General features: G+C 33.8%; 8 protein-coding genes and 2 long non-coding RNA genes across 15 annotated transcripts; 7 read left to right on the top strand and 3 right to left on the bottom strand.

Annotated features, from left to right (window-relative positions):
- Window positions 1–2,368: 2,368 nt before the first annotated feature.
- LOC134270812 (complement C1q-like protein 2) lies at window positions 2,369–30,652 on the top strand. Of its 3 annotated transcripts, none has more exons than XM_062753058.1 (2): window positions 2,369–2,582; window positions 30,193–30,652. In XM_062753058.1, exons 1-2 carry the CDS (start codon window positions 2,396–2,398, stop codon window positions 30,630–30,632), a joined length of 627 nt encoding a protein of 208 aa, XP_062609042.1. In that variant the 5' UTR covers window positions 2,369–2,395; the 3' UTR covers window positions 30,633–30,652. The 3 variants fall into 3 exon arrangements, with proteins under 3 accessions (XP_062609042.1, XP_062609043.1, XP_062609041.1); XM_062753059.1 differs by lacking the exon at window positions 30,193–30,652 and adding an exon at window positions 3,055–3,811 and having other exon boundaries at window positions 2,373–2,582; XM_062753057.1 differs by lacking the exon at window positions 2,369–2,582 and adding an exon at window positions 28,011–28,232.
- LOC134270810 (interferon-induced protein 44-like) lies at window positions 16,887–23,511 on the top strand. Its single transcript, XM_062753052.1, has 6 exons — window positions 16,887–17,497; window positions 17,893–17,954; window positions 18,680–18,877; window positions 21,751–21,897; window positions 22,015–22,186; window positions 22,822–23,511. Exons 1-6 carry the CDS (start codon window positions 16,957–16,959, stop codon window positions 23,142–23,144), a joined length of 1,443 nt encoding a protein of 480 aa, XP_062609036.1. The 5' UTR covers window positions 16,887–16,956; the 3' UTR covers window positions 23,145–23,511.
- Window positions 30,653–35,208: 4,556 nt separating the features above from the next.
- Window positions 35,209–36,812, top strand: LOC134270794 (uncharacterized). The gene is made up of 2 exons (XR_009992894.1): window positions 35,209–35,443; window positions 36,148–36,812. It is a non-coding gene; the product is annotated as an uncharacterized LOC134270794 (long non-coding RNA).
- Window positions 36,813–48,997: 12,185 nt separating this feature from the next.
- On the top strand, window positions 48,998–66,687 carry LOC134270811 (cerebellin-1-like). 3 transcript variants are annotated; one of them, XM_062753056.1, is made up of 2 exons: window positions 48,998–49,258; window positions 64,876–66,687. In XM_062753056.1, exons 1-2 carry the CDS (start codon window positions 49,039–49,041, stop codon window positions 65,310–65,312), a joined length of 657 nt encoding a protein of 218 aa, XP_062609040.1. In that variant the 5' UTR covers window positions 48,998–49,038; the 3' UTR covers window positions 65,313–66,687. The 3 variants fall into 3 exon arrangements, with proteins under 3 accessions (XP_062609040.1, XP_062609038.1, XP_062609039.1); XM_062753054.1 differs by lacking the exon at window positions 64,876–66,687 and adding an exon at window positions 49,987–50,948 and having other exon boundaries at window positions 49,005–49,258; XM_062753055.1 differs by lacking the exon at window positions 48,998–49,258 and adding an exon at window positions 63,691–63,915.
- A 2,354-nt stretch (window positions 66,688–69,041) lies between these two features.
- Window positions 69,042–79,422, top strand: LOC134270809 (uncharacterized). Its single transcript, XR_009992898.1, has 3 exons — window positions 69,042–69,296; window positions 78,229–78,328; window positions 79,284–79,422. It is a non-coding gene; the product is annotated as an uncharacterized LOC134270809 (long non-coding RNA).
- LOC134270806 (centrosomal protein of 72 kDa-like) lies at window positions 74,287–83,762 on the bottom strand. Its single transcript, XM_062753050.1, has 15 exons — window positions 83,641–83,762; window positions 82,160–82,287; window positions 80,797–80,834; window positions 80,514–80,668; window positions 79,781–79,942; window positions 79,245–79,370; window positions 78,985–79,028; window positions 78,080–78,195; window positions 77,623–77,711; window positions 77,271–77,404; window positions 76,835–77,030; window positions 76,289–76,494; window positions 75,787–75,907; window positions 75,068–75,182; window positions 74,287–74,688 (listed from the first exon to the last, which is right to left on the bottom strand). Exons 1-15 carry the CDS (start codon window positions 83,702–83,704, stop codon window positions 74,448–74,450), a joined length of 1,935 nt encoding a protein of 644 aa, XP_062609034.1. The 5' UTR covers window positions 83,705–83,762; the 3' UTR covers window positions 74,287–74,447.
- A 160-nt stretch (window positions 83,763–83,922) lies between these two features.
- LOC134270808 (tetratricopeptide repeat protein 5-like) lies at window positions 83,923–90,697 on the top strand. Its single transcript, XM_062753051.1, has 10 exons — window positions 83,923–84,056; window positions 84,471–84,603; window positions 84,856–85,067; window positions 85,189–85,336; window positions 85,587–85,678; window positions 85,923–85,976; window positions 87,356–87,502; window positions 87,863–88,077; window positions 90,061–90,205; window positions 90,349–90,697. Exons 1-10 carry the CDS (start codon window positions 84,033–84,035, stop codon window positions 90,466–90,468), a joined length of 1,290 nt encoding a protein of 429 aa, XP_062609035.1. The 5' UTR covers window positions 83,923–84,032; the 3' UTR covers window positions 90,469–90,697.
- Window positions 90,698–91,616: 919 nt separating this feature from the next.
- Window positions 91,617–130,791, top strand: LOC134270800 (probable phospholipid-transporting ATPase IIB). The gene is made up of 34 exons (XM_062753040.1): window positions 91,617–92,056; window positions 92,920–93,093; window positions 93,763–93,878; window positions 94,018–94,057; window positions 106,536–106,586; window positions 106,833–107,027; window positions 109,387–109,528; window positions 110,212–110,325; window positions 115,895–116,062; window positions 116,451–116,482; window positions 116,586–116,590; window positions 116,766–116,770; window positions 117,276–117,375; window positions 117,740–117,771; window positions 118,028–118,108; window positions 118,469–118,615; window positions 118,892–118,981; window positions 119,298–119,368; window positions 119,475–119,640; window positions 119,823–119,879; window positions 120,054–120,332; window positions 121,078–121,239; window positions 121,442–121,534; window positions 121,754–121,837; window positions 121,979–122,149; window positions 122,360–122,548; window positions 122,767–122,911; window positions 125,083–125,147; window positions 125,344–125,432; window positions 125,657–125,788; window positions 126,449–126,557; window positions 128,604–128,661; window positions 128,951–129,154; window positions 129,398–130,791. Exons 1-34 carry the CDS (start codon window positions 91,764–91,766, stop codon window positions 129,529–129,531), a joined length of 3,993 nt encoding a protein of 1,330 aa, XP_062609024.1. The 5' UTR covers window positions 91,617–91,763; the 3' UTR covers window positions 129,532–130,791.
- LOC134270805 (dynactin subunit 1-like) lies at window positions 97,081–106,325 on the bottom strand. 2 transcript variants are annotated; one of them, XM_062753048.1, is made up of 7 exons: window positions 106,167–106,325; window positions 105,296–105,482; window positions 104,704–104,757; window positions 101,947–102,027; window positions 101,214–101,403; window positions 100,250–100,376; window positions 97,081–97,347 (listed from the first exon to the last, which is right to left on the bottom strand). In XM_062753048.1, exons 1-7 carry the CDS (start codon window positions 106,185–106,187, stop codon window positions 97,120–97,122), a joined length of 888 nt encoding a protein of 295 aa, XP_062609032.1. In that variant the 5' UTR covers window positions 106,188–106,325; the 3' UTR covers window positions 97,081–97,119. The 2 variants fall into 2 exon arrangements, with proteins under 2 accessions (XP_062609032.1, XP_062609033.1); XM_062753049.1 differs by lacking the exon at window positions 104,704–104,757.
- Window positions 130,792–133,316: 2,525 nt separating the features above from the next.
- LOC134270804 (mucin-1-like) lies at window positions 133,317–140,430 on the bottom strand. Its single transcript, XM_062753047.1, has 3 exons — window positions 140,294–140,430; window positions 134,081–134,327; window positions 133,317–133,912 (listed from the first exon to the last, which is right to left on the bottom strand). The coding sequence occupies exons 2-3, from the start codon at window positions 134,322–134,324 to the stop codon at window positions 133,479–133,481; spliced, it is 678 nt and encodes a 225-aa protein (XP_062609031.1). The 5' UTR covers window positions 134,325–134,327; window positions 140,294–140,430; the 3' UTR covers window positions 133,317–133,478.
- Between the last annotated feature and the right edge of the window lie 3,749 nt (window positions 140,431–144,179).

Below are 144,179 nucleotides of genomic sequence, written 5' to 3'. Positions count from 1 at the left end.
TTTTCTTCTATTTTCCAATGGATTAAAAGATTAGTTCATCAGTAGCTGTATACATGTACCTGTCATTAATTCTTAAATATAATTATACCTACTTGAACTATTTTGTCCCTCGTGATATTTCTAAACATCGCTTCAGGACCCCGTGATGTTGAACCCCATTTGTTTTTGTTTTAAACATACAGAGCTGTCGTTCGTTCTTCTCTCAAACGTAAAACGTATCAGGAGTACTAAAGTAACTATTAGTTTTATTATTAGGCTATTATTTTATTGAACTTTTTTTACATTAATCAAAATAAATTGTTAAAATAAATTCAGCCATAACACACACTTTTGATATGATAATAACGATAAAGATTGGGAAGGGTGTCGAATATGAGTAGCGGTTGTATGCCCTTAGTTTAAGATACATCCGTTTGGAGTACCATGTCAGAGGGCAAAATTGACCTTTGACATCTTGAGAGGTAAAAAGGTCATCAAAGCAAATGCAATAGGCGGCTTCCGCCTAAAAAGGAGGGTTACAGACTGATAAAAAGCTTAGGACAGTGTTCTGTAGTTAGATCAGAAGTTTCGGACTTTTCAAAATAAAATAAAAAAATTGCTGCATTACACATACTACTTGATTTGCGATAATTATGAGATTAAACGGCCATTGAATTTCGACGTTAAAAAAAATCGTCAATAAAGATAACTGTGTTTAGTTTAGATAAATTATTTGTACCGTACAGATGTGTTTTATCTTACTCGTTACAGGAACATGATCCTATTTATAAATCTTAACCTGATATTTAATTAAGGAATTACTAAGCCTTGTGTATAATTTAATATTTGATATATTTGATTTAAATTATTTGCATGTGTAACATATGTGCATGTAATATTGAAAACACAAAACGAACTTTTAGGCATAACCTAAACCTTACGTCACACAATAAAGAGTTGAAATACTCTAAGATATACTGACAAGAGGCTTACCATTTTAGACACAATTTTAAAACCACACTACTTCGACACCACTCTTTTTTTGGTTTACCCTCCAAAACAGGCACCATTTATTTTATTATACTGAATGTCTTCTTGATTTACTATGTCAGCAATACAAATTGTCAATCGCCTTTTCGTTCACGTTTAGAAAGCTTTCAAACTCCCCGCTACTTCGAAAAAGATTTACAGGCCTCTTTATTGTTTATTTGATACTCCACGAGTTCTTTATCATCTAGAGTTTCGTTATTTCGTCTGCACTGAACAAGATGGGAAGTTGAAAAGACCAAGCATTATTGACCCTAGAACCGTAACGATAGAACCGCATAATTCCGGAAAACGGTTTGCACTTTGTAGCTATTTATAATCTCAAAAAACAAAGCCATAAACGGCCTTCTCAATAACTGTATTTATCTTTTAGGGATAAATCTGATTAGATAAAACCAAAAAAAGAGTGGTGTCGAAGTAGTGTGGTTTTAAAAATGTTTACAGACAGGCTATACTTGAACTAACAGACACTACAGGTATTGGGTACATTCTCAACCGCTTTTCCAATAAAAAAATCCGGAACTGAAATGAAATTGTGAAAATGGCAGGCGGGTGACCGGCTGGCACAAGGATACATCTACCGTAATATATAGAGCAAGCACGCCACAACATCATTTGTGCCTATCTATCCCCCTACAATTTTCAACATAGAAAGTTTTATCAACCGGAGACAGTTTTTAAATTTTTATTACGAATGCTTATATTAGGGTGCTCATTTTTCAGTATTAATCCTCCCACAGTTTTATAGGAAGTAATTACATATATTTTGCGGATTAATTGAACATAATTAATTAGAAATGTGCATGATACATGGAATTTCCTTTTTGATCATCTAATTATAGGAAAGTATTAATTCCTGAATTTAGTCATTTTTAAACTTTATGTTTATTAATACTAGTATTGTCGAAATGTTACCTCCAACAATTTTCAGAATAAAACGTATTCAGACATACTTTTCATACACAAAAAAAAAACAAACAACAACAACAGTTTGTTGTTTCTTATTTATAACAAAAACAATACGACTGCTATAGCCTCTGTAGTTTTCAAAGTCAGAATATGTAATGTAACTTGGCTTCTTTGCAAAGCATATATATATGTTCTCCAGATTTATATTAAGGTAGTCCGATCCTCAAGTTTATTAAATTAGCAGTTAATAAGAAATACTACAAAAGTTGGAAGGAGATCTGGGTTAGATCCCACCGTACCTCCTCTTTAGAAACTTCCAAATAGAATATGGCATCGAACTCTGTTTCTAACCACCCCTACGGTTTTGAAATCTCCGACCCTTTTATTGCTAAGGAGGGCCTACATATACGGTCTGGTATAAAAAGCAGAGCATTTCTTCCTTCAGATTCATCTGTTCAATATGAAGCCCACCACAGCAGCTGTTGTTTTCTTGTATGTTATAATTTGTGTAAGCGGACTTTCTACAACTGATAAGACAAAACAGAATGATGACATAGCCGACATTAAAAACAGATTAGGACATCTTGAACAGATGATTGGACAACTGGTCACCGGAAATTCATCTTCGGATGTTCTAAAATTTAGTGGTAAGATATTAATGAAATATTTTCGTACTTCTTTTCCGAGACATACAATTTTACTTATATTTTGTATGCTAAGTTTGCACAAAGTTACACTAAGATCTGAAGATAAGAGTACACTTTTTCTCAGTGTCAACAACTTTCAGTACCAATTCTAATACTACATTTCAGGTACATCACTAAAAGTGGGGGGCCAACCAGGCTTTCTATTAACATTTCCTATATTATTAGTAAGGTTGGGAGAAAAAGTGGGGGGAGGGCAGGCCCCCCACCCCCACCCCCCCTGTTGCTACGCCCCTGTTGTTGCCCAAGTATATTTACTAAGGACTGGTATACTTGATTGTACGAACCATGCAGAAAAGTCTGTGTGACTTTCAGAATAAAAACAATTGTTTTAATTAATGAAAGATTTATAATTAGATTCCTGTAAACTTTGTAAACTCATGGCCCTTGAGTTTTCTAATTTATTATTATAGAGTGTCCACGAGCAGAAACGAGCACGTTTCCTTTTCTGCCTACAAGAACCATATCCAGTCTTTACTCAATAAGAGACACATCATCAAGTTTGAGCAGACGATACTGAACCTTGGAAATCACTACCACCCCGAGGACGGGATATTTATCGCCCCGGTGTCAGGTGTATACCTCTTCCACTGGACCATGATTAACCATGGGGATCATGCACATACAAATATTTTGGTTGGAGGAAAGGTTATGTCTACAACTACCACCTCGGTAGTATCAAATTATAATTCCGGATCAGCTTTGGTGATTGTTCACGTACAGAAGGGACAGCATGTTTGGATACAGACTTGTTGTGGTACTGGACATGAAGTGTTTGGAAACACACTAGGGTTGGATAGCTATTTCCAATCTACTTTTTCTGGGACATTACTCTTTCCTGTTTCTTAAAAGTAAAGATACGCATGTGACACAATTTCACCTGCTGGACAGAAACTGAAAACCTATTAAAATACAAGTATTACAACGGAGTGATAGAAGTAATCATTACACATTTTCATTTCTCTTTTCTCTTTGATAACTCTGAAAGTTTGTGGATTTGATTTCTTGATCATTCTTCCGGAATGTAAATTTCACCAATCGATACAGTAGGAGCTTAGGAGGTCTAACACGCTTGTAAATCTTTGTGTATTTGACGTCAGTTGGCGGTGACTAGGGAGGCCTCGTGTAATTTTAAATTTCATAAATCAGGCGAAATATAAATGTTGAACGTTGTTCGTAATCTCAGTTTTCATTTTTGAAAAACTCAATCATAGTTAGAAATATACGAAAGACGAATAGGGCCACATAAAAAAATATTTTTATCTCGTAATTACGAGAAAAGATCTCGTTATTACGAGTTAATTATCTCGTTATTACGAGAAAAGATCTCGTAATAACGAGAAAAGATCTCGTTATAACGAGTTAATTATCTCGTTATAACGAGAAAAGATCTCGTTATTACGAGTTAATTATCTCGTTATAACGAGAAAAGATCTCGTTATTACGAGTTAATTATCTCGTTATTACGAGAAAAGATCTCGTTATTACGAGTTAATTATCTCGTTATTACGAGTTAATTATCTCGTAATAACGAGAAAAGATCTCGTTATTACGAGTTAATTATATCGTTATAACGAGAAAAGATCTCGTTATTACGAGTTAATTATCTCGTAATTGCGAGAAAAGATCTCGTTATTACGAGAAAAGATCTATAAAAAATGGTGCGTTTCATTGTTCTACTCTCTCTTAATGTAAAATGGATGAACCTACGGAATTCATAAAATTAGTAAAAGAAATATCAGAAGAAGGAGCAAAAAACAGATGGAAAAAGAAAACGTTTCATTTTTTCTCTTTAATATTTAATATTCTCTTTGATATGCCTGTACAGCTTAATAAACATTGCAGGATCTCATTGTTACTTAATCCCAGATCGAAGCACAATTTAATAACTTCGTCCTCTTCACACACGAGAAAATTAACTCGTAATAACGAGATCTTTTCTCGTTATTACGAGATCTTTTCTCGTAATAACGAGATGATTAACTCGTAATAACGAGATCTTTTCTCGTAATTACGAGATAATTAACTCGTTATAACGAGATCTTTTCTCGTTATTACGAGATCTTTTCTCGTAATAACGAGATAATTAACTCGTTATAACGAGATCTTTTCTCGTTATTACGAGATAATCAACTCGTAATAACGAGATCTTTTCTCGTTATTACGAGATCTTTTCTCGTAATAACGAGATCATTCACTCGTAATAACGAGATCTTTTCTCGTAATAACGAGATAATTATCTCGTAATTACGAGAAAATATCTCGTAATTACGAGATAAAAATATTTTTTTATGTGGCCCTATTCGTCTTTCGTAGAAATACATATACCAGGGTTATGTTTAATGAGGCAAGTGTTGTCGAGAATAATTGATGAATTTCATGCAGATAGTAAATGCTGCCTAAACATATGAAATGGAAATGCTGTTCAAAACAGTATCAGAATTGGTACAACAAATGTTCATTATCACATTGTATGATTTCTGCTTCTGAAGACTAAATGGGATAATGGTTTACAATACAGCTGTTTTAACACTTTTATGAGTGTCTGGTATGGCGTTTTGTGCAAAATAATACAGAAACTGTGGGACTTGTGGAAAATATTTGTCAACTAAACAAAAAAGCAACATCTCATGCATAAATAAGATAGAGTCACTTCTCATGTCTAAAAATAGCCGGTGTCGCATAATATACGTTCCGGGTAACTTGGCGTTCCGGCCGGAACGCTAAATACCTATAATATTGGTTCCGGGCCATAATAAACGTTCCGGCCCGCGTAAGATTGATTCCGGCCGTAAAAAACGTTCCGGGCAACCAAGCACCCTATTAAACTCTCTATTTATATTTAATATTGGCTGTTAATTTTAATTTTCTTCTTTCTTTTATACTTTCGTATATGATACAGCAGGATTTAATCGTAAGACATACATATGTGTTTACATTTCAAGTCAGAATATGCGGTCTTTTTACCACAGACATTATATATTTATTGATGTCTCTGAATTAAATATTATATTAATCCATGAAATTCGAGTTGATTATTTTGATTCTTTGTAAACAAAAGGTGTGAAACTTGTTTACATTGATATACCCCCATCGTGCTGTTTTACGATAGACTTGGCTTCTATCGATACGAATAATTGCTCAGTCTTGCGAATCGCCGTAAGCACACATGACCACCCTGATCAGATGATAATGGTGAGAGATTAATTATATTTACCATAAAATACTTTAATTATTAGGTATAATATTTTGATTTCCTTACAATTTTTTAAACACCCATACATGTAGTTGCGTTTTTTTTAAACCAAATATAAAATAAATTAAAATACAAGAACATAAGGCCATATAAAATTGAAATCTTGGTTCTCAGGCCCGCGCTCATCCGTTTTGAGGTAGCCGCATTGCCGATTTTATTGTATTTTTGATAAAATAAAAAGTTGGTGTTGCGGAGACCAATCCGGGAAAAAAAATTCCGACCTCATTTGTTTCGTAGTTTAGTATTCAAATATCACTTCCGGTAGCCATTTACAATGAGATTTTGGCTACTTCGTTTGAAAATACATTCGAGGACATTACCTACGATGTTTACACGCTGTTAAGCAATGGATAAAGCAGAAATTTTGACCAGAAATGGAAAGTATATCTGTGATTAAAAAAATTATCCTTATGTTAAAGAAAATTCGGAAATTAAAATTTAATAAAAAATACCTCCCTCATCTACTTTATTGCCAATAAAATGAAAAATAAAATGCCGCCCTCCCGCACCTGTTTTGGAGAAAATTGGCCTGAGAACCAAGGAATTAAATTTAGATAGCCTAATGGGAAACGAGTGCATGCGGGATCTAAAAAGAGAATTTATAATTTAAGCATTTAATACGAAGGAAAAGTGTTTCCCGTTTTTTGATTATTTTTCTTCGTCAGGTGAAGTTTTTTTTTTTTTTTTTTTTTTTAAATTTTAATGTTATATGTCAACAAAACATGCACATGATCAACTTTTATTTATGCACGTAAGTACAAGTACATTTGTATTCATTAGTAAAAATAACACTGAAGAAGAAATGTATTACAGACACAGATCTGTATTTTACTATTTATATGAATAGCATTGTGAAGTCTGCTCACTCCCCCCCCCCCCCCACCCCCCCACACACACACACCTTCCCCTGCAGTGAACAGTAGACAAAAAACTTGATTTGCTTGGTATAAAATTTTCTATATTTTAATTAACAATTTGTTGAATGTGTTCAACAAACAAAGGAGTCTTAGTGGGGAAGGCAACCGCGAACGTTTGTTCTATCGCCTACCTGATTTTTCAAAAGACACCTTTGAATGACTTTTCCTATAGAAATAATAGATTTTTTTTTACGAACTTTCAAAAACTATAATTATTTGGAAAAAAAAGAAAAGGTTTCTCTTTAATTCTGATAAAACGTGTATTTCCGCTCTAGAACTCGATGGGAATGTAAAATCTTAATTTAAAATGAAAACCTGCAGGCATGCTTATGAAGAATCTTAGGACTAAGACATCTCTTAAGACGAAGCTAAAATATATGAAATATCTTTCAGTAATTGCAACCCGGAACGTTTATTATGAGCATAATTTTTGGTTCCGGGCTAACTTGGCTTCGTCAAAAACTGGAAAACAAACAACTAATTAGCAAATAGATATGAAATATCGTTCAGTAATTGCAACCCGGAACGTTTATTATGAGCATAATTTTTGGTTCCGGGCTAACTTGGCTTCGTCAAAAACTGGAAAAGAAACAACTAAGTAGCTAAAATATATGAAATATCTTTCAGTAATTGCAACCCGGAACGTTTATTATGAACATAATTTTTGGTTCCGGGCTAACTTGGCTTCGTCAAAAACTGGAAAGCAAACAACTTAGTAGCTAAAATATATGAAATATCTTTCAGTAATTGCAACCCGGAACGTTTATTATGAGCATAATTTTTGGTTCCGGGCTAACTTAGCTTCGTAACAAAATGGAAAACAAACAACTAAGTAACAAAAAATATGAAATATCTATGAGTAATTACATCCCGGAACGTTTATTATGACCATGATTCTTGGTTCCGGGCTAACTTGGCTTTGTCAAACACTGGGGAAAAACAACTGAGTTGCAAATAGATATGAAATATCTTTCAGTAATTGCAACCCGGAACGTTTATTATGACCATAATTTTTGGTTCCGGGCTAACTTAGCTTCGTCAAAAACTGGAAATGAAACAACTAAGTAGCAAATAGATATGAAATATCTTTCAGTAATTGGCTTCGTCAAAAACTGGAAAACAAACAACTAAGTAGCTAAAATATATGAAATATCTTTCAGTAATTGCAACCCGGAACGTTTATTATGAGCATAATTTTTGGTTCCGGGCTAACTTGGCTTCGTCAAAAACTGTAAAACAAACAACTAATTACAGTAATTAGCAAATAGATATGAAATATCGTTCAGTAATTGCAACCCGGAACGTTTATTATGAGCATAATTTTTGGTTCCGGGCTAACTTGGCTTCGTCAAAAACTGGAAAAGAAACAACTAAGTAGCTAAAATATATGAAATATCTTTCAGTAATTGCAACCCGGAACGTTTATTATGACCATAATTTTTGGTTCCGGGCTAACTTGGCTTCGTCAAAAACTGGAAAGCAAACAACTTAGTAGCTAAAATATATGAAATATCTTTCAGTAATTGCAACCCGGAACGTTTATTATGAGCATAATTTTTGGTTCCGGGCTAACTTAGCTTCGTAACAAAATGGAAAACAAACAGCTAAGTAACAAAAAATATGAAATATCTATGAGTAATTACATCCCGGAACGTTTATTATGACCATGATTCTTGGTTCCGGGCTAACTTGGCTTTGTCAAACACTGGGGAAAAACAACTGAGTTGCAAATAGATATGAAATATCTTTCAGTAATTGCAACCCGGAACGTTTATTATGACCATAATTTTTGGTTCCGGGCTAACTTAGCTTCGTCAAAAACTGGAAATGAAACAACTAAGTAGCAAATAGATATGAAATATCTTTCAGTAATTGGCTTCGTCAAAAACTGGAAAACAAACAACTAAGTAGCTAAAATATATGAAATATCTTTCAGTAATTGCAACCCGGAACGTTTATTATGAGCATAATTTTTGGTTCCGGGCTAACTTGGCTTCGTCAAAAACTGTAAAACAAACAACTAATTACAGTAATTAGCAAATAGATATGAAATATCGTTCAGTAATTGCAACCCGGAACGTTTATTATGAGCATAATTTTTGGTTCCGGGCTAACTTGGCTTCGTCAAAAACTGGAAAAGAAACAACTAAGTAGCTAAAATATATGAAATATCTTTCAGTAATTGCAACCCGGAACGTTTATTATGAACATAATTTTTGGTTCCGGGCTAACTTGGCTTCGTCAAAAACTGGAAAGCAAACAACTTAGTAGCTAAAATATATGAAATATCTTTCAGTAATTGCAACCCGGAACGTTTATTATGAGCATAATTTTTGGTTCCGGGCTAACTTAGCTTCGTAACAAAATGGAAAACAAACAGCTAAGTAACAAAAAATATGAAATATCTATGAGTAATTACATCCCGGAACGTTTATTATGACCATGATTCTTGGTTCCGGGCTAACTTGGCTTTGTCAAACACTGGGGAAAAACAACTGAGTTGCAAATAGATATGAAATATCTTTCAGTAATTGCAACCCGGAACGTTTATTATGACCATAATTTTTGGTTCCGGGCTAACTTAGCTTCGTCAAAAACTGGAAATGAAACAACTAAGTAGCAAATAGATATGAAATATCTTTCAGTAATTGCAACCCGGAACGTTTATTATGACCATAATTTTTGGTTCCGGGCTAACTTAGCTTCGTCAAAAGCTGGAAATGAAACAACTAAGTAGCAAATAGATATGAAACATCTTTCAGTAATTGCAACCCGGAACGTTTATTATGAGCATAATTTTTGGTTCCGGGCTAACTTGGCTTCGTCAAAAACTGGAAAAGAAACAACTAAGTAGCTAAAATATATGAAATTTCAATTGAAGTAAGAATTTGGAAGAATTAATCAAGAACCGAGCGCACCTTTTTGTGCGCAATAAATATACAGTTTTTTCAATGAGTGGCACTGTAGCTCTCCGGTCTATCAATATATTTTTTTTCGGAGAGCTACAGATCTGCAGCTACTACAATATGCCATGATCCTGCTACGTAATTTTACAACAGTGATGCTCCAAAAAAATAAATAGAACTCTATTCCATGTTTTGCAAATTAATAATTAAAAATTAAACAAAACTTTTACATTTTTGCAACTGTTATAATTGAAACTCCCCCATAACAAAATGTTGGAATATTGATAAACAACTTTTCATTTTGTGGGGCTGTTGAAATATAATCTCCATTTTCTTTTAAATTGGAGAAGGGGTGAGATTTTTAAAACACGTAGCGCAGCTACATGAACATTATTGCAGTTTACCTTTAACCTACATGCACCTGTGGAAATGTACATTTTTTTAACCTTCATGTAATTATTTAATATTTTTTCTCCGAAGCAGTTGAGATTATTTCAATATAATGACATTGGCGTCAGAAGCAAGTTGAAAGGGGGGGGGGGGGGCTTAAGTGAAAGAAAAAGATCAAACCTACAAAACCTACAAGCAAAAAAGGAAAATGTGTCAATTGTCTAAACACGAAAATTCTATTTCGTGGGGGTTGGGGTTGGGGTTGGGGGTTATGATAGAACTTCTTCCAGTGCCAGTATTTTTTCCAAACACTACCATTTACCCTTTTTTAAACTCAACTGCAACGTGTCGGTTGAAAAAGTGTGTGTGTGGGGGGGGGGGGGGGTAAACCTACGCCCCAATGTACGATGTCTATATTATGCCTATTTTTGCAAAAAAAAAAGTGGGGGCTAAGCCTCCCTACTCCCACCCCCTCCGGTTCCGACGCCTATGATGTCATGTATAAAACGATCATATTTTTACCAACTTCATCGTGTTTTATGTATTCAAACACCCATGCAGAAATAATTATTTTTACCACATATCTTAAGCGGTTGGTGGTTAGGACATTCCTCGAGGTAACACTAATGTGCATTTAAATTCCTTTAAAACAAACAAATAGCAAGAAAAAAAAAAGACGAAAGAAAAGAAAAGAAAAAAATATTTTTTTTTTTATCGTATTAAATAAAAAGCCGAGCCAGTCAACATATATTGTCTTTACTTTTCATATCTCAATTACTATTTTTTTTTTTCTTCCGACGATTAAAAAAATTATCATTTTCATTAACTACACGTGCTTGGCTTTTTGGTATTAAAGGGAATAAACCATACTCGTATTCTTATGTTTTCATGTGTATTTCATTACAGAATAAATCACATCATCATGAAATACATGTACTGTACCTACATGTAGTATGAAGATTAATTTAGAAGAAAATAAACCATATACGTAACATTCTTCAACAGTGATTCATATACATATTTCTAATGGAATATAAACCATATATCATGCCATTTCATCAATAATATCTAATTATGAAAAAAAATCTTTAATTATGAGGAATGGAAGCCGTGTTTGAGCCTCGACTTGTCAACACGTGTAATGTCATTTAAACAGAGAATTTAATTCCGTAAATTTATAATTATCAATATTTGTTCTTTACTTTTATCGAATTCTGAAATAAAAAAATTATCAATTAATTAATTCTTTGACATTGTGTTTCTTTAAATGTTAGTCTTTCGTAAACCCGGTCTTAAATTGTTTATCTCCTAACCTGTCTTTACGGGTTTGCGTGCATTGAAGCGAGAGATTCACACCTGGCATGCACTAAATAAACAAAAGGAATTGAGTTGTAGATAACCGATTTGTATACATAAGATAAACAAAGCCTTATAATGGGACCAAAGTCATATGTATCAGAAAGAGTATCATCAGGCTATTTATTCATCTATTTTTTAAAATTGCTAAGTACAAAACATTGCGCGATGCACGAAAATAAAATGTCGCTGCGTATTGCTAAAACCTCAAGAAAAACCCCCACTAATTCCATGACTCAATATGGAATGGAATCTGGACAGATACCGCGATTCGAAGATTGAACTCATGGCCGGAACCTATATTACAGTAAAATCCGGAACCAATATTATGATTTTAAGGTTCCGACCGGAACGTGAAATACCCGGAACGAATATTATGCGACACCGGCCACTATAGATGTCATTTTTGCACGCGAGAGATGAAAATAGAAATGCCCCGGTACAGTAGAGCCACCGGTATCATAGGAAAGGAGTATACTAAAGCTTTGATCTGGCTTATTACGCACTGATATTTTATACTTTGTGAATATAGAGTATGAGAGCATCTCAATACTATTAATAAACAAGAATAGATATGGGTTACCCCATATCCAAAGATATTCGACTTTTAGATTTAATATGTTTAACAGTGTGTAATGCATTTATAAGAATAAAACTGCACTGTCTAGTTATAGAACTTGTGTAAATTTCGTGAGTCCGTAGCATTACCGTCACCCAGTCTCCTAACCATGCAAACAAACAGTACAAATACCTATGTCCGCAAGACCAGCTAGCCTTGGTCTATACACACGTGCGATGGAGTTGTCAAACGGACTCCCGCGAACAGAGAAGTTACGATGGCAGACAGAACTTTTTTTCATAATTAGATCACATGAATACAAATTCTGATTAATAAAAATTAAACGATTGTCAGTTTAGAAATCCCCGGCCCAGTTCGGGTTTTGTTACACATTTTATAGGTACTCTCCTTATGTGTAGTTTGTCTACACACGTGAAGGGATCTGTTTAGGGACTGAAAATTCCGTCAATTGATATACTACACACACAGAATGATTATTTTTTTTCTCTAAGAGGAAACTTTATGATAATTAACGAACAATTAACATGATTTTTCTACAGTTGTTGATATAGTATAATCAATTCATCAGTGAAAAAATATCAACCGAAGAATGACCTAGATATTCTCTGTTATCAAACATGTTTAAAAAAAAAAAGCTGAGGAGGGAGCGAGAGTAGGAATATTAACATTTTTATTTGCATTTAGGGGAGAAAGTGATCTTTGGAGGAAAAATTAACATTAATTTTGGTTTCTTTTACGTATGACATACACAACATTATTCTTATCATGAACAATTATGTTGTATCTACTTATCAATGATTGAACTATTTTCGTCGGAACAATTTGTGTGACTCGCCGCTGACTACAGTAATATATCTTGAACTAATAGTAAGCACTGATCGAATATATTAAAAAGCAACACTTCTTGTTACAGCGTAAACGCTTCATAGTTCTCTTCAATTGTTTATCCTTTAATCTCAGCGAGAAATACATGTAACCAGAGAAAAAATGAAAGCATGAAGGTCTTAGTGAATTTGATAGAAAGAAAACTTAATAAACATTCAAAGTGCAAAACTCCAGATCTAAAGACAATCCAGTGTATATCATAGCCTAACAATTAGTATGAAAAACGTCAGTCACCATTTAACTCAATGATAAGTTGTATTTACTGACAAGGTCATTGTATCGACCATACAAAAAGGAGAACTTACGAAATGATGACTTTAAACGAGACTGCTGATGTTCTTGTTTCATCAACTTGTTTGTCAGTAGTTTACCCCATTTTAGAAATGATTATACGTAGAGCATGCTCTGGTACCTGTGACACACGACAGACGGACTTGGGACACTCTTTGATCAGAAAGCTCACTTGATTCCTTTGCTTAGGTAAACTAAAAAACAAAGTTGAAATAATTCTGGACCCTATTAAATACGTTCGGTCAGTCTGGTGTACTCTGGTAAAGACGTACATCAATCAGTCAAATAATTCAAGTGATTTTTTCAGTCAAATCAGTCAAACGAATTTTACCAGTTTTTAAAAGTAATGGATAGTTATAAAAAAAAATACAAGCAGAAAAAATTTAGATAATAGATGAGCATATATCCCCTCTATGAAAAGGAAATATAATTTGGGCAGGTCAGGTTTATTCCCACTTAGCCTATCCCATCAAACCAAAATTATTATTTTCCCACTGATTAGTGATTAACCTTCTGAAGAATGTAGACGATAATAACAAAATTCCGTTAGAATCTCTAGTCTTAGGGCATTAAGTAGAGAACTGTATCGTTGACCTGGGTTGACCCGGGCAATTTTTAAAACGTTGAATATTGAGACCAAAAGTCTAGAGTCAACTGACAATAAAATATACATTTCTTATAATATTCAATGAGTCTATTGTTATTAACCACTTCTGTGCCACAGGGCCGATTTTTTAAAAAAATACTTTGTCTCAGATCATGCGCTGAAACAGGATCTTTCTCGCCTTGATAAAGTTTGTTAAAATTATACATAACGCAGGTGCGATTAACGTCATTGATACAACGTAAACCCGCAATTTTTTGATAACGTCACAACTATTGTAACGTCATTTACATGTGACGTTACGTGTTTTTGGCAATTTAAAAATTTACGTTGGCAGCGAAAGGGTTAATGTATACATTTCTGTAACTATCTGCTCCTAATTACTTGTACTAGAATTTTAAGTTAATCTTTATTAAGTTTTTTTTTTCATAGAGTTTTTATGTAAGTTAATCAATACACAGACTTTTAAAACATGTACAGTCTGCTTTCTTATGAGAGAGAGAGAGAGAGAGAGAGAGAGAGAGAGAGAGAGAGGAAAAGAGCTCCATAGTTCTGAAATATCTAAGTACTTAAAAATAAGCAAGAAAAGATGGTGTTATAATTTTTTTCCTTTACAATTCATTTAAGCATTGAATTCATATTTTTGTCTGTCTTCGGTCCTTTAACACACCTGGCCGTGCCGACAAATTGAATACCGCGCGCTAGCGCGGTATGATAAATTTGTCGGCACAGACAAAAATATGAATTCAATGCTTATATTTACATTCTCTAATTTTCATTCTTCATAATTGCTTATTTCGTTAATCTTGAATGTGAATTTAGCGCCCTTCAAAACTGACGCGGTTAATAGACGTAAGAGCCGTTTGTGACGTCAGATGACGTTGCAAAGTTAAATAACGCAAACAAACATTGCGAGGAAAAAAAGTGACAAATTAATTTTAAACGCACATTTGTAGTATTTTTACGTTAATTTAACAGGATTATAGTTTTTAATTAAATTGAGTCAAAACATTGTACATTTTGGTGTTCCCAGATTATAGAAAAATGCATATACAATGTAGTTCCTACTGTGTATTCTAACGCGATGTGACAAGGTTTCGCGTGTGTTATTTAAGAAATAAAATATCATTTTTAGAGTGTCATTGGGATATGACATGAAGTCGGTCACGTGATCAAATTCTATAACGCCCGAAGGGCGTTATAGTAGATTTGATCACGTACCGACTTCATGTCATATCCCATTGACACTCTAAAAATGATATTTTATTTCTTATATTTATATTTTTATTTCTATTCACATTACAAAGATAAAATGTCGTATTTAGAGTTTGTTATTGAGTGCAACATAACGTTTAAATACGACGTCATATGACGTCACAGTCAAGAATTTCCAAATGTATCGTGCAGTTTGCTTTCCATACGCAAGAAAGTCAGATCATGTGACCGACTGCATGTCATCGAAAATTGAATTTCATTTTTTTTGTATTGTCATATAAGGAAAGACATTTGCAAATGTAAATATAGAAATTTGAATGTCGTGGATTTCTAATGAATTTCATAAGGAAAAACAAGATGTGTTTGTGAAACACTATGCGCCCGGCGTCAACAAAGTTCTAAAAAGCTATTTTTTATATATAGGTCACAGTCAAGGTCACAAGGTCATTGACCTTGGTGTTGTTTGTAAGAACTTAATTAGTGGGGTATGCATACTAAATATGAAGTCCCTATCTCCTATGGTTCAAAAGTTATGGCAAAAAGTGGAAAAAGCTATTTTTAGCATAAAGGTCACAGTCAAGGTCACATGGTCATTGACCTTGGTGTTGTTTGAAAGAACTTTATTAGTGGAGTATGCATGCTAAATATAAAGTCCCTATCTCCTATGGTTCAAAAGTTATGGCAAAAAGTGGAAAAAGCTATTTTTAGCATAAAGGTCACAGTCAAGGTCACAAGGTCATTGACCTTGATGTCATTTGAAGGAACCTTATTAGTGGTGTATGCATACCAAATATGAAGTCTCTATCTCTTATGGTTCAAAAGTTATGACAAACAGTTGAAAAACCTATTTTTAGCATATAGGTCACAGTCAAGGTCACAAGGTCATTGACCTTTGAAAGAACTTTATTAGAGGAGTATGCATACCAAATATGAAGTCTCTATCTCTCATGTTTCAAAAGTTATGACAAACAGTTGAAAAACCTATTTTTAGCATATAGGTCACAGTCAAGGTCACAAGGTCATTGACCTTGATGTCATTTGAAAGAACTTTATTAGAGAAGTATGCATACCAAATATGAAGTCTCTATCTCTTACGGTTCAAAAGTTTTGGCGAAGGTTAAAGTTGACAACAGACAAACAGACAAACAGATAAACAGACAAACAGACAGGACAAAAACAATATGCGCCCCGAAAAAATTCGGGCGCATAATACACGGAATTAAATATTATATATTGCTATGCAACCAGAATAATTATGTTCAACGTTCTGAAAACAGTTCCACCAGAACTGTTATATCCAAATATGATTTGTAAATTTAATTATCAAACTACAAGTGTTACAAAGTTTATCTCTTAAATTAGACCATAAAGTAATGGGAAAAGGACACAAGCACAATAGATAAACAAGATATGTTTGTGAAACACTGATGCTCCCGTATGGCAACATAATGAAGATAAAACTTTTCTTACAAGTAAATTTAATGTATTGGTACCAAAAGTAGGGTATCCTCACTGAAAATTCATTTGTGAAATATGAAAGTAGGCCAAGGTTAATTTTTTTCAGAAATCTTCAAGGTCAAGGTATAAAATGAAGGTCTTGACACAAAAATACATATGTAAAGTATGGAAGCCCTAGCCCTAACCGTTCAGAAGTTATGGTCAAGATTAAATTAAAAAAAATAGGTCAAACTCCAGGGTCAAGGTTTAAGGTCGTGCTATCAAGTGAAAGATGTTGTCACAAGGTTTAAATATGTAAAGTATGAAAGCACTAGTCCTAACGTACTTGTTCTCTCTGTCTGTTTGTCCTGTTCTTTGATCTTTTAAAGGTCGATCGATAATTTTCAATACAAAGCCTAGTTTCGATTTCTCTTTCGCAGAACTCATACATCATTTTAAAGACTGTAGAATATTGCAGAAATGGATAAGATTATGCTTACAAGTGAAGAAAAAGTACAACTCCAGGAATGGATATGTCAGAAAAGAAAAGGAAAATTTACGTTGTTATACAAATTGAGCAGAGATGGATGGAATGCCACAACCTTTCATACCAAATGTGACCACAAAGGCCCCACTGTCACTGTTCTCTACAACACCGATTACACCGTATTTGGGGGCTATACATCGCAAAGCTGGACAAGCCCGGGTAACGGCTTCTACGGAACTGACCCAAAAGCATTCCTGTTCCAGCTGCGATATAGAGGAACAGAATCACATAAATATTACCAACACACAGGAAACGGTAGTAAAGCAATATATTGTATATACAACCAAGGACCAACATTTGGAAGCGGACCCGACTTCCTAACCTTCAAAGACAATTCAAACCAGCTTAACACCAAAGTATACAAGTTAAACGGTCGCTGTGACCTTGGCAGCAGTTACCAATATACTGACAATGATGCAGATTTCAATGACGGTCATATGAATACCATTGATTTAGAAGTGTACCAGTTTGAAGGTAAGTATAATGCTATCCCTCTGTCTCTCTCTCCCAGGGACGACCTGTCCCTTCCTCAAAATAACGAAAAAGGTTAGGAAGTCATAAAAACAAAGGAATTATACAGAGAAGCATTACTAATAAACTACATGTACTCTATATTAACAATGCTACATGGTTAATTTGAAGTTTATAACTACATGTAATTGTAAAGAAAGAAATCAAAACTGCTATGAAATACGTCTGGTCTGTTGCCTAGAATGTAGTGGCGAAGGTCCATGCAAACTAAAAGCTTGGCCAAAAAAAGTTGAAAAAATAATATTGATTTCCTTGATTTTCATAATTACAAGATGCCTTCAGCATTGATATTCTGTTTAAAAAGATACTTTTTAGTGAGAGGTTTTATTTTCTTGTAGATGGATCAGACTCTAATATCATGGATACACCATGGAGAGAATTTTCCGAATGGGATACAAAGGTATATTCTGAATACTTTCAATGCTTAAAAACTAAAAAGACTTAGCACATTGGTTGGTATTTATACGAGTAGTGTTATCTTAAATAATTTCTTTTTACAAATATTCTGTAATTTAAATCTTTGGATTTATACATGTATCAGTAATTCAAAATATATAATGATATTTCGGTATCATTAGTTCTCCTGTATAATAATTACGAAAATCATGGATTTTTTTCTGGGTTTGTTGCAAATTTAAGGTAAGGTTCTAAACAATAACAAACTGTTGTTGAAGAACAGCTTCTAAACGAAAAAAATATAGTATGACTACACTTCATTCTTCATTAAAAATAGTTTTGGTTATAGGTTATATTTACATTGAAAAGATGAATATAAATATATATATATATATATAATTTTTTCTCATCTGTACTTCAAGATTGAATAACTATTTCGAAGTTTATACTTTTCGACTACATGTGATCTAACAGTGATATGAGTATGAAAAGGTACATCCGATAAAATTTTATTGAGAAGAATGGAAATCTGAGGAAGCGAAACATTATTTTGATAAATTTGAATCCTCCCTTATGTTCTTTATATGTAGTATAGGGATGATCAGTAAGTAGGAGGACAGGATATGTCCAGATTGTGCCAATTCCCTTGATATGAAAAATACAGTAAGACCTTACATTCAGAAAATAATTTAAAGATTTACGTATTATCATATGCATACTTCATTTCAGACCCTAGAGAAGCTGAAAGATGAAGTGGAGAATTACAGACCAGTGGAGGAGACAAATATTCCAATGGCAAACATTCTGTTGATTGGAAAAATCGGAGCCGGAAAGTCAAGCTTCATCAACACAATCAACTCGATTTTCAGAGGAAACATCACCAGTCCTGCTATTACGGGGATATCAGACCATAGCCTCACAACCTCGGTCTCTTTAATGTTTTGTATTTTATATATCCCTCTCTATCAATCTTTTCCCTTGTGCAGACATAGAGTCAAATCACCATGTGTTCAAGTTGTATCTATATCTTTTATACATTTTAGGCAAAATCAGATATAACTTAAATCAAAATTTAAAACTTAAAAGGCACATTTTTATGTTTGTAAACATTAGGTTATTTTTAGCTCTACTGGTCAGAAACCAGAAGAATTTATGCGATAGTAAGGTGTCCGTCCGTCTGTCTGTCTTTAAACAATTTTAAAACCGCTACTTCTCCCACAGTTTTGGTCTGATTTCAGTATAACTTGGCACACAAGTAGACAACACTAAGATACGTAAATTAGTGCATGATTTCAATAAACGGTGTTGCTATGGTTTCTAAAAAAAGAAATTTCTGTGAAATTCTTTTAAACACTACTTCTCCTACAGTTTTGGTCTGATTTCAGTATAACTTGGCACACAAATAGACTATACTAAGATACATAATTCTTTTTATCGGTTTTTGTACACTAAGATACGTAAATTAGTGCATGATTTCAATAAACGGTGTTGCCATGGTTTCCAAAAAAAGAAATTTCTTTGAAATTCTTTTAATTAAGATACATATTTCTTTTTATCGGTTTTTGATTTCGATGAACGGTGTTGCGGTGGTTACTAAAAATTCAAATTTCTTTGGAATACTTTTACATCTCTACTCCTCCTACAGTTTTGGTCTAATGTTAGTACCAGTATAACGTGGCACACAAGTACACACCCTAAGTTACATAATTAAGTGTATCAATCTTAATGCGCCCGGATCGATAGATCCGAGGCGTATATTGTTTTTGTCCTGTCTGTGTGTCTGTTTGTCTGTCTGTCTGTTGTCAACTTTAACCTTTGCCATAACTTTTGACCAATGAGAGACAGAGACTTCATATTAGGTATGCATACTCCACTAAAAAGGTTCTATCAAATGACATTAAGGTCAATGACCTTATGACCTTGACTGTGACTTTTTTGCTAAAATAGCTTTTTCGAACTTTTGCAATAACTATTGAACCATGAAAGATATAGACTTCATATTTGATATGCTTACTCCACTAATGAAGTTCTTCCAATTAACACCAAGGTCATTGACCTTGTGACCTTGGCTGTGGCCTATATGCTAAAAATAGCTTTTTTCGAAATTTGGCCATAACTTTTGAACCATGAGAGATAGAGACCTCATATTTGGTATGCATGCAATACTGATTAAGCTCTTTCAAATGACACCAATTGACCTTGTGACCTTGACTATGACCTATATGCTAAAATAGTTTTTTGGAACTTTGTTGCCAGCGGGCGCATAGTGTTTCACAAACACAACTTGTTTTTTATTTCAATGAACGGTTTTGCCAAGGTTACTAAAAATAGAAATTTCTTTGAAAAACTTTCTAAATGCTACTTCTACAATTTTTATCTGATTTCAATATAACTTGGCACACAAGTAGACTACACTTCTCCTCCAGTTTTTGGTTTGATTTCAATATAACTTGGCACACATTTAGTACAGTACACTAAGATGTAAGATGTAATTTAGTGCATCGGATTTCGATTTCGATGACCAGTGTCTCCGTGGTTACTAAGAATGATAATTTCTATTCCTTTAAAACGCTACTACACCTTCAGTTTTTGTTTGATTTTAATCTAATTTAATTTGACACACAATTATACTACACTACGATGCACAATGATATATTAGTATATAGATTTTTGTGTTTCAGTGAATGTTGTTGTCATGGTAACTAAAAATGGAAATTTCTTAGAAATACTTTCAAAATGCTACTCTTTCTACATCAATATAACTTGGCACACATGTAGACTACATTACGATACATTTATAATTCTATTTATTGCTAGTTTGTTACCTGTTAAAAAGTTTAAAATCCAAGTGTTACTTTTCATTTACAGACAAGTAGAGTCACTGTCTCATCAGAGACTGTTGACAACTTATATAGGCCTTTCAACTGCCGCTAGAGGTCGGTTTTATGAACGATAACTCACTGTTGAAACATGTTGAGAGCAGGCTGGGTGTATCTAACTGTTTACACACAAGGCAGTTTTAAGCATTTCCAAAGTGTTTCTTTGCTCACCGTAGAATCCAGTGGTTTTAAAATGTAGCACCAATGTTAAACTTATTTACTGTATAGTTGCGGACACCGTTTCACTGCATATAATTAAAAGTTTTAATTAAAGTAAAAAGTGAAATCTACCCTCCTCCTTAGTTCTAACCTAATTAAATTTTTATACTTGGTCGTTCCCTTTCGTGCTTAGTAACACAAGTAAGATGATCAATTGCTGCATTTACTTGTAAAAATATATATATTTACATAGGAAGCGAAAAAGCGCGAAAACAAAAAACATGGCATGAAATTTTCTTCTTCATAATAATCGCCAAAGAGAGTTAAAAATATTGAATATAGTCTGTTCCCCATCTATTTGACCCTGTTATTTCAGGTAGAATGAAGGCATTCTCTTTCTCATGGTCAACACTTTTGTGTACAAAACAATGTAAGGAACCCTTTTGTGTACATAACAATACCAATGCTGAAGCAGCCTATATGTCATTCCTATAAACGATAACTCATAAATCGGCACTTAGTTGGTCATTTTTCACACCTGAGTTACCTATCCTTAAAACACAACATCGAAAAAGTCAATTATAAATAATTAAACTTTTAATGATGTAATTAAATGTATGCATAAGTTATTATCTTTTTTGATAGTTTCATGTACCCATAAATCTATCTATGCAATGTTTTTTTACCATATGTGCAACTTGAAAAATTAGTTGAAAGGCCTAACTTATACATTTATCAATAATATGTACTTGTATTGAATAGCTCAGGATTTACCGAGTGAGAAGCCAGTTGTCCAGAAAACCACTTAATTTTAATTTGTATGACACCCGAGGACTAGAGGAAGATCAAGGCATCGACTCACAAGAACTCTGCTACATTTTGGATGGGAATTTGCCTGACAAATATACAGTATTTATTCTATACTTCAAACTCAAAACGAAACGCTTCCTTCATATATTAAAATATTCTAAAACTAATAATATTTTTGTGCAAAGTACAGATTATTGTTTTAATGTCTTTTTTAAGTTTAATCCGTCCTGCCAAGCCACTTCTGCAGTTCCAGGTTTTAACAAAAATCCAGGAGTGAGGGACATGATTCACGTTGTTGCATTTGTAGTGGACGCAAGTTCCTTTGAAGACATGAGCGATGATCTAATTGCTAAAATAAAAAATCTTCGCTCCAAAATGAATCAAAGAGGTAAAACAGAGCTTATTCATAATTGTGAAAACTGCCTCTTATAGTATCATATCATGTAGAATACATTTCTGGTATAGCCACGGAGGAGAAAAAAAAAACGTTTTGAAGATTCGGTTTCTCAGAACGATATGAAAGAGAAAAAAGCTTCTTACTAGTCTTACTAGTACTGGAGTTGTACATGATCAAAATGTTTTGAAAAAAAGTTTAATCCTTAGTACACTCATGACTGCTCACTCAAAATATTCGTATACAGTTAAAATTACAGTGATCTTGTCTTAGATTTAAAATTAAATTATTATCTTAAGTTTTTACTCAATTTGTAATCATTTGAAGCATTCTAAAAAGTTAATATGGCCTAGATGGAAATAATTGAACACTTTATTTGTGTGTACTTCAGTTTATTATAATTTCAACGACACTTCATTTCTTTAAATAGATTTTTCCGGGGGGGGGGTTAATGACAGTTCCCTATGATGAAAATTTAAAAGATAAACTCTAAATTCACATATCTATATGATATAATTTCCCCAGAGTAAAAAAAAATCATTGTTGCAAATCCTTGAAGTTTGAAACGAAACAAAACCAATATGAATGCACTTTGGAATATAATGAAAGACCTTTTTTTTCTTCTTTAGACATTCCACAAGTTGTTTTGCTCACCAATGTAGATAAAGTAAGCGAAATTGTGGAGAAAGACCTGTCCAAATTGTTCCACTGCAAAGCCATCCAGAAACATGTCGACGATGTAGCAAAGTTGATTGGTTTACCACGTGGTCACGTGATGCCTTTAAAGAATTACGAATGTGAGATGGATCTACACCAGAATGTGACGATTCTCAGTCTTCATGCTCTAAGCGTTATTCTTCGCTTTGCTGATGATTTTTTGATGAATAATATAGAGCCGTCCATTGAAGCAAATCAAGAGGGAGAAAAGAATAAAAAGAACTCCTTCGACTGACTTCACTACAAAGAAGGAAGATTTGACGAAAATGTAGCAGTTCGTTTCATAACTATTCCACAGAATGCAAAACATTTTATTTCACGTACTGAGCAATCCATTGATATTGCAAAAATTTACACAATGCTTTTCATGGAAAAAATATTGTTACATAGTAGTGATAGCTCAGGAAGTTTTTTTTAATTTTAATGGTACATGTGTATTTATACATTTTGCGCTTCTGACTTTAATATGATATTTTGTATGTGAGGAGTGTTATTTTAATACAAGTAATTCAAATTTACTGCATTGGTGTCCATATACAAGACATTTAGAATTTGTATTCAAGCTGAATAAATTTGACAACGTCATTTTTCTCTGGACAAAACTATCATGCTCTCTTTAAAAGAACAATCTCCATTTGTTGTTTATGCTTTACAAACGTCATACAATGACCTTTTTTGCAAATCAGTATGTCTTTCGGTCGAATGTTGACTGACGTTTTTTATACAAATTGTAAGGCCGTTGTTTTCACGCACATTTCTGACTACAGATTTCCCCGTTTACCTGATCATGGTAATAGGCAAACGGGTGTGACCAGTCGACAGGGATGCTTACTTCTCCATGACACCTGATCTCACCTCTGATGTTTTTAGAGGTTTGTCTGCCCACAATTTGCATTGATCCTTTTGACTTTTGAGCATGATGCGATCCTCATCTTCACAAGTTCATTTTTTATGCTCATACCAACAATCAGTGGTGCATGAGGTACAGCTATAAAAAGTCGTCATAGTTCAAATTTGAAAGGAAAATAAATGTAAAATAATAAAATAAGTGAGAGACATATACCTGTTGAAAAACTACAGCAACAAACACACAGAACTGTTGTAGCGTTGAATGGTTTTATATATCAGTCGTTGATATTTATTATACAAAATCATAACGCTACAGTTCTGCAGCTAACAAAGAAAGCAGAGAGAACACAAAGAACACATTTAAATTATGGAGAAAGCTACATCAAATATTTTTAAGATGAATATATGAAATAGCATTTATTTTTAATTATTTGTTTTATTTAAGAAAGAACGATGTTCTTAGAAATCCTCTTACGAAGTATCCGACTTATCTGTCTGAAGACGTTCAATAAGGTTTAGGAGTAGTTGTCATTTTCATCCAGGGGCCAATTGCGTGATGGTTGAAAATCGAGATTTTCTGTAGATACCATGTTCCCTTAAAATGGTTTGGACAAAATAAGGTGTCCACTACCAATTGATATTTTCTTTCTAATATACCTCTTTCATTTATTTCTAAAGATCTTTTGTTTCAATGCTGTGATCAGAATGAGGGCTTTTTATTGGTATGCGATAAATATCATATTTATATACATAGCAGGTATAGTCTCTGATAAAAAAGCTTAACAGAAAAGGTCATAGATCACTTTACATTTATTTTTAATGACGAATTTCAAAATAAATTTACTTTTAATACGGAGAAACCATTCAGGTTTCATTTTTTTAACCAAAAGGAGATATAATAAAAAAAAAGAAATTATAATCAAAAATTTGAGGATATATCTTTATTATGTATTTTAAGATTAATGAATATTAGAATAAATGCATCATTTCTAGCCAATAAAGCAATATGAAGTACTCAGAAAAAAATACCACAGTACTACCAGAAAACAAGACGTGTTTGTGTGAAATATTGATATATCACAACTTTTAGCAAGATTGAAGTTTCTCAAATGCAACTCCAAGGTCAAGAAATGGAAAAATGCTGTTACCCAAACGACTCAGTGAATATACCCGTGGAATATGGAAGGCCAAACACAACCATTGAAAATTAAAGTTTTTTAAATGTGGGCCATTTAAACTCCAAGATGAAGATCAAAGGGTCAATCAAAGATACTAGTACCCAGGGAAGGCCATGACATAAGAAATACACATATGAAATATAAAGGCCCTGTTCAAAAAATATGGCCAAGGTTAATTTTTATAAAGAAATTCAATCCCCAATGTCAATATCATAAGGTCAAAATTTTGGTATCTAAAAGGAATGCCTTGTCACATGTGATATGCTTGTGAAATTCGAAGGCCCTATTTAACTGTTCAAAAGTAATGGTCAAGAATAAAGTTTTTAAAGTGGGTCTAACTCAAAATCCATGGTCAAAAATGATTATATCTATGGAAAAATCTTGTCACAATACATATCAGAAGTATGAAAGCCCGAACACCGACTGCTCAAAATTATGGCCTATGTTAAGTTGGGTAAATTCTTGCAAACTTCAAATTCGAGGTCATGTTAGTGCCAAAAGAAAAGCCTTGTCAAATGGAATAAACAGGTAAAACATGAGAGCCATAGCTCCAACCAATCAAAGGTTATGGGCAACGTTAAAGTTTTTGCGGACTAACAGACGGACAGACGGGTGGATAGGGTTAATACTATACACCCCCGAATATTTGATTGCGGGGCATAAAAAGAAAAGAACACGTATATGTATTACTTAAAAACGTATATTTAAGATCTGATAAGGTCTCTAACATTTTTCAAACAATTCAAATACGATTTATAAAGAAGCATTAGATCTATTATAAGACACTAAGTAGGCCTTTCAACTGCCGCTAGGGGTCGGTGTTATGAACGATAACTCACTGCTGAAACTTGTTTAGAGCAGGCTCGGGGTATCTTACTGTTACATGCAAGGCAGTTTTTAGCATTTCCCAAGTGTTTCTTTGCTCTCAGTAGAATCCAGTGGTTTTAAAATTTAGCACCAATGTTAAACTTATTTACTGTATAGTTGCGGACACCGGTTTACTGCATATAATTAAAAGTTTTAATTAAAATAAAAAGTGAAATCTACCCTCCTTCTCAGTTCTAACATAATTAATTTTTTATACTCAGTCGTTCCCCTTCGTGCTTAGTAACACAAATAAGATGATCAATTGTTGCATTTACTTGTAAAAATATATATATTTACACAGGAAGCGAAAAAGCGCGAACACAAAAACATGACATTAAATTTTCTTCTTCAAAATAATCGTCAAAGAGAGTTAAACCTATTGAATATAGTCTGTTCCCCATTCATTTGACCCTGTTATTTCAGGTAGAGTGAAGGCATTCTCTTTCTCTTGGTCAAAACTTTTTGTGTACAAAACAATGTAAGGAACCCTTTTGTGTATATAACAATGCCAATGCTGAAGCAGCCTATATGTCATTCCTATAAACGATAACTCATAAATCGGCACTAAGTTGGTCATTTTTCACACCTGAGTTACCTGTCCTTAAACACAACATCGGAAAAGTCAATTATAAATGATTAAACCTTTTAATGATGTAATTAAAAGTATGCATAAGTTATTATTTTTCTTGATAATTTCATGTACCTATAAATCTATCTATACAATGTTTTTTACCATATGTGCAACTTGAAAAATTAGTTGAAAGGCCTACACTAAGAATAAGTCGTTTGTTAAATGTTATACGGCTCTGCATAAGACATGTATCATTTATTATCATAAAATTTTAGCGAGTTTACGAACTTTTGTGATTGAAAGATCGCAAAACCAAAAGGAAAAGAAATACGAACTTCATTATAGGTAACTTTACATGCTACAAGTGGATTTTCCAAGAAACATCATTTAAAAACACAAGACATTTCGGATAGAAGACTTTTGTATAATTCTGTCAGTGAAAACAGCTGTCATATAATAGTTAATAGCCAAAGAGGGGAGAAAGCAAGTAAGAACATTACTCCTACTTCATATATAACATTTATATTTAGCATCTAGGCTTAATAATACACCGTAATTGTTGTTTCAAGAAGAATAGATGCAAGTTTTTGTTAATATTTGCAACTGTTCTTGTCATTACGTTTATACCAGGCTTTTGAATTATATACAGTGCTACACTGTACAGTCAACTGATAAAAATATAAAAAGTGATAGAGTCGATTGTTTTAATCAACGCATTTCTGTAAATATTTATATTTCAAATTATTTTCTCTTCGATAACACTTTGAAAGTTAGTTCGGTTAATTTCTTGGTAATTTAACCTGAATGTTAATTTTGCCAGGTGAAAGGCCAGGGGCATGTCAATCTCGTGCGATTATTTATAGTTGTTCCGTATTCATACATAATATAACGAAAACAATAATAAAAATCATTACGTGTAATATAGCCTGGCTTTCTCTGCAAAACATTTGTACTCCAGATATATATTAATATATATATATTAATATATATATATTATATAAATTACAAAACTATCTTGAATTACCATTGAAGAAATCTGAAAGAACAATCCTAACAAAACTAAGAATTAGTGCCCATACACTACATATTGAAATGGGGAGATATTCAAGACCACCTATTCCTAGAGAAAAACGTGTATGTCATTTCTGTAAATTTTTTATTGAAAATGAAAACCATTTTGTACTTTATTGTCCTAGTTATGATCAATGTAGATTACAATATTACGATATATTCAATGCACAATGTTACATGAAGGAAAACCCTATTAATGACATTATCAATCCTACAAGTATTAGAACTGCTAGGAGAGTTTGTAACTTTTTGAAAAAGTGCTTTGATATTAGGAAAGAAAACCTTCAACAAACCTGATATGCTTTCATTGATATTTTATTTTATGTATGTTAATTGTTGTATTCATGACTATATGCCAATGTATATGGTGTTGTCAATAAAATGAATTGAATATAAATTAATAACCACGCCATAAATGAACTGTTGGAAGGAGGTCAAGGTTATACAGTACCTCCTCTCAAAAACTGCAACACTATGATAGGGTGCCTCTGATTCTAACCACCCCTACAAGCTTGGAATCTTCGACCTTTTATTTCTAACTACGACCTACGTATGATATAAAAAGCAAAGCACATCTTTCTTCGGATTCATCTGTTCAATATGAACCCCACTACAACAACTGTCGTTTTCTTGTGTGTTATAATCTGTGTATGCGGGCTTTCAACAACTGATAAGACAAAACAGAATGATGACATAGCCGACATTAAAAACAGACTAGGACATCTTGAACAGTTGATTGGACAGCTAGTCACCGGGAACTCATCTTCAGATGTTCTAAAATTTAGTGGTAAGAGTTCTGTCATTTTTGGAGGAGAGACTGGGGAGGGAGCCAGAGCATCTGTTGAATATGTCATATACATCTACTTATCCATGGTTTTACTTTAGTTATAATGTACACTGACAACTGGTGCTTAGGTTAGCTGCAGAACTGTAGGTCTTTGAAAAATTATTGTTTTGACAGACCGGAGAGTTAAGTTCCAACCATTGAAAAACTGTATATTAATTGTTTACAGAACGATTTATTTCTCCGTGATTTTTAAACTGCCATCTTAGAATATTACTTATTGTGTGTTCCTAAATTATTCTTTTACTATTTCCACAACAAAACATTCCTTATAACCATTTTGAATAGCCCTCAATATGGTATCTTATCATGGCACCTTTTAAAATTGACACAGTATAAAAATTTGCCTATTTCCATTGCCATTTTTGGCGGCAGGATAATTTGGTCTAACGCGCTTTGTGCAGATATCAAATATGAGAGTACTTAATAGAGATCAAAGAAATATTTTGAAATCGAGCATTTGTACAGTTGAGGTAAGAATTTGGAGAAATTAATCCAAAATCAAGTAGAACTTTTTGTGCACAATAAATATAGTTTTTATACCCCGCTTGAAAAGTGAGATTTACAGTGATCGGGATGTTTGTCCGTGTGTTATGCTTCTAGGTACCCATCTCTTATCCGCAACTCCTCTTATAAATACCACTGAATTAAATTTAATGAGTCTTTTACGGAATCTTTGTTATATAGTGCCATTGTGACCTCCTATTTTAAATTTTGATCCGACACATATTTTTGGTTTCCCATAGCAAAACATGGACACTGCCATTCTTTCTATAAAATTGAAGGGTACCCACCTCTTATCCGCAACTCCTCCTATTATACCACTAAATAAAATTTAATGATACTTTCACACATTCTTTATTACATAATGTCATTGCACATCTCCTATTTTACTTTTTGATCTGACACTTATTTTAGGTCAAACCAGAGCAAAACATGGACTTTGCCATTATTATCTTATGGGATGCTGGGTATCAATAAGTGAGCGCAGCGCTCACAGTACCTCTAGTATATCGTATACGTGTATTATACAATTAATTACCCCTTTTGAAGACAACATGGTGAAATAAGGACCTGAGACCTGGCCCACGAGGTGACCTGACCAGACCGAGGCCGCGTAGCGGCCAAGGTCAGGGCAGGTTATCGAGTGGGCTTGGTCGAGGGTCCTTATTTCACCATGTTGAACTCACAAGGGGGTAATCAATTGTTTTATGATACCGATATATATTGAAAAGTATTCATGAATCTCTAACCTTTATCAATTCTTTCTTTGATCGGGATCGGAATTCGCTACACTCCGTATAGTGAAGTTGTTTACATTAACGTCTGCAAGTCGTATAAGTTTTTGCATCAAAATTTACTGATTAAAACAATATTTGGTTGATCATGTTGATAGCGACATACATTGTTATAACTAACGATTACTTTTCCTCTACACAGTCAAAATCTAACACAGAATTCAACTCTTTAAAGAGCCGCTTCTACATTCCATGGACTCAATTGTAATGATATTTTGATAAAATTTTACTGTATTCTGTATGGTAATGCAAAACAGACCATGCACAATTTTAAAAACATCTTGTTTTTCTCGAATAATTATTATTTTATGCATTAACTTCACTCAAAAAGGAATTTTTAATTAAGAGGTCATTATTTAGCGGTCATTAATAATAATGACCGGGTCATTATATCCTACGTGCAATGATTCCTAGGTCATTATTGCTGTAAACAATACCATTTGGAGTCATTGTTGTGTTTTCAAGTTTTCTTACCAGCCAATCAAATTCGAGTAATGAGTATTATCAATAGAGGTATAATACAAAGTTTTAAAAACCAATCCCACTTACTTCTCCAACATTACAAATTTACAGCTTAAAGAATTTTAATTTTGCTTCTTGAACAGCGTCCACTGGGAGAAACGAACACGTTTCCTTTTCGGCATACAAAAACCAAAGTCAGGGTGGACTCAATAAGAGACACATCATCAAGTTTGAGCAGACGATACTGAACCTTGGAAATCACTACCACCCAGAGGACGGGATATTTATCGCCCCAGTGTCAGGTGTTTATTTCTTCCATTGGACTATCAATAACCACGGGGATTATGCATATACAAACATTTTAGTAGGAGGTAAAGTTATGTCTACAACTGCCACCTCTGTTTCTGGTGGTTATAATTCAGGATCAGCTTTGGTGATTGTTACCGTACAGAAAGGACAGCATGTCTGGATACAGACCTGTTGTGGCTCTGCAAATGAAGTGTTAGGAATTACTCTGGGGTTCGACAACGCTTTCCAGTCTACTTTTTCTGGAACCTTACTCTTTCAAGTTTCAGAAAATTAAAGATATCTGTGTGAAAAAATCCAACCTGATTGTTTCTCAGAATGTCATTCGTTATTAAATACCATTCTACAAACTGAGTGAAAGAAGTAATCATTATATCATGTGAATTATAACCATTGAATACTATTTGTACAGTCAATTTTCATTTTTTTAATTTTAAATCTATCATAGATTTAATTTGAGACAATATATTGTCAGCAGAAAAGATGGCCAACTAAAAGAATGATAGTGTACAACCTGTAATGTCACAAGAAATGACAAATTCATGCAGATGTTACGGTGTAAAATACGACATTTTTGGACTTATTTTAAACTACATTGTAAATTTCTAGTAACTTTTCGGACTTTGTGTAAAATGCTGTCAAAACTTTTTTTATATTTCGGCATATGTGATAAATTATATAAATTCCCCACAGCCTTATTCCCACTTGAGGCATAGTCAAAGATTGGACAGTTAATCCCTTAATTGACTTTTATTTATATTTATTGACACTTAATCTTTTATCTTTAATTTTATTATATACATGCTGCTAAAATGTCACCATTCGCTCAGTAATTGTTTGATACTTGATTTCTATATACTTTTGTTAATCCTTTTATTCTACTCTGTCTTTGTTCAGTATGTATGATTTGTTGTTAAAAAAAATATACAGTCAGTTGGAATCAGACCTTCGGTGCTGATACATCCCAAACTCATGTAAAAGTATATTCTTTGCTGATTCTATATATAAGTACAAAATTAAAGGTTTTAAAGAATCTGGGTTCAACAATAAGAGGAAAGCTCACAGTTGACCCAGAATCAGTAGTAGACGGGCAATTCATCCCGTAAGACAGATATCAAATGTCTAAACACTCGTATATACCGGTATATACAATGAATTATAGAAATATTTTGTTTTGCTAAAGTCTGCATAAGACTTGATGATAAAATTTTAACGAGTTTAAGGACTTCTGTGATTGAAAGATCGCAAAACAGTGCAAAATATGGGAGAAATACGAACTTCATTATAAGAAACTTTACATGCATGCTACAAATAAATTTACCATTATTTTATTCTAGATGCCAAAATAATTACGAAGTTACATCATTCAAAACCCAAGACATTTCAGATAGAAGTCATTTTGTTATTATGCATTAATTCTTTCATTAAAAATAGCTGTTTGATAATAGCATAGTGGCAGAAAGAAGGACACTCAACGCAAATAATAACCTACTTCATACATAATATTCACGTTTAGCCTTTACACATTATGCACTGTAATTATTGTTTCAAGAAGATGCAAGTTTTGTTATTGTATGCAAGTGCTCTCGAAAATACGTTATACATTATAGGTTTATGAATTATAAACAGTACTACAGTTAACTCACAAAAATATACTTGTAATACATTTCTAATGAGTTATGAGTTATATAATACGTTCGATTGTTATTAATCCATACATTTCTGTAAATATCTTCTCTTGTATAATTTTCAAGTTGATGTTCAGGAAGTTTCTACTTACACACAGATTTTATGTAAGACTATTAATACAGTAAATTATACGGACTTTTTTAGCGCAATTAATCAAGGTATCATGTATGTAATTTTTATTTATCTAAATTCGATTTATTAGGAAATCAGTTGATCACTCATTCCTGACAATAAAGTCATACTGTATACAGGGTTATTTTCGCCCTTTTGAAAGTGTTGCAAATTTTGCTCCGTTTTAAATTCGCCCAGTCACAGTACCATTGAAGAAATGATGCGGTGTACTTTGAAATCGTCCACTTAAGTCAGTTAAGGGCGAAAAGAAAACGGGGCGAAATTTTCCCTGTATACGGTATATCACATGGTCAGTGTTCAGCAAGAAGTCATAGGTTTTAGGAGGGAAAACTGACACAATCGAGGAATACTCCACTGCAATCTGCAAGAAATTTGGAATTAAAAACATGAAAGCCAGTAAAGATATGAATAATGTGCTGTATGACGTTTTGATTTCCTGTCCAAATGCAACACATTTTGCACCAATATTGTAAGCATGGCGATTGCTGATAATAGGGTGCATCAATTGTCCGCTTAAATTCATCCAGAGTGTTTTACGTTGCAGATTAATTAAGGAATAACTGTCTTATTTTTCGATTTCATGATGTGATCAATCGATTGGCTTGCGTGATAATTTGCATAAAGGCGTTTATGCATAAATCACGCAAGCCAATCGATTGATCGTCGTCATGAAATTGAAAAATCTGACAGTTATTCCTTATATTTACATGCTTTGATTCCGCCAATCCATGTGCTCCAAGCCCTGCTTCTGTCTAGCTGTTTGTCCGGCCCTGCACGTGTTTTTTTGGAACCGCGCCAATACATTGATGGGGAAATAAAGTACATTTACAATTTGTAATTTTATCTCGGACAGAGACATTGGAAATGTAAATATTCCTACATGTATCAGAAATTTGCATGGTACTTGAAATTTACACTTTTCTGGCTTTTTAGTTCTTTTCATACAAAATATATACCGGTACGTTCATTAATATGGTCGGGATGTCACTTCCTACAGTTTTCAGAAATACCAGTGCTGTTCCTAAAATAGAGGCACAAGGGCCAAAAAGATCACCTGAGTAACTTCGGTCCAGCTTCACTATATCCCTCCCTTGTCATACTTATTGTGACCCCACCATACCCCGGGTGTCATGATCTAAATAATTAAGAATCTTCAACTACCCCTGGATGCTTTGATAAAAAATTATGCAATTTTAATCCAGTGGTTCTTAAGAAGAAGTTTATAAGAAATTTTCTATATATTTCATTGTAAAAGATTTGTTATTGTTGCCTCTACAGAAGTTTTATCTGGAGGCCCGGGTTCGATTCTCGTTCGCGGCGCCGCGTCAAACCTAAGACGTAAACACAGGTAGTGACTGTTTCTTCGACAAGCGCTTGGCATTAGAGTGAAAGTCACTGGTCTTTCGGAACGTCGGTCCCCTGGCACGGTAGGGGTTGGCACGATAGAGAACCCTCACTACTCAATGGCCCTGAGTGTCGAGTGTAGGTTTAAATTTGAAGCCCTTCACCGGCTTACGGCGACTCTCTATAGGAGTGAAAAATTCTCATAAAGGATGCTAAATATAATCAATAAATAAATCAATCCACATAAGTTTTGCTTTCTCTGGCCCCGTGGTTCCTGGGAAAATTTTTCGTGTATATTTCAATGTAAAAATTCATTGTAAATATGTACAAATTGATAATCTACTTTTCAAACATTTTTTCCATGTTTACAGGCACTTTTATTTGTACCTTGACCAATGGAGAGAACGATCATAGGCATTTATGCCTGCTGTTCAATCCAATTCAATGAATAAAATATATTCTAAACTAATGTAAAACTTGGATTCCGTGTTGTGGCCCTACCCTACCCCCGGAGACAATGATTTGAACAATTTAAAATTTACACCACCTTATGATGATTCCACACATGTTTAAACTTTTCTGTCCAATTAAATGATTCTAAAGAAGACGATTTTTTTTTATAACCCTACTCTATTTTTTTCTTTCTGTATTATCTCCCTTTGCAAAGGCCAACAGATGGTCAGAAAAGCTCACTTAAGCTTTCAGCTCAGGTAAGCTGAACAGAATTTGTTGTGTTATTTATATTAATATATTATAGAAGTTTTCAAAATCTTGATGTCTTATAAACCTTGGCCATGGCATCTTTTCAAAACATCCTGTGTTTCATATGTATGTTTTCCCTAAAGTTATGATATTTAACTTGAATAGCAAGCCTCATTAAGTAAATGAATTTTGTTTTAATGGTTAAATAAAACATAAATTGTAACAAATTACTGCTATGTTTTTTATGGTTGAATGTAATGGAAGGTGGTTTAATTTTGCATCAGTTGTGCTTATTGAAAAGCTAGTTCAAGTTTATGTATTTAACTCACACCAACATCAGTGGTACATCAGGTCCAGTATATAAAAGTCGTCATATTATTCGTAGTTAGGATTTAATTTTGATCATTTATGGGGATAATACTAATGTTTTAAGTTCATAAATATGGTCTGGATGTTATCTACTACAGTTTTCAGAATAGAAAGTTTAAAGTAATACAAGTATTGTTCATACAAAAAAAGATTTTTTTGTTCGTTAAAACCAACACGACTGTTTCTATAGTTATAAATCATAATATTCTATATATAAGACCATCTTTTAAAAAAATTGTTTAGCTGCCCCCTCTCGATCGATTGGCTAAAAATGGCCCGACTCAAAACGTTTTCATTTCCAGTAAGTAATGTGGACAGCAGATTGAAAGAAAAAATAGCTATACATAAACATTTTCTGAAGAAAAAAATTTCTCACCTACCTACCGACCCTTTTCACCCTGAGTCGGGATAGGGCAAACATTATTTTAAAGTTGGACTAACCTGACTTCTTAACAAAACATTTGCGCTCCAAACAAAAGTTGGAAGGAGGTCAAATTTGATCATACAGTACCTTAACTTAAAGGCTGCAAAATAGAATAAATGGTGTCTCTGTTCCCAACCACCCCTACTACGGGTTTGGAATCTTCGACCTTTTAATTACTAAGGAGGACCTTCGTATGGTATAAAAAGAAAAGCATATCATTCTTCAGAATCATTTGTTCAATATGAACCCCAAAACAGCAATCGTAGTTTTCTTGTTTGTTATAATTTGTGTAAGCGGACTTTCGACAACTGATAAGAAAAAACAGAATGATGACATAGCCGACATTAAAAACAGACTAGGACATCTTGAACAGTTGATTGGACAACTGGTCACCGGGAATTCATCATCGGATGTTCTTAAAATTAGTGGTAAGATTTTAATGAAATATCTTTGTACTTCTTTTCTGAGACATACAATTTTACTTATATTTTGTTATACTGAATTTGCACAAAGTTACACTAAGATCTGAGTAATTTAATTAATTGACCGGCTTTAAGTTTGAATTGAGGGAAAGGCACACTACTAAGAAAAATACCTATAGGTAAAATTTTCTTGTATGTGTTCCGTTGAAATTTTAATTATTTCGGTGCCTATATTTCTTTTTTTTTTCAAATCTTCACATAATGATATAAATATAATTATTTCTGATAAGTCGTATTTTTTGTATTTTAAATATATTTTGGAATCAATACCACAAGTTTCATAAAACTTTTATGGGAAATGAAATATCTCAAAGTTTTAGGGAAAGAAAAAAGAAAAAAAAATGATAACAGCGAAGCTGTCTCTTTTCCATTTCCATTCTTTTGGTAATAAAAAATACTAGATGTAAAAAAACATAAGCAATTAAGAAAAAACTTTCGAAATCACCCTTTAAATGCTAGGTAAAGATCTTAAGCTTATTTTTGTTGCCCAAGTATATTTACTAAGGACTGGTATACTTTATTGTAGGAACCATGCAGATAAGTCTGTGTGACTTTCAGAATTAAAAAAAAATGTTTCAATTAACGAAAGATTTGTAATTCGATCCCCGTAAACTCATGGCCCTTGAGTTGTCCCCTTTATTATTATACAGTGTCCACTGGCAGAAACACGTTTCCTTTTCAGCCTACAAGAACCAAACTCAGGATGGACTGAACCGGAGACACATCATCAAGTTTGAGCAGACGATACTGAACCTTGGAAATCACTACCATCCAGAGGACGGAATATTTATCGCCCCGGTGTCAGGTGTATACCTCTTCCACTGGACTATGATTAATAAAGCAGATTTTGCACATACTAACATTTTGGTAGGAGGTAAATTTATGTCTACAACTACCACATCGATAGTATCAAATTATAATTCTGGATCTGCCTTGGTGATTGTTCACGTACAGAAGGGGCAGCATGTTTGGATTCAGACCTGCTGTGGTACTGGGCATGAAGTAGATGGAAACACACTAGTTAGGGTTGGAAAGCTATTTCCAGTCTACCTTTTCCGGGACTTTACTCTTTCCAGTTTCAGAAAATTAAAGTTACACATGTATGTGTGTGGAATAAATCCCACCCGACTGTAAAACAACTTGACGCTTGTTATTCCATTCTAGAAACAGAGTAATAGAATCATTATTTCATGTGAAGTACAGTAGGTGGCCATAATTTATTTCCCAAAATAGCCGCCGTAGTTAAATGTTGGACTATCCTGTTGCAATGCAAAACTTGAATAGCACGCAAACAATAAAACACATTTACCTTAAACTACTAGTATTTCATTATGCATCCTTTTGCTTTGATTACGGCTCTTAAACTCTTTGGAATACTTTGATATAGGCTTTTTATATAGTGTTTAGGAAGTGATGCCCAGATTTCAGACACTATTCTCTCAAGATCTTACTAGTTACCGCTGAATTCTATTCGTACTGCCAGTTTTTCATTTTTTTAAATATAAATCTATCATAGTTAGATTTATTTTTAGGCAATATATCGTCAGCAGAAAAGATGGCCTATGAGGCGTACAAATGGTTGTGAAGAACCTGTCATGTCACCAGAAATGACACATTTCATGCAGATATTCAATGTCTAAATATATATACTTTGAATAACAGAAATATTTTGTTTTGCTAAAGTCTGCGTAAGACTTCATGATAAAAATTTTAAGAGTTTAAGGACTTCCGTGATTGAAAGAACTCAAAACAGTAGGAGTAAAGTCAGAGAAATACGAACTTCATTATAAATAACTTACCATGCTATAAATAAATTTTCCGCCGTTTTATTCCAAAAAATGTTCATGCCAAAATAATGTTAAGAAGTTGCACCATTCAAAAACGCAAGACATCCCAGATAGAAGTCATTTTGTTATTATGTATTAATTCTCTCTCTCTCTCTCTCCAAAAAAAAAACCACAAATCAGAACAAAAAAAAAAAACACCCCCCCCCCAAAAAAAAACAGCTGTCAGATAATATAGGTAATAGGCAAAAAGGAGACAAAAGAAATTAAAACCAGAACTCATACTTCATAGATAACATTTATGTTTAGCATTCAGGCTTGATGTTACAATGTAATTATTGTTTCATGAAGATGTAAGTTTTGTTTTGGTATTGGTAAGTGCTCTTGGAAATACGTGTATATTATTTAGTCTTATGAATTATAAACAGTACTGGAGTTAACTGACAAAAATATAGTGGTAATACATTTTTTATGAAGTATATAATACGAGGGTACGTGTAGTTCGAAAAGTTCGAAGACAGATGCGATAAAATTAATACATGTCCTATTAAATTTTATGCTTACAAATTTTTTTAGGAACATTAAGGGGGATGTCCGGCCACCTTTAGTGCAGTGAGAACAAAATGTAAACATTTCTTCAAATGGCTAAAATACATTATATTTTGATCAAATTTTAAGTCCTTATGATAAAGATACAATAACTATGCATAACTGAATGCATGTTGTGTATATATAATCTATGCTTTTGCAGAAAAATGCTTTTGATATGCTCTTTAGAACTGCGCAGCTACAGAATTCAGCAGAGCCTTAAAAAATCCAAAAAAATATGCAAACTGTGCAATAATGTTCTCTCTACAACCATTTGTTGAGAAAATGTCTAAATTTTGCACTTTTAAATGATAATTTCAAGTTCAAAACAAGGTACCGTTGTCTTCAAAAAGAGTGTAAAGAACCATGAAAGTAGTTCATGGATAGCAGCACGTGGTCTATTTTTAGCACAGAATTTTGTTTTCCAGACCTCTTCTTAATATGGAGGGACATAACAATCTTTAAATGTAGAAGAAAATTACAGTTGCAAAATATTTCAAATAATATGAACACTTTTAAAAGAGGAAAGGTGTTATATTGCGGCTTGAAGTAATTTATTTAGTAATATTATCGAACAGTTGTTAAATAGTGTACGTATTGATAAAAAAAAATCTTAAACTCTTTGATTCCAGGTAAGGAATTAAAAATGAGCACCATCAAAGTTAAAAATGAAGAGTTTGTAAGTTTGCCACAGATAACATATATTATCTATCAAAATTTTAATTATCACCTATGAAACACAAAGAAATTAGACACATATAATCGATATGAATGACTTTGTTTTAATACCTACTAGTACGAGGGGTGATCAAGAAGTTCGCGAACTATCTCTATATCTACAAAACCACAATTCAGATTAGAATCATAGCCAAACACAAGTTCTATAAATAGCATATGCTGAAGTTTTGCTCCTTGTTTGTGATGACACAATCTGAAAATGACGTCATGCAGACCTGTACTTGTAACGAAAATTCTATTTGCCCATATTGTCAAAATTAAAATTTTACAAAGTAAAGAAAAAAATCAACATAATTAAATATTTTATACCATCTTTAAAATGGCGTTTGGTGGTCCTCCCAACTCAGGGAAAAATTATTAGGTCCGTATTTGTAGATGAGAAAGAAATTCCTTAAAATTTAAACATAATTGTTGACGGAAGAAAAAGTAAAAAATATCGTCTAATGGGATGTAAAAAAAAAAATGAGTCGGGCCATTTCCGGGCAGTAGCTCGGGAGAGAGGGCAACCAAATATTTTTATAACACGTGGTCTTATAAGGCTAGTACATATTCCATCACGTAATTAGTAATGCAAAATTTTTTAATCTTTTGCACTATTTTGAAAAACAAACATAGGATTTTCAGGGGGGGGGGGGGCTCTCACTTTTTTTGCGATGATAGACATAGCATATGCAATGGACCTTTCTTTGCAAACATTGTGCTCGCTTCTAAATCTCAAAGAAATAACTCAATATATCTTATCAAGCTTCGTATGTTCAATGAGAGAGAGCATAATGAGACATGATGCGTTTTTATGTCCAAACATTACTCCATACAATGCGTGGGTCATTGCTCACCCGCTCACATTTGTTCACCCGCGTATGCAGTCGCCATTTAGTTACATGACGTCATTGTTTCTCAATGTCTATATTCTACCACTTATCTTGATGAGATTCCTTGGAGTGAAGTAAAGATTAAAACTCGTCTTGTTTATATAAAAATGTCTTGAATAGCTGATTTCAATGCATATGATATTGTAAATAGATCTATACATGGTGAAAGATTCTAACTTAATAATAACAGCATATTTGTTTTCATACGTTGGAACTCTTTTGTGAACTTGTGTTTTTGGGTAAATATTTCCATTTCCAATTGTTTTCCCTGTGATAAACACTACAAAAGTGAATCTTGTTTATTTCTCCGTGATTCCTGTGGCATGTAAATTTCTCTATTGAAATACTACTGAAAGGTCAAGTGTCAAACTTGCATGTACGAGGGCTGTTCAATAAATAATGTCCTGAACTGTATGACATACAATTCAGATATCATATGACATTAAACTTGATTTTTTCTCATTATTGAATCTTTAATGAATTTATAACAGTTTATGTGACCACTTTTTATCACATAGTTTTATCGTGAGAAGCTGGGAAACAAGGGCTATTCGAGACACTGCATTATAAATGAATGGTAAAGAGTCAGTAAACTAGAGTGAAAATAAAATCTTCATGAAAACTGCTGTAAAACTTGTTAAAAATCCCAAAGAAATATTCACTGAAATATGTGACATTTACAGCAACCAATGCCTGTTTTATGGACAAATGAGCAGGTGGATTTCAATGATAAAAAATTATATAAGGGGCATCAAAAATGGGTACCGGCCTTGCCAAAAAAAATTATAACAACTTATGTACTGTTTGCCAAATTTCAACAAATAATATTTGATGATGTATGATTGACTTTAAGACACATAGAAAATTTGATAGGCATCATATCGGGAGCAGTTTACACTGTTTTTAAGAAACGTTTGACGGTAAAAAGGATTGGTACTCAAAGGTCACCCTATATTTTGAAAAATGAGTGAAAACGGCAGCATGTACGAATGTCTTAACAATTATTTCAAAATATCAGTAATTGTGGTTATCCACGTTTGTTTTATATTCGAACAGATAATGAAACATGAATCTATTGCTGAAAACCCTCAAAACAAAATTTAACATAACATGTACTTGATAAAAACAGCGAAAGTATGACAAAAGCAAAGATGTGCAAGAGCACAAACATAGATTTATATGCAATTTTCTTAAATATCAGTGGTGTTGTTGTTCAAATTCGTATTCGGGGAGACAGTTTAATTTCTGGAGGAGTCTAGAGAGCAATTTTTTGCAAAAAAATCGAGAGGTTTATTGGAGGAAGGACCCAGAATCAGGAATCCACTACATTAAATTTCTTCATAACAGCGTCCAAACCCACACGCCTGAAGAGTAAAGGGGTTTTCGGGATAAACAGAAAGTTAATGTTTTTTCACATTAACAATGTTCGCCAGATTTTTGACCTTTTGACTTGTTTCTATTTCCAAACTTGAAAGAAACACCTTTCAGAAGGAAGAAACAAGTCCAGGAAATCATTGGATCTGCCATTTTCCAGTATACTAAGGGTCATACCCAAAAATGAGTTCTAAAAACAATCAGAAATTGGATAAAAAATGTTACGGATATGTGTTTTAATTAGAGAGATTAATGAGTAAAATCATGGACTAAATCATTGAAAAGCGTCTTTTGCTTCCCACTTTCCGAGCATCGAGGACATTATTTATTGAACAGCCCTCGTACATGAGTGGCATATAAATACATTGAAGAAAAAAAGATGTTTTGTTTAATTGTTTACTAAGTAATTAGATATGATAAATCTTTTTACAAACAAAATAAACAATGAATTATCTTTGGATCAATAGCAAGTCACTATTGCAATGCTGTCCATTATCACCGAGGCCTCGCGATACCGAGAACTTCACTTCCGTAAACATGGTAAACAGCCCATCTGAACCACGTGGAGAAATCAACAGTGTCACATAGATCATCCGATACAGACATCGTCCCTCAGTCATTATCATCCAACTTCTTACGCAATTCAACGTCCTCTTTTTATTTTAACACACACAGTTCTGTTTCCTGACCATGCTGACCAACTTCCCTAGCTTTCATCAACTGCAACATTGCATTCAATATGGCGGCGGAGAAGTGCCTATACACGTGTTCGTGCTTCCGACAACCTAAATCTAGGTCACATATATAATTAAATTTAGCAAGATTGCTTTGATCCTAATATAAAATTCTTTTTTGTTTATTTTATAAATGTTGATATTTGACTGCAGTATAATTAAATAATCATAAAGTTTTGTTTCGTGTTTGTATGGGACTATTTTTTAATAGTAAAATTTGACGTCACAGGTCGGCCAATGCCTTGTGTATTTCAAATCTACTAAATTGGACGATTACATAAACAAATAAAAATGAAAATATAAGGAATCACTGTCTAGTTTTGAAAGTATGCCAGGGACATCAACAATAGTGGGAAACATGGGATAATTTTAGCATAACGGGCTTCGCCCTGGCATACTCTCAAAACTAGACAGTGATTCCTTAAATATATTACAGTTAAGCCCGCCATTTGTTAACGTGGTTGGGCGACACACTTTATTTCACCATAATTTAAGCCTATCACAATAACATAAATGAGAGGCATATATATGTACAAAGTTTAAAAATAAATATACATTTAGAATGAAAGATATGGAGATAACGTACAGCACTCAATATCAAAGTACGTAAAACAATACAAAATAGGAGCGAGCAAAGCAAACACGGACCTCCAAAACATCAGAGGTGGGATCAGGTGCTATGGAGGAGTGAGCATCCCCTGCCGACTGGTCACACCCGCCGTGTGCTCCTTGTCATGATCCAGAAATAACGGAAAAATCCGTCGTCAATTCAGTGTATAAATAATGGAATAACAATTAGTATGAAAAACGTCAACCAGCATTGGACTGATAAATGATAACTGGTAGATGATGAATGATAAACTGTATTTGCTGACAAGGTCATGGTATTGACCATAGGGCTTCCGAAATGATGACTTTAAACGAGACTGCTGATAGTCTTGTTTCATAAATTTGGTTGTCAATAATTTAAAAAAGAGGAAATCGGGATGAGCTATGAATATACAAAGGTTTTTAAAAGGTTGACATATTCTCAGAAAACAGCTTTACAAAATATGGGGTGTAAAAGATTTCTCCTATTTCCAGTCTACCTTTTCCGGGACTTTACTCTTTCAAGTTTCAGAAAATTATAAAAATACATGTATGTGTGGAAAAAAATCAACCTGATTATTTAACAAAATGACGAATGTAATTAAATTCCATTTTAAAAACTGAGTGATAGAAGTAATCATTATATTATGTGAAGTGTTATGGGTCAGAATAACCCTAAATGCCAGCAAAGATCAATCAAACAACTTAAACTTAACAATAATTTATTAACATTAATATATACAAATCATAAAGTACAAACTTAGCAAGAATCTAAAAATACATACATCAGAGTGTCCGTTGCTGCACACAATGTCCAGTGTAATTATATCACTATGTTCTTGAAACAAAGCTGCCCCGATTCCAACATCACTAGCATCAACAGTTAACTTAAATTGCTTAGAAAAATCTGGAGTCGACAGAACTGGATTGCTCATAAGGACAGATTTGATTTTATGAAAGGATTTTTCACAGTCCTTTGTCCATTCAAAGTTAACCCTCTTTTGTAAAAGATTTGTAAGTGGACTAACTACTGAGGAAAAATTTGGACAAAATTTTCTGTAAAATCCAGCCATGCCCAAAAACCTCATTAACTCTTTCTTGTTTGTAGGAATCGGGAACTTTGCAATAGCTTCCACTTTAGCCATAATGGGTGTAACATAACCTTGACCTACTTTATGACCTAAATACTCTACATAAGCATGACAAAATTCGCTCTTCTCAAGGTTCACAGTTAAGTTTGCTTTAGCTAAAATGTCAAATAAAGCACGCATGATTCAGAGATGTTCGTCCCATGTGTCGCTGTATATGACGACATCATCAATGTAGGCCTCGCATCCCTCGAGGTCTTGGAGAAGGGAGTGAATCATCCTTTGGAATGTAGCCGATGCGTTTTTCATGCCAAAAGGCATTACTTTATACTGGTAAAGTCCATCTGGTGTAGCAAAAGCAGATATTTCTTTTGCTCTTTCTGTTAACGGCACTTGCCAGTAGCCTTTCAACAGGTCAAATTTACTGACAAATTTCGCGTTTCCAATGTTGTCAATACAGTCATCGATTCTAGGTATTGGATATGAATCAGTTTTGGTAACAGAATTCACCTTTCTAAAGTCTGTACATAATCGGTAGGTACCGTCCTGTTTTGGTACAAGAATACATGGTGAGCTCCAGTTACTTTTACTAGGTTCGATAATGTCATTGTCCAACATGTACTGCACTTCCTTTCTTAGGTACTGCAGTTTTATTGGATTAAGACGGTACGGATGTTGTTTGATAGGCAGAGTGTCATCCACTATGACATCATGACAAGCTGCATTAGTTTTCTTTGGAACATTCGAAAAGATTTGATGATACTCACTCGTCAAGTTTTTAACTTGTTCTTTTTGGTGAATGTTCAAATATCCAAGTTTAGCATCCAAATTAGCCAAAACTTCTGAGTTTTTCAAACGGACACTCTGATTACAATCTTTCTCATTCATTTCTACACTCGTATCACTTTCAATACAATTTTGAACAATCTTAGCATCGGCTAAAGTGGAAACTGGTTTTACAGAATTTCGGTCACACCTTTCAAAATACTCTTTCAACATGTTAATGTGACAAACCCGTTTCTCTTTACGTCGACCTGGTGTCTTAACTACATAGTTTACATCACTAATCTTGCTTTCAATTTCATAAGGGCCATAAAATTTGGCCTGTAAAGGATGACCAGGAATAGGTTAAAATACAAGAACCTTATCACCTGGTTTAAATACCCTATTTCTGGCATCTTTGTCATACCACATTTTCATTTTCAACTGAGAACTCTTCAAATTTTCTTGTGCTAATTTACAAGCATTGTAAAGTTTTTCTTTGAAAGCAGACACATAATCTAAAAGATTAAGATCACTAGTCTCAGTCAGCCACTTTTCCTTCAACAATTTCAAAGGACCTCTCACCGTATGACCAAACACCAATTCAAAAGGACTGAACCCAAGAGACTCCTGGACTGCTTCTCGTGCAGCAAATAGCACAAGATGAACCCCTTCGTCCCAGTCTTTTTCATACTGGTAACAACAGGTCTTCAGCATCGTTTTTAAGGTCTGGTGAAAACGTTCTAGCGCCCCCTGGGACTCAGGATGATAAGCAGTTGATCTATATTGCCTTATACCCAACTCTTGCATGACTTGCTGGAACAACCCCGACAAAAAATTTGAGCCTTGATCCGACTGAATTGCCCTGGGTGCTCCTACAAAACTGAAAAACTTGGTTAAGGCCTTAACTATTCTCTTTGCCTTTATATTCCTAAGAGGTATGGCTTCAGGAAATCGAGTGGATGTGCACATACATGTAATAGTAAGTAAATACTGGTTCCCAGATCTAGTCCTAGGCAAAGGTCCTACACAATCCACCAACACTCGACTAAATGGTTCTTCAAAAGCTGGAATTGGTTGGAGAGGGGCGGATGGTATCTTCTCATTCGGTTTACCTACCATCTGACAAACATGACATGACTTGTAAAACTTCGAAACATCCTTTCTTAGCTTAGGCCAATAAAAATGACTCAAAATCCTATTATAAGTCTTATTGACACCTAAATGACCTGCCATAGGTGTATCATGAGCTAAACTCACTACATCTTGACGATAAGCAGCTGGTACCACTATTTGGTGAACAACACGCCACACTTCATCTGGGGAAGCGTCAGGTGGTCGCCATTTTCGCATAAGGATGCCATCCTTCATATAGAAACATTCTCCAACTTTAGTGTTCTCTTCTGGTGGAAGTGCCCTCTTACTAAGTTGAATGATATCTGGGATTTTATGTTGTGCTGAAAGTAACTGCTCTCGGATTATGATATCCTTGCCTTGGCTTTCTGGTAGATTTAACTCATCTTCATCACTACTAAATTTTGATAAAGGTTCATTCGTCACCGACTTCTTGATATTGTGTGGTTCCATGCTTGTTTGAGTGCCATCAAGGTCAGATAAGAAAGTGTCATTCAAATCAACATCAATAGAGGAATTCGTCTCGTCAAAGGCTTGAGTACGGTCTGCCTCCATTTCTCGTCTTCTGGCCATCGCTCTAGTAACAGCACAGGCTGGATAAATGTCATCATCTTCATCATCGCACATGACATTGGAAGTGATTTTCTCACAAACTATAGGATCAGGTACAACCTTTCCACCAGCTGAATCATTGCCTAGCAACAAAGAAATGCCTGGAACGGGAAGAGTAGGTCGAACACCTACTATAACAGGTCCAGTAACTAAATCTGACTTCAAGCTAATTCTATGCAGGGGAACATCAATGACGCCTAGCTCCACACCCTGTAATAAAACTGACCCACCAGTAGAAGTCTGCTCAGACAAAGGAAGCACGCCCTCTAACAATAACGTCTGTGCAGCACCAGTATCTCTCAAAATCTGGACAGGTTTAATTTCGCTAGAGTCACCGAGTGAAACAAATCCCTGAGACATAAAGGGCTTATAATCCTCCATAGAATCAATAGAACTGGACTGTGAACCCTGGACATCAGGAGTGTCAGAACAAATCGAAACTAAGACTTCTCTATCACCTCTAACTGCCGCACAAGCGTGTGGTTGAGTTTTATCAAAATCATTTTTTCTCTTAAGTTTAAAGCATTCACTGATCAGATGACCTTTTTTCTTACAATAACTACAAGTAGGAAGCGACCCTATTCCAGAAGATCCTTCAACACGTCCTGGACCGGACTTAGAACCACCTTGTGATGGAGACTGGAGACTTGTGGAAGATGAGACCCTGAACCACTCTTTTTATATGTGTCTGAATTGGTAGAATTACTGCTAGTCTGAGATCTTGATACAAAATCCTTTTTATGAGACAGAGCATAAGTATCAGATATGACTGCTGCCTCTTCAAGAGTTTTCACATTCTTATCTTCTAAATGTGTTTTCAAATCTTGAGGAACACATTCCTTAAACTCTTATACCAGGATGACTTGGCGCAAATTAGCAAAAGTTTTATCAAGTTTCTAAGATCTAAACCAGTGATCGAATAAATCTTCTTTCTCTCGTGAAAATTCAACAAATGTTTGATTATCAAACTTCCTATACTTTCTGAATTTTTGTCTATATGCTTCAGGTACTAATTCATATGCTTTTAATATTGCTGCTTTGACCTTCTCATAGTCTGAACTTTCAGCTACCCCTAGTGCAGAGTATACCTCAGCTGCTTTGCCAACCAGTACACTTTGTAACATTGTTGACCAAACATGTTGTGGCCATTTAAGATTCTCTGCGACTTTTTCGAATTGGGGAAAATATTTGTCTACAGATTTTTCTTGAAATTTCGGAACTAACCTAATATTTTTTGCTGCGTCAAATTCATTCTTGACAAATGACGGTTCTGGTTGGTGCTGTAATCTTAATTTCTCTAACTCAAAGTTCCTTAAGCTTTCACGCTCTTTTTCTCGCTCTTCTCTTTCTGCTGCTAATTTGTCTAATTCAAATTTCCGTTCACGCTCTCGTTCTTCTCTTTCTCTTTCTCGCTCTTCTCTTTCTCTTTCTCGATCTTCTCTTTCTCTTTCTCGATCTTCTCTTTCTAATTTTTCTCTTTCAAATCGCATTTTCTCTAACTCTACTTGAAACTGATATTCTGCCATTTTATAAGAGCCTAACTCTGATTTAACTGTATATTCAGGAAGATCGTATTTTTCAAAGATGTTTTCTTCTACTAGTTTGTTTGCAACCTTTATTCTAATGTCTTGCTTTTTCTGAGAGGATTTAACATCTAACCCAAGATGCAAACCTAATGCAATCAAGTCATCCTTTTTTAACGTATCAAAAACCTGAACACTTGGTGAATTTAGAAAGTCTGTGACCGAAAATACCATGTTGATTTCTGCTGGCTTATAATTTAATTTAAAGTTTCAATTAACAAAATTCTGACAATAAACTGCAAAAGTGAAAGAAATTCTTGATCCCGGACGAGCCCCCAATTCTGTTATGGGTCAGAATAACCCTAAATGCCAGCAAAGATCAATCACACAATTTAAACTTAACAAGAAACTTAATGTTACTAATAATATACATGATGAAACAATACAAATACAACACACCTCACAACAGAAGTATAACGTTGATAACTTTTCGTATTGTTAGTTTTCATTTTTTAAAATTTTAAATCTATCATAGATTGATATTGAGGCAATATCTTGTCAGCAGAAAAGATGCAAACTAAAAGAATCGAGTGTACAAATGATTAATGACAAATGACAAATTTTATGTCGATATCAAATGCCTAAATATATAAACACTGAATTATAGATTTTTTTTTGTTTTACTAGAGACTTTATGATAAAATTTTAACGAGTTACAGGACTTCGATTGAAAGATCTCAAAACAGTGCATAAAGTAGAAGAAATCCGAACTTCATTATTTCATTATAAGTAACTTTAATTTACATGCTAAACATAATTTTTCAGCTATTTTTTTTCAGAAAATTTTCATGCCAAAATAATTAAGACATTACATCATTCAAAATAACATGACCGACGTTTAATTGATGCATTCGTCCTTGACCCTTATCTCCGCCTTCGTTTGCGCTTTGGAATTTCTTTTTTAATCATTTGAGTCTGAAGCTATGGGGTTCTTTGCATACTCATCTACAGTTCTCAACCCGGCCGATGACGAGTCTACTAACTTAACAAATGTTTTTGTCTCTGCTTAATTAAATCATAACCTTCTGTTAGCTTTTGTCTATCTCCTTCTAGTCCTCTACCACACATCAAAATGAATTTCTATCGGTCACTCCCTGACCAATCCACATAACATGCGCATAGAAACATCTTGTCATTTTAACACAACATTTTCCCGCTATACTAATCAAACGGGGAAAATATCAGTATTTTGTAAATTAGTACTTATATTAGGGAGCTCACTTGTTCTTTTTAATTCTTTCAAACTTTTAAAAAAACTCGAATAAGACCATCTATAAAAAAAATGTTTGGTTGTCCTCTCAAACTAAGTTAATTTCCAGGAAGCAAATTCTTTTTTAAGTAATCTGGACAGCAGATTGGAAAAAAATAGCTTTACATTGACATTTTCTGAAGAAGAAAAAATTCTAACCTACCTACCAACCCAAATTTTCATCCTGGGTCGGGAAAGGGCAAACATTATTATTCTTAAGTTGGACTAACTTGACTTCTTTACAAAACATATGCGCTCCAGATAAAAGCGCCAAAAAAATTGGAAGGAGGTCAAATTTGATCATACAGTATCTTCTCTTAAAGACTGCTAAATAGAATACATCTCTGTGTCTCTGTTTCTAACCACCCCTACTATGGTTTTGGACTCGTCGACCCTTTTATTGCTAAGGAGGACCTTTGTCTGGTATAAAAAGCAATGCATTTCTTTCTTCAGATTCATCTGTTCAATATGAACCCCAAAACAACAACTGTAGTTTTCTTGTGTGTTATAATTTGTGTATGCGGACTTTCTACAACCGATAAGACAAAACAGAATGATGACATAGCCGACATTAAAAACAGACTAGGACATCTTGAACAGTTGCTTGGACAACTGGTCACCGGGAATTCATCTTCGGATGTTCTAAAATTTAGTGGTAAGATTTTAACGAAATATATTCGTACTTCTTTCCTGAGACATACTGTTTTACTTATATTGTTATACTGAATTTGCACAAAGTTACACTAAGATCCGAGTAATTTCATCTTTAAGTTTGAATTTAAGGAAAAGCCCACTTCTGAAAACAAAAATACCTATAGGTAAAATTTTCTGTGTTACATTTAAATTTTAATTATTTTGGTGCCTATATTTCTTTTTTGTTTTCATGACCTTCACATAATTATATAAATATAATTATGTCTGATTGGTCGTATTTTTTTTTTCAGATTCAGTTGTAACATTTTGTATTTTAAATATATTTTGGAATCAATACCACAAGTTTCATAAAACTTTTATGGGAAATGAAATAATTCAAAATTTTTGGGAAAGAAAGAAAAATGATAACAGCGAAGCTGTCTCTTTTCCATTGCCATTCTTTTTGTAATAAAAATACTAGATGTAAAAAAAAACATTAGCAATTAAGAAAAAAACCTTTCGAAATCACCTTTTAAATGCTAGGTAAATATTTTAAGCTTGTTTTTGTTGCCCAAGACATGAAGTATATTTACTAAGGATTGTTTTACTTTATTGTGGAACCATGCAGATTAGTCTGTGTGACTTTCAGAATAAAAAAAAATTGTTCCAATTAATGAAAGATTTGTAATTAGATTCCTGTAAATTTTGTAAACTCACGGCCCTTGAATTTTCTCCTTTATTATTATACAGTGTCCACGGGAAGAAATGAACACGTTTCCTTTTCTGCTTACAAGAACCATACCCAATCCGCACTCAATAAGAGACACATCATCAAGTTTGAGCAGACGATACTGAACATTGGAAATCACTACCACCCAGAGGACGGGATATTTATCGCCCCGGTCTCAGGTGTATACCTCTTCCACTGGACCATGATTAATTATGCAGATCATGCGCATACAAACATTTTGGTGGGAGGAAAGGTAATGTCTACAACTACCACCTCGTTAGTATCTGGAAATTATAATTCAGGATCAGCTTTGGTGATTGTTACCGTACAGAAGGGGCAGCATGTTTGGATACAGACTTGTTGTGGTACTGGGCATGAAGTTTATGGAAACACACTAGGGTTGGATAGCTATTTCCAGTCTACCTTTTCCGGGACTTTACTCTTTCCAGTTTCAGAAAATTAAAGATACACATGTATAAGTGTGGAATAAATCCCACCCGACTTTTTAACAAATTGACACTTGTTATGTAATACCATTCTGGAAACTGAGTATTAGAATTATTATATCATGTGAAGTATACTGTATACAGGGTTATTTTCGCCCCGTGTTATTTTCGCCTTTTTGAAGTTGTGAACAATTTTGCCCCGTTTTAAATTCGCCCAGTCATAGTTCTGTTCAAGAAATTATAAGGTGTAATTTGAAATCGCCCCGTTTTAAATTCGCCCAATGAAGGATAGGGCGAAAGGGGCAAAATTTCCCCGTATACAGTAACCGTTGTATACTATACGTACTGCCAGTTTTCATTTTTATAAATCCATCATAGTTAGATTTATATTTAGGCAATATATCGTCAGCAGAAAAGATGGCCAACTAAAAGAATCAGTTGTACAAATGGTTATGAAGAACCTGTTATGTCACCAGAAATGACGCATTTCATGCAGATATTCAATGTCTAAATATATATACTTTGAATCACAGAAATATTTTGTTTTGCTAAAGTCTGCGTAAGACTTTATGATAAAATTTTTAAATAGTTTAAGGACTTCCGTGATTGAAAGATCTCAAAACAGTAAGAGTAAAGTAGGAGAAATACGAACTTCATTATAAATAACTTAACATGCTACAAATAAATTTTCCGCCGTTTTGTTCCAGACAATTTTCATCCAAAATAATTAAGAAATTGCATCATTCAAAAACGCAAGACATTTCAGATAGAAGTCATGTTGTTATCCTGGATTAATTCTGTCATTAAAAACAGCTGTCAGATATTAGGAAATAGGCAAAAAGGAAACAAAGCAAGTAAATCAGAATTCCTACTCCATGCGTAACATTTATATTTAGCATGTAGGCTTAATGTTGCAATGTAATTATTGTTCCATGAAGATGTAAGTTTTGTTATGGTATGCAATTGCTCTTGGAAATACGTGTATATTATTTAGTCTTATGAATTATAAACAGAACAACAGTTAACCGACAAAAATATACTGGTAAAAACATTTCTTATGAATTATTTAATTTACGAGAGTTGCTCCGAAAGTTCGAAGACAGATGCGATAAAATTAATACTATGAACTTGATGCTTACAAAATTTTCAAGAAACATAAAACAAAAAAAAGTTAGAAAAATGTTGAAAGTTTTAGCTTGATACCTTAAATATTTTCCAAATTATCATAAAATAAAAAGACATTTGTTCACCCAGGCGCAGTCGCCATTTAGTTGCATGACGTCATTGTTTCTCAATGTCCGCATTCTCTACCTCATACACTTATCTTGATAGGATTCCTCGGAGTTAAGTAAAGATTCAAACTCGTCTTGTAATTTTAAAATGTCAGGAATAGCTGATTTCAATGCATATGATATTGTAAATAGATCTATACATGGTGAAAGATTCTAACTTAATTATAATAGCATATTTGCTTGCTGGCGTTCCACATCTATCACACATGATTAACATTACTTTTCTTCGTGACAGACTTTGTACACCCTTACTACAAATCGACATTAACTTTTACATTTCTCGTCTCTCTAATTTTTTTTCGGTATTTAAAAACAAGTACTTTGAATGCATTTTATTTTTCAATAATCCATTTAAATATTTCCTAGATGTTTGCCAGTTTTTTTTCCAGTGGGTGAAACTTTATAGCATGTTAGAAGAAGAAACCCATCCCCTTTCTGACGTCATTACAACTCATAAATTGTTTGAACATTTCATATACTTATCCAATGGGTGTGAGTGGGATAGCTCTTTTTATCAAACCCGCGACAGAGAACTATTCCCCGAGAGCTTGCCCGAGGGGAATAGTTCCTGTCAAGTGTTTGATAAAAGAGCTATCCCACTCACAACCATTGGATAAGCGTTTTATTACACTGATGTATAATGCCAAATGCACATAAAAAAGATATTCTCAGTTTCGCTTAGGAAGAAAAAAACGTAATCTTCGAGGTCGCGCCGCCTGGAAACACCATTGCTTCAAAAAAATCAACAATTTTTTAAAAAAGATAATCAATGATCTAAAGTTTATGCTTTAAATAAAAAAAATGATGCTAATTGTACGTTAGAAAATTCATTGATGTATATTAAGCGGTTTTAATTTTATGGCGCTAGTCCACGAACTTTTCGAACCCTCGTATTTTTATTAATCCATACATAAATGTACATATCTTCTATTTTGTTTAATTTTCAAGTTGATGTTCAGGAAGAATTTTTTCACACAGATTTTATGTAAAATTATTGATACAATAAATTATATGGACTTTTATCTTACGCAATTAAGTGTGCAATTTCTTTTTATTTATCTAAATTCGATTTATTAGGAATCAGTTGATCTCTCATTCCTGACAATAAAGTCATATACATGTATCACATGGTCAGTATTCAGCAAGATGTCAGAGGTTTTAGGAACGAAAACTGACTCATTCGAGGATTATTTCAATGCAATTTGCAAGAAATTTTGCATTAAAGCTAGAAAACATATACATGTGAATAATATGCTATATGACGTTTTAATTTCTGGTCCAAATGCACCATTTTGTACTGTGAAAATGGCGATTGCTTATATTAGGGTGCTGCATCATTTGTCTGTATAAATTCTCTCAGTGTTTTTATGTTGCAGATTAATTGTAGCCCGGAGGACCGGGCTGCTCTATACATATAAGTTTAGGTGTTGGAGTCTGTGGATTGGGATGGGAGTAGTAATTTAGAATTAAAGGTTTTCTAAATATTGAAAAGATTGTAAATCTGAATGTTCTTTCCGTTTATAAATTACGAGATACATAATATATTTACTTCAATAAAGTGAATTTGTAAAAATATATATGTTTTTCATATTTAATATATAATGTTGCTTATCATTTACTATCGAAAAAAAGACAGATTCCCTTTTTTTAGAACATCGAAATTTACTTCTCGCATAAAAACGTACTCTGCACAGTTCGTGTTTTATATTCCGAAATTGAAAATTAACATTTTGATAATTAAATAATTTAATGAACATTTTTGAAAATAGATGATGCATGTGTCTAACTTCAATTTCTATTTTATGCAGCCAACATTTACTTGAGGAATTGATCAAGTTTAAAAAGGTATCGTTTTTGTTTTATTTTTTATCCGACTATAAGTTTTCAAAATATTCGCGACTATTGTCTCCATCAATTAGACGCATGCCTTTTCACGCATATCGAAGCGGTTTGATGATCAAGACTAATTTTCATTGTTTACTTCATATATTTCCCGGGCAACAATTGATGGTTACAAAAAGTTTCTTGTTGTATATATATATATAAGAAATTTGCATGGTACTAATATTTACTCTTTCTGACTTTATAGTTCTTTGTATACAGTTTTAAATACAAAATATATACGTTCATTAACGTGCTCGGGATGTCACCTCCTACAGTTTTCAGAAATACCAGCAATGTTCATAACAAGAGGCACGTGGACCACAAAGTTCACCCGAGTAACTTCGACCTTGTTGTTTTCACCATATCCCTCCCTTGTCATACTTATGTGACCCCACCATACCCCATGTGTCATGATCTAGATGATTTAGAATCTTACACTACCCCTAGGATGCTTTCAAATGAAATTCAGCTTTTCTAATCCTGTGGTTCTTAAGAAGAAGTTTTTAAAGAAATTCTCTAAATTTTTCACTGTAAAAGATGCTATTGTTGCTTCCACATAAGTTTTGCTTTATCTGTCTCCGTGGTTCTTGAGAAGATTTTTAAAGATTTTTCGTGTATATTTCAATGAAAAACGTGGATTCCCTGTTGTGGCCCCAACCAACCCCGGAGGCCATGATTTGAACAATCTAAAATTTACACTACCTAAGGATGATTCTGCATGTAATCTAACAACCAAGCTATATGCTAAACGTGATGACTTTAACTTTTCTATTGTCAACTTCACTTTCTTATGCAGCAATATACCTTCATCACCTGCATACGGAGTGTACATGTATATATACAAGTGATACGATACGCAAGAGCATGCTCTACGTATGAACAATTTCTAAATTGAGGTGGATTATTGACAAGCAAGTTGATGAAACAAGAATATCAGCAGTCATCATTTCGTAAGTTCTATGGTCGACACAACGACTTTGTCAGCAAATACAATTTATCATTAAGTCAAATGCTGACTGACTTTTTTCATACTAATTGTTAGTCCATTATTTACACATTGAATTGACGACGGATTTTTTTCGTCATTTTCCAATCATGACAAGGGGCACACGGCGGTTGTGACCGGTCAGCAGGGTATGCTCACTCCTCCATGGTACCTGATCCCACCTATGATGTTTCGGAGGTCCATGTTTGCTCTGCTCCTAATTTGTATTGTTTTATGGACTTTGATATTGAATACTGTTCGTTATCTCCATCTCCTTCTTTCAGCTTTTCTGCCACAATGGTTCTATAGAAGAAGCTTTTTAATAACCCTTCTCTGTTTTTGTCTTTCTTGATTATCTCACCTTGCAAAGAGCTTGGCCCTTCATTTTAAGAATATAAACTCCCATTTACCCAAAGATTCTTTTTATTTAAATTGGTTTTTGAGAAAATAAATGGAATTGTTTTTAATTTTCGGACGGACGGACAACAGGTGGTTAAAAAAGCTCACTTTAGCTTTCAGCTCAGGTGAGCTAAACACAGTTTGTTGTTCTTTATTTATATTAAGGTATGCCTTTACCCAGTTGACTAAAAATTTCACTGAAAAGAACGAAAGGACACCTATTGCACATTGTACACCTATGATTCTTTTGTTAAATTTCAATTTCAAATAACTAGGTCAATGACCTACTTTTCAGGCAAGTGAATGAATTTTGTTCTCATGGTATAATGCAACCTCAAGCGAATGAATTTTGTTTAATGGTATAACAATATAAAATGTAATAAAATACTGCATTTTAGGCATTGTGGTTAAATGTAATAGGAGGTGGTTTAATTTAGCAAAAGTTGTGCTTATTGAAAAACCTAATTCAAGTTCATGTATTTACACACTGCTCAATGTGTTATCGGCTACTCGGTTGTTATTGGACACTCGGTTGATAACAATTTTTGACAGGTTAGTAAATTATTTTAAATAAACTCTGTTGAAATAAAAACAGAGAATATTCATTGTACTTTTTGTAAACAGAAATGAATACGGATACAATATAAAGCCTCGATACGTATTAGTATGGCATTTGTTAGCCTTTGGAGGGCTTTAAAAGTCAAATTTGTTATATTTTGCAAGTTTTTCTCCGATTGGCATCGCTGTAAACAGCTTTTTTTCATCAAAATCCTTATATTTACCTTGCGTTAATGATTGTCCACAAGAAGACTTCCATAGAATCTTGCGAATATGTAATTAAAGAGCAAAAATTGCCCAATTTTAACTTTCAGTATGTTATCGGAAATACGGTTGAATAATGCACTTTGTTATCAGATAACTCGGTTTTGGTTATCGGAAACAAGATTGTCATAGATTAGGGAAAAACGCAAAGAAACGACAGAAATCCGTATGAAATCTATATATTTAAAGTGGTTGGTACGAAATTCTAATTTTTTGCTATAATTTGCCTCTTTTAAGAATATGTAACTTTTAAAAAATGAGGGCATTTTTGGCATTTCTCACTGAAATCTGCATGATCTTCACTTATTCGAAAATCTGGCATAAGTTTTAAATTTCATTTCAAGGTACCGAGGTCGCCTGCGTGGCGCAGTGGTTCTAAAGAGTGTCTGCTCTAGAGTCGCAAAGTAAGGAATCGATTCTTACGTCGCGGGGTTCGTATCCCACAGTGGGACGTCGCAGTAGGTGCTAGCACAAAAAAAGATTCCTCACTGCTCAATGGCCCTGAGTGCTAAGTATATGACAAATTTTGAAGCTCTCCGCCGGCAAGTGATGGCGTCTCCATATGACTGGAAAATTCTCAAGAGGGCGTTAAACAACATACAATCAAGGTGCTGAGCGCATGGCGAAGGAACAGTTGCTACCCATTTTTATCGACTTAAATCAGTCGCCGCCTGATAATTAAACTCATAACCTTTCAAACACGAATACATTTATAAGTTTGGTATATACATGTAAAGCAATTAAAGAATTTAAACTCAAGGGTGGTTAGATGAATTTCCAAATAGGTAGTTAGACCAAAATATATGATATAGAATTCAAAATTTTTAGGAGAAAAGAGGTTGACATTTAAAAATTACAAAATCATAAACACGGATCTCTAAAACATCGGAGGTTGTTTAACGTACCAAGAAGGAATATTTAAGAACCCCCTGATGAACGGACATATCCCGCAGTGTGCTCAGATTCAATGTGTAGATATAGCTAATGCTCGGAAGGAAGGAGGGGGGGGGGGGCTGACATGGATTTTGCATTGCTATTGGATGTTTATACTGAAGCAAAAAAATCTCTGGCACCCCCCCCCCCCCTCCACATTGTAATTGAAAACGTAATTAACTGTTTGTAGAAAAAGTTAAACATACTAGGAACTGAAGTGAGTCCTAAATACTAATAGGTATTTTTAACGGTTGGAAAATGAGTTAAATACATGATTGATCAAGTATTAAAAAAGTCCTATAGACTTGATGATTCTTTTTTAAGGCCTAAAAATATGCTAATGTTCTTCTGCGGAGCAACCCAAGTCCTGACGTCAGAATAACAGGCACTTGTTTCATATGCGGGGCACCCCTACATAAGCCACACCTGATATATGTGTAACTGTGACGTGATAATAAATTGACATTACTGGACAAAAAAAAATAGTTCGCCGGGGATCAGGGGGAAATTGAACTTGGTTTTTTAAAAAATATAAATAACGTAATACATGTATACCGGAAGTCTAAAGCAAAATTGTTATGATTAATTAAACATTATATATTTACTAGGGATGTCAAATCGGTCAATTTTTAATACTCGGTTACTCGGACGTTTTTCCGATCGAGTACCCGGGTACTCGGTTAAAGTGTAAATAAATATGAACAAGTACATTGATAAATGTTAAACTTTGTAAACTTTTGTGGAAATGAAACCACATGGTCCCCGTTAATGTGTTTCTGTTTTAACAATTATGAGCACTTCGTGTCCGACTAGATTTAATCAATTTTTCTAGGTTCAATTTAATTATCATATAAACAGGAGAAATAAAATCATAAATGGTGAACAGTGTTTTTCCGAAAAAAAAAAAAAAGAAATCTGCTTCGTAATTGTAATAGTCGTCAGTACTACAGTATCAAATTTCTCAAGATCTTACAAAACGGATTTAGGACCTTCGTACGCTTTTAGAATCAATTTCTCTAGTGTGTGCGATCTAATTTATTTTAACATAATAGACTATAAACGATTTTCAGTAAAAACAAATCATTAAAGCAAAGTAAAAATAAGGGTAGAAGACAGCCGAAGGTGAGAAAAGCCAGGTAACAGGTGCTTGGTCGGAATAATTACTGTATAAACATTGCCACGGGAAATTACGGTCAGTTAGAGGCGTAGGAAACCCTAATTCCTGTATGAACAAGTGCAATGAACATTTTACATTTTAAAACCGACGTTTTAATGCATTAATAAATACGCTTAGAAATATTCAAAAATATACATCCGAGTAGCCGAGTACCGATTTTAGTATTCGATCGAGTACCCGGTTAACCGGGTACTCGTTGACATCCCTAATATTTACGTCTGAAGCGGTTTCCAAGAGGTTATCTTGAATGGAAAACAAGAAAAATGATTGAACAGATGAGTACTTCTATTATAAATTTATAATTATTAATTTTATTATATACATTTATATCAAAACAAACTTTTACGTTTGCTATTTTCAAGAATTGGCAGATTATAATGGAATTTTTCAATCTATTTATGAAGCTAGAGGAAACTTTTTAACCTGAGTTTCCCGTCAAAAACCGAAGTATCCGGCAACATCAACCTTGTTGACAATAACATGTTTTCAACTAACGAGACATTTAAAAGACTGTTTACTAACCCTGAAGTTGGATTTTTAATCTCAGTTTACTGATCTAAAGGTATCTGATTATCCATAGAATAAATAGACTAGTTTGTTTGATAGAATAAACTAATTTTGAATTCTACAGAAGTAAAAATGTGACGACATATTCCGAATTTTTTGTAAAATATCATTTGAAAGAGTTGTAGATTTTTTGAAAGAGAGTAATTTGGTTCGTGCTTTCTGCTGCTGAAAGTATAATCAATTATCTATCATAGATCACAAACTATGTTTGCTTAAATACATATTTATCGTTGAAATATGAAATTTAAAATTACCCACATTTTCTAAACATTGCTTTTCTTGCACCGAGTGTCTGATAACAACCGAGTAGCCGATAACGCGTTGAGCGTGTGATTTAACTCACACCAACATCAGTGGTACATCAGGTACAGTCATAGACATATAAGAGTGAGTGATTGAAATAATCATTATTATCATGTGAATTATAACCGTTGAATACTATTTGTACTGTCAGTTTTCATTTAAAAAAAAATCTTACACGTATCATAGATATAATTTTAGACAATATATTGTCAACAGAAAAGATGACCAGCTAAAATAATCATAGTATACAACCTGTAATGCCACAAGAAATGACAAATTTCATGCAGGTATCAAATGTCCAAATATATACCGGTATATACATTGAATATAAAGTCTGTGTAAGATTTGATGATAAAATTTTAACGAGTTTAAGGACTTCTGTGATTGAAAGATCACAAACTGTGCAAAAAGTAGGAGAAATACGAACTTCATTATTAGCAAATTGTGAGGGTGTGGGTTATACACCCTGATGAACTTACAAAAATCAAAAGAAGAACTTTAAAATTTTAACAAAATTTAATAACAAAATTAAAGAACAAAGTAAACAGAAATTTTAACAAAGAATTTAACCAAAAAAAAAATGTACAAAAATAAAATAAATTGAAAATGTCTTTGTTAATTGGTCCTGGTCCTCAGTCAGTCAGTGCGCATGTCCCTTGGTATGAATAGGTCCCGTTTGTCCTGGTCCTTCCGTAAGTGCGGAAATCCTTTAAGAATAGATTTTTACAGTTTCCTTTTTGTATGGCTGCACGGAACAATGTTAATTAATAACGGGCTGCGTGGCACACTGGGTTCCTCTCGGGTTCCAGAGACAATGGTCCGACGCCAGGCTCAACACTTTGAAATGTCTTTCAATGAAACTAAATATTCAGAATTATTTCCAAATTCACAATAGTTATAATTCTCAAACTTTCACAATGTTTCGTTCATATAATAACTTTAACTCAGATAATGAAATGTTCAATGAGGGTCACCGCCCGATGATATACTAGTAACTCACAGAACTGGTTTTAGAGATGTGTCGTACGGGCCGCCATAGTTCACTCACACGGTTCGGTCTCTGTCACACACCATAACATGGAAATGGCTACTCTCAAATAAAGAATTTCAGTACCCGACAGTTTACATACTCTGTAACATTCTGTAGAGAGACTTTAGGCATGAAAATAAGGCATAAGACCCATGTGGTTTTCTATGGACAGGCCCCCTGGTAGCACTAGACGAACACGTCTATCGGCTGATGTTTTTCCCGGGTACTACCCAGAGCACGCTTTAACATTACTATTTAAAGTAAAACGAGGGGCTCCCCACAGGGCTGCTATGTTACTATGGGAACTAAAGGAATTTAAGGGCTCCCCACAGGATTATTACACGAGTTACCGGAAGGGTGAACCCAGGGGATTTATTTACAATATAATGAAGAATTTCAGTTTGTTACACAAATATACATGCTACAAATAAATTTAACTTGTTTTATTCCAGAAAAATGTTATGCTCAAATAATTACAAAGTTACATCATTCAAAGCCCAAAACATTTCAGTTGGAAGTCATTTTGTTATTATGCATTAATTCTCTCATTAAAACAGTTGTCATATAGGTAATAGGCAAAAAGGAGAGCCGTCAACTCAAATAATAACATACTTTATGCATAATATTTATGTTTAGCCTTTACGCATTATACACTTTAATTGTTGTTTCATAGGGATGCAAGTTTTGTTATTGTATGCAAGTGCTCTCTAAAATACGTGTACATAAGGTTATAAATTATAAACAGTACTACAGTTAACTCACAAAAATATACATTGTACTTGTTATACATAAATAATGAGTTATATAATACGTTCGATTGTTATTAATCCATACATTTCTGTAAATATCTTCTCTTGTATAATTTTCAAGTTGATGTTCAGGAAGTTTCTACTTTCACACAGATTTTATGTAAGACTATTAATACAGTAAATTGTACGGACTTTTTTAACGCAAATAATTAAGGTATCACAGATGTATTTTTTATTTATCTAAATTCGATTTATTAGGAAATCAGTTGGTCACTCATTTCTGACAATAAAGTCATACTGTATACAGGGTTATTTTCGCCCTTTTGAAAGTGCTACAAATTTTGCCCCGTTTTAAATTCGCCCAATCGCAGTACCATTGAAGAAATGAGGCTGTGTACTTTGAATTCGCCCACTTAAGACAATTAAGGGTGAAAGGAAAAGAAAACGGGGGCGAAATTTTCTCTGTATACAGTATATCACATGGTCAGTGTTCAGCAAGAAGTCAGAGGTTTTAGGAAGGAAAACTGACACAATCGAGGATTATTCCACTGCAATCTGCAAGAAATTTGGAATTAAAAACATGAAAGCTAGAAAAGATATCAATAATGTGCTAATGTGCTCTATGACGTTTTAATTTCTGGTCCAAATGCAACACAGTTTGCACCAAAATTGTGAAAATGGCGATTGCTGATAATAGGGTGCATTGATTGACCGCTTAATAACTTGACCTTAAGCGGGAAACAACGCAACGTTGCCTTTGTGACGTAACTGACGTCATAATCAAATATGCACAAAATAGCCGCTCGAATCGTCGAAATTGTGTACCAAAATTGATGACAAAAGCAAACCCGCGACCTACCTTAAATTCACATTCAGTGTTTTACGTTGCAGATTAATCGTACACACACACACACACACACACACACACACACACACACCCTCACACACACACACACACATATATATATATATATATATCTCAGAAATTTGCATGGTTCTTGAAATTTACACTTTTCTGGCTTTGTAGTTCTTTTTATTCAAAATATATACCTGTACGTTCACTAATATGGTCAGGATGTCACTTCCTACAGTTTTCAGAAATACCAGTACTGTTCATAAAATAGAGGCACAAGGACCACAAAGATCACCTGAGTAACTTCGGTCCAGCTTCACCATATCCCTCCCTTGTCATACTTATTGTGACCCAACCATACCCCGGGTGTCATGATCTAAATAATTTAGAATCTTAAACTACCCCTGGATGCTTTGATAAAAAAAATTCAGCAATTCTAATCCAGTGGTTCTTCAGAGGAAGTTTAAAAGAAATGTTCTATATATTTCATTGTAAAAGATTTGTTATTGTTGCCTTTACATAAGTTTTATCGGGAGGCCCGGGTTCGATTCTCGTTCGCGGCGCCGCGTCAAACCTAAGACGTAAACATAGGTAGTGACTGTTTCTATGACAAGCGCTTGGCATTAGAGTGAAAGTCACGGGTCTTTCAGATGTGACCTTAAAAACGTCGGCCCCCTGTCACGGTAGAGGTTGGCACGATAAAGAACCCTCAATACTCAATGGCCCTGAGTGCCGAGTATAGGTTTAAATTTGAAGCCCTTCACCGGCTTACGCCGACTCTCTATATGAGTGAAAAATTCTCATAAGGGAATCAATCAATCAATCCACATAAGTTTTGCTTTCTCTGGCCCCAAGGTTCTAGGGAAGATTTTTCGTGTATATTTCAATGTAAAAATTCATTATAATTTAATAACTATGTATAAATTGATAATCTACTCTTCAAACATTTTTTCCCATGTTTACAGGTACTTGTAATTGTACCTTGACCTATGGAGAGAACGATCATAGGCATTTATGCCTGCTGTTCAATCCAATTCAATGAATAAAATATATTCTAAACTAATGTAAAACTTGGATTCCGTGTTGTGGCCCTACCCTACCCCCGGAGACCATGATTTGAACAATTCAGAATTTACACTACCTTATGATGATTCCACACATGTTTCAACTTTTCTGTCCAAATGATTCTAAAGAAGACGATTTTTTATAACCCTACTCTATTTTTTTTCTTTTCTTATTAGCTTCCTATGCAAAGAGCCGGTGTAATAGATGGTCAGAAAAGCTCACTTAAGCTTTCAGCTCGGGTGAGCTGAACACAATTTGTTGTGTTATTTATATTAATATATTATAGAAGTTCTTAAAATCTTAATGTCCTATAAAACTTGGCCATGGCATCTTTTTAAAACATCCTGTGTTTCATATGTATGTTTTTCCTAAAGTTATGATATTTAACTTGATTAGCAAGCCTCAAGTAAATGAATTTTGTTTTAATGGTTAAAATAAAATGTAAATTGTAACAAATTACTGCTATGTTTTTTATGGTTGAAAGTAATGAGAGGTGGTTTAATTTTGCAACAGTTGTGCTTATTGAAAAAGCTAGTTTAAGTTCATTTATTTAACTCGCACCAACAGCAGTGGTACATGAGGTACAGTATATAAAAGTCGTCATATTATTCGTACTTAGGATTTTACTTTTGATCATTTATGGGATATCACCACTGTTTTAAGTTCATAAATATGGTCTGGATGTTATCCACTAGATAAAGTAATACAAATATTGTTCATACCAAAAAAGATTTGTTGTTCCTTAAAACCAACACGACTGTTACTGTAATTATAAATCATAATATTTTCTAAATAAGGCCATCTTTTAAAAAAATTGTTTAGCTGCCCCCTCCCGATCGACTGGCTAAAATGGCAGGAAGCAAATTATTTTTTTGAGTAATGTGGACAGCAGATTGAAAGAAAAATATAGCTTTACATTGACATTTTCTGAAGAAGAAAAAATTCTCACCTACCTACCGATCCTTTTCACCCTGAGTCAGGAAAGGGCAAACTGTATTATTCTTAAGTTGAACTAACTTGACTTCTTTGAAAAACATATGCGCTCCAAATAAAAGCGCAATAAAAGTTGGATGGTGGTCAAATTTGATCATACAATACTCTTCTCTTAAAGATTGCAAAATAGAACACATCTCTGTGTCTCTGTTTCTAACCACCCCTACTGCGGTTTTGGAATCTTCGACTTTTTTTATTGCTAAGGTGGGCCTACGTCCGGTATAAGAAGCAATGCACTTCTTTCTTCAGATTCATCTATTCAATATGAACCCCAAAACAGTAACTGTAGTTTTCTTGTGTGTTATAGTTTGTGTATGCGGGCTTTCTACAACTGATAAGACAAAACAGAATGATGACATAGCCGACATTAAAAATAGACTAGGACATCTTGAACAGTTGATTGGACAACTAGTCACCGGGAATTCATCTTCGGATGTTCTAAAATTTAGTGGTAAGATTTTAATGAAATATTTTTGTTGTTCTTTTTTGGGTAACAGCATTTCCTAAATGTCATACAATTTTGCTTTAATTTAGTTTGCTAACATTTGAAAAGAGTACATATTTTAAGTGACAATAAATGTTTGGATAATTTCATAGCGATATACCTAGACTACTAAAATTTAGTAGTATGTTACATTTGCATTTTAAACATTTTAGTATCTATATTTCTTCTTTTCCATGATCTTCCATGATCTTATATTATAAACATAAAAATTCAATTGATCGCATTTTTCCAGAGCTTAAATTTATTTTAACAGTTGTAGTTCTCATCTTATATAAAATATAACTGTTAAAATAAATTTAAGCTCTAGAAAAAATGCGATCAATAATTTTTTTTGTAAATATGAAGATCATGAAAAAAAAAAGAAATATAGACACAAAAATAATTTAAATGTAATTGTAACATATTACTAATTTTTCTAGTAGTATGAATTTTTCCTTCAAGATAAAGGCCGGTATATCGCTATAAAATTATTCAAACAGTTAGTAATAAATACCACAAAATTCACAAAACTTTCATATAAATGAATAATGAAATTATTCTTTTGGGGGGGAGTGTGGAGGAGGAGCTTTTTACTTTCACTGATGCCTTTGCAAATGCCCCCAAATAGTGGCAAGTACCTCACTTTTAAAAATGTAGATACCTAAAAAAAAAAACTTCAGAATTTAAGAAAAAGTTTCGAAATTACTTCAAATGTAAGAGTAGAGAATGATTTTAGGTTTTTTTTTTTTTTTGTGAAGTTTTTGTCCATAAGATTGATATGCTTGAAAATGGGAAGCAAATGCAGGTCTGTAATTTTCAGAATAAAAACAAATGTTTTAATTTAAAAGAATGATGTTGCGTAGTGATTAAGTTAAAACAAATTAAATAGATAACCATAATAAGTATAATATTGTAATTCTTGTGCAGCGTCCATAGGAAGAGACGAACACGTATCCTTTTCTGCCTACAAAAACCAAACCCAGTCTAATCTGAACCAGAGACACATCATCAAGTTTGAGCAGACGATACTGAACCTTGGAAATCACTATCATCCAGAGGACGGGATATTTATCGCCCCGGTGTCAGGTGTATACCTCTTCCACTGGACCATTACCAATTATAAAAGTTATGCACATACCAACATTTTGGTGGGAGGAAAGGTAATGTCTACAACTACCACCTCAGTAGTATCTAGTAGTTATAATTCAGGATCAGCTTTGGTAATTGTTCACGTACAGAAGGGACAGCATGTTTGGATACAGACTTGCTGTGGTACTGGGCATGAAGTGTATGGAAACACCCTGGCACTTGACAACCGTTTCCAGTCTACATTTTCGGGGACTTTACTCTATTCAGTTTCTTAGAATTAAAGATATGTGTGTGGAAAAAAGACTGCTTGTCAGACACCTTTTTACATACCAGTCTAAAAACTGAGTGATAGAAATAATCATTATATCATGTGAAATATACTAAAGGAAAAAGAAACGCAGGGTAGCATAATATTGGAAAATTTTTTGACCGCATGACCGAAAATAACGAAAATTGACCAGATGAGAAATTTGGTTACTATGCACCAAAATCAGTGTTCAGAATTACTCAACCGTAAAATGTATGACGTCATGTAGGGAAAACGCTAAAAATCCCAAAACACTTGCAATTTGATGATGACGAATTTGTCAACAAATCTTGTTGCACCATTTGAAGCACCTGAGGTATACACATTAATTTTCAATATTTAGAGACGATATTAATTTCTGGTTTTCGAATTGCCTAATTTATGAAAAAGGCAGCAACGGGTAACTAGGCAGTTTCTTGTAAATACCCCCCATAAAATTTGTTACCCGTTGTCAGAGAGGGTCTGGAATGGTTTTCAATCAACCGTGTCCATGACGTTAACGCGAAACAGAGTCATGTTACGAGCGTATTATTCGTCCTGCCTTCTTTTAAATCGCAACCCTACTACCACAAAAACCGCCTTTTACACAGTACACTATTATAATCATTACATTCACACGAAAAATGAAAGAAAACAATTCCGCGATTTGGTTTTTTGCGCCAGTCAACTTACTGTTGTGTTCCTCTCACTGGCGCATGCGCGCGTCGTATGACTAATTTTTTGGCGTGGTTACCCATGCCCAATATAGCCGGGGTTTGAAAGATACTAACGCTGATGAATTCCATGCATAGGGGAAATAACGTTCATGACAGATGTGCAGGAGAGACATTGAAGACAAGAAGAGTTTTCGATTTTCTCTTTTGGGGGGTATCGTCATATGAGCTTCAATAACTCATGAATTATCAGACAAAATGAAATGGGATTTAGGTTATATCTTTTTGAAAGATGAATTTAAAAGTTAGATAGGAATACTGAAGAAAAATTGAAAGAAAAATAAATTTGATTCACCTCAAAAGTTTACCCTGCGTTTCTTTTTCCTTTCAGTATATAATTATTGAATGTTCGTACAGTCAGATTTCATTTTCAAACTCTAATTTACAGTGTAGTTAGAAATACACAATATTGTCTGCAGAAAAATAAATCATGTGTACTAGATATTAGTGATGGTGAAGAACATCTTATGTAACTAAAATAAAAAAAAATCATGCAGATATTAAAAAAGCCTAAACATATGAAATAGAAATGCTGTACAAGACCGTATACACTTTAAAAGAACGGAAATATAAGTAGTAAAAAGATTAATTCAAATAGTAAATATTATTATTAAAGAAAATGATGCACAGTTTCTTATTGCCATTAATTTTCTCATTGCCGTTGGATGGAAAAAGGAATTTGGAAACTGTGCATTTTCTTTTATATTTAAGTAAAAAGGCAACACTTCTTGTTACAGCGTAAACGCTTCCATGGGTCTCTTCAGCTGTTTATCCCTTTAATCTCAACGAGAAATAGTAAGCACCTGAGAAAACATGAAAGCATGAACGTCTTAAGTGAATTTGACAGAGAAAACCTTAATAATCCTTAAAAACAACTTATGATATGTAAAACAATGATCTTTGGCTATACATTTGAACAGATCAGTGCTAGGGCTTCTTCTCAGTTCACATTTCTCTTCTTGTAACAAGTCCAGAGTACCGACAACTGAAACTGTTTGACCGTAGTCCTTGGTGTTTGATTTACAATTGAAAAAGTTTGCTCATGTTACACTTTTTAACAGTTACTAGTATTTACTAGAGCATTTATATGACATGTATTCTTTCTGGCAAGAATTGTCCTATATTAGGGTGCTCATTTGTCCGTATTGATCATTCAAAAGTTTTAGAGATTGGAATAAGATTTCATTTTTGCAGATTAATTGTACACACATGTATATCAGAAATGTGTATAGTCAATCTAGTAAAAAATAGATGTTCCGAATCCAGAACATCTAAGTTTCATTAGATTGGTGAATGGTTAGGGAACATATCACTTTCTGAATTTAGTCGTTTTAATGCGAAATATATACACATGTATGTCCATTAAGCTGGTCGGTCGTTATGTTACACTGTACCTCATACAGTTTACCAGAATAGAACGCATTCACATGTAAACAAAACAAAAAAAAAGGTTTGTTCCATAAGAACAATACAAATGCTTTTAGTTTTCAAAATCATAATGTTTTACATAATGGCGTCTTTGCATAAAACTTGAGCTCATGATATATGTAAGTAACAGCGCCACAAAAGTTGGAAGGAAGTCTGGGTTTCTTCATATCGTATACCTTTTTTTTAATTGCAAAAAAGAAAACAGAGTCTCTGTTTCTTACAAACCCTGCGTTTTTTTTTTATTTCTAGCTCACCTGAGCCAAATGCTCAAATGAACTTTTCTGATCAAAATTTGTCCCTTGTCTGTCGTTGTTGTCGTAAACTTTTCACATGTTCATCTTTTTCTCAAGAACCACTGGGCCGATTTCAATCAAACTTGCCACAAAGTGTCCTTGGGTGAAGGAAATTCAAGTTTTTCAAATGAAGGGCCACGCCCTCTTCCAAGGAGAGAATTATGAATTAGCGAAAAATTAATGGCATCTTTTAAAAATCTTCTTCACAAGAACCACTGGGTCAGGAAAGATAAAACTCATGTGGAAGCATACTCAGGTAGTATAGATTGAAGTTTTTTCAAATCATAACCCCGGGGGTAGGGTTGGGCCACAATGGCATGTTCAAAGTTTTACATATGAATATATAGGAATTTTTTTTAAAAATCTTCTTCTCAAGAACAGCCAAGACATGATTGGTGATATATATACTGGTATATATTTTAATAATATTTGTATAAGCATCCCCAGGTGGTGTAGATTCAAGTTTGTTCAAAACGTGACCCCCGGGGCGTAGGGTGAGGCCACATTGGACGATGAAAGTTTAACATAGGAATATACAGGTAAAATCTTAAACATCTTCTCAAGAACAGTGGCGCCATTGTTGGTCATATTTATATGGATGCATCTGAAGGTGGTGTAGATTCAAGTTTGTACAAATCATGATATGGGATGGGATGGGACCACGACAGACGGTCAAAGTTTTGCTTAGGAATATATAAGAAAAATCTTGAAAAATTTTCTTCTCAAGAACATCAAAGCCACTATTGGTCATATTTATATGGAAGCATCCTCAGGTGGTGTAGATTCAAGTTTGTTCAAACATGTGACTCACGGGGATGGGATAGGGCCACAATGGACGATCAAAGTTTAACATATGAAATATAGGAAAAGTCTTCTAAAATCTTTTTCTCGAGAACATCAAAGTCATGGGTGGTCATATTTATGTGGAAGCATCCTCAGGTGGTGTATAGATTCAAGTTTGTTCAAGTTCATGACCCCCTGGGTGGGGTGGAGCCAGAATGGATGGTCAAAGTTTAGCATAGGAATATATAGGGAAAATCTTCTCAAGAACAGCAAAGCCATGGTTTGTCATTATTTGAAAGCATCCTCAGATAGTGTAGATTCAGTTTTGTTCAAATCGTACCCCCTCCTCTTTACCCCTTCTTTCTTTTAGGGTAGGTCGAGACCACTCATGCATTTAAGCTTTTTAATACTAAACTGATTTTTGCTTTTTTCCTAGCCACAGTACTCAGGTGAGCGATGTGGCCCCTGGGCCTCTTGTTATTGCTAAGGAGGGCCTACGTCTGGTATAAAAAGCAAAGCATTTCTTTCTTCGGATTCATCTGTTCAATATGAACCCCACCACAGCATCATTAGTTTTCTTGTGTGTAATAATGTGTTTAAGCGGCCTTTCTACAACTGATAAGACAAAACAGAATGATGATGTAGCCGACATTAAAAACAGACTAGGACATCTTGAACAGTTGATTGGACAACTAGTCACCGGGAATTCATCTTCGGATGTTCTAAAATTTGGTGGTAAGATTTTAACGAAATATTCTTGTTCTTTTTGGGGGTGGGGTGGGGTTCACAGCATTTCCAATAAGTCATTCAATCTTACTTAATACTAGTACTAGTATTAAAAGTCTAGTACTGAAAATAATTACATGTAGCTTAAATTTAGTATTGTGTTATCTTTCCAATTTTCTAATTGATCGAATTTTTCAGATTTAGTTGTAGCATTTGATCTTTTGTATATTTTTGGAAGTAATATTATTATTTTTACAAAACTTTTATATAAAATTTTAGAGAACGAAAAAAAAAAGATACTAACGAGACTGTTTCTTTTCTATTCCGCAAGCAATGGCAAACACCTTACTTTTTGTAATTTTTATAGGTACATGTATACATACTTGATGTTTAAAACTTTGGAAGTTAACAAAGAAATACGTTCGAAATCACAAAATATGCTAGAGTAGAATAATGGTTTTAAACTTATTTTGTTGCCCAAGTTTATATCCTAGGGATTGGTATACTTGAATGTAGGGATCAAATGCAGATAAGTCTGTGCGACTTTCAGATCAAAGAATATTTCAATTTATTAAAGATGTTTCATGGTGATTAAGTTAAAACGAATTTGCAAATAGGTAACTCAGTAACTGTAAATTTAGTAATATTTTTATTCTTGTGCGGCTTTCACAGGACGAAACGAACAAGTTTCCTTTTCTGCTTACAAGAACCAAACTTAGGGTGGACTAAATAAGAGACACATTATCAAGTCTGAGAAGACGATACTGAACCTGGGAAATCACTACCACCCAGAGGACGGGATATTCATCGCCCCGTTGTCAGGTGTATACCTCTTCCACTGGACCATTACCAATTATGGAGATTATGCATATACAAACATTTTGGTGGGAGGAAAGGTTATGTCTACAACTACCACCTCAGTAGTATCTGGACATTATAATTCCGGATCCGCTTTGGTAATTGTTCACGTACAGAAGGGACAGCATGTTTGGATTCAGACCTGCTGTGGTACTGCAAATGAAGTAATAGGAAATACCCTGGGGCTCGACAACAGTTTCCAGTCTACTTTTTCCGGGACATTACTCTTTCAAATTTCATAAAATTAAAGTCTGTTTAAAAAAAAAAGTGATATACGTAATTTAATACCATTTTAGAAACTGCCGATAGAAGTAATCAAATATGTAAAAATATAATTGTGGAGTACTGTTCGATCCATCATGTTTTCATTTTTTCTCTCCAAATCTATCATAGCAAGTTTAGCAGAAAAGATGGAGTCAACTTAAAAAAAGCATAGTGTACAACAAATCAAAAAGAACCTGTTATGTCACAAGAAATGACAAATTTCATGCAGATATTATGCCTAAGTATATGAAATGAAAATGCTTTTCAAAACAGTACCATCAGAATTGGCAAAATGAATTGATTGTTCATTGTCACTTTGTGTGATTTAGGCCTGGAATTCACCTTGTACCCTAAATTGGAAAAATCAAACTAGGCTTGAATAGGCGATGAAAAGAAAGTAGTCTCCAAATGATGTACGACGGTTGATCCAAAAGCAATGTCAAAGTGTCCATCTCTTTTATATTTGGCTTCATGTTATCAAATACAATACCGTGGTATACCAAAATATGTATAAATAACAAGGAAATTTTGGTTTAATAATTTTAAATTAAATTCATTTTATAGAAGTTTCAAACATAAAGCACAAGGGGTGTCACCGCGTCACAACTGAATGTCCCGTTTAAAAAGACCTAAATTAAGTACTCAAATCCTCAGCAAGGAAGGATAACTCTTAAATTTATAATCTTATTCAAAAAGTTTTAAAATGAAGCTTAAAAATTAAATCTTTTCACGCAACATTTTTCATTTTATACCTCTCAATCTGCTTGAAGGTTTTCTGAAGTTCTCAGAAAGGTCTTATAAAAAGTAGAAACTTTTACCCCATAAAAGTATTTTAAAATTACATTTTTAGAGAAATTGACGTTCATTTTAATCTGACCATAGATACCAATGTTTATTTACATGATATAAAAATAGAAATGATTAATGATGTTTTGCAAAGATATGAAAATCTGTATACATTATGCATTGTAAAATGCCCAACGTTGATAGAAGAAATTAAAGCACATTATATGTATAAAAATTGTGTAATTTCTTCAAAAGCCTGGATACCCATGATTTTTATCTCTAAAATGTGTTTTTTGATGAAATTTGAATTGTAAAATGCAAAGTAGGTGTTTTTATTCGTATTTCCAAAAAAATTACTATTATTTGAGATTTACTAATTTTCCCTATATAATATGATTTACTTTGAAGATGGAGTTTGAAGAATTATCGTGGGCATAAACACTTAACTTTGAGAATTTAGAGACATTTTGTGAGCATTTTCAGTTAGTCAATGCCTGAGTTTCAGAACCTGTGGATTGGAGTAAATATTGCCAATAATTTTTAAAGACAAAATTTACGTCATTTTTTTGTCTAATCAGTGGAAAACTTAATGACGTTCTTGCTATATTTTTTTAGTTATGAAATTCGTGTTTTACTCAGATGCATTGAACAAAGGAAGTATCAAAATAGGGAAAAAACGCCACAACACAACGAGCTGTATTGCATATTTACTTCAAAATGGGGAAATTACTGGTAGAGACAGTTACATTGATTAATAAGACTCACGGCGAATGTAAATAAGAATATTGTGATTTTGGGGAGGGTGATGGTTCATTGAATGAATAATATCGGGCAGGAAGACCGAAAGATTGGAGGTCGGACAGATACGTTTAACTGGAATGTCAAAAGACATGCGTGTATCTGTTATGCACAGGATACAAGAACATATCTTGTTACACTGTTCAAAGAATTTTGTGAACGTGTTCGTGAATCTTAAATATTTTAAGAAACGTTTGAAAGTACATGTATGCTGGTGCCGTTATTCAGATGCGGCGGATTCCAAAATCGTCCTTTGTACAGACTGTTGTATAAAATACGATATTTTTTAAAGTATAAATCATATTGGATTGAAATTTTTAGGTCCGAATTGATATAAATATAGCTTCAGTCATTTATAATTTTGTTGTTTTATGTCGACTAGTAGCAATTTTACAGAAGTTGTGACAATACTTTTGGATTAACCCTCGTATCAATTTCATTCTTTGCGAAAAAAAGGAGTACTAAACCTTATTATTGATTTAACGAATAACTGTCTTATTTTTCGATTTCATGAAGTGATCAATCGATTGGCTTGCGTGATCATTTGCATAAACATCGAAGGCGTTTATGCATAAAATTATCACGCAAGCCAATCGATTGACCATCTTCATGAAATTGAGAAATCTGACAGTTATTCCTTATATTTACATGCTTTGATTCCGCCAATCCACGTGCTCCAAGCCCTGCTTCTGTCTAGCAGTTTGTTCCGCCCTGCACGTGGTTTTTTTGGAACCGCGCCAATACATTGATGGGGAAATAAAGTACATTTACATTTGGTAATTTTATCTCGGACAAAGACATTGGAAATGTAAATATAAGGTTTTTGTAGACCTCTACATTAAGTAATATTTGTAATTTTTTTTTGCAGCATCCATGTGTCTTTATAAACTAAATAATTAACAATAAATTTGTGTAATAATGTATTTATTAATCTATTTATGATCAATTATGTTTTTATTCATATGAGTGACATATGCATGACTTATCGATAAAACACCTTTTATTTAAAAATATACAATCTTATAATGTACAACAACTGAAAAATTCATGGACGGAATTCGATGTCCTAGACATTTGCCTATAAAATGTTTCTGCACCAAAATAAAATGCAAGGCACATAACTGTGATCTTATCGTAGACTCAATCTACAACACATGGACAAAAATATCATAAAAGTGCATGACTGGACGGCAGCAAAAGTAATATCATGTTACACAGAGATTACTATTTCTATTGTACATTTATGTTGAGACGTCAAATTAAACACAATACTCATTGCACAAAATACATAAACCAAAACACTACAGGGATGGTACAATCTAAAACAATGTATCAAACTTAGTATAAATTGTTTGATTACTAGATTCACAACAATAAATAAGTGATCAAACTTATTTACAATACTCAGATCATCAGAAAGCAATACATTGTACATACTTAAACAATTAAAGGAAAATAATTTAAATCAAAGTTAAGCATTAATCAAAATACAATACAGAAAAATGTACTATATTTTGTGATTATAAATGTACTGTATTTTGTGATTAAATATGTATAAATATATTTAATAAAATTCAAGGAAAAATGCCATCTTCTGTTAATTTCTTGATGAAAAAATCCCTGATTTTTGTTCATAATATTCCTGTAAATTTATTTTGTTTGCAACCTCCTATAAAATGTTTAAGATTGATAAAAATAATGTTACGAAACCATATTTTGAAAGTTTATGATTTATTCTGCTTTTATCCAAAGGGACTTTTTACTTAGGGAATAACTATCTTTTAATTTGTTATAATTTGACCTGTAATGGCGATTTATTGGTCTCAAATAGAGTTTTAAGAGCAATGTACCAGCACTTAAAAGATATTTATTTCCATTTTCTTTCAGTATACAAGGTATACACTTTGTTTGATGTCTATGTCCTATTTCATTCAGTTTTGTTATATGAAATTCAGTAAAACTTATCTAAAGTTCCAAATAAATTGGCCAGATTAGAAAAAGTTCTGGTTTAGACAACACTTTAAAACAACTAAATTATGACAAGGGACAAACTTTTTTTTGGATTAGACAAGATTTCAGAGTATTCAACATCTAGATTAGACAAGTTTCACTGTATATACAATGTACATCCTGAAACATTGTGTTTTTGAATTGACAATCCAAAGCTTTCCTGCAATGCTCAATTAACAGCCTTAGATAAGTTTTACTGAATTTCATATAACAAAACTGAATGAAATAGGACGTAGACATCAAACAAAACAATAGCATTTAAATGCATTATTTTATAACTTTACACATAAAGTTTAAACATTAAGTAAGAGGTTTCCTAACCTCATTGAAGCCTAAAATAATGACTTTACAGTAAATAAATGTTTTAAAATTAATATTGTTGATAAAACCATATCTGACCAGTACATGTACCTGTATGTGTTATCATAAACAAAGAACCTGAGGCTATGATTCAGTATCCCTGTAAAACAGCGCTGATCCTGACAGTTTATCTGTACTGTGATAGTCCTGTCTCCCTGGTCCCCGGGAAAGTCCCTCCCGCACCAGGCTGGTGTTCTCCCGAGACAGGTTTATAGATTTCTTCAGCTGTTCATAACTCCAGTTCATCTGCTGAATTTCGTTGTGATGTCGACGTTTAGTGTCCTCCATTTCCTTCAGCAGATGGTCATTTGTATTCACTAATGATCTACAGAAAGTATAAACAGAATAAGTGGAAGGCCAACTAATTAGACCATCCATAAAAACTACCAAGCCAAGCTCTCTCAATGATAGTTACTGTTGAATAAAAAATGATAATTTTGGAATAAATATTTAAACATAAATATGGGAGATTTTTATCTTCTTTATCTAACTTGGCTTATCACCACAAAACAATATTGATTCTATACCAAAGGATGCCAATTCTTCAAGATGACTTGAAATATTATCTTTTCAAAATTTGCGCAAGTACTTTATGTTTTACCGAGTACTGTACTAAGTACTTAGTCGAATGCTACACATGTACTTACTGTATGTGCAATTCTCATTAGACAAGCAGATAAATATTTTTTTCCACCATGACTTACTTGTGACTCTGCTGTAACATAGAGGCTAGTTCCTGAACCTGACCAAACTGTTTCAGTCTGATCTGTAACATTTCCACCTCGGACTTCAGTATCTCATTCTGTCTTTGTAAGTCATCTGTAAAACACAGTTATTTTCAATTCAATTCATTCTAAGCTCTTTAACAGTATATTTTATTTTAGATACTGTGAGTCGTTTTAATTCCACGGTGTCAAAATTTCACGATATCTTAAAAAGTACCAATTGCGATGATTTAATTTCACGATGCAAGAAATTTTGTAAAGTGTATAATCATTTAAACGTTTTTAATAACTAAAACTGAAATTCCAAAATAATAATAAAATTGTACTAAAACAGTACCAAGATTACCTATATTAAAAAAGATAAAAGACTCAACTAAAAATAATACTTAGTAAAGGGTTTTTAAAAAATTATTTTAGAAAACTACTCATTTTATTTCATGGGTGATGGTGGGATTTAAAGTTCAAGGGTAACCTGAATTTTATTGATATATGGGGACAGCATTGGTAACTTGCATACAGAAGCAATATGTTGCCTAACTTATTCCTCTTTCAGAATATAAATTTGTAGGTAGGTGTGTCCCTAAGAATCCATAAGCATTGGTTCCCCATAAACAATGATGATACCAAAGTAAAAAGAAATAAGGAAAAAAAATGTATTTTAAACATATGTTTAAAATTTACAAAAATGTAGCCTGTACCAAGTTGTGCTGGATTGAGACTGGAGACTGTTGAGAGTTTTGAGTCCTCCACTTCTTTGAGTTGAAATGACAGCTTTCTATTTTCATTCATGTACTTCTGTAACTTGTCCTTAAGTTGCTCCTGTTAAAGAAAAATATTCTTCTATACACTTTTTGTTGATTTTCTTTTTGTATAAGAAACTAAAAGAAGATTTTTTAACACATACACTTTTCAGAAAATGAAGCTAAAAACTACTTATTTAAAACTAGCAATGATTTCAAATACATATGAAATGATCACAAGCTTCACCACGAAAAATTTAACATGCAGTTTCTCTAATAGAGAGACTGTATAGCTTTTAACTTTGACAGACGTACATGTACCACATCTTTGTAGGCAGTACATTTAACTTTGACAGACATACCACATCTTTGTAAGCCTTTGTGAGGGAGTTATAACTTTGACAGACATACCACATCTTTGTAAGCCTTTGTGAGGGAGTTATAACTTTGACAGACATACCACATCTTTGTAGGCTTTTGTGAGGGAGTTTTTCAGTTGGGATTCGTTGACAGAACTATCTGCTAAGTTGGCTTTGGTGGCTTCTTCATACTTCCTCAGATGGTAGTTCTCATCCTGGAGAGTTTTTAGATGACCCTCTAGTTGATGCCGCTTTTCTGTCTCGTTGTCTGATTTCATGAAGTTTTCAATCACACCATAGGCAAGAGCTGTAATGATTTTTTTAAAAAATCAAATGAAATAAAACAGTAGTTTTTGAAATCATGGATATCTATTTTTTTTTCAATTTAAATTCAAACATTCTTCATCTTTTCTATTGCTCTATATTTGCTCTCTGACAATTTTTCTACTTTTTCACGTAATGAATACTGTATACAGTTTTCGTTCAACCTCGGTTGAAAATTTTTATAATTTCTTAAACAAACAGTGACTGGGTGAATTTAAAATGGGGCAAAATCGTTTGCAAGTGTGAAAGGGCGAAAATAAAACGGGGCGAAAATAACCCTGTATACAGTATTCTTGTAAATATTTCGTAGAATGAAAATTTACCTTTGAACTTGGCATGCTTATGTAGGGACTTTGAACCATTCCAATATCGATCAACTAAATCCAGTATTTTGAGAAGGAAGGCCCTATTTTCTGGTGTTTCTGGGGCCATACCCCTCATACTACCACTAGTAATCTTAGAATCATCTGGAGAGTTGGGGTGGTCAGTACCATTCACTCTGTGGATCCCAAAGTCATCCTTATAACAGAATATTATAACTTTGTTACTCATTCTTCAAATAATTTTCTTAAGATCTTCTATGTGTAAAGGCAATATACCCTGGATCATCTCAATTGTCTTAAAGAAATTTTATCTTCCAAAGCATGCACACTATATGTATAAAACCCCCAAGATTTGGTAGATGAATTGTAAATGATTAGTGTTTTTATATAAGTGAGGTCAAAAACAATACAAACATATTACGTATAACCCTGTTACCTCTACTTTTTTGGAAGGAGCACTGTTTGATCGCTGATGCATGTCCTCATCTTCACCAAATGATCTTCTCCTCTGTGTCGGTACACGAGGTGGATCCTGGATTATTTCCCTTTGATTCAAGTTGCGATCCAATTCTAAATATCCAAGACAATATAACTGCAGCTAATTTCTCAAATCACTCGAAATTAAAAAGATATTACATAAAAAGATTTCCAATATATCATTACTTGTAAATTATTAGAAACATTTATATATATTGTGATAAATTACATCTCAATACTGTGAAACAGGTAATGTTACAAATACTAAGAACACATTTTGAAGTGACTATAGGTCTGTTCATGATCCTGACCTGCATTAGGGTGGGGTGTAAAGTAGCCATGGCTCTTAAACTTATTGTAGGCCTCCGCCTCATCCTCGTACTGTAGATTGACATCATGGCTAAAAAGATAGCGAGTCTCATCAAATGTCTTACTTTATTTCAAAGAATGAAAATTCTTCAATAAACTATAATCTTAAAGTTTCACTCTGAATTCAACCACTTTATTATGTCAGGAAACTAAAAAATAGTGAACGTAAGGCTCTAATTATAATGGTTTATCGATGATATACCAAGAATCATATTTTACCACATTTAAAAATTACCACATGTTACTAGATGTACACATGTAGGTGAAATTCACTGTTTTTAGAACTTTATAATAAAAAAATTAATACCAATGCATATAGTTTGGAGGAAATATTAAAATTCATGTACAGTTGTATAAATGAAGTATGTATCTAAGTCTGATAAAAAGATGAGAACTCACCGTGACTGGGGATCATCATAAGATGTAACGTTCACCACGGGAATGTTGGGATATTTCTCTGCATAACCTTTTAACCTTTCATCCATTACAACCGCAGGTGTTGGACTAGTGGGTCTCTATTAAAAGAAATTCTCCATTATAAATTTCAGTACAAATTCAACCAGCAAGCTGAATTACATTTATGTTTAATTTTGCGAGTTGATAAAAATTTTGTGGAAATGGAGATCAGGAATGAAGAAGCCATTTGAGGTGAGACATATTCTTACTAGGGGTGTAAAGGTATTCAGGGATATTGTGATACATTTTAATTGAAGTTTATAACAAAAACAACAATCTGGAACTTTGCATACTTTAGATATGTTAATCAGTGTTTGTAAGTTAGAATTCACATTGTTTGACTGCTTTAATTTTTATCTTGAGAAATAATAATTAATATATAAAAATATAATTTTGTATAATTTGTATTTGATACTGTAAACGTATTACATTTGGCTACGTATTCTTTTTAGCGATTTTGGCGCAGAGAAACTTCAGCTAATTTAAGTACATTACTAAATGTATTGCACATATATACATTAATAAGAACATCAAGAAATGTGCTAATTCAAATCTACGCTAACTTGTTCTAAATTCAATTTCAGCCAAATATCGTACACGCTAAATATAATACATTTACAGTACTTCATAAATTTTCTTTTTATAGATTGAAATTTTCACTTGCATATTCCTAAAAATATAACATTGTTTACTTTTATATTACATACTATTACATGCAGTAGTAACTTTTGTAGGACAAATAAAAAAGAAAAATAATTTTATCAATATGTATCATGATTCACAAGCCAAAAAACATTGATATATGATGATACATTTTCTGTGTATCATTACTGCTCCTTAGTTCTTACCTCCCTAGGGCTATCTGTTTGTTCAGTATCCATGCTTTTCAAAACTAGATTGCAAAATGCAGAAAAATTTGTTGATTAATATAAAATGAATATTTTATATGAACCAAAGCTGAGTACAAAGTCATGTAAAACATTATATTATAAACGGAATTTTCAACTGTTTTGTCTTTGGCTCAGGTGTCAGAGCTAACAAGTCAGTTTTCATCAAAAGCATGTCCTCTCATATATTTACTGTACACTAAACACAGTGCAATATTTACCATCCAATGAGTACTCCTGTGCTTGGTCTTCTTTTGCAGATGACCCAGTTATTGGACGAGGTCGACTAAGGTCACCACCTGACCTTGCTATTAGGTCAAGGACAGCTACATCATCATCATCTAGGGCTAAGAAAACAAAGTGTATTAACTTTGTATCAATTCAATTGAAAACAAAAACTCCAATATTTATTTTTTTAAGAAGCATTCTCTTACATCAAATATTTTCATTAAATGAAGAATTTACAAAGTTAAACTTTATTAATCTGAATTCAATAAGACCAAAAAACAGAGATATCCAAAGATTTAAAATATCTAAGGTAAAATACCCAGTTCTTGAGGGAAAAAATGGTTGAAATTTCCAAAATACTTTCACATAACCAAGGTATTTGAGATATTGATGTTCAAGATACTGAAGTTCAACTGTATTTTGATCTCTACTCCATGTCAAATCCATGACCATCTCCAAACCACACCTTATGTTTATATCTCTGACATCACTGATATAAGCATTGCATCACTTATCTAAATAAACTTACCACTGACCCCTTTGCCGACCCCCCTGACCATCTCTGCCCGTGGGTTGGGTGCTCTCTGTTCAGGCTCCTCTTGGCGGGGGTGATGGGTCATCTCTGTAGCCTGACTAGAACTGAAGTGGACCAGGGCGGCCTGTCTTTCTCTGTCCCTCACGCCTCTGTCATCTGAAGCACAACAACAGAAAATGAACTTACAAGAATTTATCCAAAAAAAAAATAAACAGGTGCTATATACATAACTGAATTCATTTAATTTACTTCATTGGCCCTGTATATTGTTTAGGATGAATATGAAATTAAAAGACTTAAAAAAAATTTTGGGTCAAAAATTTATTGTAGTTTTTTTTTTGATAAATAATGTTTTGAAAGATGATTCAAATGCATTTTCATATCATTTTTTTTTTTCAAAATATGATTCATTGACATATCTTTTAACTTTGCTAAGTTGAAACTTGAATGTCATTGAATAATAATAATTAATATAGGTCCACTAAACCACTACATTTAACTATATGTGTATTTTAATGTAAGTCAGAATTATCTGCTATCTTTTCAACAATAACAGAAAAGTGATCACAGATTTTAATCAAATAGATTTACTCTTTCTGAAAAAAATTCCAAATAACAATATTTTTGCTCTTGACATGGAATATGATATAAGTAAAATGCCTGATGTGTTGTAGACATTATCCAGTATTATTACCGGTAAGTAAATTATCACACTAAAACATCTTACCCAGTTTTTGTAAGTTTGGCAGCATGTGAATCATGTAGAGTCTGTAGTCCGGTTCTGTGCGGGTGATGGGGTTCAGTCGCAGATCTAGATCCTTCAGACTCGTGTTAAATCGCAATTTCTTCAACTCATCCATTGTCTCTATATTGTTGTAATATCTTAACTCATTAAGGATTGTGTGATGAGGAATGACATGTACATGTAGGTGCTTGTATACTAGTTTTCTTTGCAATTATGCAAATTACCTATTAAAGCTAAGTTTGAATAAAACTAAGAAAAAAGATACAGATTGAGCTTCTCCAGCAACTTTAAATGTTCCAGACCCTGCAAATATAACATTCTGAGACATCAAAAAGACATTTTCAAATTATATTGGTGAGTAACATTTCATTTCATATTTCAAAACATTTTTTCTTGAATCATAAATACCTTTATCATTTCTTCTAAAATTTCTTGAATGAATAAGATGCAAATAATTTTTATTTTAAACTAGATGTAGAACAAAGGCAATCAACTATAACATAGCCCAACTTGTTGAATATAACATAGCCCAACTCATTGGATATAACATAGCATGACTCTTTGAATATAACATAGCACGACTCATTGAATATAACATAGAATGACTCATTGAATATAACATAGCATGACTCTTTGAATATAACATAGCATGACTCATTGAATATAACATAGTATGACTCATTGAATATAATATAGCATGACTCATTGAATATAACATAGCATGACTCATTGAATATAACATAGCCCAACTCATTGATTGAATATAACATAGCATGACTCATTGAATGTTATCTTTAAGTAAGGAAAAGTCCCAACTAAACAGATCTAGTAGTGTGCATCTTTAGATGCAACATTTACTGGTATGCAAGTTTGGTCCACACAGGGCTTGCATTTTCTTGGAAATGGACCTGCTCAAAAATCTTAATTTGTCACTCATCTTGAAAAGGTAGGTCAGATCCAACATCTGAAACAAGAGCAATAGTGTGCATCCCTGGATGAATCAATCATGCAAGTCTCCTCTAGCAAGTAAGGAAGTGTGCATCCCTTGATGTATCATCCACACAAGTTTGGTCATTTATGTCTTGTATTTTGTTGGAAGTGGAACTGCTCCAAAACATTAATCTGGTCATTTATCTTGAAAATGTAGATCAAAACCAGTGTTCAAAACTGATCTAGTTGAGTGCATCAAAGTATGTCAGTATCATCTGTGTGAGTTTGGTCTGCAAAGGACTTATATCTAATTAGAATTAACATGCTCGGAATCTTTGACCTGATCACTCATGTGTAAAATGTAGGTCAGGTCCAGCTGATACTGACTGGTAGTGTGCATCCTTAGATGTATCATCAATGCAAGTTTGGTTAACAAAGAGCTTATAGTTACTTGAAAATGATAATCTGATCTGAAAACATTACCCTGCATGTTCTTTGATTGAAAATACAGCATTTGGCACCAATTTTCAGTACAAACACACTATTAACATCATCCATACATCTTTTATTAATATTTAAGTACTTAAAGAGGAGTCTGCCAAGTGCTCCACTTTAGAACCTATATATTAACCTGGGACACAGGTGCTGTGGGTACCACATAAGTCCCAGTTCACTGAGATGATCCAAAAGAATCTTACCTGTAGACTAGCTATGGAATTCCTTGAGAGATCTAGTGACTTTAATCTGGAAAACTTCCGAAGAGAATTTCCCAGACAAACGACCTTCTCATGATAGGTCCCTGGTAGTGATAAAGCTTTGACATCCTCTGAAATATTTCAGGTGAATCAAAATGTAGAATCATAATAAGAACTTTTTCTACATGTTTAGAGTGCATGCAGTATATATAAATGTATATTAGCGAGCGCAGCGAGGCGGCGCGAAGCGCCGCTCGCATAGCGAGCTCAATAGACTAACGTGTACGAACAGAGGAAATTCAGGTTGAAATCTGCACATTGTTCCAAGAAATTTTTATCTCACCGCGTGAAAAAATTCCAAACTCCCAATAATCCTTTGCGGTGCATAGCAACGTGGTGGCTAAAACATAGCAACAACTTACTTTAAAAATTACAAACAATGATTTAATGCAATCTCCATGCCACAAAACTATCGTTTGCGTCCTAAGACAACAGGACTTTTTAACGTCATACTTTCGTCACTTAAATGGTTCGGGTATTTCCAATTTTGTAAAACTCCTGAAAGTTCGGAAGTATGCTTGGGAAGTGATTTCTTTTTATTGTTTAGTTTTCTTCTTTTTCTTGAATGATAGGCAGTGCATGTACCATGTGTACATGTGTAGGTTTATGATAGTACATAACTGCACTCGCCCGAACGGTCACACCGTAAAACATATTATTTTAACAAATAAAATGTCTTCAATTTCTCTTGTTAGGAGCCAATTTTAAATTTTATTTCACCTTTTTAATATGTAAATGTATGATTTTTTTTAAGGTAATGTAAATGCATTTCATATATCATGTATATTTAACATATCAGGCCAAGAAAGAAATGGGTTCGATTATTACAAATGCCAAATAATTAGGGTCAATCAAGTATTAGTCTTGAATATTTTTTTCTCAGGCCTCAGATGTATGTACATTTGAACAAGGCAATAATTTAAACCCTTTTACAGGATTAAAGTACAGCATTAAATGTCAGAAGTACTTTTTATAAGTTTATTGGTAGTTTGATGATATTTTAAATGCCATCCATTCTCATGCATCTCTAATTTAACATTTTGAAGTGGAAAACAATCACCTGTTATTTACAAGATCTGATAAGAACCAATGCTATGTTCCAATAATAAGAATGTTGACCACCGCCGAACATGTTTCGACACGCCCACTTCCAAATTTGAATCAATGAATGGCAATCAGAATTTAATTCAGTAACGATATGCATATATCACAAAAGTTATTGTTAGACAAAAACATTACATACTTTTATTTAAAAAGTGTTCAAAAACGAAATCTTTTATAAAACATGGGTGTTGACAGAGACCCGGCATAGTTCTGTTACACATGCTTTTAAAACAATGCATACACAGCTGCAAGTTTAGTAAAAATATGTAAAGCTAGCAATTTAAGGTGTGTTTACATTTTAAAAACTGCATTATCCTCACCTAAATTGTCGTGTTGTAGATTCACACGATTTCGAATGACTTCTTCTGACAATGTGAGCGCCATGTTTTCAAAACATTAAAAATTGTATACGAGTCGAACATGGGCTTCAAATCCGTAAAAACGATAACCAAAATTTCTTTCTATTTTAGATAAATTTGATTTAAACAATTTTATTCATAAAATTGTTTCATCATGGGTTAAATAGATCACTTATTTATTCGGAATGAATAATAAATTATCAATATAGTAATTTTCTATCTTCATCGGGTTCGATATTCAATTAATTCAGTTCATCAAAACTTGCTCATGCCTGGTTACTCTTTCAGAATGGTAAACAAGTTATGACAGAAACACGGTACCTGGGTTTAGAAAATCAGGAATACCCAGCAAAATGACGAGCTTAGACATTATCATGGTAATGGCACTCAAATCATAATGACAACATCTACAAAATCCTACATCTGAAACTTTTTTTCCTTCAACATCTGATATTTTGTCAAACTGTTATTTTTCTTTAGTTTAACAAGTTTGCAATCAAAACATGCTACAGAACGATTTAAATTGTGTAAAGTACATGCATTTAGATATATATGAAATATATTTGTGACTCAATTTATTGATAACTTTGAGAAATCTGGAGAATTAATTTTTTTAATTACGTGAAACCATTCCTACATGGCACACTTTATAAGAACTTGCATATTATTGATTAAAATGCATCTGTGACAATTTGAGGAACTCATTAAGAGAGGAAAATATATAATAAGTCATCATAAAGTTTTAGAAGAAACACATTTAGTAATTATAACTTTATGATTGACTTTCACAGAAAGCAGTGGATGACCTGTACAGTTTTCGAGATCATTTTGTGGAGAATCATGGGATTGAGAAGGCAGCTCAAAAGACAGAGGAAGTCAGCAAGCTCATGAAAGAAACTCTGAAAACTTTAGAAACTCATAAAGGTTGTCAGTTCATTGTCATATTCTCATAATGATGTTTTGTCCCTGGTTCCCTTTTATGATACTTTCAAAGAGTTTGCAATGAAACATGCAAATATCTCACTTCTGAGGGAACAAAATTACAAATGTCAACCCAATCTTAGGAAAGATCTCAAGGTATTAAGATCTTAAACTTTAAAAAGCTTTAAAAAGTAATTTGCTTAGAAAAACATTGTCGTTAACACCATAAATTATTTACTTTCCCATTTATTTCAGACAACATCAAGGACAAGGCAGTGTTTTACATGTTACAGGGTAAGACACTTAATGTCCTACCAACTCATAGTCCCGAGGCTGAGGAAAATCTGTCCAAAGCTGTCAAGCTTGATCCCAAGCTTGTGGAGGCATGGAACCAGCTCGGAGAAAACTACTGGAAGAAAGGCGATGTTCCTTTAGCCAAAAACTGCTTTACAGGGGCCTTAAATCATGTAAGAACATTGCAAAAAAAAAAAAAAGGAAAAGAAATATGCAGAATAATTTCTATGGAAGCATATAATTTTTTTAATATTACTTTGTTATGAATATTGACTTTACTATTTTTTTTTCCAGGCAAAGAACAAAATATCTTTACGTAATTTGTCTATGGTGTTGCGGCAAATTGGTGGTAACCCATCAGAGCGAGCTAAACTTGTAGAGGAGAGTGTGGAGAAAGCTAAAGAAGCTGTACAGCTGGACATACAGGATGGCAGCTCATGGTGTACGTATTTAAGATAGATAATGCTGAAACCACTTTATTCCATCAAATATATTGATAGAATGAAGCATAAAATATACTGTATCATATTTAAAAAAAAATATTGGTATAAATAATGCACAGTGACACAACAAAAACGTTCATTTGGTGTGAGAATTTTTATTCTAAATAATGTTTGTAGAGCTAAGCTTTGTATGTGTACTTATGTCAGTGTAATTATATTGACCAAGGAGTTTTGTTTCTTTTTTCACAGTGATTTTGGGTAATGCCTATATGTCCCTGTTCTTTGCTGTTGGTCAGGCATCACAAGCTCTGGATCAGAGTATGAAGGCTTACGCACAAGCAGTGAGTATAATACAGACAATGCAGGAATTACATTTAGTATATTTTCATAGGAAAAGAAAATAATTTATTCTCAACAAAAGCTGTTAAAAGTTGAAGAAATATATACAACATCTCAGAAAGATTTTGAGATTTCCTTAATTTGAGTAGATGTTTTTAACATAAGTTCATAGAATTGTAAGTACGGTTGCAGCTGATTCTGAATCAGAATGACTTTCACTTTCAGTTGGTTTTATTTATTTTACAGGAGAAAGATCCAGTGGCGAGAGACAATTCTGACCTACATTTTAACAGAGCAGTGGTGGGTTTATATCAAATATGTAATTTGCTTGGAAAAAATAATCATAATATAAATCTACATTAAATCTTTGGTAAAATTATAGTTGTTAGACATTGCATATAATTATACCTGACCCTTTGTTAGAAATGATTTACTATGTGCATTAATGCTCAGTAGTGCTCTTTTTAGGTCACCTTAGTAACTCAGGTGACCTATTGCTATCTGTTTTCGTCCGTCGTGTGTTAACATTTGAACATTTTCAGCTTCTTCTCTGAAACCACTGAACCAATTTCAACCAAATTTGGTATACAGTATCTATGGGTGAAGGGGAACATAATATATGAATTTCATGGTCCCTGCCCCCCTGGGGCCTGGGGGGTGGTGCCAAAACCACTAAAATTATTGCAATCTTTAAAAATCTTCTCCTTTACTCTTGGACATCAAGCAGGCAAAACTGTTGGCATGAATGTATTGAGCATGGAGTCCTCTACCAAAATTGTGAAATTCATGGCCCCAGGGTCAGGGGTTCTAGTGCTAGGGCGGGGCTATATAGATTATACAGTGAAAATGCATTATTTCTTTAAAAATCTTTTCCTCTGCTCCTGGGTATTAAATAAACTAACTTAGTACATAGTTATGATGAGCAAGAGTGCCTCTTCCAAAACTGTGAATTTTATGGCCCCAGGGTCAGGGGTTCTGGTGTTTAGACGGGGCTCTATTGATTATATAGTGAAAATGCATTTATTCTTTGAAAATCTTCTTCTCCGCTTCTGGGTATTAAATTAACTAACTAAGCACATAGTTATGATGAGCAAGAGTGCCTCTTCCAAAATTGTGAATTTTATGGCCCCAGGGTCAGGGGTTCTAATGCTAGGGAGGGGCTATATAGATTACATAGTGAAAATGCATTATTTCTTTGAAAATCTTTTCCTTTGCTCCTGGGTTTTATGCCAATGATCCAAGTATATATATTTATGATGAAGAAAGGTGCGTCTAGCAAAATGGTTATTTTTTATGCCCCCCCCCATCCCTGGGTCGGGGCGGGGGTTACATAGTCTGAAAATAAAATTTGCAAAATTATGAAATATATGGCCCCAGGGTCCGTGGTTCCTTTGGGATGAGGTGCAAAACTGGTTATAAAGTGGAAGTGCATTTTCTTTTTGTTACTCTGATCAACCTCTGGGTATTAATTAATAGAGTAAGCATGCTAAGTTTATAATTATGATAAGCAATGGTGCCTCTTTCAAAATTATGAATTGTAAATTTCATGGCCTCTTGTTTAAAACACGAACCAAAGTTATTTGTTTGAAAGTTGTTACACGATACTCAGGTGACCTATAAGGCCCATGGGCCTCTTGTTATCAATATGCTATCATACTTTGATTGTTGTGATGTTGTAGGCTTACAAATACGAGGAGAATTACACGGCTGCTTTGTCGGGATTTTCCCGGGCCTCTCAGTTAGACCCCAGCTGGCCTGACCCCCAGACTCACGAGTCACACCTCTTGACTTTCCTCTCCAACGTCAGAGAACTGACACAATCCAAGGTAAAGTTCTGTCCAACTTACGCTGTATTGACTGAACTTGAATGACTTATATGTAATGAGTTGGAGTTATTGCCCTTAAAATGCTTCTTTTGGTTATTTATTCAAGGGCATTAACTGATTTACAAATATCTTTCTTATATTTTGAGTGATTGATATAAGATGTATTTTAAATAAATAACATTTTGGAATAGAAATTAAATAATGAGAAGCATCTATCAGTTAAAATTACTATTTAAATGTGTTTGTGCAATGTTTAGTTCAAATGGTTGGGAAAGACTTGATATATAAAAGTAAATTTATTTATGTTCTGTGTAAAAGTTTTTTGTCTAATAACTTATCCTGAGAAATCTTTATTTTTAGGGGAAGATTAAGCCAAAAAAGCTTCAGTCTATGATCGAGAGCATAAAACCCTCTGACCTTGGACCTTATGGAGGAGGAACCTACACCAGCCCTCTTGGGAAATCGGTGGATTTAGTCAAGTGTAAATTCAGTGACCTGAAGCCAGAGGTCAACCAGAACAAAGTCATCCTGGGCAAGGTCGTTTGTACCATAACCACCAGTCAACCGGTGCCATTGTAAGAAACCTTAATATTTCAATAAATATCGGATACGAAATATTTTATATCACTTTTCATATGTAAGAACTTTATTTTTGCATAATAACATGAGATATTCATTCTCAAAAATTTCATTCATGCATATTCTTTATCAGCACAGGATGTATTATAGAGTTAAAGTATATCATTGAGGGAGTTGGAAGGATTCCAGTTCCCCGGGGCCAGAATTATTTCCCGAGGCGAAGGGAAATAGTCCTGGTCAAGGGGAACTGGAATCTTTCTAACTCCCTTAATGATATACTTCTAAATGTTTTATTACACCGATACAAAAGTAAATTTAAAAAAATAGAGGATTACGAATAACTTGAAATTAGCTCTGAAAGCGAGGATTTGCTCTCTTGACTAACACAAAAGGATTAGTCCATTAACATATTACACTGTGTCACGTGGTCAAGCTGGCTATCTCCAAAAAATCACACAAGTTCAACTAAGTTTAATAAATTTATTTACAAGAAAAAAAATTAACAAAGACCTCACACAATCTACCGCACTCTGATCCACACCTCTTACTCACTATTAAACAGTTAACAAAAAAAAAAAACCAATTCACTTAGTAACCAGTTATCCAATTAACAATCTACCCCGGGTATATATCTCAGTTATCAATGAATGAATGTTTCAATCAATTAATGCCAAATGTTTCCCAATGTAGTGATCGTATCCGTATCATCGATCCTCATCCTCATCATCACCATCATCATGATGATCATCATATAAATAAAACCATGTCAGGTTTGCCACTAGTGTTCATCTAACGAACTATCACAACATTACATGGTTTGACTTATCTGTGTCTGTCCACAGTCAGCGAGTCTTGATCACACACACAGCATCCTTCCGGGCTTTAGTCCTGAAACCTTTCGCTGTGTCACCATGATCAAATGATCCCCTTAGCTTAGTGCATGTACCCAATATCCAGTACCAATATCCCTGACGCTACAATGATGCATACTAATAAGTCACATATTTCACTACATATGTTTGGCAATACCACTATGTATGTTTGGCCATTCATTCTCAATATAAAATAATCAAAAAAGTATTAAGTATAATGGTTACCAGTTAACAAAAGTCAAAACAAATTATTGCCAATATGGCGCACCTTACTTTCAACTTCCGGTCATTCACTTCCGCCCAGACATTTAAACCAAAATTTAAATGGACAAAATATTCTACACAAAGTAACAAAACTGAGTACAAGAAAATAGCGTACATTTAACAGTAAGAACTTTAAACGTTATCGAAATAATACAACAGCCACTCGAACACTCTCGCTAACCGTCACACCTGAGTGGACAACAGGTAAAATGGTGAGAGCTGGCCAAGTTAAGAAATAAGAACGAAGTTGTACTCAATAATAAATTTGCCTTTAAAATAAAAACTATATACAAAGCAAATAATATCATAATATCATAAGTAATACTTACCACGGACCTGTCTCCGTGCCAGTGTCAAGATAAAGCTTGTATGGCTATTAACATATACTAGCTGCTTGGAAAAACGTGTCTGCAGCTACGCTTCTCTGCCGGGAATGACCAGGCCTCAATTGTTCTGGTGGGCTTAGCTATCGTGCAAGGACTTATGGGTAAAATAGGCATAGGGACAAAACATGGGAAATACAAATCACATACACAAGTGCAATAGTGATTGTTACACACTGCTACTCAAGTAAAATCTAGAGGATCACAGATAACTGGGAATTAGCTTCCAAAGCAGGGATTGGCTCATTTGATGCACAGGGATCAGTTGAATCACAGTGATTTTAGGGAATAACCAACATTTAACAATCTAAATTATATATAGGGAAAAATCATCAGAATAATAAATCAGATTAAAATACCTACAATATTGTCAAAGATTTGGATTGTCTGATTTTTACAGCTCATTTTGTATGTACGGTACAATACTGATAAAGATTTTGAATGTCCAATTGTTTTACAGCTCGTTTTGTATGGTGGATGAAGAGGAGACCTGCCTACCAGTCACAGTGTACAACATGGCCCAGGGGTGTGGGGTGAAAATTGGTGACAGTGTGGCTATCCCTGAACCCTACCTTCAAGATGTCAAGGTCAACCACAAAAATCAGGTCAGTCAAGTGTAATAAAGTCAACATCTTATCTGGATCACTGGATCATATTAGAATACTATGTATATGTATGTGTTAAAGACAAGCAATTCATGATAAATATATTCTCATTTTACATAATAAAGTATTTATTTCTCTTTCAGAAGTTTGAATTCAGCAGCATTCGTGTTAACTCGCCATTGGTGCTCGTTGTAAATGGGAAAAAGTTTGGAGTTGACAAACAAGCACCTTCTGTTTTAGCCGTACATACCATGTGTGAATGATCTAAGCAGACATTGATCCATCTCATGATCTGTGTGTGTATGTGTGTGAATAAAAAGTGGCTTACAGCAGTTTATTGACAATTCTGACCAACATTGAAACAACATAATGTTCATTGAATTCCCAAGAAAGCATGTATACCTGTTGATAATAATGAAAGTTAGCTTTTGCTTGATATAAGCTTCATATCATAAGACTAAATTTTCATCATTAAATGATGTTTTACTAAAATATGCTGTTTTCATGTTGTTATTAATCACATTTCCTATACAGTTCATTTAGATCTACATGATGTACGTCATAATTTATATTTATCCAAAAAGGGAAACGTTTTTGGTTGTATACCTGTAACAGAACATTGTTTGGAATGGTGTCGCGCAGAATTGAAGTAAAAATTAAAATAATACATGTAATGCTCATGAAATACCTCAATCAAACTATAAAATATAGTGGATAAGTGGTTTTTAAAAATTATTACAGATATGCAAAGAACTATATGCGGTATATTGCATATATTTGCCCCACAAAAGTCAAATTTTGAAAACTTCCTGAAATGTGCTGAATTCAATAAATTGTATGAGAAATATAAATTAACAGAAATTATTATAGTTTCAAAGCAGTGTATTCACAATTTTCGTTTTAATGACGTCACAAACTAGTCCGATTTTATATCCTTTTTCAGAAAGAGGACAAAATGGACAAAATCTCAGCAATTTTAGCTTTAAAATATAGAGAGCGCAAGTTTGTTCAGGAACAATATTGACATATTTCATTGATATTATCATTCTACACATTATATCAAAATATTAATCCTTAACACACATGCGCTCGGTGACTTTTACTCAAAATATCGACGAAATATGTACATTTTTCTGTAAAATTCATAAAAATCTTATATTTACGTCATTTTTGTGACGTCATTACGTACATATGACGTCATTTCTTATGAAAATATTCAGTGCTTTGAAGTCAGCATATACTCCCCTGTTTAAGAACTTAATTAAATATACCTCCATCAAAGTTTGATTTGGGGGGCAAATATTGGTTATTACCGAATAAAGTTCTTTACGGAGAACTGCAGAGTGTTTGTTTTATTAGTTTTTAAACATCGGGATCGACATCCTATTATTCTACTTTCAGTTTGTTAACGTGGTTAGAAGTTGTTAGTGTTACTCGTGTCAAAAAAATTATAAGTCAGTTGAACCCTATATGGCTTGTAAATTTATTATTTGATGGACAAGAACATGTGGTTCGATCTAACTTTCAATATTAATGTTACAAACTCCGCCGTTTCGACATGGAATATAATTTTCCGGAGACTGGGAAGGATCCCCGATTCGTGCAGTTGCTCCAACAAATGCACAAAGCATTTTCAGTCATGAAATCAAGTCTAAGAATCTGGGAAGAAGCTATAGAAAAGTCTCAGCCATATTTGAAAAGAGTACAGAACTTGTCAGAGCAACATCATTGCTGTGTGCAAGCTCAGGGGTTAGGAGATATTGTAAAAAAGTTTCCTGACGTCAGAGAAAGACTTCTGTATAAAATCGACAAGGAGATCGACAACAATATGGTCCATCTTTACAATGCTGTGTATGTTTCTTATTATATGCAGGAAATATAAAATATTTCAATTATTAATCCTTTATCATGTTTATAAATGATAATGATATGTGCATTTGCCAGGATTGTATGTGTACATGTGTGCATCTGTGTTTATACATGTCCATGCACAATATACAGATTTTCTACAGAACTAGTTATCACATGGTTATGAAAACCGTGTATCGATCACGCATTGACCTGTATACATTCGTGAGGTCAACATTACCGCTCTTTGATTTTTACAATAAGATAAGAAAATATGTCATTTGCGCTAATCGTTATTTCTATACACAAATATAAAGGTTTTCTTGAACATGATTTAAAAGTGTTGAATATCGGATTCTATTCTTTGACGAATGAATAAAAGGTGCTGCGTTTACCATGTTTACGCGCGCTTTTCTCAGGTATTTTTTATGCTTGTAAAGCAGGGGGTATGTAGTAATTGGGGACTTCCACAGAATCTTTGTTACATACATTGTGACCTCATATTCTATTTCTTAATTGGACACATATTTCGGGTTTCCCATTGCAAAACATGGACAGTGCCATTCTTTCTATAATACTGAGGGATACCCATGGCTTATCTGCAACTCCAGCTGTACCACTGAATAAAATTTATTGATACTTTCACAGTTTTTTTTATTACACTGTGCCATTGTGCACCCCCTATTTTACTTTTAGATCCGACACTTACTTTGGATGTCTCTGAGCAACACATGGACTTCCATTTAATATGATGATATGGAAGGCAGTGGGTATCATTTATGAGCTCAGTGCTCACAGTACCTTTAGTTTATTATTAATTTGTTACACTTTCATAATCATTCAAAAATATTTATTTACTTTTGCAGTGATGTTTGCAAAGATGTATGTGATAAAGTTGCAAAGCAGTCTGCAAGATGCCAAGTAGTCTACAACAAAACCAGTGAAGACCTTGACCTACTAACCCAAAGGTCACCTACTTGCCCCTCTGCTGTAGAAATGCTTGAGTGGTTACAAGATAGTGAACACTTAATGATGAATCAGTATCCTTTTCGAACTATTGAACAATCATCAAATGATTTCTTGTTTTAGTAATGCACATGCACTTGATACTGAAACAGTGGAAAGCTAAAAATAAAAGCAAACAAGATATCTCTTAATAAATATTTTATGCTCTTTGGAGGCAGAAATTAAAGTATAGAGTTATTTCATAATTTGGCAACATTTTTAGCTGAGCTCGCTGAAACTGAGACAAGCTTATGCTGTACCCCCTTTTTGTCATCAGCGTCCTGGTTAAAGTTTAGTAGCAAGTCCATTTCCAAGTAAGAACAGGTATAAGCCTTACCTTGACCAGACTTAGATGGATATTGCATCAAGGGTTGCACACCACTAGGCTTGCTTCAGATGCTGGTTGTAATTTTGGAATGATTCAATAGTTAAAGATTTTTAACCTAAGTCCATTTAATTTTATTTTTAACAAAATAAGTCCTACACCACAGCAAACTAGACTCTTATAAGTGATCTTTTTAAGGATGTAGTGATGAGAAAATTCATTTGTTGAAAATGTTTGCCATTCTTCATATTAATATTCAGTGAGGCAAGTTTCATAATCTTTGAATACCCTTGTTTCTGTAATGGAGAGAAGAAAGAACTTTTTGGACAACAAATATTATGAATATGGGTTGCATTTAAATTTTCTTTGACACTACCAGATACTTGATCAGGAAACATTCGCTAGACAAGTTTTCTCTGTCAGACAGGGACCAGGAGTCAGTCCTGTACAAACAGTGGTCCACAGAGGATACAGCTCTGCTACAGACGATAAAAGGTAAGGGGACAAAACTCTTATTACCATACACAATTACCTCAATCCCTTTCTGTATATAATAGTTAGTAAACTAGTGAATCAGTAAGTCTTAAAGAATATTCAGCTCTGTTGTATAGTTAAATTATTTATTTTTTTCCAGGGCATCTCCAGTATTTGGAATTCTTTTTAGAAATGAAGATCTAAGCACAGAGAATTATCTACATCAGAAATCTTAGTTGCCATGTGTGTTTGGAAACTATGACAAGATTGAGGTCTAACAAAAATGTTTTATTTTGTAACATAATATTTTCAGGTAGTTTTGTAGAAAAAACAATACATGTAAATTCAATGAAATTATATGGATTTGAGTTATACATTGACCCAGTAGCAGTGCCTTGGATTAATTAGAAAAGTATGTTTTTAAATCAAACTTACACTTTATTTCTTGTCATCTCCCCCACTGAAAGAAAACATGTTGATTTTGGCATAGTTGTATGTCATTCTCCCAAATATTTAAATAGATAAATAATGAGATGGTGATGAGTAGTTAAGAGAAAACATTCCCACTGAAGACCTGAGGCAGGGATGTTTTCTCTGAACAATTCAATACCATCAAATTATCTATGTTGATATTTAAGAAAATCTTATATAACCCCAGTAGGAATGAATCCAGTCATATGTTCAATGGTGAAATGTACTTCTAATACAACAGTTTCATATGCTTTGTTTTTCTATTAACTTAAGCTGTGATATTGATTTGAATACCATTTTGTGTAAACTTATGGGTAGAAATATGTACGGAGAACCTTCGTGCTCAAGTGACATCACAATAATAATAAATAAGGGTAAATCGAGTATAATGTAGGTGCTTTTAAACATGCAAGTGTTTATATAATGAAATTTTTTAAGTTAAGCATGGATTATTGGTGTGTAAATCACAGACTTGTCATGTAGGCATATTTCATGAAGCATGCTCACAGAAAACTATAACTATTCTTTAATTAACAATAAAGATCTCAAATTACAGTCAAACCTCTTTATATCGATTCATTGGACCAAAGATTAGAAATTAAAAGCAGAAATCCAATATGCAAAGATTTTAATACATGTATAAGTAATGTATACAGTCTGTATATGTAACCATATTCATAAATATTAAATTGTACAATTAAAGAATGTAGATTAAAAAACACAGAATAATATGACAGTATTGTGTAATATTTTTGTTTTTACAAAATACCAGTATATTCTTATATGTGAATACTGACTGTGTTTTCCTGCCTTTCACATTATTCATTCTCACTAATTATAATACGTAGCTTACTTGCACAATATTCTTAACTCAATTTTCTTTATGCATCAACAGTATTTCAATTCTTTGTCACATGTAATTTTAATAGTTACGGTAAAATGTGTGTTTTGTTTATTATCACAGATAGACAAAAATTGCTAAATATAATTTAATTGAAATAAACAAAATAATTCAGTCACAAACTAAAACCGAAATTAACAAAACCATTTAAAAACATAATAAAAGTACTATTCATACAAAACAAATGCGCGTTTGCCATCAAAACTACCAAAAATGCACAAAAATAAACCTCAACATCTAAGTATTGGAGCTAAAACAGAAGCAGTTGAAAAAAGCATCTTGTATATTATTAGAAGTTTGATTTCTAGTACAATATCATCAAGGCCCACGGTCCACAATGCTCACCTGAGAAAAACAGGCCCAGCTGTTGAAGCCAATTCTCCTCTTTATCTTGGTATATGTAAAACTGTGTCTCCTATTGTAGCCCACCCTACCCTTGGGGGTTATGAACTCAACAAACCCAAATCATCACTACCTGAGATTGCTATACATGTAAATAAAACTACTCATGGCTTTGTCGTTTTTGAGAAGAAGTTTGATTTTTTTCTTATATATTCCTTTGTAAACCTTTGTTTGTTAATTGTGGCACCATCATATTTGAAGAAAGTGATATTGTGAAAAGTTAAAACAATGATGACTGACAACATATTCTGATCAGAAAAGCTCACTTGAGCCTTTGGTTCATGTGAGCTAAATTATTAATCATTTACAAATAATTACACCAAACATGTATAACCATACATTTACATAATTTATAGAGGACAAGCAGGAATTGAAATCAGGTATTTTCCTGTATTTTAATGAACCCTCAGTTTCTCATGGTATTCCTTTCTATTTATCTTTCATTTCCCATACATTTCATTCAAAGACCATGCACGGCTGCATGCAGGTCGACTTTAAAAAAAGGGGGGTTATAATTACCTATAAAATAATGACGATGATCATATTTACCTACTATTAAGTCAATTCTTTCATGAAACATACCATTAAATGAATGCATGTAAATTAGAATCTTAAAGATTTTTGATTTAATCAAGATTGTTACAAGTATTGTTTCTACAATACATGTACACTGTACTTATTCTTACCTGGCCTTCAAACCTCTGGTAAAAAAATGTTTAATAAAGATGTTTGTGATAAAATTCATTCCCTGCAGCTTCATAAATAAAAATCTTCAACAAGTTAACCGAAAAAAAAAAAATTCTGGAAAAAATATCGTCGGATAATTTCATAGTCTTTGTGACTATACATGTATATGTGGACATATTTAACATTGGTATCATTATCATATCAAACATCTTCAAAATACAGTTTTTGTAAATTGCAAAAATATAAATATAAACATAATCATTTATTTCAGATACATCAACCATTTGTACAATTAATTGCTTGTACCAAATCTAGCTAGCTCAAACCAGAATACTTTGGTTGATTGAACCAAAAAAAATGGCTGCTTGAAACAAAAAAATCTAGCTCACGCCAGACCAATGTTAATACTGATAAGCAATCAATAAAGTGATAAACTTAATATTCACTACCTAGGCTGCTGTTTATTTTTCATACACTCTCTTTGCAAAAATTGTTGGAAAAACAGCAGATCTAAAAAGTGTACATGTAGTAGACATAATAAACAGAAATGAATAAGAATGTGGGATCTTCACAATATTGGTTTTCTAAAATATATCCTAATCTCAACAGTGTTATCAAATCATTATGTTTCTTAAAGAGAAATAAATAAGAATTTGGGATCTCCATAATATTAGTTTTTTTTCCCTAAAAATTAAATCCATTTCAACAATTATTCAAGTAAATGAATCTCGTGATTCAATTAATTCAGAAATTGATGAAAATCAAATAAAAAATTAAATTACTATTAATAAATAATTAGAATTAGTAATCATCTTCCGAGTTGTGGAGGTCGTGATGAGTCCCTCTACGATTAGTCAGTTGCAGGCCTTCCTGGTAGGCTCGCTGGAGCTTGAGTAATGTGTGTGCCATTCGGTCGGCATCCTGTCCACCACCAAACTGTTGTCGTAATCGACGAAGCTCATTTTTCTCATGATCCTCTTCCTGAACTTTCTGCTTGCGGAGTTCAGCTCGGCGTTTTCTTTCTTGATCCTGAAATTTTTTTTTTCAAGACTGATATTACTACATTAAAATTTAAAGAAAGCATTCCATTCAATTAAGCAAACTTTGAAAATTGAAATATAAAACTTTGCCCAGATGTAATTTACAAGAGGGCAAAGAGTCATGACATTTTATTGGGTACCAGTCTGTATACTTACTCCAAAATAAATTGCATTAATTTTTCATACAATTTTTAAGCCATTTTTTCAATTGTCTGATAATGATCAGAGGCATATGACAGATATGACTAATTGAATGGGAATGCTCACTCCTTCATGGCACTTGATCCAACCTCTGATGTTTTTTGAGGTCCGAATAATGCTTTGCTAGACTTTTGAGCTTGATTATTGTTTGTTATCTTTATATTCCATGAATTATTGTAAATGTTTTATATTTAGTGTGTACCAAATTTTGCGGATATTGATTTTTTGCTCTGCTCACCTGAGCTGAAGGCTCAAGTGAGGTTTTCTGATCAAAATTTGTCCGTTGTCTGTTGTCATTGTTGTTGTTGTCGTTAACTTTTCACATTTTCATCTTCTCCTCAAGAACCACTGGGCCACTCATTTCAACCAAACTTGCTATGAAGTATCATTAGGTGAAGAGAATTCAAGTTGATTAAAATGAAGGGCCACACCCTCTTCCAAGGGGAGATAATTATAAATTAGTGAAAAATAATGGCATATTTTAAAAATCTTCTTCTCAAGAACCAGTGGGCCAGGAAAGATGAAACTTATTTGGAAGCATCCGCATGTAGTGTAGATTCACGTTTGTTCAAACCATGACCCCGGGGGTAGAGTGGGGCCATAATGGGGTATCAAAGTTTATCATAGGAATACATTGGAAGAATCTTTAAAATCTTCTTCTCAAGACTCAGTGGGTCAGGAAAGATGAAACTTATGTGAAAGCATCCTCATGTAGTGAAGATTCAAGTTTGTTCATATCATGACCCCCAGGGGTAGGGTGGTGCCACAATGGGGTATCAAAATTTAACATAGGAATACATTGGAAAAATCATTAAAAATTTTCTTCTCAAGACTTAGTGGGTATCCTCATGTAGTGAAGATTTTTTTACCCCCGGGGGTGGAGTGGGGCCACATTGGGTATCAAAGTTTAACATAGGAATACATTGGAAAATTTTTTTTAATAATCTTTTTCTCAAAGACAGCAAAGCCATGATTGATCATAGTTATTTGGAAGCATCCTCTAAATGTGTATATTCAAGTTTGTTCAAATCAGGCCCCTCGGGGGTAGGGGGCATAATGGGGTATCAATTTAGTTTAACATAGGATTACATAGGAAAATTATTTAAAAAATCTTCTTCTGAAGAATAGCAAAGCCATCACTGGTCATAGTGATATGGAAGCATCCTCTGGTAGGGAAGATTCAAGTTCAAAGCATGATCCCTGGGTGTAGGGTGGGGCCATTATGGATGATGAGAACAGCAAAGTTGTGATTGGTCATAGTTATATGGAAGCATCCTTGGGTAGTGTAGATTCAAGTTTGTTCAAATCATGACCCCCAGGGGTAGAGAGGGCCAGAATGATGTATCAGAGTTTTACATATGAATACTTTGGAAAAATTTTTAAAATTTCTTCACAATGCCACGATTGGTCATCAATATAAAAGCATCATTAAAGTGGATCATAACAATAAACGACAAAGCTATTGTGTGTCATATTAATTCAAAAGCATTCATAGGAAGTGTAGATTTAAGTTTGTTCAAATACTGTATACAGGGAAATTTTCGCTTCCGTTTTATTTTCGCCCCTTTCGCCCTATCCTTGTTTGGGCGAATTTAAAACTGGGCGAATTCAAAGAATACAGTATAATTTCTTCAAGGAAACTATAACTGGGCGAATTTAAAATGGGACAAAATTGTCTGCAAGTGTGAAAGGGCGAAAAAAACACGGGGCGAAAATAACCCTGTATACAGTACCCCACCCTCTCCTCCCTCGAACTCTATTTTATGATATATTTAAACTGAATTATTTTTTGCTTTTACCTAGTTGGTTGCTCAGGTGAGCGATGTGGCTCCTGGGCCTCTTGTTGAACAAATTAGCAAAGATCTGATTTAGTGCATTTCTCAGTGTTCTTATTTATGTATACATAGGGAAGACATTCAGTGTTGTACTAGAATTAGAGAATTAGTTTCTCTCCGCCAAAAGTGCTAAATAGAATACATAGTCAAATGATATACGGTATGTTAACAGTAATTTTAATTTTAGTCCCCCATTATTTGAACGATTTATCATGCAGCATTGAGATGCTTACAATATTACAAAAAATAATTTTTTTTCAAATCAATTTCCATGTAAACTTTGGACTACAGCCATCACTAATTATAACCCCCCCCCCCCCCCCCGCTTGAAAAGCGGGAGGGTAATAGTAATCAGTTAATTGGTCCGTCCGTCCGTCTGTCTGTCTAGCTGTACGTCCTTCTGTCTGTTACGCTTTGGGGTACCCATCTCTTATCTGCAACTCCTCTCATACCACTGAATGAAAGTTGATGAAACTTTCACAGAATCTTTATTACATATTGCCAATGTGCACTTCCTATTTTACTTTTTGATCGGACACATATTTTGGGTTTCCCACAACAAAACAGGGACACTCCTATTATATTCAAATGGGAGGCGGGGGGTATCATTAAGTGAGCTCATGCTCACAGTACCTCTAATTTTGTCTTAACTCCAAGGGCATTATTAACCCCAAATGTGAACCATTTGCATGACCAAAATATCATTTTTGTGACTTCAAGAAAATGGCATTTAAAATGCATTTAGTTTACTATATACACATATAATCCATTTGAATTAAATTGTCAGATATGCATGAATATATAAAATTATAAAAGTTTGCTTAAATTGTATTTATCATGTAATATAAAACAGACCTTTATGGCAATATCATTTGGATCATTGATGTTGATGATGGGTTCCGTCTTTAAACTATGCATGGAGGTCTCACTGAACAAGGAGGGAGTGGGTGATACCCCGGCTTTGGCATAAATCTCAGCAAGTCTGTGTCAAGTAGATCAAAACAAAATATCAGCTAATCTCAAACAAAATATCAGCTTGTCTGTAGCAAAAAAAAAGAACTAAACATCAGCTAGTCATGATCAGTAGCAAATGGATGAAGCAATATTTTAGGTAGTGTGTATCAAATAGATCAAGTGATATCTAAACTAGTCTGTATCAAATAAATCAAGCGATATCTCAGCTAGTCTGTATCAAAAAGATCAAGCGATATCTCAACTTGTCTGTATAAAAAAGATCAAGGGATATCTCAAGCGACATCTCAACTAGTCTGTATAAAAAAGATCAAGCAATATCTCAGCTAGTCTGTATCAAAAAGATCAAGCTATATCTCAGCTAGTCTGTATCAAATAGATCAAACAATATCTCAACTAGTCTGTATAAAAAAGATCAAGCGACATCTCAACTAGTCTGTATCAAAAAGATCAAGCGATATCTCAGCTAGCCTGTATCTAAAAGATCAAACAGAGTCCACACAATATCTCAACTAGTCTGTATCAAACAGATCAAACAATAATTCTCAGCTTGTCTGTATCAAATAGATCAAACAATATCTCAACTAGTCTGTATCAAATAAATCAAGTGATATCTCAGCTAGTCTGTATAAAAAAGATCAAGCGATATCTCAGCCAGTCTGTTTAAAAAAGATCAAGCGATATCTCAGCTAGTCTGTATCAAATAGATCAAACAATATCTCAACTAGTCTGTATCAAATAGATCAAACAATATCCCAGTTAGTCTGTATCAAATAGATCAAACAATATCTCAGCTAATCTGTATTAAATAGATCAAAGAACAAAGGAAAATAAACACTACACTCACTTCTCATTCCTCTCCTTCCTCCGTTTTTTGACCTCGTCCCAGCTGGGGAACATGTAGTTATTTTTGATTGGGGGAGTTTTGCTGGGAGGTTTCAGGGGTTTGACCTCTGTGTACTTAACCATAGCACCATGTCCTGGGGTACAGTGGAAATACCGCTTACCCTTATATAAACCATTGTGCACAGAATTCACTGAAACAGAGGGAGAAAAATTCAAGTTTGTGAAAATTTGAATGCAAAAGTCAGACTTCAATGTATGTAAACATTGACAATACAAAATATATCTTATGTAAGAAAAATTGTGAATATGTGTGAATATGACTTTAATTATATAATCTTCTCCATTTACATAATTGCACCAATATGATAATTAATACTGATAAACATTCAATTTAATAATTAAATCTCTTCTTGAATTAAATTTTAATTTCAACAAGAAATTTTCAAATTACATACACAATGGACCTTCAGATATCCAGACGCTTCAGTATCCAGACGATTTTTCATAGGAACAAAATTCTAATTGTTATTTTGTCTTGTTTAATTAACTGGTAATTCAGGTATTCAGACACTTCACATATCCGGAGAAATTGACTAGGAACCAAAGCGTCCGGATAAATGAGGCTCCACTGTCAATAGCTAGGTTGCATCAGCTTCGCAGTTCAAACTGCTTCTCTTAATTAATTCAATCACCATTATTTCTTTTTTTAAAAATATTTTTAAATAACAACATACCATTTTCATCCAACTTGACTCCCACATATAGGTTTGGGGCGATGGCATTGTCATCAATAACCCCAACAAACTTTACTGTACCTGCAAAGTCAAGAAAAAAAATTATAAGAATTAATGAGTGAACTTTTGCAATTTCTCTTATCAAAAGTGAATCCAAAATATTTTACAAGTGATAGAAACAACAATAAACATCAAAATATAGTTCTATTAGGAGTAACAGAGTATTTATATAATAAAAGAAAGTTGCCTTGGAGTCAACTGAATCAAAATTGAAGTAAGTGACAATACATTAGTGTTACCATCCAACAATTTGACAAGATACTTTAATGGAATTGGTTTTGAGGTCAACATTTAAATAAGAGGCAGGTCTATGCATGCATCTATCAGCATCATGATGCCAATATCTTAATCTTTCTTTCTAGAAACTTGAGTATGTATGTATCAGGTATTAATGTTTTAATAATATCATTGTAGTCTCATCTCGGATCCTAGCTTTTATGTGACATTTTTTAAAATATACGTGTACAACTACATTTTTTTGCAGAACAATCGACAGTCAAAAAGCATGCACTTTATATGAAAACACTGAAAAAAGTATTACCCTGATTATTTGTTGTTGGCATGCCTTAGATTTTTATGCCCTATAATCAAACATTCGGGGGTCGGTATATAGTTTTTGCCCTGTATGTCTGCCTGTTTGTCTTCAAAAACTTGTCCATTTATATTTACATTTCCAATGTCTTTGTTCGAAATAAAATTACAAATAGTTACCGGTAATATTTATTTCTCCATCAATGTACTGGTTCATCGATATATAGGCGCGTTTAAAAAAAAATCACATGCAGCGCGGGACAATTAGAGAAAAGAAGTGGGGCTTCTAGCACGTGGATTGATGGAGTCAATAGCATGTAAATATAAGGAATAACTGTCAGATTTTTCAATTTCATGACAATGATCAATCGATTGGCTTGTGTGATAATTTTATGCATAAACGCCTTCAGCGTTTTTGCAAATTATCACGCAAGCCAATCGATTGATCACATCATGAAATCAAAAAATAAGACAGAAACTCACAATTATTCCATGTATCGAGAAGGACGTTTAAATACCCACAATGGATAAAGAGTTATGTCTAAATATAGACACAGCTACCTTGTATTATACATAATACATTTTGTGAAAGTCCACTACATATGTAACTGTGATTTTTGCCTGTATATGGTAGCATTAAATAGTCATTTATTTTCAGCAAAGCCAATTAATTTTCACAAAATTATTGATCTCATAGACATATGGTTACATGTATACAGTAAAACTTGGTTATACGAAGTCACTGGGACCTGTGAAACTACTTCGCTATATCTGTTATTCTTTATATCCGCATATGGAATTCATTAAATTAATATAGCTGGGGATCCAAGATATCTTCGCTATATATAATATCCATAAATTCGCAATATCCGTGTTAATACTATCTGAGTTAATTTTGCTGTATTTCTTAAAATTCATTTTTTCACTCTTTATGTTTAAATTAAAGTAAACAAAAGTTATACATCATTTAAACAAATGTTAAAGTACCAAGCCTTCATATAACTTTGTCTGGGTCTAATATAAATACAATCATAATTTATACAGGATAAGAAACTTCAATTGCTGCCTGAGTTGTAATGGAGGGATCAGAAGTTTTCAGATTTCAATGTTTCATTAATTTCACCTATGTCTCCTGTTACAAAATAAGGCTACTTTATTACCTGGTTAGAGGCATGGCATGTCAAGCAATTCATGTTTAAATTAGAATACTTTAAAACTCTAATCTTTAAATCAAACAAGTTTGATTGGAAATCAGTAACTTTTAAAATGCTTGAGATTGTGTCCCTAGGAAGGCCAAAATAGGAGTGCACAAAATGTTGTTCTGTAGATACATTACTAGTAGTCTGTCTAAAATACACACTATAAATACTGCACAATTGGCAACTTTGTACTATTGAGCTACTATAAATACAGTGAATCATCAAACACTACTAAAAAACAAATTAAAACATCAAGAGACATGAAAAGATAGAATCAAGAAATCATGAACATACATGTATATGATGAAGTTTTTCTCTTCAAGTTTAGAACTTCATACAGACATATAAATAGGACTCATTCATATGAGAAAATTTTTAACATTTTTATCTTGAAGCCAAAAGAAACCACACATTACCCCATAATTTAAAAATAGAGCATCATATACAATGCATTAAAAAAAAATATATATGTATTGAATCTCTGCATTTTCATTGCTATTAAGTTTTTATATAACAAAACATGTGTACCCATAACCCACCTGACCCGGGCAAAGGAAACACAGACCCTTCATAAATGGATAAGGGGAATTATATGTATATATAGAAGAAGGAAAGTGGACCGTGCATGAAAAGTCTCCCACCAGTGGAAGAGGTGATATACATGCATCAGATGACTTGGCTACAGACTGTATAACAGTATGTCTTATTTTCATTTAACCTTTATCAACATCATTGATTGAATAACCTATTGATGTACTTTATAATATTCATCTCTTAAAAATGATCATACACACTCAAGTTTACTGAGAATCAAGCCCAAAAAATAATATTTAAGGATAAAATTATAAATATGTTAAAGATTAAAAAAAAACAACATCTATGAAAACGTCCGAGATTGATAAACAAACAAGACTACAATAATAATAGCGGTGCTTTCCTACAGAAATCCTACTCCTTACTCACTTACCCGAAGTTTTTTTACAGACCTCTGATTCAGCATAGATTTTACAGAGGTCAACAGCTAAAAAGATAGTGGCACATTCATGACAATTGTTCTTTATAATGTATTAAGTGTGCTAGTAATTCAAAGACCATGTAATAAGTAATTATGACAATTCATCATACAAGTTATACATATAACAATAACTTTGGTGCAAGTCTTATATTATATGTGGAGGTAATGCAAAATGTAAAGTGTGATTATATTATTTTTATTTTACACAGTACACAAAAAGGTGACTGTTATTAATCATGTTCAGGTTTCTGAAACACCAATGTAATTCACTAGCTTAACCCTGGAAATTATTTTTTCAAACAGTCAAGATTATTTGCACAACAGTGAAGTTATTATTTGTGCCATTTACAATGTACCTGCTGTAGCAAGATGTCCATGTACTAGAATGTCACGTCATGCAGTCAATGTTAAAAATAATTACACTAATCAAGTCAAAAGAATTTTCTTATGAAATACTTTGAATTTCCTTTTGAAATATGAAATACATGCTTGTATAATGCTGAGTCATTGCTTTGACAACAACGTAAATCATGAATTTACTTACCAGGATATTTGCCGTAGACTTCCACCCTGTCTCCCACTTTTACAATGCTAGATTTTGAGGACACAGGTGCTGTGTTCTGTGCTCTGCTTAATGAGGATTCACGAAGCAAGTCTGAGGCATCATTGAAATTGTCCTTCCAAAATTTCTTACAAGGCCCACAAGTACACATAAATGGATCTACATCAGACTGAAAAAGAAAGGTGAAATGTCAATTAGATTACCAAAAAAAGGGGAAAATAGTTCAAAATAAAAAAAAATTCTTAATTCAAGGAAAAACAAACATGACAAATACATGAAAAAATGATCAAATGCCTCATTGGTAAAACAATGTCATACTTACTAAACGATATCTTGGAATAAGAGCCATTTAATTTAATTCATTATAAAGAAAAAGTCACATAGAATTAACATTTCCAAAACAAAATTAACCACTCCAAGTTTTTTGTCAGTAAAAATTATAATTCATGTGAATACATCAATTGCAATGTCCATCCTCAGCGAAAGCTAAATTTTAAAGAATATAGATTTACTGGTTGCTATGTTTCAGTTTGTGAAATTATTTCCCCCAAGAACAGAGACTCTCTTTATAACTGTAGTATGTTTCATCAAGTTATAAACAAGTAGCTTATTCAGTTATTGTGACAAAGGTAAAGAAACCAAGTTCCAGCTTTAATATCGTTTAAATCAACAAACAAAGCAGTTTACTGTTAAAAATGAGGAATTATGTAGTTCAGATAATTCAACCATGACTAAACATCATGCAAAGCAAAAGTGGTATTTAAATCAAGGCTGTTCTTCATCATATTTCTGATCCAATGAATAAATAAATCTTAAACTAAAATAAAGAGAGCCTGGTGGGTAAAACATTTACCTTGTGATCGTGGACAGACATATTTACTCAAAACTACATTAATAAAGACGAGACACAATGGGGGAAAGTAAAATGGATCACATAATTTTTATCTCATTGCGTCCTGGTTGTTAGGCACCATAGCACCTGCTGCACTTCCGGTTGATATCCCCTATAACCCGTAAAAATAATGATGTTAAATATATTACAGATATTTCTTTAACTTTGGCAAGTCTTATTCTTTTTCCAGCCATAAAATTCGTTAATCAAAAAATATTTTACGATCTGCGTATCTTATGCTTGCTATCATATTTATTTTCGACATTCTTATGCTCATTGATCTATGGGACTAGAATGGCTAGGAAAATATTGAACGCGAATGAGTTTTAGGAACTTCTACGGCACTGCTAAACGATCTCTACGCGGTCATAGGCGAAAAAGGTCAGTGTTGTCTTTGAGTTGAAAAAATATTTATATGGCCAAACTTTTTCCTGCCAATGTGCGGACGAGTTTAGGAATTTGTGACCCTGAGTCATATTGGTAATTTTATTTTTGGAGAAGTATATGATGTATCATGTGATTGATCCAAGTTCCTGATATTTCTCCCAAATAATGTTTTTCCAACAATTCCTTTGACGGATTATCCATAGAGAACTTGTCAGCAATTAAATCCCCATTTGATTTTAGACAACATTCAAGTGATGATGACACAGCTGATGAAGATGAGACGTGTATGGATGATATGCCACTAATGTATAGTAATGAAGTAAGTTTCAAAATGGATGAGAGTGACTCTCTCGTCAACAGACGAAGAAACAGAGGTTTTAATCAGTCCAAGATAGGATACTACATCAATGAAGGATGGGCTCGGTCATGTGGAAGGTAATATTTCACATTGAAAAATTTGAAGTTCAAAAGTGTATGTTATTGTTTCTATTTCTTTCATAGAAGGAGACCCTTGAAAACATTATTATTATAATGCATCAATTTAAGGTAGGTTGCGGGTTTGCTTTTGTCATCAATTTTGGTACACAATTTCGACGATTCGAGTGGTTGTTTTGTGCACATTTGATTATGACGTCAGTTACGTCACAAAGGCAACGTTGTGTTGTTTCCCATTTAAATTCTCTGCAGATCACTTCAAGTCTGTACGATTCAAGTAAATTAATTAATTAATCAAGTAGATTAATTAATACAAAGTGCATGCTATTGTACGTAAACCTCATACATGTTTTATAATTAAATTTCAGTTTGAATTCTGTTGTGGTTATGTGTAATGTCTGAGGACAAATTAAATACAGTACCAAATGAAAGGAGTAATTTATACTGTAAGTGTTACTAAAATGCTAACAGTCTATCAGAATAACCCAGCGTAAAAGTTATGGTATGCAAAAATAAAGTTATTATAAATAAAATTGCCTTGCGGAAAGCTTGAGGGGTTGTATGTGTTTACGTTATTTGTAACTCATAGGGAACATGCATATTGCATCATGACTGCCAATCAAAGGGCGAAAATATGCGTATATTTTTCAGGATGGAATTAATCCATAACACTAAAACGGATAATTTTAATTACATGTATTTTACTGTTTCTATTTTATTATCATCATCATTATTATTAATATTATTTGGTTATTGTGTATTTAAATCTCGTAAAGTCGCCTTTTTTCTGGCTAACAAATAGTGAAATGCATTTTGAAAACCAAACTTATTGAAAGACTTATATGACACTGTAAACAATTTACAAGTATCAATTTTTTCCCTATATTTTGTATCAAAAGCTCTAAGTGTAAAAGCTAAATGCAAGTGTTTTACATTTTGCGTATGGAAACTTAATTCAGAGAATTCGAAATTAAATATTTGAGAGGTAAGGCCATCTACTAGCTTGCGACTAATATAGAAGGAACATTGTAGGTACCCCCCCCCCCGCAAATTTCTCTACCGTTTCTTTACCGTTTTCGAATAAAGAGATCAAACTTATATGGTATGCCTAAATTACCATTGACCATGCATGAATTTCATAAAAAACAGGAACTAATATTTTATCACTCGCGGTGTTGTCGCTGCATGTTAATTCTCATGCACGAGGAATGTTTATACCGTTCATTCTGACTCTGTGATCATAATATGAATTTCAATACTAGTAAAAATAAGTTGCTGGTCATCCAAATATATCTTCGAAATAAGTTAAATGATGAATAAAATTAAATTTTGCGTCTATGACATCTTTTAGATCTTGCATATTCCAAATGTCAAAATATTTATATAGGTACTGTGAACGTTACTACGTTCAACAAATGACGTTGTAGACATAAATAACGCCATAAACGCAACATTTTAGCAATATAAAAGGAAACTTTGAAATTATTTAGTGAAAAATCTAGCGAGAAGACATATTGATTTTTTTAAATCAATAGTTTTGATTTTACCTCATCTTGACATTTTGAATTTCCTGACAAATTCGTCTACGTCTTTGAAAAGTTGTCCAACGTTTTAAAAATAAACTATTTTCACAAAATTGGCGTAAAAACGTCATTTTCCACATGTTCCATATATTTCAATAGTAAAGCGTAAAAAATGTACTAATAACGATACCGTGTTTATACTTTATAGTAATATGGCGTTAAAACTACGTAGGCAAATTTTATAAAAATTGCAGATAATACGCTGTAAATTCTCAGGAACGTTATATCAAATTTTTAGGATATGTTTTCTCGTAAGAATTTTTATGCAGTAAACCCACGACCTACCTTAATGATGTTAATTTGTGTTTGGGTAGATGTTGGGACTATTATTAATATGTTGACGGTGCGACCGTTAGGGCGAGCGCAGAAACTTATCCTGTTTTCATTTAGATCGAGATCGTCAAACCGCACATGACATTCAGCGAGTCTAAGACTTTGACGTCATATGACGTCGTATGCATGTTGCATTATCAAACCAAAGCCTGAACAGGGCTGACTTTAAATGAAGAACCGTTTCATTGACTATTTTTCTGCAACAAAGTCATTAAATCAAGGCAAGTCTATTTTTCTTTTAACTTTAGCGTTTGTTTACGAAGTGATGCATTGTGGGTCAAAATTACTGCGGAAAGAAATTCTATGGAATGAGTGTGCAGTAGTCCGATTTTCTCTTCAGACAGGCATTGTCGTTAGAGCTCGCAGTAACGAGCATCACTTTGCGATGATCGCTGCGCTCGCTACAATGCATCAGTTTCATGATAATGTTTGTGTCTGGTTAGATGTTGGGAGAGGCTGTGCAATAGGAGGAAGGAGTATCATGCAAGGACTGTACCTATAGGACTTCAAAGATCATCGGAGGAGAAATATCCAAAGAATGTCATTCGCAATCAGAAATACAGTGTCATTACATTCATACCAAAGGTAGGTAGATGTTAGACCTTTTGATAATGTTCATCTCTTGTATATCTATTGAGCACATTTTAAACAAATAAACAGCTGTAGTGATCTGCCTGTTGAGTTATGAACCATAGATGTTGGCCTGGGTAGCTTAGTGATTAGAATGTTTGACCATTGAAGTAGGTGTCCCTGGTTTGATTTAAGTCCAGGCATTATTTTCTCCTTTTCTTTTACATTTTTGTCACATACCTTTCACCTGAAAATGTGGTGGTTTGGGTTGTCTGAAGGAGGATATTTGCAATGGAGGTATCCCAGATTCCCATTTCAGCTATAATTTTCTTTTTTTCTATTATTAATTTACTTTCATTATACTGGTAGTCAATTTAGAAATAAATGTTTTGTTCAGTTCTGTATATCAACTCATTACTGTACATTTATACTAAGGTAAGGCTGCCTTAGTAGGCAGGTACACAATATCATTATAATTATTCCAAAGGTAGGATGGGTACAACTTCCTGAATTTCCCTGATGTTTTATGATTTGCTGTTGTTTGTTTATTTAGGTTGTAAATTATCCTGATAATATCCTGCATAAGGATATATACCTGTACTTCTCTATACTTGTGAAATAAATCAAGACAATGTTTAATCTTACAAAATTTTTCTTTTTAGATAATGTACTGTAAATGAATTATTTGTCATTTTTAGGTTCTATTTGAACAGTTCAAGTTCTTCCTAAATCTGTACTTTCTGGTGATGGCATTGTCCCAGTTTATACCTGAGATAAGAATTGGCTACCTGTACACATACTGGGGACCTCTGGTGAGTACCCCACCCACACACACAGTCCACTTTTAATAGTGAGAAGAACCACACAATCAGTAAGCTACCTCTATACAAACTGGTGACCTGGTAAATACCAAACACACTCTCTCGCAGTTAACTTATAATAGAAATTTTTGAAAAGTTCTAGACAAACAGTAAGCTACATCTACTCAAACTGGGGACCTCTGATAAATACCAAACACACAGCTAACACATCTAATGGGGGACCTCTGGTAAATACCAAACACACACAGTCAACACAAACTGGGGACCTCTGGTAAATACCTTACAAACAGTCAATAAAAACTTGGGATCTCTGGTAAATACCAAACACACACAGTCAACACAAACCACGCCTGCTAATCGATCACTTGCACAACCAGCAGTTGTGTATAACAATCAAAAGAGATCGATTTCCGGTTGTGCAGTTGATGCGAATAATTCCAGTGCACAGGTAGTAAATGGACTCGATTCAGACAATAATTGATATTTTTATTAAAATATAAGAATGTGATTCCATGAGCAATTCATTTTTCTTTAATTTTACCCTCTGATAAAATGCAGAGATTGTCGATTAGCGACTATATTTGTTTTGAAGCAAGGGCTGGTAGAGCGAAAACGCTGATTGAAAACAGTATTCGCCGACTAAAATTCGTTTTAATCTCAACTAACCTTAAAAATTCAATGTCCACCATAAGTATGCAACAAGTGCATCCTGTCCACCAAAACTGGGACTTCGATATTGTATAATTTGACAAATATTCGAAGAAAAAAACATTGCTTGTGCATGCGATCATTCAGTTGTGAAAGAGATCTCGGGTTATGCATGAGATAAAGGATAAAAAGTTACGCAAGTATTATACAATCTCCATAATTCACCTCTTATACTATTTTATTTTTGGTAATTATAAAATGTTAAATATTGTCTATAATATGAAGGCGTTGCAGGGGCAGATCCAGCAATTTTTGAAAAAAAAAAAGGGGGGGGGGTTGTCCAGGTGTCCAACACTCATGCATATAGGCACTTTAAACCTGGCAACACTGAGTTTTCAACAGTTCTATGGGGGACTTTGACAAGCCAATAACAAACAAACAAAACAAAAACACAAACAAGCAAGCAGGGCTCGGATTGTATGTGACGGTACTCGGAGGAAAGCATATTAAACGAGGGAACTCTATTTATAGCGATCAGAAAGGACAGAGATTGAACAACATGTACAGTGTATTTATTTTATTCGAAATATTTTTTTTATTCAAAGTATTTATTTTATTCAAAATATTAGACGTAATGAAATATCCGTGGTACATAACTCTCTCTCTAATCAAATAGAGGGGGGGGGGGTCCAACCCCAGGAACCACCTTCTAGATCCGCCAATGATGTACAGTCATTTTTTGCAAGCACATTTTGCAGCAGCAGCCGATCTCTTATATCGGGAAATGAGGCGTTATTTTTCAAAAGTTCTGTTAACTAATCTTAATTTTAAAAACTTTCTTTAAACTGAGCATTTATTGTTGTTGTTACAATTTCATTGTCATTTCTAATTGGGTAATTAATAATATATGGTTATATAGAAAGAGTTTACAATAGGTACTCCCCAACCAGGGAGTAATCAAGATATGAAAGGAAATCGTCATAATTTTCCAGATAATAATGAAGTGGTTAAAGTTGCAAGGTGAATAAAAATTGAAAAAGTTTTTCAACAACACTGTAGTAAAAATTGTTTTGAATGTGCAACAGATGTGACAACAAATATTTTTCTTACATTTTTTCCATCAAACTACGCGCCTTGATTAGCCTACTGCAGAAACCATGGGTATTATCACGTGATAAAGATCCAGGGTTTCGGCATGTGGTTCATCTTGAGAGACCTACATCTTCATTCATACGTTCTTATAATTCATCATTGACTTTTTTATTGATTCATTGATGACTCCATTTGATGAACAAATGCACTAAAATTTCTATTTAATTAAAAAAAAACATTTTATTTATTTTTGCTTTGAAGACAGTCTGAAATGAAATTGATCTATTTCAGCTTTGAATATTGTGTGCTTCCCATGCATTGATGCTTTTCAAATAAAGAAAGTACAAGTAACTTTTGAAATTATAAATTTTGCGGCTGATTTGATGCTTTGCATTAATTTTATTTGGAATGTTTAATAGGGATATTTTTTATTGAACGATTATTTTGGATTTTTGACGATTTTTCCCCTATGGTATACATGATGAATAATGTAATAAATATAATTTGTGAGAAAAAAGTGTCCAACAAGTCCGGGGGGGGGGGGTCCTGTCCAGAAGCACCTGTAATGTGGTGTTGTCATCTTGATCCTTTCCATCTCGATAATAAAATTCAGGATACCTAGCTTCAAAACACCAGGAAATATTTACCCCTTGGCAAACACATATCATCGAGAGCCTGCCTCTTATTTTTTTCACAGACAGCACTTTTACTATAAAATATATATGAAATGAAAGCATGAAAAATTCGGTCTTTCCCTCCACTTTTGTTGAAGTACCGTCAAATAAAGGTAAGGTATGTTTGAGTTAAACAATTTCGTACTGAAAGAAAATGATATACTGCCCAGTATATGCTGGATTTTTTTTTAATTTTATTTTATCTCTTTTTTTTATTATTAATTATTATTTTTTTTTTGCATACGAAATAGTCATATTAAAGATGCATTGGATAATTCACACAAGATTTATTATTTAAATAATACACACATAATTTTTTACTGTAATTATATTGATTGTAACTGAAACTTTAACCCCCTCCCCTAACAGATCTACTTCAACAGTTTACTTATCTTATATATCTTTTTTTCTCACAAATTCAACTTATTTGCAAGAAAATTCTATAGTTTTATGTTTTAAATTTTGCAAGACTGCGTTATAATTATATAATGTTTAATTTTATTCGTAAAGTTTGAAACTTTTTGTCCTTCATCTCATGCATAACCCGAGATCTCTTTCACAACTGAATGATCGCATGCACAAGCAATGTTTTTTTCTTCGAATATTTGTCAAATTATACACATATCGAAGTCCCAGTTTTGGTGGATAGGATGCACTTGTTGCATACTCATGGTGGACATTGAATTTTTAAGGTTAGTTGAGATTAAAATGAATTTTAGTCGGCGAATACTGTTTTCAATCAGCGTTTTCGCTCTACCAGCCCTTGCTTCAAAACAAATATAGTCGCTAATCGACAATTACTGCATTTTATGAGAGTGTAAAATTAAAGAAAAATAAATTGCTCATGGAATCACATTCTTATATTTTAATAAAAATGTCAATTATTGCCTGAATCGAGTCCATTTACTACCTGTGCACTGGTATTATTCGCATCAACTGCACAACCGGAAATCGATCTCTTTTGATTGTTATACACAACTGCTGGTTGTGCAAGTGATCGATTAGCAGGCGTGCAAACTGGGGAACTCTGGTAAATACCAAACACAGACAGTCAACACAAACCGTGAACCTCTGGTGAATGCCAAACGCACACAGTCAACACAAACCGTGGGCCTCTGGTGAATGCCAAACACACACAGTCAACATAAACTGTCGACCTCTGATAAATACCAAACACACACAGTCAACACAAACTGGAGACCTCTGGTAAATACCAAACACACACAGGTAACACAAACTGGGGACCTCTGGTAAATACCAAACACACAGTCAACACAAACTGGGGACCTCTGGTAAATACCAAACACACACAGTCAACACAAACTGGGGACCTCTGGTAAATACCAAACACACACAGTCAATACAAACTGGGGACCTCTGGTAAATACCAAACACACACAGGTTACACAAACTGAGGATCTCTTGTCTGCAAAAACTTTAACCTTGCACATAATTTTTGAGTTGATGGGGCTTTTTCTTTCATATTTCACAAGTGTTAATATTCCTTGTGACAAGACATTTCTTTGGGTACCACCAAATATGACTTTTTGACCCACTTTAACAAAAAATTCTCACACTTTAACCTTGGTCATAACTTTTGAACTGTTGGTGCTAGGGATTTCACACTTCACCTGTGTATTCATTATGACAAGACCTTTCAGTGGGTGTATGGAAATATTTTTTGGCCTTTGGCCTTGACCTTAGAGTTTGACCCACTTTTTAAAAAAATTATCCTTTGCCACATTTTTTGAACAGTTAGAACTAGGGCTTTCCTATTTCACAGATTATTCCTTGTGATAAGACTTTCTCATGGGTACCAACAATTTGACCTTGACCTTCGGAGTTTGACATGCAATTGAAAAAATTCAACATTACCTTTAACTGTGAATTAAATTGTAAAGTGACTTAAATTAAAACAAATATGCTTGTTATTAAAGTGCAGAATTGTAGCATTGTTCCTAATTTTTGCAAGAAAATGATCAATGTTTTCAAATTCTTTAAATAAAAATACATGTAGTTAGGTCTAAAGTAACTCAACAATATCTATAAAAGTAAACTAACGCTACTTTTTCAAAATTGTCATTTGCCTAACTTTGATGATTTTCATTAATGTTTGGTTTATGTAAACTAGAAACTAGAATGCCCGATCATTGTGTGTGTGAATTACAGCCTCTCTAGTTTATATAGAAGATATCTGTAACATTGTTATACCACCAAGTTTTCATTATAAGGAGATAAATAGAGGGATTATTCTGCCCAGCTGTTACTTCAGCCAGTGTCCTTATTGGCAGATGTTGCCTCCATTTCATTACCCTTCCTGTTCAGTTATTGATAAACAAAGAATGATATATAAACTTATCCTTGCAACTGGACCACCTCATGCTTCTCTGACTTACACATTACTAGCTTTACTGGTCAGAGTCAAGAAGAGTTAATGCAATAGTTACAAGTGTCACTTATCCATCTGTTTGTCCAGCTGTCTGTCTGTCCATCTGAAATAAAAAATTTTGAAATACATGTACTATTCTTCCTACATTTTTGGTCTGATTTCAAAATAATTAGCCACACAAGTAGATTACACTAAGATACATAATTCTTGTTGTCATCAGTTTTAGAATTTGGTGAATAGTGTTGCCATGGTTATTAAAATGGAAAATTCTATAAAATTCTTTCAAAAGGTTCTTCCTGCTGCAGTTTAGTCTGACTGAAAAAAATGCTAAACAAAGAATCATTATTTTTTTATTGCTGTTGAATTGTTTCAAGTCCAAGTGCTACTTTTCTCTTCATTTGTTAGAAGTACACACCAATAGTACTGCAGACTCATCTTCAGGATTTAGATGCCTAACTCCTAAATTTCATTTAAATCCACATAACAGTCCTAAATGGTGAAAAAACCCATTACCTAAATACATATTTAAATTTACATTAGTGTCGTTTAGAAATGTGCTTAAATCACTATGTATTCGTTTTATTAAATAATGCACTAAGGATATGTGGAATAATGATATAGCCTGTAGATGGGCAGTTTACATACATGCATTAACAATGAAAAGAATTGCACCAAGATTCTTTTATAAATGTTTATAAACATGTTACAGATACATTTTAGATGACACATCAAGTCACAATGATCTTCAATATTTTAGGGTTTTGTGATTTTTGTGACGATGTGTCGTGAGGCCCTCGATGATTACAGAAGATACAGACGTGATAAAGAAGCCAACTCACAGAAATACCGTAAACTAACTCGTGATGGTTTGGTCCCGGTTCCCAGCAGTAACATCAGAGTGGGCGACCTTATTGTGGTCGATAAGGTAACTTATTTATTCATTCATTTGTAGAGATTTTCGGATATGATTACTTATTCAAGTTTGTTTGTTTTCCAGGATCACAATATGTCATTTAATGTAGTTTTTTTTCTTTTTTTTGTGAGATTAGCTAATGCTTTGAAATTGACCTAGTTCTCTGATTTTTAGGATCACTGAGTGCCAACTGTTGTCTTACAAGCTAGGTTTTTTTTAGAACCAGCACAAGCTAATTGACCCAATTTTCTTGTTTTATTATTAGGATCAGCAAATACCTGCTGACATGGTTTTCTTGTTTTATTTATAGGATCATTGAGTGCCTGCTGACATGGTTATCTTGTTTTATTTATAGGATCAGTGAGTGCCTGCTGACATGGTTATCTTGTTTTATTTTTAGGATCAGCGAGTGCCTGCTGACATGGTTTTCTTGTTTTATTTTTAGGATCAGCGAGTGCCTGCTGACATGGTTATCTTGTTTTATTTTTAGGATCAGCAAGTGCCTGCTGACATGGTTATCTTGTTTTATTTTTAGGATCAGTGAGTGCCTGCTGACATGGTTATCTTGTTTTATTTATAGGATCAGAGAGTGCCTGCTGACATGGTTATCTTGTTTTATTTACAGGATCAGAGAGTGCCTGCTGACATGGTTTTCTTGTTTTATTTATAGGATCATTGAGTGCCTGCTGACATGGTTATCTTGTTTTATTTATAGGATCAGTGAGTGCCTGCTGACATGGTTATTTTGTTTTATTTTTAGGATCAGCGAGTGCCTGCTGACATGGTTTTCTTGTTTTATTTTTAGGATCAGCGAGTGCCTGCTGACATGGTTATCTTGTTTTATTTTTAGGATCAGCGAGTGCCTGCTGACATGGTTATCTTGTTTTATTTTTAGGATCAGCGAGTGCCTGCTGACATGGTTATCTTGTTTTATTTTTAGGATCAGCGAGTGCCTGCTGACATGGTTATTTTGTTTTATTTTTAGGATCAGCGAGTGCCTGCTGACATGGTTATCTTGTTTTATTTTTAGAATCAGCATGTGAAATGAAAAATTTATGAGGTTATAAAATCATGTGATAAATATTCCATATGAAAAAATCTATACACATAATAAAGAATAAGCCTGCTGTATACATGTACATGGTTATCTTGTTTTTGTTTTATTTTTACATGGTTATCTTGTCAGCGAGTGCCTGCTGACATGGTTATCTTGTTTTATTTTTAGGATCAGTACGAGTGCCTGCTGACATGGTTTTCTCACGTCAATGTGGTAAGTTATAACTTTATATCCAGTACAAAGCACACAGAAACTCCACATCAATGTGGTAAGTTATAACTTTGTATCCAGTACAAAGCACCCAGAAACTCCACGTCAATGTGGTAAGTTATAACTTTATATCCAGCAAAGCACAGAAACTGGTCAATTGTAAGTTATAACTTTATATCCATACAAAGCACCCAGAAACTGCCTGCTGACATGGTTATTTTGTTTTATTTTTATATCCAGCAAAGCACTGCTGAAACTTCACATTATTTTGTTAAGTTATTTTTATATCCAGTACAAAGCACCCAGAAACTGACATGGTTATCTTGTTTTATTTTTATATCAGCGAGTGCCTGCTGACATGGTTTTCTTGAGGCACCACAGAAACTCCAGGTCAATGTGGTAAGTTATAACTTTATATCCAGTACAAAGCACCCAGAAACTCCACGTCAATGTGGTAAGTTATAACTTTATATCCAGTACAAAGCACCCAGAAACTTCACGTCAGTGTGGTAAGTTATAACTTTATATCCAGTACAAAGCACCCAGAAACTTCACGTCAATGTGGTAAGTTATTACTTTATATCCAGTACAAAGCACCCAGAAACGTCACGTCAGTTTGGTTATCTATAATTTTTGTCAGAATTGTGATGTTTTAAAAAAGATATAAACAAATGTATGTGTATGACCCTCAGTAAGCCTCTCTACTACAGGATATTTTGGATATAACAGCGGAGGTGTACGCTGAGGCTCCTCAGAAAGACATCCACGGCTTTTTGGGCACTTTTAAACGGGTGAGGACTGTCATTCTCTTTGTTTTGTGTTTTCTATTCACCACTTCAAGAATATTTAAGTTTACTTCAGTTGTAGGGATTTATAAGGATTCTCTTTGCAATGAAATATGTTCATATCTTCATTTCATAATCTGAGTCTCATGTTAATGGTTATTGATTTCTTATTGATCTGAATGCAGTACATATGTAACAGGGTGACTGATACCAAAGTAATATTGACATTGAGAGTACCGGTATAATCTACACTACTTATCATTGTCAATTACAAACTTGTATTCAAAAGTCAGAACCTAGAACTTCTTAGACTACTCACTAAGTAATTTTAGATTGTATTAGAGTTCTGAATTTGTGTTGTTACAGTATGATGAACCTGTAGAAGATTCTCTTAGTGTTGAGAATACTCTGTGGTCCAATACTGTAGTGGCCTCGGGGTCAGCCCTGGGGGTGGTGATATACACAGGGGCGGAGACACGTAGTGTGATGAACACTTCCCAACCACCATCCAAGGTACATATCTTAGTACTACGCATTAGAACTGATTTGAAATGTAACTCTACCTGTTGTTTTGTTTATGTAAAATCTAAACAGTGTATATTTTGCTTGCTAAAAAATGCTAACATTATCAATTAGAATTATTTTTTTTTGATACAGCTGTAATTTGATATTTTCTTCAAATGGTAAAATCGTACAATTAATTTCTTCTCTTAATTGCAAGAACACATTCGTGTACATGTAGTACATGAAAGAAATATGAATACAAGATGGTATCCTTTCATCCAACAGGTTGGTCTCCTAGACCTAGAAGTCAACACACTGACAAAGCTGTTGTTTTTTGCTGTAATAATTTTGTCTGTAGTTATGTTAGCTCTAAAGGTAAGTCCTCATTTAAACTCATAAGTTTGTAAATGTTGTATTTGTAAACCTTCATTTATATGCAGTAACTCAGAAGTACCTGTATGTAGAATCTCCAATATGAACACTGTCCGAAACAAAATAAAACAAATGTAAAGATTTTAATCTCATAGTTCTGTAGAGTACACACGTTTTTATGCAACTTTGATCATTTAAGGAAATCTTTGTAACTTGTATAGTTTTATAACAATGTTAAAATTTTGTGTCAGTAAAAAAAGATGTCTCAGAGAGATTATAAATGTATAGTGTATATGAGTAAATATTTTTTTTCTTTCAGGGATTTGATGGACCCTGGTACAGATATCTCTTCAGATTTATACTTCTCTTCTCTTACATTATTCCTATAAGGTAATAGAAATCTAAAATTTAAAAAAATTCTCAAAATAGTCATAGTTTTTGTTGTATCTTTACAGATGTGCCTATAGCTTCATGTCTTTAAAATCTTTGTCTTCAGTTTGCGAATCAATCTGGACATGGGAAAGGCAGCATACTCATTTATGATCCAGAGAGATAAATCAATCCCAGAAACCATTGCTCGGAGCACCACAATTCCAGAGGAATTAGGTCGTGTTAGCTACCTCATGTCTGACAAAACTGGCACACTCACACAAAACGAAATGGTAAATAACCGGAATACAGTTTCTCTCATCTGCTGAAATGTGCACATTACACTAGTATAAATTCTGTGCTGTATATTGCTCATAATGATAATATGTTTTAGTAATAAAAATTTATTATTATACTGTTTTACCCTTGTGTGTCTGTCTGTTTGTCCATAATTTTTTTTTCTGTGTTTTGACAGGTTTTCAAGAAACTTCATCTGGGAACTGTGTCCTTTACCCCTGAAACAATGGATGAGGTCAGAATTTATCCTGTTTGTATAGATTATCAGAAGTTTTTTTTTTTTTAGAATTACTCAAGGTACATGTATTTAACTAATTTCATTAGCAACTTTATTTGATATTGATAGTCTTGCAATTAATAAAGAACTTTTACTTGAAATAAGTTTTCATTGTTATACCTGCACATATAGGTACAGTCGCACTTGAGAACCACTTTTGCTCAACAACAAAAGGAGGCACAACCATCCCAGCAACCTTTCCTGGGCCCCTCCATGACCCCCTCTCGTAGCGGTGGTCCTGTACGACGGACGGTGATCACCCGGGTGTTTGAGGCAGTCAGGGCTCTGGCTCTGTGTCACAATGTGACCCCCGTGTATGAGGAGAGTGAGAACAGTGACCTGGGATACGAAACTGAGGCTGATCAACAGAGCCAGCAACAAGTGGTGTACCAGGCCTCCAGTCCAGATGAGGTCAGTGTCAAACAGAGGCTGATCGAATGATTATTGTATAAAATGGGCCTTGATGTTCAGTCAATAAATACAGGGGGTAGTAAATATTACAGCCTGATATTGATAGGGTTCACATAATAGAGTATAAAATTGAGAGGGAGTTTTCTTTTCCTGTTGTATGTTTATCTAGTTACAACTTGACCATTTGACATAAATATTTCACTACAAACCCGACAAGACAATGTAAACAATATAAATTAAGATTTACATTTGATTACTTTTTCAAGATTTAGTGTTTATGTTGAGTGGTTCAAAAATTTATTTCATACAAAAATTTTATGTTTCCTAAACTAAATGTTAATCTCTTAAAATCTAGCATTATCCCAGAATAATCTCAACAGTTTTATCCTGTGTTAGTATTTCCTTGATGTGTGATATAAGTTGCCCTGTTGACTTCTTTATATTCTTACTTCCCTGATGTTTGTCATAATACTACAAGTACAAACAAGTGTGAAGATTTTTTTTACCTCTTTTTTTCAGTCACATACATCCTGATAAAGAATAATTCATGTGAAACACCCAAAAGGGTGGGGGTATTTGTCCCTTTTGGACAGTTCTAGTTTTGCATATTATAAGTTATAAATTCATTAAATATTGTATCTAATACACCATGAGATCTTGGATCTACCATGTTATTTGATGCACCTTATAAACTTGTTTTCCATTTCTAAGCCTCTGGGAACCTTTTTACATTGTCTGTTTACAGGTTGCCTTGGTTACGTGGACGGAGAGCGTGGGACTGACCTTACTGAAGAGAGATCTGAATTCCATGCAGCTGAGGGCTCCGAATGGCTCCGTCATCACATACCACATCCTCCATATCTTCCCCTTCACCTCAGAGACCAAGAGGATGGGCATCATTGTTAAAGTAGGATTCTCTTTTTAGCTCACTTGCGCTGAAAGCTCAAGTGAGCTTTTCTGATATTATAATCATGAAATTTTTTCTTGGATAGTTGTCATTGTGTTCTGGTATGTTTTATTTAGATTTTTTACTATGATTCTTTAAACTATTTTTTAAAACTTTTGAAAATTATTTATTTATATATTTATGTATTTTTCTTATTTAACAGGAAGAGAAAACAGGAGAGATTTCTTTTTACATGAAGGGTGCTGATGTTGTAATGCAGACAATAGTACAGTACAATGATTGGCTAGAAGAAGAGGTAAATCAGATATGTTAAAATATATATTATGCTGTGCTTCATTCAACTCAGAAAATTTTTACATTTAATTTGATCAAATGAACTTGTAATGATAATAACTGTCTTAATGATGAATTGTAGCTTGATATAAGCATATCATTAGATGTATTTATGCAGTCTTCCACTAATACAACATTTTGATATAATAATTCAATACATCGTGTCACATTTATAATACAGTGTGGAAACATGGCAAGAGAGGGACTCAGAACTCTTGTTGTTGCCAAGAAAATATTAACCGAAGATCAATTCCAAGAATTTGATGTGAGTCTTTTCAGTATTGATTAAATATACACATGTATTATAATAAATAAATTATTTATTGAGGTTTTGTGAAAAAAGCAAAATATTTTGTTTTATGCCAATTTTTTGTTTGAAAGTTCATTCATCTGTGGTGTATTACAGACTCGCTATCATCAAGCCAAAATGAGCATTCAGGACAGAAATGCTAAGATCCAGGGAGTGATAGAGAGTTTAGAGAGAGACATGGAGCTGTTATGTCTGACTGGTGTGGAGGATAAACTACAGGACGGGGTCAGACCCACACTGGAAATGCTGAAAAACGCTGGCATTAAGGTATTAATGTATAACACTGGAAATGCTGAAAAACGCTGGCATTAATACTGATGGTTCTTGACTACGAAATTAGTAGAGTCACAGTTCAACTCTTATATTTTGACAGTTTTCATATCTTGAAATTTTCCAGTAGTCCTACCGATGTCAAGATACAAAAGTTTACCTGTAATTTCTTTATACAGCTTGTTTAATTATTTTATTCTGCCTTAGGTGTGGATGTTGACAGGAGATAAACTAGAGACTGCTATTTGTATTGCTAAGAGTTCTAAGCTTGTCTCCCGGACACAGGACATTCACATCTTTGGAGTGGTCAGTGGCCGGACGGAGGCTCATTTACAGCTGAACGCACTCAGGAGAAAGCAGGACAATGCCTTGATAATCACAGGAAACTCACTGCAGGTAATGAGTATGGTATTCTAAAGATAACAAAAATTTCATTATCTGGAACTCCTTAGGGCAGAAAAAATTAAGGTATTTTGAGATAATTAAGGGTTCAGGATATTCAGGTTAAACTTGAAAAAGAAAGTGATTGGGACTTCCAACCTTGCACAGTTTAATTTGTTTTTGTTCCTTTTAAGTTAATGTAGTGATTGTACATCTATTATTTTGATTGACAGGTGTGCCTGAAATACTATGAACACGAGTTTGTAGAGCTAGCTTGTCAGTGTCCGTCTGTTGTTGTTTGTCGATGTTCTCCAACTCAGAAAGCAGACATCGTGAAACTTCTACAAAACCATACCGGGAAACGCACATGTTCCATAGGTAATTAATTATAATAAATAAAAAATCTGTAGTTTAACCCCAGTCACATTTTCAAAAACAACTAACAGCCAACGGTTTTGGAGAAAAAACTTGGGATTCTTTGGACTCCAGTCAGCCATTGTTTTGCCTGATTTTGACTTTTTTCACCTGAGCCGAAGGCTTAAGTGAGCTTTTCTGATCAAAATTTGTCTGTTGTCTGTCGTGGTCATTGTCGGCGTTGTCATTAACTTTTCACATTTTCGACTTCTTCTCAAGAACCACTGGGCCAATTTCAACCAATCTTAGCACAAAGTATCCTTAGGTGAAGGGGATTCAAATTTGTTCAAATGAAGGGCCACACCCTTTATTAAGGGGAGATAATTGAGAAATAGTGAAAATTTGATGGTATGTTTTAAAAATCTTCTTCTCAAGAACCACTGTGCCAGGAAAGATGAAACTAATAGGGAAGCATCCTCAGTCAGGTAGTGTAGATTCAAATTTGTTCTAATCATGACCACGGGGGGGGGGGGGGGGGGGGGCCACAATGGCCGATCAAAGTTTTACAATATATAGGCCAATCAAAGTCATGTTTTGTTGAAGTTTTGTTGAAGTCATGACCCCTGGGTGTAGGGCGGGGCCACAACATGGAATCCAAGTTTTACATAGAAACTTGTAGAAAAAATCTTTAAAAATCTTCTTTTCAAGAATAGCAAATAGCAAAGTCATAATTAGTCCTATTCATTTGGAAGCATTCTCAGGTAGTGTAGATTCAATTTTGTTGAAGTCATGACCCCATGGGGTAGGATGGGGCCACAGTGTTAAGTTGAAATGTAAAGGGCAATAAAGCCACTGGTAGTCTAAGAAATATGCAAGCATCCTTAGTTAGTGTAGATTCAAGTTTGTTCAAATCATACCCTCTCAGTTTTAAGGATTGGTTGGGACCACAATTGGGTTTAAACTTTTCAATAATAAACGGATTTCTGCTTTTTTCCTAACCATATTGCTCAGGTGAGCAATGTGGCCCATGGGCCTCTTGTTTTACCCATTAGCTGACCAAATTTGTGTCCTTCAGGAAAAGTTGTATATTTTTTGTGTTGGTTGCCAGATTATTCAGTTGAAGCAAACATTAAACACCTGGTCAACGGACCTTCAATCATCTTCCAATTATTAGCAAAATTATGGTTTAAGTCTGTCAGCTCTCAACGATCAGACAATGATTGGCTGACTTTTAAATATTCCTAAGGATTAATTTTAAAAAAGGTGGAATCAAAGATTATTGTTAAATTAAGAAGAAAATTCCACATTAAAACAACAGGTACAGCAGGAAATGCAAATGGTTTTTAGCTCACCTGAGCCAAAGGCTCAAGTGAGCTTTTCTGATCACATTTTGTCCGGCATCCATCTGTCCGTCTGTCTGTCTGTTTGTAAACTTTTCACATTTTCGACTTCTTCTCAAGAACTGCTGGGCCAATTTCAACCAAACTTGCCACAAAGCATCTTTGGGTGAAGGGGATTGAAGTTTGTTCAAATGAAGGGCCACGCCCTCATTCAAGGGGAGATAATTGAGAAATAGTGAAAATTTGATGGTATGTTTTAAAAATCTTCTTCTCAAGAACCACTGTGCCAGGAAGGATGAAACTTATGGGGAAGCATCCTCAGGTAGTGTAGATTCAAATTTGTTCAAATCATGACCCCTGGGGGTAGGGCGAGGCCACAATGGCCGACCAAAGTTTTACATAGAAATATATAGGAAAATTCTTTAAAAATCTTCTTCTCATGAATAACAAAGCCTTATTAAATTGATCATATTTATATGGCAGCATCCTCAGGTAGTGTAGATTCAAGTTTGTTCAAATCATGACCCCTGGGGGTAGGGTGGGGCCACAATGGCTTACCAAAGTTTTACATAGAAATATATATAGGAAAATTCTTTAAAAATCATCTTCTCAAGAATAACTAGTCATGGGTTTACTTTTGGATTGAAACTTTTCAATAATAAACCAATTTCTACTTTTTACCACCCACAGTGCACAGGGCCTCTTGTTATGTTATTATTTGGGGCTAATTTAATAAGTAGACTTTATCTAATTATTTGTCCCAATGTAGATACATGTGGTTGATTGAAAATATCTGCAATAGATTTTGCACCTTGTTGTACCATAGTTAATGAAATGTAACCCTTTGTTTTGTAGGTGACGGAGGGAATGATGTCAGTATGATTCAGGCTGCTAATGTTGGAGTTGGAATAGTTGGTAAAGTAAGTAAACGCAGCATCTCTGTGACTGCAAAGTCAGGTCCTGTGTTATAAATATACAAAAAGGAAGTGTATTTTTCATTCTTTTTAAAATTTCAAATCCCATTTTCTGTCATAATCCAAGTTTTATTTATGTCTGTTGTCTCCAACTGATGTAATAACGATACATAAATGTTTATGTTCTTCTGTTGTGTTGTAGGAAGGAAAACAGGCTTCTCTAGCTGCCGATTTCTCCATCACACAGTTTAGTCACATTGGGAGACTTTTAATGGTGCATGGCAGAAACAGGTCAGAAAATAAAAGGAGTTTGTTTTGTAAATAATGACACAGATTTCCCCTAGTTGAACAATTTGAAATGAAATTTATTATCAGTTATTTAATTACTTGACCTGTATTGTTAAATGTGAGTATTTTGTGTTTGCCCTCAATTTGACGTGAGCCTGTTTTACTTTCAGCTACAAGCGTATATTGTATTTGCTCTAAATTTTACGTGAGCCTCTTTATATTTTCAGCTACAAGCGTTCGGCCTCCCTCAGTCAGTTCGTCATGCACCGTGGACTCATCATTTCCACAATGCAGGCCGTATTTAGCTCCGTCTTCTACTTCGCCTCCATTGCTTTATTTCCTGGTTTCCTTATGATTGGGTAATTATTATCAAAGATTTATATTCAGTGGAATTTTTTCTCTTAATGAAATCTGTTTGAAATGTGCAACATTCAGTTCCCTATGACACACATCAAACCTTCTCAGGTTGTGGTAGACTACACAATAGGAACTACATGTACATGCAATTTAAATACACTAAGAACACCAAAATATGCGTTGTTTTGGCTCAATTTAATTTAAAACAAATACACTATTAAGTTGTTGTAAAAATATAACATTTCAATGTAAATTTAGACTTTCTCATTTTTAACCCCCTCACAATATTGATTTGGTTTTGCACTAACATTTTAACATCATAACAACTCTATTAACCACACACCGGATCTGAATTGCACCAACTGAAATATCTAATAAAGATGAATGAAATCAACATTTATGAAGAGAGAAAATTAGGGAGTGTAATCCTGAGCAATGAGTTATTTTTTGATGTTGGTGGTGGTATAACAGCACCTGCATATGGCTGTTCTGACAAATTCGAAAAATGTTGCGCTAATAGATGGTATTCAATAAGTCAGCATGGCTAGGTATTGTTATTTGACTGACAGCATCCAAAAATAAATATTCAATGCTTAATTATCAAATTTTGTATGTGACAAAATATGAGCTACGGACTCATTAAATACTTCTGATTGTTACAGTTATGCTACAGTGTATACAATGTATCCCGTGTTTTCTTTGGTGCTGGATAAAGATGTCTCCGCGGAAACGGCCATGACCTATCCTGAACTCTACAAGGAACTGGTCAAGGTAACGGAATATTTACCAATATCTTCTCATTTTCTTTTGTCACCTGAGTTTTTTAATTGACCTATTGTTTCCAACTTTTTGGTCCGTCGTCGTGCATTAACATTTGAACATTTTCAGCTTCTTCTCTGAAACCGCTGAACCAATTTCAAGCAATTTTGGCAAATAGCATCTATGGGTGAAGGGGAACAAAAATTTTGAATTTCACGGTCCCTGCCCCGCTGGGGCCTGGGGGGTGCGGCCAAAACCACTAAAATTGGTGCAATCTTTAAAAATCTTCTTCTTTACTACTGGACATCAAACAGTCAAAGTGTTGGTATGATTGTAATTAGCATCGAGTCCTCAACCAAAATTGTGAAATTCATGGCCCCAGGGTCAGGGGTTCTAGTGCTAGGATGGGGCTATATAGATTATATAGTGAAAATGCATAAATTCTTTGAAATTCTTCTTCTCTGCTCATGGGCATTAAATAAACTAACCAAGTGCATAGTTATGTTGAATAAGGCTGCCTCTTCCAAAATTTATGAATTTCATGGCCCAGGGTCAGGGGTCTTAGTGCTAGGACGGGGCTATAAAGATTATATAGTGAAAATGCTTAATTTCTTTGAAATTATTCTTCTCTGGTCATGGGTATTAAAAAAACTAACCAAGTGCATATTTATGTTGAATAAGGCTGCCTCTTCCAAAATTGTGAATTTCATGGCCCCAGGGTCAGAGTTTCTAGTGCTAGGGCGGGGCTATATACTGTAGATTGTATAGTGAAAATGCATAAATTCTTTGAAATTCTTCTTCTCTGCTCATGGGCATTAAATAAACTAACCAAGTGCATAGTTATATTGAATAAGGCTGCCTCTTCTAAAATTGTGAATTTCATGGCCCCAGGATCAGGGTTTCTAGTGCTAGGGCGGGGCTATATAGATTATATAGTGAAAATGCATAAATTCTTTGAAATTCTTCTTCTCTGCTCATGGGCATTAAATAAACTAATCAAGTGCATAGTTATGTTGAATAAGGCTGCTTCTTCCAAAATTGTGAATTTCATGGCCCCATAGTCAGGGTTTTAGTGCTAGGGTTGGGCTGTATAGATTATTTAGTGAAAATGCATAAATTCTTTGAAATTCTTCTTCTCTGCTCATGGGCATTAAATAAACTAACTAAGAGCATATTTATGTTGATTAAGGCTGCCTCTTCCAAAGTTGTGAATTTCATGGCCCCAGGGTCAAGGGTGTTAGTGCTAGGGCGGGGCTATAAAGATTATACATGTATAGTGAAAATGAGTTATTTCTTTGAAAATCTTCTTTTCTGCACCCGCATGGGTATTAAACCAATGAACTATGTACATAGTTATGAGAAGGAAGGATGCCTCTTTGAGATTTGTGAATTTCAGGGCCCCTGGGTCAGGGCTCCATGTGTTAGGGCGGGGCTTTAATGTTTATATAATGAAAATGGATGAATTGTTTGAAAAACTTTTCCTTTGCTCCTGGGTATTATGCCAATGATGTAAGTACATATTTATGATCAAAAGAGCTGCTTCTTCCAAAGTGGTTAATTTCTGGGCCCCTGGGTAAGACATATTTGGAGGGGGGAGGGTACATAGTCTGAATATAAATTAATGCTTTGAAATCTGCACTTTGATATTAATCAACAATTTATGATGAAATAAAATTCATGATAAAATTTCCAAAATTTTGAAATATGTGGCCCTTGGGTCAGTGGTTCCTGTGGAGTGAGTGCACAACTGGTTATAAATAGAAATTCATTTTCTCTTTGTTGCTCTGATTTTTTATTAAGTAACCAAAGTAAAATGCTAAGTGTAAAATCAATATACGAATGGTGTCTCTTTCAAAATTGTAAATTTCATGGCCTCTGTTTAAAACAGGAATCAAATTCATTTGTTGGAAAGTTGTTACAGGATACTCAGGTGACCTATAAGGCCCATGGGCGTCTTGTCTAATTCTTTGGTCAGAAAATGACATTTTAATTGAATGTTTTAGATTTTTTTGACTCATATCCTGAGTGCTACATTAATGTTTGTATGCTTTGTTTCAGGGGAGATCACTTTCATTTAAAACATTTTTCCTTTGGGTTCTTATAAGTATTTACCAAGGTAAGTTATGAGGTATTTTATTAGATACTTTTTGAACGATCAACATTTACTTTCCTGTGTTCACTGTAAGTGATAAAATGTTTCTCAACTTTTTGCAATTTTCGCAATTTATGTGTAATAATCTTTTTCACCATTAGAACAATTTCATTTTAGAAACCATACTACACAATAAACCAACACAATTTGTAAATTCTTTAACTTCCACGCATATAGATATCCACTTAACAGTGTATACATGTATGGAGACATAAAACTAGAGTATAATTAATGTAAAATGTCCTGTTGACAGGTGGTATCATTATTTACGGTGCTCTATGGCTGTTTGATGAAGACTTTGTTCACGTCGTGTCCATTACGTTTACCTCCCTCATCCTGACAGAGCTGCTGATGGTGGCCCTGACAATAAGAACGTGGCACTGGGCAATGGTTGTTGCTGAAGTATTCAGCTTAGCCATTTATATTTTATCACTTGTTGTACTGCATAATTACTTTGGTAAGTTTGTGAAAAGGTACCTATTCCTCTCCCTACAGAATTGTGTAGATTATGCAAGCAAAAACAATTTGGGGGCATTAATTAGAAAACATATATATTACAGTCATTTTGTAAACTAAATTTAAATGATACATATGCTTTCCAAAAGTATGTCTTGTTCATTTTGTATAAGGGTATACTGTACATGATTTAGCTGTGTGGGTTAAATGAACAAAAAAGATTGAACGATTGTTTTCATTCTAGATGGGACATTCCTGAGGACGTGGGATTTTATCTGGAAGGTGGTCGTCATCACGTCTGTCAGCTGTATACCCCTGTATATCCTAAAATACATACGAAAGAAATTCTCTCCTCCTGTCTATGCCAAGCTTACGTGAGATTGTGCGCTATATATAGTGAACAAAAAGGAATATCAGGGTCCGCATCATTGAACTGTTTCTTACAAGAAAGAGGTTCCGGGTCAGTGAAGTTGAGTGTACAAGGAAACCATTAGAACATTTGTGCAATTTTTTTATTTTTTTTTAAACATATTTGAATTCCATCCTCTGTGGCTGAGTGATAGCATTATTATTTTTCTCTGTGCTTGAAGTACCAGCATACTATTTACATAATCAGTAGCGTAGTCTCTGTATGACTGTAACAATTTATCAGTAAATTCATTACAGGATCCATATAATTTTGAAAATACCATTTAAGTGGAAATTTTAGCAAGGATTTTATTTTGGCATTATAAGCAAGGGTACTAAGATTGCTAAAATTGAATATTGCTAAAAATTATAGGGTTTTATTTGTTACACTTCTTAAGTGAGCATTATAAAATCGCTAAAATTACCAATTTTTAAGGACAAATCGCGAAATTTGCGTCTCCCTAAAATTTCCACTTATACGGTAATATTCATGATTCCCAGTGCTATGTATATCCATCATAATAAGGCCTGAAACAGCATAGGAGTTCTTCAAAAATTAATTCTGATGCTATTTTTTCTCTTCGAGGTAAAATTTATGGTACAATCAATATACATATAATGGCAAATTTAACAAGACACTATCCGTCTTTATAATCTCAACAGTTCATTTATTTTTTCTTGCATATATTTTTTCTTTTTTGTGTTAAATTATAAATTTATTTTTTTTATTGAATCAAGTCAAGTGATAAAAATTGACTTCACTTTTTTTTTTCAATTTAGTGGTTGAACCAGTGCTTAATATGACAGTTTTATGTCATTTTTCATTTTTTTTCTGTGGATTTTTTTCTTTTAAAAGGAATGTCCAGTTGCATATACATGTAGTACTTTCATCACTTCTGTAAGCAAACATTCATCTGTTTAAAAAAAGTCTTTGAATTATTCATTTAAAGATCGTTAGCATGTTCATGTACTGGTACAAATTAAATACAGGGTCTAAATTTACTGAAATATTTTATGAAATGCATTTAATTTTTATTTCCAATTTATTTATTGCTACATTATCGATATATATATTTAAATGTGGATTGAAATAATACTTATATTTTACGACATACACTGACAAATTCTACCAATAATATTGGACTAGCTGATACATGTATACCTTTGATGTTACATATTTTTTTTCTAGTGGTGTTTGGTTCACCTCTGATGAATAAATGACATACATATTGTTGTTTTACTTTTACTGTACACTACCATATTAGTGTGGATGGTCATTTCACTCCAACGGTGAATAAAGAAAATATTAATCAGACATTTAATTAATCAGGGATGACCCCTTTTTTTACCTTGCATCCCAAAGAGATTGTACCAGTGCATATACATGGTTTTACTTTCAGCTGCACATCTGTAAGCAAACTTCTCTGTTAAAAAATAAATATATGATATTCATTTAAAGATCGTTAGCATGTTCATGTACTGGTACAAATTAAATACAGGGTCTAAATTTACTGGAATATTTTATGAAATGCATTTAATTTTTATTTCTCAATGTTTTTAAAGCTGTATTATCTCAAAATATTACTAAATGTGTGTTCCTAACATATTCTTTGACTTTTACACAACAAAACATTCCTCATAATTGTTGTTAATAGTCCTCCTGGTACTGATATTGCAATCATCGGACATTTCAATTTAGCTTATTTATACTGCCATTTTGGTTTTCAAAGATGGTGTTTGGATGTCAACTCTTGATACAGGAGAGAGTAATTTTTTTGAAATCTTCCATTTTTTGCAATTGAGGTAAGAATTTGGAAAAATTATTACTTTTACTTTTTTGTGCGCAATAAATATACAGTTTTTTCATGGGTGGCATTTCACTCCAACGGTCTATTAATCAGACATTTAATTAATCAGGGATGACCCCTTGAAAAATTACCTTCCATCCCAAGAGATTGTACCACTGCACTGCATGGTTTTCTAAACCTCTAACACCTCTCAAAATTCATACTTGATGAATTACGGATTTAATTCACGTTTACTTCACTTTTCCTATCTTGCCCATTAGTATTTTAACTTAAGTACAATTTCTAAATGCTTAAAAAATAATCCCTCCACTTTCTTAAGGCTTCGTTTTCATTGAAGGAGAGCAAGTTTGGTTTTCTGGTGCTTTGACTACAAGCCATAGAACCAAATGTTGTAATTGTAGAGGAATACAAAATCTGGATAAAGCAAAGTCAATTGCAAGTTTGTCAGAACTTAGCTAAATCTAGTTTTTCTGTATACATGAATTTTTTTAGACATCATTTTCATAAGATAAAAAAGATGTCAGCATCTCAGTCAATGTCTAGAAAGAAATGATAGTCAAACAGGTTTCCTACATTTTAATCAAATTAAAGAACAAAATTTGAATTCATCCGAAATAACTTTTATTGATACAACATTGTTATAATAACGTAAAGTGCTGAACTGGAAAAAAAAACAACCAGTATAAAGTAAAAATTACTGTATAAAAATGGCCTTTAGTTTAAAAAGCAGACAGGGTCAAAAGGTCATGTAAACAAAAACTGGGAAAAAATCATATAAAAATTAAAAAAAAAAAAATTATACAAAGTTTGCATCCAAAAATTATGATATACATGGTATATCTTGCTGAGGAAAACTAGAACATGTAACTGGCACTGAAAGTTATTAGACAAGTATTCTACAGGGATGAATACAAAAAGACAACCTTATATTGAATAGAATTTTGTGTACATAAACTGTCCTGTTTAAGAAATACACTGTTTTTTGGTCCTGGATAATACAATTATGATATCTTTGGTAAAATTATCGATAGATGTCCTGATTTAAAGACTTGAGAATCATGATGGGAAGGAAAAAGAAAACTAAAAACAACTAATGATCTTAAGATCAGTCTAGCTGATTTGTCAAAGGACAGGTTGCATTATTTAAATGAAGAAAATCTAACTTGCATGTATAAATAAACCTGCATGCATATAACTCATTGAACATGTATAGTGAGCTATGCTCTTCAGTTTCACAAAACATGCATTAAGTTTAAACTTAATGTCAATAAACATTGATCTTAACAAATATTCTTCACAGAAGAACCAAAGTTAATTTAATTTGTGCTATGAAAGCACAAAATTTTGCTGCTGACAGAAAATAAAACTGATTTTTTGGTTGGCACAAAAAAATTCAAACTCACATTCACAAAGAATTGTTAACATCAAACATACCGTGGTAAAAATGTTTCAAATACATGTACTTCAACAACTAATTTTTGTTCTTTTATGATTAAGTTGACAGAGAATTTTCAGAACCAAGGTTAACAGGTTTAATTCTTAGAAATAATTTGCATCTTTTTGCTATGAAGCTTTGGCTAGACAAATCTTGCAGCTCTTTAACATTGATATAGCATTACAATATATTGCTTTTCAACATTTCAACATTCAAAAAAAAACTTTGTTTTAAGAAAAATCTTTAAATTTGAAAAACCAATATCAGGATTTGTAAACACACTTGCCCACATTTCTCTAAAAGATTTAAAAAAAAAAACAATTATCAAATGCATATGCATGTAATTTCACATATCCTTTCAAATACAATACATATAATTTCTTTTCACTTATGCTTTCTTGCACTATTTTGCTTGTTTTTTTTGCAATACACATAAAAGTATGATATGTGCTTCTACAAAAAGTTAGGTATATGTCAAATATGGTACATGTATAAACAATATGCCTTAATTGTATTGTTTTATCAACTGTAGAGAGTTACCCTTATTCATATGTGGTAGACAGAGCAAGTGTAGGAATTTGAAGCAAGAGATCATACTCCTCCTTAACCCTGTTAATTTTTGTGATACACCTTTAAATCATCAGATCTTGCTTCCTGGTCAGCTACTCCACACTTTACATTCCTGGATACTGCCCGCCCCCATAAAGACTGGCTGAGGGGTACGCAGGTCCCTGTCCATGGTAACCACTGGGGTACCCCAAGGGGGACACTCCTCCAGGTATAGAGCTGGGAAGGCCCGTCGGAATGGTACTAGGGGCTCCCACAGGATATCCTCTGGGAACACTGGTCACAGGCAAGCCTTGGTAAGCCCCTTGGTGACTAAGAGCACTTGGGATGGATATCACTGGGCTAGCAGTAGGATAGTTGGAGCTCTGTTGTAGTGGGTGAGGGCTGTTGAGGTATGTGGGAGTCATGGAAGGATACTGGGCTGTAGCAGGATAGGCTAGGGTGGAAGGAGGCATGGTTGACAGCGAGGGGTGAGGCATGGGCTGGGAGGGTCTGTAAGGTCCAGCTGAAGATACTAAAGTGCTGCTGGGATAAGGAATCCCTGTAATGAGATAAAATATAAATATACAACCCAATACAAATAACCTGAGTACATTTAGCTCAATAGTGATCTCATGGAATTTATTTCAGACAAAACACCTACGTATGCATTACGTGTACAAATGACTATATCTGTTTTTCATGTGATTATTATTATAGGAATAGTTACCAGCAGGGTATCCTGACATGCTACTGAAGCCCTGCATGGCCGGAGCTGTCGTAGACATAGGGTTCCCAACATACTGCTGGCCCATGGCTCCCGCTGGGCTGGGGTACCTAGGCTGGGTTAGAGAGGGCCCTGAGGAGAACCCGGGCAGCAGGCCTTGCTGGGAGGGGGGATATCCAGAGGAGGGGTACCCATGCTGTCCATAAAGACTACCCTTGTCTACTGTGGGGGCTCCATAAAAGTTCATTCTCTGAAACATTGAAATAATCATGTTATACAGGCATTTTTTGCAAGAAAAATAACTTGGTATGCACTCTTAAAATAAAGAAATGTGTGAAGTAGATTCAACACCAGCAAAAAACATAGGTAATCAGAGATTACAGAGCTCACCTCAACGAATGTTGTCTTTAAGTAAGGCAAAGTCACACAATTAACCAACAAAAAGTATACATTCCAAAAATGAAAATATTTTTAAAAGCAATTTTGATCTGATTCTTTGAAATAGACCTACATAAAAAATTTAAACTACTTCTTCTTCATGAAAATGTAATGAAAATCCAGCATCTGAAGCAAATTTGAGAGTTTTCATCTCTTGATGCAGCATTTGTGAAAGTTTGGTTTATACAATGTTATATAAGCCTTATAGTTTTTGGTAATAGACCTGCAACCATAACTTTTACCTTGTCTATTATCTGAAAAATGTATGTCCAATTCAGCATCCAAAGCAAGTCCATTAGTGTGCATCCTATGATGTATCATCCATGCACGTTTGCTCATTATAGGGCTCATAGTTTATTGGAAATGAAACATGCATTAAAACTAACATTTTCACTCATCCACAAAAAGTAGGTCAGATTCAGCTTCCGAAGCAAGCCTGGAAGTATGCATCCTTAGATGTATTGCAAGACTGGTCATTAAAGAACTCATAGTTCCTTGGAAATGAAACCTGCACCAAAAACTTTTAACTATTCACTCAACCGGAAAATGTAGGTCAGATTCAGCATCCGAAGCAAGCCTGGTAGTGTGCATCCTTAGACGTATCATCCATGCAAGTTTGGTCAACATAGGGCTTAAAGTTACTTGCAAATGAAACCTGCACCAAAAACATTAACCTGTTCGCTCAACTGGAAAATGTAGGTCAGATTCAGCATCCGAAGCAAGCCCGTTAGTATGCATCCTTAGATGTATCATCCATGCAAGTTTGGTCAACATAGGGCTTATAGTTACTTGGAAATGAAACCTACTCCAAAAACTTTAACCTGTTCACTCAACTGGAAAATGTAGGTCAGATTCAGCATCCGAAGCAAACCCGGTAGTATGCATCCTTAGATGTATCATCCATGCAAGTTTGGTCAACATAGGGCTTATAGTTACTTGGAAATGAAACCTGCACCAAAAACTTTAACCTGTTCACTCAACCGGAAAATGTAGGTCAGATTCAGCATCCGAAGCAATCCCGGTAGTATGCATCCTTAGATGTATCATCCATGCAAGTTTGGTCAACATAGGGCTTATAGTTACTTGGAAATGAAACCTACACCAAAAACTTTAACCTGTTCACTCAACCGGAAAATGTAGGTCAGATTCAGCATCCGAAGCAATCCCGGTAGTATGCATCCTTAGATGTATCATCCATGCAAGTTTGGTCAACATAGGGCTTATAGTTACTTGGAAATGAAACCTACACCAAAAACTTTAACCTGTTCACTCAACCGGAAATTGTAGGTCAGATTCAGCATCCGAAGCAATCCCGGTAGTATGCATCCTTAGATGTATCATCCATGCAAGTTTGGTCAACATAGGGCTTATAGTTACTTGGAAATGAAACCTGCACCAAAAACTTTAACCTGTTCACTCAACCGGAAAATGTAGGACAGATTCAGCATCCGAAGCAAGCCCGGTAGTATGCATCCTTAGATGTATCATCCATGCAAGTTTGGTCAACATAGGTCTCATAGTTACTTGGAAATGAAACCTACACCAAAAACTTTAACCTGTTCACTCAACCGGAAAATGTAGGTCAGATTCAGCATCCGAAGCAAGCCCGGTAGTATGCATCCTTAGATGTATCATCCATGCAAGTTTGGACAACATAGGGCTTATAGTTACTTGGAAATGAAACCTGCACCAAAAACTTTAACCTGTTCACTCAACCGGAAAATGTAGGTCAGATTCAGCATCCGAAGCAAGCCCGGTAGTATGCATCCTTAGATGTATCATCCATGCAAGTTTGGACAACATAGGGCTTATAGTTACTTGGAAATGAAACCTGCACCAAAAACTTTAACCTGTTCACTCAACCGGAAAATGTAGGTCAGATTCAGCATCCGAAGCAAGCCCGGTAGTATGCATCCTTAGATGTATCATCCATGCAAGTTTGGTCAACATAGGCCTGATAGTTACTTGGAAATGAAACCCACACCAAAAACTGCACCAAAAATGTTAACCTGCTCCAAAAACATTAACCTGGTAATTCCTTTGCTGAAATTGCAGCATCTGAAACTTTGTCTGGTACAATAAAACACACTAAAACCATTTTCCATGCATGTCTAATCAGTATAGGACACAGAAGTAATTAAAAAGAAAACTGCTCCAAAAAACTTAACCTTAACCTGGGACGCCGACGCCGACGCCGAGGGTATCACATAAGCTCCCCCCAACTTCGTTGAGGTGAGCTAAAAAGCACTGTAAAAAAGATTGTTATCTGGACTTAAAATTATAATACATGTAAAAGCACTAACTGAAGTTATCTCTCACACACAAGTACATGTAGAAGAATTACACGCTTAGTGTGGACTTTCAGTAAGGCGTGGCATTCTCGACGTTACCTAATTAGCTTCTGAAATTTACACAGCTTCCCTTCACTGTTGAAATATACATATGATAGAAGTGCGGCCGAATGTCAACTGATGTAGTAAATAGCCAATTAAAAGTTCTCTCACGGCACAGAGGTGGGGCATAAGTCGTCTGATCGTTATCAACAACAATTTTAAGTTCCTATGTTATTAATTTCGTAACCAATGAGAATCTACTAGTATTCTCCATTACGTAGCGCCGAGAAAGTCACGCCTACTGAAAGTCCAAAGATAGGGTAAAATACTCCTATCTATACTAGTCAAGTTACTGCATAGTCAAAATTAAGAACATATTAAAGATCGAAGAATAAATATAATGTAAGGCCATTCCAAGTTTTTTCTATGTTTAGCATCCACGTGCACCTTGGTTTTTGACACCCCATGTCAGAAAAAACAAAACAGAATCAAGAGTCTGAAAATTAATTATTCAGGTCAAAATTTGTGATTTCCGGCAATATTTCTAAATATTTGTATAATATTTCATTTTTGGAATAGTTCCAGTATTTAATACCTTGATTTTGCTGAAGAAAATAACTTTCTTTATGAAAAATAGATAAATGACATCATATGTTTTGAATAACGTCATTCTCATTAGTATAAAATATGTGTTTCATTTTTTTTGACTTATGTGTTTTTTGCGAACAGGTAGCTAGGTTTTTGAAAGATGCTTGGAATGGCCTAATTGATTATCTAATTATTTTTGAGAGGTTCAAGAAAGAAATACAAAAGTGAACTTAAAATCTGAATAAAATAAGAGTGGGGGATATCTGCAATTTAAAGTCTATCTTCATATTAAATTCTTTCTCGACTCTTCCACTGTGAAATCATTAGATTTTGTGATTGCTACAATTTTTGTGGAATTCATGGGAACCTCTGATCCACTAGGCAAAGCTAATTAATATCTTCCATAAATTTTTTATAAATTAGGGATATAAAGTCATATTTTCTTTTGTAAGTATTGGAGAAGCCACAAAAAGCGATATATGGTAAGTGTCTCAACTGGCCCCTTAAAATGAATATCTTAATTTTATTTTATATATAGCTTTAATTTGTACAGCTATATATGCGACCTTTATGGGTCATTTTCATTTTGACCAAAATACCGTTATTTTAGAAATATGACATCATAAAAATCACGTTTTCCCGCCATTTTAGCATATCTTGTATAAAACTGCTTATTTTCAAGCAGCTTTTCTTCCAGAAAATATAAAGCGCAGCCTAGAACATGCTTTATATTTTTACCAAAGATGAATCTATCCAATACTAATTAGTGACAGAAAAATTATGTACTGTATACAGGGAAATTTTCGCTCCCGTTTTATTTTCGCCCCTTTCGCCCTCTTGTTGATTGGGCGAATTTAAAACGGGGCGAACTCAAATTACAAAGCATAAGTTCTTAAACAGAACTATGACTGAGCGAATTTAAAACGGGGCTAAATTGTCCGCAAGTGCAAAAGGGCGAAAATAACACAGGGCGAAAATAACCCTGTATACAGTATGTTCTACACTGCGCTCTATGTTTCCTGTATGAAAAAAAACATCAAGAAAAAGGCATATTTTTGGTTTTTTTGTTAGATAGCAAAAATAGCATCATTTCTCATGTCATTTACAGCTAGAGAATGCATATAAATGTGAAAAATAAATTAGAAATATTTCTAACATAATCTCTTCTTCAAAATAAATATCAACAAGCTAATTCAGAGAATTCGTGTCCCCCGCTTAGGGAAAAAGTCGAGAGAATTTGTAGAATTATTAAATGTATACATGTATACTGAAGGAAATAAAATACATGTATGTCAATATGCATATAAAGATTTGATTGCTTATTCTTTATTATGTGTATAGAAGATTTTTTCATATGGAATGTTTATCACACTGTAATGATGATTTTATAACCTCATAAATTTTTCATTTCACATGCTGAATACTATCATTTAGTAAAAAAAAAGTATTTAAAAAAAAAAAAGAAAGAAAGGTCCGACCGAGGTTCGATCCCACGACCTCTCACACTTGAAGCGAGAGACATAACCACTAGACCACGGAATCGCTTTAAGTGGTGTTAAGTATATGCAGAACTGAAGTCACATACATGTATATATTCATGTTTTCATGTTCGGTATTCTCAAAATTTTACACAATCCATGGTGTTTGATTTATTTAGCCTTTATTAAACAGTTTTAATAGATGTAATAAGAACATAAAGTCCGCCGAGAACCTGTTTTATACGCAATAACTCTCCTCATGCCCCTGCGCTAAAAATAGCAACATGTAATACTATAAATACTAATAAAACAAACGGGGCGGGGCACTTTGAGAGGGGCGAGAGACGTCCTAGGGAGTTTTGGTATAAAATTACATTGCATCAGCTCAAAATCTTCTTGAAATATCGCCCGGAAATGATAGTGTTACACACAGACAGAATGTATAAATTTACGACCTTGAACTTTGACCTTTTGACCTCAAAATCAATAGGGGTCTTCTTTAGGCCACAGGGAGTTGTTATGTAAAATTTCATTGCAATAGCTCAAATGGTTCTAGAGATATCGTGTGGAAACGAAAGTGTTTTAACAGACAGAATTTGCTTATTTATGACCTTGACCTTTGACCTTTTGACCTCAAAATCAATAGGGGTCTTCTTTAGTCCATAGGGAGTTGCTATGCTAAATTTCATTGCAAAAGCTCAAAGGGTTCTCGAGATATCGTGTGGAAACGAAAGCGTTACAGACAGACAGAAAGACGGACGGACGGACGGACGGACAGACGGACGGACGGACAAACCCAAATTAATATCCCCCACTTTTCAAGCGGGGGACAATTAAACATATCTGAATGTCATCCTAAAATGTTGATTTTTAGGGGGCCAGAATTGACTCTTATCGTATATGCTCCTTTACGTCCCCATGAACCTGTAAAATTTAAGCATTTAATCCACAAAAACTGCCCCCCCACAAATTTCAATGAATCACAGTACATGTATAATAAAACACAGCTGCAATGAAAACCCATGGGACTATTGGATATATATAATTTATGCATAATTTTTTACTAATATTGACCTGTTGGAAAAATGACAACATATACTAGTATAATCTGGAATTCATTGTAGCTGTCTTTCTTATGAGAGTGTTTGAACTATTATTTAAAAAGAAGTACTTAATACACCAACATATATTTGCAATTTTTTTTGGGGGGGGGAGGGGAGGATTTAAATGAAGTAGCTCAGTTGAGTTCAAAAGAAAATTTCATGAATATGCAGTGATAAATATTCTCCATCAAATCACCAGTAAATTTTGAAAAAAAAAAGTTAACATGAAAAATTAAACAAATAAAAGTTGGTGCATGGTTTTTAATATATACCTACCAATATGCAACAATCTGTACTTCTTTATATTTGACTACAATGACAGAGTGTTGTTTATAGAAATTGTATTCATAAATTTTTTCTGCTATGAAGCCCTGATAATATAACCAAGTCCTCAATTCTACTCATAACTTACAAATCAATGCTAACAAATAATTATAAAACTCAGTCAATTCATTTCATTTGAGTCAATTAAAAATTTCTTGTCAAATTTGGGCAACGAATGAAATATGGAGTTATCTCTCAACAATATAGCAGAATAAGCTGATGGTTATCTGTAAATAACTTGACGTTTAGGCTTAGACTTAAGCTTTCTTTGATTATGAACATTTTCTATCCCAAAAGTAAAGATATGTCAATAAACCAACTTTTATTAGCATGATTATCATGGGAGAAATATCCACAAGTTTTGCAACATACATTCATTCGCAAATAATAATTCGAGCAAACCATTTTTTTTTTGTTTTGAATGGTATGTTTCCTTGTTTACAAAAATTAATAGTCAGAGATTGATTTCAAACTGATGAATTGCGAATAAAAGATGATATGAATAATAGTTGGTTTACAGTACTATGGAAGATGATAAAATATGAGACCCCTGGGCTACATTATACCTGAGCACTAGAGAAGCAGAGTACTAATAGGGCCATATTATGATACAAAGACATGAGCCCTTACATAGGGCATGAGCATTTATCAAGACATACAGAACAAAAGCACTTATTGGGACATATAGGAAATAAGCCTTTATTAGGACATAAGAACATGTGCACTTGTTGGAACAGAAAGGACACAAGCACTTATTAAGACACAACTGTTTCTTTTTGTTTTTCATTATCAAGTTCATAATAAAATGTTCTAAAAGAATTCAATACTTGATTACTGCTGCATGTTACGGGTAAACTAATGAGAGGTATTGATTTGATCTGTTTGTTATTATTTCTCCTCTCAGTTCACAATCATTAACCTATCTGTCTAAACATGTCCCTATTCTACTCTACTTGCACTCGCTTGGTCGAGTTTTCATCAACTCCGAGTACACAATCTGCACTAATGTGTACTGAGCCTGCACTGAGCTGGACTTAAGTGCACTAATGATTTCTATTTGACCGAGATAAACATAAAAGTCTGAAAGTAGAGCAGCAGCTGAGATAATGGGGAGTGTTTTTTATCGATTGATTCGATTCATTATTACATAGAATACACAAAGATAGATTGATTGATTATTACATAGAATGCACAAAAAGTTATTGATTGATTATTACATAGAATACTCAAGGAGAGATTGATTCAATATTACAAAGACTATACAACTTAAGAAAGGCTATTTACTAAAGACTGTTCTTAACCTATTTAAGCCACAATTTGAGGCTGTCTAAACATTTACTAGCTAGTATTTCTAGTATTAGTATCTTATTGATTATCAGTGGAGTGGTACTTCATTGGAATAATTAATTATTTTAAAGAAAAAAATTATAACAAGTATAGCATGTACAGTATTAATGTATGCTTCCCATTAAAGGCCTATGGGCCACAGAGCTGGAATCTAATGCTTGCCCAGAAAAACACAGATTACAGAGCTGACCTCAAACAATGTTGTCCAGAGTTTTTCTTTAATTAATAAAATGATAATTCCTTGCCATATCTTGACCAACTTGCTTGGATAGAGTAAAGCAAAGTCCCACACCAAACAAATGATGTAGTGGTGTACATCCAAAGATGCAATATTTATGAATTTTGATCTGAGGGAGCTTGCAGTTACTTGGTAATGAACTTCACTAGAAAAGTCACTAAGGCCATAATAAATAAATTGCTAGATTCTCATTCGAATTTTTTTAAAAATCGAGGCGGGCGGACGGCTTTTATTATATATATTTTATTTTTTCAATTTTGCAGATTTTTTATTGACCTGGCCAATCGGTGTAATGTTATCTACAAGGGGAGCCAGTCAAAGCGTCCCCTGATTTTAGTCAAAGCGCCCCCTGACATATTTTTATAGAAAAAAATACCGCCCCCAAATATTGGTCAAAGTGTCCCCTGATTTTGGTCAAAACGCCCCCTAACATATTTTTATAGAAAAATACCGCCCCAAATATTGGTCAAAGTGCCCCTTTAGTTAACATATTCTTATAGAAAAAATATCTTAATTTATATAAACAAATCTTTACTGTCCCCAAGAAATGGTCAAAGCGTCCCCTGATTTTTGGTCAAAGCGCCCCCTTATAGAATTTTTTCAGGTAACAGTACTGCCAAACAATGATAATATTAAATTTTAAAAATACCAAACAGTTTTATTCCGTAACATGTTTGTAAAAATATATATTAGGGGGCGCCTTGACTAAAATCAGGGGACGCTTCATACAAGAATCGGGGATGTTTTGACCATTGCTTGGGGACGGTTCCCAGACGATTTTTTCTAAGAAAAAAATGTAAGGGGGCACTTTGACTAGAATCAGGGGATGCTTTGACCAATATTTGGGGGTGTTTTTGTAACATCATTTTACTGTAAAATTCTATATGGGGCGCTTTGACCAAAATCAGGGGGCATTTTGACCAAAATCAGGGGACGCTTTGACCAGGACAGTTATTAGGGGACGCCTTGACTGGATTTCCTCTACAATACCCGAATAAAAGTCATATAGTAAAGGTTCATTTATCTCTTACTTCACATCATCACCAATCTTTTTCAACCAATGACCCTTGTTTAAAATATATACGCATGTATTACAGCTATTTTCAGCTGTCAAAATCATGTCGACTTGCGCGGGATTTAAAACGAAAGTAGAATGGTAGATGAATACCGATCCCAATCAGAATTAAGACAAAGAAAAACAGAAATAAAAAAAATCGAGGCGGGGGTATATAATTGGGGCGGGCGGGGATGAGAATCTATTCTAGGAATATTCTTATTATGGCCTAATCAAGAAAATGTCATTCTAATCCTGTATCTGAAGCAAGTTTGAGAATGTTCATCCCTTATTGTATCATCCATGCAAGTTTGGTTCAGATAGGCTAATATCAGTGTCTTCAAAACTTTGAAATGAACCTCATTTTCCTGCACCTGAAAAACATTAATATGGCCACTCATCTAGAAAATGTCGAATCCAGCATCCAAAGTAAGCCTCGAAGTGTGCATTCTAGGATGTATCATACATGCAAGTTTGTTTTACATAGGGCTTATATTTCTGAATGAACCTGATTTAAAAACTTAAACTTAATGCTCTAAAAACTTTTATATGCTCCAAAAACATGAGCTTGAAAATATTTAACTGAAATTACAGCACCAAGACAGCCTACTTTGTTTTATTGGGATTTCAATAACTTTGTTTAAAGTCAGCTAAGTGAGCATTTTGTCAAATTCTATGGTCATTATAATGACCTTGTTAACCAATTAATTTATATCATATCATTGGGTCCTATTTTGGCTGACCTTTTATATACCAATAGTTTGGCCTTTCTTTTGATATTAAAATTGACTACTATGTTCCATAAATCTGTTCAATACATATACACAGAGTGGGAGTGACTGGTCAACAGAGAATGCTTACTCCTCCCAGTCACCTGATCCCACCTCTGAAACTTCAGGATCCACAGTTTGTGTGTTGGGGTATGTGTACTTTTATAATAATATTTAACTTCTGTATATAAGAAAACCTTTTTTTTTTTTAAAAAGGCACTACAAAAAAGGAACTTCCAGTGTTTGATTTTATGCCCTATTCAGAGATTTGCATTTTTTATGAATTTCTGGAGATTGATCCATGTTCGTTATCTTGAATTCTTCATCTTTTTTCATTGTTAGATGACTTTGATTTGAATCTCTCACTAAGGGGAGGTATGGCCAACTTAGTTCCCTTTACCCAAATATGCTTTCTGGCAAATTGGTACG

Source organism: Saccostrea cucullata, unplaced genomic scaffold (assembly GCF_032062105.1).
Source record: "Saccostrea cucullata isolate Sc308-1 unplaced genomic scaffold, CSIRO_AGI_Scuc_v1 ctg1217, whole genome shotgun sequence".
In the NCBI taxonomy this organism is placed as follows: Eukaryota; Metazoa; Mollusca; class Bivalvia; order Ostreida; family Ostreidae; genus Saccostrea; species Saccostrea cuccullata.
The sequence above is the reverse complement of the archived record's forward strand: the minus strand, read 5'-3'. Positions and strand labels throughout refer to the sequence as shown.

Excerpts from the sequence above, each read along its gene's own strand:
- LOC134270800 (XM_062753040.1), top strand. The coding sequence starts at position 91,764 with ATGGAATATAATTTTCCGGAGACTGGGAAGGATCCCCGATTCGTGCAG. Across the intron at positions 106,587-106,832 it reads CGCGGTCATAGGCGAAAAAG|ACAACATTCAAGTGATGATG; the intron begins GTCAGTGTTGTC and ends ATTTGATTTTAG. Across the intron at positions 129,155-129,397 it reads TGTACTGCATAATTACTTTG|ATGGGACATTCCTGAGGACG; the intron begins GTAAGTTTGTGA and ends TTTTCATTCTAG.
- LOC134270812 (XM_062753058.1), top strand. The coding sequence starts at position 2,396 with ATGAAGCCCACCACAGCAGCTGTTGTTTTCTTGTATGTTATAATTTGT. Across the intron at positions 2,583-30,192 it reads GGATGTTCTAAAATTTAGTG|CGTCCACTGGGAGAAACGAA; the intron begins GTAAGATATTAA and ends CTTCTTGAACAG.
- LOC134270808 (XM_062753051.1), top strand. The coding sequence starts at position 84,033 with ATGACGAGCTTAGACATTATCATG. Across the intron at positions 84,604-84,855 it reads AACTTTAGAAACTCATAAAG|ACAACATCAAGGACAAGGCA; the intron begins GTTGTCAGTTCA and ends CATTTATTTCAG. Across the intron at positions 85,977-87,355 it reads TACATTTTAACAGAGCAGTG|GCTTACAAATACGAGGAGAA; the intron begins GTGGGTTTATAT and ends GTGATGTTGTAG.
- LOC134270810 (XM_062753052.1), top strand. The coding sequence starts at position 16,957 with ATGGATAAGATTATGCTTACAAGTGAAGAAAAAGTACAACTCCAGGAA. Across the intron at positions 17,498-17,892 it reads AGAAGTGTACCAGTTTGAAG|ATGGATCAGACTCTAATATC; the intron begins GTAAGTATAATG and ends ATTTTCTTGTAG. Across the intron at positions 22,187-22,821 it reads CTCCAAAATGAATCAAAGAG|ACATTCCACAAGTTGTTTTG; the intron begins GTAAAACAGAGC and ends TTTCTTCTTTAG.
- LOC134270804 (XM_062753047.1), bottom strand. The coding sequence starts at position 134,324 with ATGAACTTTTATGGAGCCCCCACAGTAGACAAGGGTAGTCTTTATGGA. Across the intron at positions 133,913-134,080 it reads CATGTCAGGATACCCTGCTG|GGATTCCTTATCCCAGCAGC; the intron begins GTAACTATTCCT and ends ATCTCATTACAG.
- LOC134270811 (XM_062753054.1), top strand. The coding sequence starts at position 49,039 with ATGCATTTCTTTCTTCAGATTCATCTGTTCAATATGAACCCCAAAACA. Across the intron at positions 49,259-49,986 it reads GGATGTTCTAAAATTTAGTG|TGTCCACGGGAAGAAATGAA; the intron begins GTAAGATTTTAA and ends ATTATTATACAG.
- LOC134270806 (XM_062753050.1), bottom strand. The coding sequence starts at position 83,704 with ATGGCGCTCACATTGTCAGAAGAAGTCATTCGAAATCGTGTGAATCTA. Across the intron at positions 79,371-79,780 it reads GGTCGGCAAAGGGGTCAGTG|CCCTAGATGATGATGATGTA; the intron begins GTAAGTTTATTT and ends TTGTTTTCTTAG. Across the intron at positions 79,029-79,244 it reads ACAGGAGTACTCATTGGATG|TTTTGAAAAGCATGGATACT; the intron begins GTAAATATTGCA and ends TTTGCAATCTAG.
- LOC134270805 (XM_062753048.1), bottom strand. The coding sequence starts at position 106,187 with ATGTCTGTCCACGATCACAAG. Across the intron at positions 105,483-106,166 it reads TGTCTGTCCACGATCACAAG|TCTGATGTAGATCCATTTAT; the intron begins GTAAATGTTTTA and ends TTTCTTTTTCAG. Across the intron at positions 104,758-105,295 it reads AGTCTACGGCAAATATCCTG|CTGTTGACCTCTGTAAAATC; the intron begins GTAAGTAAATTC and ends CTATCTTTTTAG.